The following is a 116,751-nucleotide window of genomic DNA, read 5'->3' as shown; positions in this document are numbered from 1 at the left end:
CGTTTCATCTCAAGGCTGGGCGAGCGAGCCCTGCCTTTCTTCAAGGTGATAAAGAAGAAGGGCCCAGTCGATTGGACCCCTGAGCTGGAAGCGCCGTTCCAGGATGTAAAGAAGTACCTGAAGTCGCAGCCAGTCCTCGTCGCCCCCAAGCCGGGCGAGCCGTTGCTGCTATAGTTGGCAGCGACGGACCAGGTAGTGAGCTCCGTGCTCGTTGCCGAGAGGGAAGAACAAGTCCCGGGGGGCTGAGACTGAAGGGCCGGGGGCTCCCGGCGAGCCGAAGGAACCCCCGGCTACCACCTCTTCCCTTGGACCCGAGGGACAGCCCACGCAGGCTGCCCCCCGCAAGCGGCTAGTGCAGCGTCCCGTGTACTTCGTCAGCACGGTGTTGCGTGATGCCCGGGTACGGTACCCGCAGGTCCAGAAGCTTCTGCTTGGGATCCTGCTTGCTTCAAGGAAGCTACGCCATTACTTTCAGGCACACAGCATCACGATGGTGTTGGACTTCTGCCAAGAGCGGGCCCTCGTCAACCGTGAAGCCACCGGGAGGGTGCCCGACTGGAGAATGGAGCTAGCGGAGTTTGGGCTGCATTTCGCAAACTCCAAGAGCATCAAGAGCGCCGCTCTTGCCGACTTCGTCGTGGAGTGGACATCGACAGGCGTAGAGGAAGAAGAGCCGGAAGCAAGCCTTCCCGGCAGATTAGACGACGGGTACTAGGTCATGTACTTCGACGGCGCCTTCTGCCTGCAGGGCATCGGAGCCGGAGTGGTGATCGAGTCGCCCACTGGAGACCAGCTCAAGTTCGTAATACAGCTCGACTTTGCCAACTCCACCAACAACACAGCAGAGTACGAAGGGCTGCTGGCCGGGCTACGCGCGGCAATGGCCCTCGACATCAAGCGCTTGGTTGTTCGCGGGGACTCCCAACTCGTGATCAACCGGGTAAACAAGGACTACGACTGCCCCCAGATTGCAGCGTATGTGGAGGAAGTGCGAAAACTAGAGTCCAAGTTCAAGGCGATCCGGTTTGAGCACGTGAAGCGCAAGGACAACTTTGTTGCGGATGAACTGTCCAAATGGGTAGCGGAACGCAGCAAGGTGCCTCCTGGAGTGTTCTTACAGAAGGAGTCAAAGCCCTCTGTCGATCCCAAGACTGTTGCCGGGGAAGCCCCTCCGGCAACTCAAGGAGACCCCGCGGCTGCGGGCCACCATGCCACTAAGCTTGCGGCATGCATGAGCCGGGAACCGCCACTCTGAGGGACGGATATTGTTCACTATCTCAGGGATGGGACCCTCTCGAAGGAAGACGTTGCCGCGGAGCGAGTAGCCCGGCAAGCCAAAAGGTACGCCCTGGTGGACGGGGAACTCTACCAGAGGCGTCCTAACAGAGTTATGCTCCTCTGCGTGCCACGGGAAGAAGGGCGCACGTTGCTGGAGGATATACATCGAGGCACATGATCGTACCATGTGGCCTCTAGGGCACTAGCTGGGAAAGCATTCCGGCACGGCTTTTACTGGCCAACAGCATTAGCCGATGCCGAGCAATTAGTCATGACCTGTGAAGCATGTCAGTTTCACGCCAAGAGGAGCAACTAGCCAGCGCAAGCCCTGCAAGTCATCCCGTCCTCGTGGCCGTTCACGATCTGGGGGCTGGACATCGTCGGCAAGTTGCCAAGGGCAGTTGGCGGTTACGAGTACTTGCTCGTGGCCATAAGTTCTCGAAGTGGATCGAGGTGGAGCCTGTCCGAGCCGTCACGGTGCAGGCGGCCATCAAGTTTTTCAAGGGCATTGTGTGCCCGTTTGGTTTGCCTAACTGCATCATCACCGATAATGGCACGCATTTCACTAGTGCGGTGTTCCAAGCTTACTGCGAGGACATGAGCACTAAGATTCACTTTGCCTCTGTTGCTCATCCGAGGAGCAAAGGGCAGGTAGAGCAAGCCAACGGAGAGGTGCTACGGGGGCTCAGGACGAGAACCTTTGACTAGCTCAAGGGCCATGGGAAACACTGGGTTGAAGAACTCCAGCCCATGCTGTGGTCGCTGCGGACCACACCAAGTTGGGCGACGGGTCAAACTCCGTTTGCCCTCGTCTACGGGGCAGAAGCTGTGCTTCCCCTCGAGCTCAAGCATGGGTTACCTCGGGTACGCGCGTACGACGACAAGAGCCAACACACGCAGAGGATTGATGACCTTAACTTCATCGAGGAGATTCGATGCCGGGCTACTGTGCGAGCTGCAGGCTACTAGCAGGGACTCCATCGTTATCACGACAGGAGAGTCCGTCCCCGAGGGCTCGAGGTTGGAGACCTCGTCCTGCGCCAGATACAAGGAACGAAGGCCGGGAACAAGTTGACTCCAATCTGGGAAGGCCCTTTTCGGGTAGTGCAGGTGACCAGACCGGGGGCTGTCCGGCTGGAAACTGAAGAAGGCTTGTTGGTGCCCAATAGTTGGAACATTGCGCACCCGTGCAAGTTCTATCCATGAAACGATGGCGCCTTACCCATGGATGACGCTACGGCAGCATGCCTCTTTAAGCTAGTGTAGCTGGGAAGGCCCGATTGTAATCCGCTAGCACAAAGCTGAATAAAGATAAGTGTTGTTTCAATGAATATTGTGCTTTGCTATTAATGTGTGCTTCTGACTCCTGCTCTAGGTGCACAGAATTGCCTCCTCATCCTTGGCTGTGAGCAAGGGGCTGCCGGAAGCCCGAAAACCAAGCTCGTTGCCGGGACACCCGGAACGAGGCCTAAAAGTTGTCGGACCCGTCCGAACGTGTTACGTGCCAGTAAGGCACCATGGAAGTATGAGAGTGCTCACACCCAAATCTGAGGTCGACTCTTCTGTGCCCGGGGGCTGAGAGGCAGGAGGTTATCCAGTTCGAGGTGCTTTCATGCATTTCGAAAAAAATTTGCTATACACCTTGGACGCTGCAAGAATCTAACATGTAGGGTAAAGATGGGACGAAGGCACACTGTGATGCTCTTGGGGTGGTCACGGGTGTCGTCGTCTTGCGAGTAAGTTGTACATATATGGCAATTACTTCGAGGCTTGATGCAGGAAACCGAGACAGGGCAAGTGCCTCCACGCGGCAACCGGTGGTCCCGCGCGTGTGGAGGCAAGGGCAGCGCTTCAGCTATTTAAAGACCGGGGCAAGTGCAACACCGGTAACGGGAAAGAACTCAAGAGATGTCGCAGAGAGGCGATGGTGGTGCATCCCTCTGCGCTTGTCGTTGAGGGTGTTCCCACAATCGCGGCCTTGCCACATCTCTTACGGAACGATACCTGAAATGGCAATGCAAGAAGCGAGAGGCATCGCAAAGACGCGGTGGGGGTGCATGCCTCCTCGGCTCCGAGGGTGCACTGCCACCGCATCCTTGCCACGGCTCTCAATAAGGTGCTACAAGAGCAAAGAGAACGAAAAAGCTAAGTACTTTGTTTCGGGTCCTTGGCTCTTTCTTTAGTAACACTGGTTTGACAAGATAAGCTCAGCCCCCGTGTTGCCGGAGCATAGGAAGGACGCTTGTGGGGGGAGGACGCCCCCCACACGTGGCTCGCGGGTCCGTCCCGGAGGCGTGCGCGGGGGTAGTTAACCTGCAGGCGGAGTGACTAGCCGCTGCTGTCTGGTCCTAGGTCGGCACTGCGGGTCCGTCCCAGGTCCCTAGTCTGGCCAAGCATGTAGTTGGCAAGTCCTCGGATACGCAAGGATAAAACATGGGAAGGACATAGCCCCTCCTCGGCAAGCTAGTTTTAGACGAAAAAGCAAGTAAAGTAGCATTGAATATAATAAAGCTTGAGCAAACGAGTTCACAAATAGCATTTGGAATGGCAAGGGAAGGCTAACACAAAAAGTTCTAAGATGCCTTGCGCCACTTGCAGGAAAACAAAAACAAAAACTAGCAGGTAATTATGCAGGAGGCGCTCCCGGGGCGGCTGCGTCGGCGTCTGGTGCATCCTCGACGCCGGGGGCTTCTCCGGCGACCTCCTCGTCAGCGGCTTCAACTTCATTGGCCTTGCCCTGCATCCGTGCCACCATCTTGTCCACCACGCCCTGCACTGCTTCCCGGTGGGTCTTGGCCTCTTCCTCGTCCGACCAGGCATCGAAGACCGACTCGAACGGGAAGTTGGGGTGGGCGGAGTGGACTCGGGTAAGGATCTGCCCCGCGACCTGCTCGACTGCAAGGCCGACATGCCGGACCCCGAGGGCCGTGACGCAGTTCTGTAGGCCGTTCAGCCGGCCAACGAAGTCTGCGAAGAAGGAGGTGAAGCTGCCCATGTTCACCTTGTCGAAGGAGATCATTGGGATGTCGAACCCCTGCAGCCTGCCAATCTCGGACGCACTCTCGGTGTTGTCCTCGTCGACGAGCCGGAGTTCTTGTCGCGCCATGTCAAGCTCTCCCTGAAGGGACGAGCTGGCATCCTGGGCAGCCTTGAGATGCCCCGCCAGCTCGCGCTCCCGGGAGCGAGACTGGTCTGCAGCTCCTTCTCCCAGCACGCCGAGGCTTCGGCTGCTGTTGCAGCCGCCCTCTCCAGCTCTCCGACCTCGCGGCAGAGGCGTTGGATCTCTAGGAAGTAGTTGGACAGTAAGTCCGTCTTCTCCCGGAGACGCCCCTGGAACGAGTCCAGAGCCGCCTGGTGCTCCTCCTCGCTCTTGGCGTGTGTAGCCTTCACCATCTCGAGCTCCCGCTGGTGCTCTTGCTGGAGGTCCCACAGTTGCCGGAGGACCTCAGCCTCCGGCACCCCTTGCACGGCGGGCGCCGCCTGGCTTGCTGCGCCTGCTGAAGCTCTCCCTGCAGCCGTTGCAGCTCGGTGCGCTGCTCCTCCGCCTCCCGTCGCGCCGTGCCCGGTTCTGCCACCACGCGGGCATGGTGCTGCTGCGCGTCGTTGAAGAAATCGACGAACATCCGCTGCAGCTACTGGATGTTGTCGATCACTTGGTGCCCCTGCTGGAACACGCTGTGGTCGAAAGTAATCCGACCCCATGACCGCCCGGCGAGCTCCCCTGCTCCCAGGCTGAAGGCGGCTCCGGCGGAGGAAGAGGACCCCGCCGCAACCGTCTGTGACCTCGAGGACGCGTCAGGATTCGACGACGCGCCTCCGGCTTGGCCGAGCCCCGCCGCTCCTTGCCCGTTGAGAGGGGCAGGCTGTGGGCTGGGGGGCTTCTCCAGGGCGTCGCTGCTTGCTTCGGCTGGCAGAGGCTGCCCCATGTCATGTGCCGCAGGTGGCGCCGTCTACGTGGCGTCGCCTGCAACAGCAGTCGCGACCCCGGCAGGTGCCGGGGCAGATTGTTGAAGGGTTCCGGTGGAGGCAACCTCCACCGGAGCATCGTCGTCGAAATCGCCGGTGAGGTTGATTACCCGCACCTCGATGGGCGCGGGCGCAGTCGAAGCGTTCCCGACAACTGCACGAAGAGCACCTGTGTCAGTCTAGGAGATGGTGCGGGAAGTGAAAGAAATTTTGGAGCTCGCACGCACCTGCCGCCGGGCCGCCTTGCGAACTCGAATCGGGGACCCCTGCGTCCCCAGCGGCAGCTGCAGCCGCAGTGACATCCACGTCAGCAAGGCCTTGGTCATTGCCGCCCGGCGTCGGTCGGGGTTTCTTGGTCGGGGCTGCCGGCGAAGTGCTGGCCTGCCCCCTCTTTCTCGAAGACCTGGGAAATATAAAAGTAAGCTAAGCAGACATGTAGAATTCGCAAAATCAAGAGAGTTCAGAGCAACGTCGAACTTACCCCGCCAGTTTGAGCTTGAGCACCCCGTCCGCCAGGATGCCCCTCGCCGGGGGGGCGCTTCGTGCGGGGGGAACTGGCGGAGCCGTCGGGGCAGCCGGAGCGGGTGCTGCAGCCGCACCGCTGCCGCCGGAGGCCCCAGTCCCCACATCGGCGTGAGGCTCCTGAGGCTGCGGGCTGGCCTCTTCCTGCTCACCTGCTCCTCGCAGACCGCCTCACCAAGGGGACGTCGTCTTCCTCGTCGTCCTCCTCCGACGCGACTCCGCTGGCTTCCGGGGGGGCAACCCCGCTGGCTGCCGGGCGAGCGTCGTCGTCGGAGCGTCCTCCGATGCCCAGCGAGGAGTCGTCGGAGTCCGAGTCCTCCAGCCTGGCGGAGCCCTGGCCCTGGCCCCCCTTCCCCGAATCGGCAGCCGGCTCCTTGCCCTTGCGGGGCCTTGGCTGTGGGGGGGAGTGCTGCGCCGAGGGGTGCTCCCCGATCCCCCACCCATCGCAGAGTGGGAGATCCCGAGCTCCCGGATTCGGGATCCCGGCGTGGAGCGGATGCGCTCCGAGCGGCGGCAACCTGAAGGCTTCGTCCTCGCCGGTGATGCCCTTCACCCAGAATTGCACCTCCTCCGGCAAGAGCTCGATGCGCTGCAGCCGGGTCCGGTCGCCTGGCCCAGTGTACATCCATGCCGGATGTGAGCGCCGTTGCAGGGGAGCCACGCGCCTCCCGATGAAGTGGCGCGCCACATCCGTGTCCGTGAGCCCAGCGTCACGGAGCGCTTTGATCTTGGCACAGATCGGGGCCAGCTCCTCGTCCTTCTAGTCGCGGAGCGTCCAGTCGTCAGAGCCCTTTGGGGGCTCAAGGGGCTCCTCGTGGAACTCCTGGAGCTCGTCAGTGTGCACCCAGCACTAGTCGCGGCGCCACTCGTGCTCGATCTTCTTCTTCCCCAGCTGGATGAACTCCGACTTGAGCCTGTCGTGGAACTGAAACACCACGCCCGAGGACAGGGGAGCCTTCGCCTCCGTCCTCGGGTAGTAATAGTGGCGAAACAGAGCCACCGATGGCATCACCCCCACGAATGCTTCACAGAGGTGTTGGAAGACAGCCAGTGTGAAGAACGACGTGGGGTGGATTTGCGCCATGATGAGCCCGTAGGTCTCTGTCGCACCCGGGGTACCACCGTTGCGCGACGCGTGGGCCCCGTCCCCGAGTTCCCGGGAAGGTTCCATCCCGGCCAGCGGCTACGAGGAGCCCGGCAAGCTACCAGCCCGGAAGGGCTAGCGGGGCTTCAGGGAATATTCCCGCTTGGTCACTTCCCGGGAAGCCGCTTCCCGGGAGAGGTTCCCGGGTGCGTTGGGCCCGGGCGCTTCCCGGGGAGCGACTTGCGGGGACAGGGGGTTCTCGGGCGCAGGCCCCCGCCTCAAGGGTGGGGCCCAGTGAGCAGATCAACAGCGCCACATGGGCGCGTGGCGGGCGTGGGGTGCGCGGCCCCACTGGGGCAAGGAGTAAGGCGCACGGCTCATTAAATGAGCCGACAGGAGGGGCGTTACCCATCCAAATCAAGCAAACAGAGACTGTCCAATCCTACTCTAGGGTTTTAGACCCCTAACTGCGGAGGTGGCATCCATGTGCGCCACCAGCTCACCGAGGGGGAGTTGTGTGCCTTCCCGCTCGACATTTGTAGCCCATGCACCGTGGCACCTGTGGCATCCCCTTGAGTATAAAAGGAGGACCCTCGCCAGTGGTCAAAGGGTTGGGCTCTATTCGGTTTGGTCCTGGTTCCAGTTCCGGTTAGAGGTTCGGAGGTTACAGGCTCCAAGCTTTCAAGGGTTAGTTTAGGGTAGCAAGTAGCGTTCACAAAGGAAGAGAGAGAGAGCCCGGGGACCTTCCCTCGGCAAGGTGTAAACACTAGATCAATAATCAATACTAGCTCAAACAAGCAGGACGTAGGGTTTTACACCTCCGGGTGGCCCGAACCTGGGTAAAAACGTGCGTGCATGTGTTCTTTGATTAGCGCGCACCTCTCGTACATCATTTCGCCGGGAACCATGGCGGAGCAGTTCGTGAGCGCGTTCCAGGACGGCTATAAGCGCCCGGGAACCATGGCGGAGCTGCACACAATTGTGTAGAAGCCGGGAGAGACGTTGCGGGCCTTCGTCAACCACTTCTCCAACCTCTCCTATTCCATCCCACGAGCCCTGACGAGGGTTCGCAGAAGAAGGGTTCCCGCAAACGCAGCGGGAAGCAAGTTCTTGCTGCGGACTCGGGGGCTCCTGCCGTGAGGCCTGCGAAGAAGGCCTCGCCGGGTGGCGGGTCTGGTGGCAAGCAGGGCGACGCGCCCCCCTGCCACATCCACAGCAACTCCACCCACGACGCGCAGAACTGCCGTGTTTTGCAGGGGATCAAGCAGCGGCGGGAGCAGCGCCATGAGGAGCGCCGCGTTGCTGGCGCCTGCTTCAACTGTGGCGACATCGGGCACCTCTCCCGAGACTGCCCGAACGACCCCAGGGCAGGGCCAAGGCCTGCCGGCGGCGGTGCCGGCAGGGACGAACCCCAAGGGGAACGCGGTCAGCCCCACGCGGTGCAGGAACGCCCACCCCGGGGACGCGACAGGGCACGCGCTGAGGAGCAACGCGAGTCTGACTGCACTGGCGGCGATGAGCCGGGCTTCCAGGAGTCTCGCGGCGTCGCCTGCATCCATGGGGGAGCTTACGCTCTCCCCTCCCGCACCACGGTGAAGCGCCTCACCCGCGACGTGTGCGCTCTGTTGCCGGACGCGGAGCTGCAATAGCCGCTGAGGTGGTCGCATGTGCCGATCACCTTCAGCGCCAACGATCACCCAGCGCGGCAGCTGGGTTCTGGGGTAATACCCTTCATCGTCTCGCCGATCATTAGCAATATGACGGTGACCAAGGTGCTGGTGGACAACAGAGCGGGGCTTAACCTCCTGTCCGCCAAGCTGGTGGAGAAACTCCAGTTGCCGGTCGAGCAGCTGAAGCCCACCGACCCGTTCCAGGGGGTGAACCCCGGAATCGTGCGCCCGCTAGGGCGCATCACGTTGCCGGTTACCTTCGGGTCCCGGGAAGCGTTCAGGACCGAACACATAGTGTTCGACGTAGCCCAAACCCCGTTGCCCTACAACGAGATACTTGGTCCGCCAGCACTGATCAAGTTCATGGCGGCCACACATTGCGCGTATGGCGTGATGAACATGCCGTCCGTCTATGGAGTCCTCTCCATCAGGTGCGACCTCAAGGACGCGGCCTCGTGCGTTGGCGAAGTCATCCGGGCTGCTGCCGCAGCTGACCCCGGCGACGAAGACACTGCTGCGGACGACAGCTTGTCGGGCGATGCCCCGGCAACGAAGAAGGCCCGCGCTACCCCGCAAGAGCTTACCGGGGGAGGCGCAGGCTCGAGGTCGCACCCCAGCAAGGGGCAGAAGGTCCGGGAGGAGGCCGCCAAGGTGAAGAAGCTGTCCCTCTAGGCCGACGATAAGGAACGCACCGTCACGGTCGGTGCGAACCTTACTGCCGAATAGGAAGGCGCCCTCATCACCTTCCTCCGGGATAATGCCGACGTGTTCGCTTGGGAACCGTCTGATCTTCCCGGAGTCCCCAGGGAGGTGATTGAGCATCGGCTCGCGGTGCGCCCGGACGCGCGCCCCGTCAAGCAGAAGATTCGGCGGCAAGCACAAGAGCGTAAGGATTTCAGCAAGCACGAGGTGGACAAGCTCAAGGCTGTCGGGGCAATCAGGGAAGTTTTGTATCCCACTTGGCTGACTAACCCTGTCGTACTGCCTAAAGCAGGGAATAAGCTTTGCATGTGTGTAGATTTTACTGATCTTAATCGCGCGTGCCCCAAGGATCCCTTCCCTGTACCCCGTATCGATCAAATAGTTGATTCTACCGCTAGTTGTGACTTGCTGAGTTTTCTGGATGATTTCTCCGGCTACCATCAAATTAAGATGGCGGTCGAAGATGAGGAAAAGACAGTTGCCTGTACCCCGGTTGGCTGTTATTGTTATACATGCATGCGTTTCGGGTTGAAGAACGCAGGCTCCACATTCCAGCGCGCCCTGCGCGAATGTTTGGGGCCCCAGGTAGGCCGCAACGCGGAGGCCTACATGGACGACATCGTCATCAAATCGAAGCGTGGGGACTCGCTGATTGATGACCTGCGGGAGACGTTTGACAAACTCCGCAGGATCAAGCTCAAGCTGAACCCCGAGAAGTGCACTTTCAGTGTCAACTCCGGGCAGCTTCTGGGTTTCTTAGTTTCACACAGGGGGATACAGGCCAACCCTAGAAAGATAGAGGCCATCGAGAAGATGGAGGCCCCCCGCAAGGTGAAGGATGTCCAGCGCCTCAACGGCTGCGATGCCACGCTGGGCGGTTCATCTCCAGGCTGGGCGAACGCGCCCTGCCTTTCTTCAAGGTGATGAAGAAGAAGGGTCCGATTAACTGAACCCAAACAGTACCTGAGATCGCCGCCCGTCCTCGTCGCCCCCAGGCCGGGCGAGCCGCTGCTACTCTACCTAGCAGCGACTGACCAGGTGGTCAGCTCGGTGCTGGTTGCCAAGAGGGAGGAAGATGTTCCAGGGACTGAGGCTGCGGGGCAGGGGGCTGAGCGGCCCCCGGCAACCGCCTCGGGCCTAGGGACCACCCCCGGACCGGCAGCCTCGGCACCGCGGAAGCGGTTGGTGCAGCACCCGGTGTACTTCGTTAGTACGGTGCTGCGCGACGCGCGGACGAGATACCCGCAAGTGTAGAAGCTCCTTCCAGGGATTCTCCTTGCGTCCCGCAAGTTGCGCCACTACTTTCAGGTGCACCGCGTCACAGTGGTGTCGGGATTCTGCCTCGAGCGGGCCCTCACCAACCGTGAAGCCACCGGGAGGGTGGCCAAATGGAGGATGGAGTTGTCGGAGTTCGACCTCCACTTCGCCAACTCCAAAAGCATCAAGAGCATGGCTTTGGCGGACTTCATCGCGGAATGGACGTCCACAGGCGTGGAAGAGAATGAACCGGAGACCAACATGCCCGGCAAGCTGGACGAGGACCACTGGGTCCTCTACTTTGACGGCGCGTTCGGTCTTCAAGGAGCAGGCGCCGGGGTCGTCATCGAGTCACCGACAGGGGACCAGTTGAGGTTCACTGTTCAACTCGACTTCGCGAACTCCACCTACAACAAGGCGGAGTACAAGGGCCTGCTTGCCGGGTTGCGGGCGGCGGTCGCCCTCGACATCAAGCGGCTAGTTGTTTGCGGCGATTCCCAGCTCGTGATCAACCAGGTGAACAAGGACTACGACTGCCTGCAGATGGCACCGTACGTGGAGGAGGTCCGCAAGCTAGAACGAAATATCAAGGGTTTGCGTTTCGAGCACGTCAAGCGGAAGGATAACTTCGCTGCTGACGAGCTGGCCAAGATGGCAGCAGAGCGCCGGAGACCTCCGGCGGGGGTGTTCTGTCAGAAGCAAGCAGCTCCTTCAGTCACCCCCCAGCCGGCTGCCGGGGACGCCCCTCCGGCAACCGAAGGAACCCCTACAACAGCAGGGGTCCATGCCGCTGACATAGCGGCATGCGTTGGCAGGGAGATTCCTCCCTGGGCGGACGAGATCGGCCGCTACTTGAAAGGGGAGGCTCTCCCGGAAGATGATGTTGCCGCGGAACGAGTAGCGCGGCAAGCCAAGATGTAGATGTGGTGGATGAGAACCTCTACCGCAGGCGTGCGAACGGTGTCAAGCTCATCTGCGTGCCGCAAGATGAAGAGCGTGCACTGTTGGAGGAAATACACCGAGGCACATGTTCGCACCATGTGGCCTCCCAGGCTTTAGCCAGCAAGGCGTTTCGGCACGGTTTTTACTGGCCCATGGCCCTTGCCGATGCGGAGCGGCTGGTGGAGACGTGCGAAGCGTGCCAGTTCCACTCGAAGAAGAGCAACCAACCGGCACAGGCCCTGCATGTCATCCCTTCCTCGTGGCCGTTCGCGGTCTGGGGGCTCGACATCGTCGTCAAGCTGCCGAGCGCGGTTGGCGGTTACGAGTATTTGTTCGTGGCCATCGACAAGTTCTCCAAGTGGGTAGAGGTGGAACCAGTGCGGAAGGAGACCGCACAGGCGGCCATCAAGTTCTTCAAGAGCATTGTGTGCCGATTTGGTGTGCCCAAAAGCATCATCACCGACAACGGCACACAGTTCACAAGCGTAGTGTTCCAGGCCTATTTCAAAGACATGGGCACTAAGCTGCGCTTCGCGTCCGTCGCTCTTCCAAGGAGTCACGGGCAGGCGGAGCGAGCCAATGCAGAAGTGCTGCTGGGGCTCAAGACGAGAACCATTGACAAGCTCAAAGGCCACCGGAAACACTGGGTCGAACAACTCCAGCCCGTGCTGTGGTCGATCAGGACCACACCTAGTCGGGCAACGGGCGAAACTCCTTTCGCCCTTGTCTATGGGGCAGAAATGGTGCTGCCCCTCGAGCTTAAGCACGGATATCCCCGGGTACGCGCGTACGGCGTGTCCAGCCAACACCAGCAGCGGGTCGACCATCTGAACTTCACCGAAGAGCTTCGATGCCGGGCTGCTGTGCGAGCCGCGCACTACCAGCAGGGACTCCGTCGTTATCACGACAGGCGAGTCCGTCCCCGGGGGCTCGAGAACGGAGACCTTGTCTTGCGCCGGATACAAGGAACGAAGGCCGGGAACAAGTTGACTCCGGTGACCAGGCCGGGGGCTGTCCGGCTGGAAACCGAAGACGGCTTGCCGGTGCCCAATAGTTGGAATATTGAGCACTTGCGCAAGTTCTACCCATGAAGCGGCGGAGCCCGACCCTCAGGTGACGCCGCTAGTGCATACCTCTCGAACTAGTGTAGCCGGGCAGCCCCCGTGTGTAAACCACTAGTTATTGTGAATAAAGATAAGTGTTTCGTTCCTGAGCTTTGAATTCGCCTTGCTTATTCGCATGTTCTTGCACAAAGGTGTCTTCCCATACTTGGTTGTGAGCAGGGGGCTGTTGGAGCCTCCAAAACATAAACCCGTTGCCGGATCGTTCCGGCACGGGACATGCGGTTGCCGGGCTTCCCGCAACGTGCATCACAGGACGTGCCATTGCCGGGCTCCCCGCAACGTGCAACACGGGACGTGCAGTTGCCGGGCTCCCCGCAACGTGCAACACGGGACGTGCAGTTGCCGGGCTCCCCGCAACGTGCACGACGGGACGTGCAGTTGCCGGGCTCCCCGCAACGTGCACCGCGCACTCGCTGCGCCTGGGAAATGAAATGCTCACATCTAAGTTTGGCATCGACCCCTTTGTGCCCGGGGGCTGGGAGACAGGAGGAGTTTGTCCGTGTTGCTTTGTGTATTTTCGTGAATTTCGAAAAAAAATTGCAGCACCTCGGGCTTGGTAAGAATCTAACCTGCAGGAAAGGATGAAATCTTGTGCACTGTGATGCCCGTGGGCTGCCCACGGGTCACGGCATGCACCGGTGCCTTGTGGACGAGCTCCCCAGAAAAACCAGGTCTCCCCAGTTGCGGGGGCTGTCGCTGGGAGGTTATAACTTCCTCGCCACCCGTGCCCGCCGCTCAGGGTGGGGTGCAGCTGGCGGCGAGGACGTTATAGCCGTCTTGCGGCAGCTCCCGGGGCGGAGTCCTCCTAGTCCAGGGTTCCCCCCTGAAGGCGAGGGTTGCTGCATGAGCGTGGTGGGAGCATCGTCAGCGGCGGCTGCCGCTGGCGGCGATCCTGCCTCCGCGTTCCTGCCGCATCCCTCAGAAACAGATTTCCTTGAACAGGTACCCGCGGTGGGTCCCTACCAAGGCAGTGCTCCGGGTGCACTTTTCTGACAAGCGTCTCGAAGCATCGGACTTAACGAAAAAGCCAAGTGCCTGAACATGAACGTTGAATTCGCTAAGAACTGAACAAAATCGAGCATTGTCTCGCTGGGTGTGGCCCCAGATCCTGCGCGTAGCCGGAGTGTTAGAAGGACGCTTGCGGGGGGGGGGTGCGCTCCCCGTGTGGCTTCCCGGGTCCGTCCCGGAAGGGCACGGCTTGGAGTAGTTACCCCGCAAGTGGAGTGGCTCCCCGCTACCGCTTGACCCCAGGTCGGCCCCGTGGGTCCGTCCCGGGTCCCTGGTCTGGTCAAGGGTGAGGCGCGCGAGTCCCCTGCAACACAAGGCAAAACACGCAAAGGCTAATGGGGCCGCCCCGCGGGACAGCAACGGGAATAATGAACTAGAAAATGAACAAGTTAAAAGAGCTTGATTGACTAAGAGTCGAACGATTACATGGACTAATCCGAAAATAATTGTTCAAATGGCGCAAAGCGCCACACTTGCAGGGAAAAAGCAAACAAAAGAAGATACATCAGGAAGCAGTAAACACGGCCAGGGCTGCGACAACTAGTCGCTGGCGTCTCCAGCCGGGGGCTCGGCGGGCAGGTCGGGCTCCGGCTTCATCTGCATCCGTTTGACCACCTCGTCGATGAACTCGCGCACTGCTTGGGTATGCGTGGGCTCGTCCTCGCTGTCGAACCAAGCGTCCAACAGGGACTCGAAGGGGAATTCCGGGTCCCGGAGATGAATCCGCGGGAGGATTGTCCCGGCAACCTCCCGAGCGCAGTTGGCGACTTCGTTGGCACCGTACTGGGCGATCCCGACGTCGAGCGCCCCGAGCTTCCCCACCAAGTCGGAGAAGATGGGGATCAACGTCGTGACGTCCGTGCCGTCCACCTCCGCCGCTTGCAGCTCGAACTTGGGCGATCTTCAGCAGCTTCTCCGTCTCAATCTGCCGCTGCCCGATCAGCGTGCTGTGATGGAGTCGAGCGTCGTGCGCAGCCTTTTTGGCCTTGCGGACATTGCCTTCCATTGCCAAAGACCGCGATCTCGTTGCCGGCCTTAGCGAACTCCTCCTGGACGGCTGCCAACTCGGTCTCAAGCCCAGTCGCTCTGTCCTTGGCGGAGCCAAGTTGGAGCTCGTGCCAGGCCGCCGCTCCCACCGCTTCTTCGGTGGCCTTGACTTGTACCTCCAGCATGACGTGAAGGCCCTGGATTTCGCCGCGGTAGTTGGCGATCAGGTCACTCTTCTCGTCCAGCCGGCTCTGGGCCATCGCGACCACCTCGGCATGCTCCTTCCTGGTCGCCTCGAGGGTCGCCTCGAGTCCAGCTTCCCCTGAAGCTCCATGCGCGGGGCCTCCAGCTGACGGTGGAGCTCGGCCTCCAGGACCACCGGCTCCCGGGCGTCCTCCAAGGCTTGCCGGGCCAGCCGCGCCTCCTCCTTGGCGAGGCGCGTCTCCTCGCGCAGCCACGAGAGTTCTTGCCGCTCCCTCTCCACGGCCTCCCGCACCTCGCCAAGTTGGTTCTTGGCGGTGGTGTGGTGCTCCCTCACCTTGTTGAAGGAGGTGACGAAGGCTTGTTGCTCGTCCCTGACGGCGTCCAGGAATCGGTGCCCCCGCTCGAATATGCTCGGATCCCAGGTGATGGGGTTCCAAGCGACCCCGGCGAGGGTGCCGAGGTCGGTACCAGGGAGAGCAGCCGAGGACGACGTAGGGCTGTGCGCAGGGTCGCCAGCCTGCTCTCGGGGTTCTTGCTGTCCTTCCCCGGCGACTTCCCCTGCGCCTGCGCCCGGGGACCCCAGGGCTGGGGAAGCCTCCCTGCTCCCGGCGGGGGCTGTCTCCTGCTGGGCGGCAGGTGAGCCCGCGCCAGTCGCGTCCGCAGCTGCGGGCACGTCGCCAGGCGCCGTCTCAGTGGCGGCGGTGTCCACCGCTGCCACTGTCTCTGTCGCGATGGGGCTTGATGTGGGAACCGGTTCCGACTCCACCTCCGCCCCCACGATTTCGACGACCGGGTCACGATCAACCACGGTCGTGCCCGTTCCACGTGCGGACGCACTCGTGCCTGCAACGATGAGAAACAAGAGGATCGGTGAGTAATGGAGCTGTTAAAAACGGAGAAGGGTGACCAGGATGAGTACCTTGCGCGGCTGGCTGGCTTGCGGGCGAGGGGGGGTATCTCCCGCCTCGCCTGCATCGGCGGGAGCCTCTGGGAGGCTTACCGCGGGCGAACCGCCACTCACTGCAGAAAGAGGTATGTTCATGAGACTAGCTAACAACTGAAAAAATGCAGCTGCGGAGAAGTGAAGAAGATGTACCAGTTGCCAGACCCGCCTCCGTTGGGGCTGGGCCGTCAGAGGGCGCGATCACGTCGCAGCTGACCCCTGCGGCGGTGGGGTCGGCGGCGCCGCTGGCGTCTGCGCGCGCCCTCTTGCTTGGCGTGTCGGGTGGGGAATCGCTCCTCGCCCTCTTACTGGCACCCGCCGGCGAGTTGGACTTCGGGGGGTCGCGCCGGAGCGCGAAGCCCCGGAAGACCCCTCGAGCAGGCGGCGCCGTAGGCGCCCGCGGGGTCGTCGCGACCCGGAGTGTCCCGGGTGTCGACGGTGATGCCGCTGCAGTGCCGGGAGCCAACCTTGGGGAGGTTCCCGCTACTGGGGCGAAGACCATTACCGAGACTCCGGCGACCCCTGCGGACGCGGGCGCTACCGGAGTGCCGGCGGGCGCCCCGGGAGCGGCTTCCGCCACGGTGCCGGCGGCTGCCGCTGAGGCGGAGGCCGCCGCTGAGGCACCGGCGACCCCTGTGGCCGCGGATGACGCCGACGTGCCGATGGGCGCCCCTGAAGCGGCCGCTGCCACAAGGTTGCTGGCCGCTGTCGGGGCGAACGTCGCCGTCGAGGAGAGAGCGGCGGCTGCTGCAAGCGCCCTTGATCTCCTCACGATCAGGGGCGCACTGTCGCTGCTTTCGTCGTCGTCGTCCACGGGGACGACCTCCAGGGACGAAGCCGCCTGGCCCGCCATGTCGTCCAGCGACTAGAGGGAGGGCCAGCTGGGCTCAGATCCGCCCCCGCTCTCCTCGAGCACCTGCTTCTCGCGGGGTGCTTGCAGGGGAGCGTGCGGGACTCGAGTGGGGGTGTCGTCCATCAACCCCCAATCATTGCAGGGCGGGAAGGCGCCGAAGATGTCGCTGAGCGCCGTAACGCTGGCGTGAAGAGAGGAAACCCTCGGCGGGAACTGCGTTGATTGGAAGGTCTCACCGGAGATTCCCCTCACCCACGTCCTGAGGGTCTCCAAGTCCAAGCCGTCTTGCTGGAGGCGTATCCTGTTGCCGGGGCCCGTGTACATCCATGCGGGCCGGGAGCGCAGTTGAAGCGGCGCTATACGTCGGTGGACGATGGTGCGCGCCACGTTCACGTCGGTGAGCCCTGCTAGCCGCAGCGCCTTGATCTTCTCCACGATGGGGAGGAGATCGGCGTCGCGGTGATACCGGTCTTGCCAGCCGTTTTGGGGTTGCGGCAGCTCCCTGGGCGGTTGAATGAACTCTTGGGGGTCCTCTACTCGGACCCAGCACCAATCGCTCCGCCACTCCTTTTCGATCTTCTTCCCCGACCGGACGATGAATTCGGATTTCATCTGGTCGCGGGCGCGCAACACCACCCCCGACGACATCACCCCCACGAACGCCTCGCAGAGGAACTGGAAGGTGGCGAGGAGGAACAACGACGTGGGGTGAAGCTGCGCCACCCACAGCTGATAGGACTCCATCAGCGCGTGGAGGAACAGCGAGAAGGGCGGCACCAGGCTGCTGAGGAGGAAGCGCGCAAACACCCGGAAGTCGTTGTCCTGGTGCTCGACGCCCGTCGGGAAGATCAGCGTCTCCCCGTGCTCGTTGAAGTTGGAGGCGATCGCATGCCTGACCTTCCCCAGCGCCTCGTCGTTGTAGCCGGGGCAGTAGAAGGCGAGCGTGACCCGCATCTCCCGCCTCTTCTGGTTCTTGGCGGCGGCCGCCTTGGTTGCCGCCTCGCTCTTGCTGGCCGCGGCTTTCTTTGAGACCTGGACCTCCTTCCTCTTTCTGGTGGTGGGGGTTGCCATCGGGAACGAAGGCGAAGGCTAGCAGGGGAGCTGGGATGCGAGATGCGAAAGGGGATGAAGACGAAGGCTATGGGGGCAGAGTGTTTTTCCCCTTTTGGCAACAGTAAGAGCCTTATAACACCCGGCCGTTTGGTAACGGTCGGTTCCGTAGCCTACGGGTGCGCGGGGATAACTCCTAATCATTAGGAGTAATGCGCGGAGTGGCCTTAACTTTTCTATTTAGGGGGGGAGTTAGGGCGGAAATCACGCGCCCACTACTCCGTCTGTAACGGCGCCTACACGGGGCAGCGAAGGGACGCGGGCCCGTGGAAAATCGGGGCCCACACGTTGGTTGAGGGCATAGCCCGGCAACCGACCTGGGGAAGACTCTCATCCAGGAACAGGTGATGCCGGCCCACGCCCGGGGCCTACTGTCGCACCAGTGGCACCCGGGGTACCACCGCTGTGCGACACGTGGGCCCCGTCCCCGAGTTCCCGGGAAGGTTCCATCCCGGGCAGCGGCTACGAGCAGCCCGGCAAGCTACCAGCCCGAAAGAGCTAGCGGGGCTTCAGGGAATATTCCCGCCTGGGCACCTCCCAGGAAGCCGCTTCCCGGGAGAGGTTCCCGAGTGCGTTGGGCCCGGGTGCTTCCCGGGGAGCGACTTGCCGGGACAGGGGTTCCCGAGCGCAGGCCCCCGCCTCAAGGGTGGGGCCCAGTGAGCAGATCAACAGCGCCATGTGGGCGCGTTCTATAAAAGAAGGACCAATGTCACCGGTCAAAGGGTTCCGTTCGGTTCTGTTCTAGCTCTAGTAAGAGTCATAGCCAGTAGTAGCAAGGAGTATCGCTCCCGTAGGCAGCAAACTCTCTAAGGAGAGCAAGTAGCTCCCCGGGAACCCCTGGGGCTCCATGTAAACCACATACATATTCGTGAATACAACTCTGAGCAGGACGTAGGGTGTTACACCTCCGGGTGGCCCGAACCTGGGTAAATTCACGTGTCGACACTTCGTGTCTTTCGTCACGCCGGCGACCACCGGAGCAATCACCTCGCCCTCCACCGAACCAAAAAGGGGGTGCTCGGCATCCCCGGTGCCAGAGACCCGTGCTCCGACAGGCGGACCTCCATGGCGGCTTGGACTTGGGAGATGGAGGGCCAGAGGGAAGAGATGGGAAGATCAGGGGGCAGAGACAAGAAGGAGAAGAAGCCAGGAGGGGTTGGTGGGGAGGATTCTCTTGGTGGGGATCGAGATGGAGGGCTAGAGGAGATAAGAAAGAATAAGAGAGGCGAGAGAAGGCTCCACGTCATCGATCCATGTATATGCCTCTCCACCAATCGCGTGCGTGCACAAGACTTTGTTTTTTTTTTTGGGTTTTCTTTTTGGCCCAGGCAGGAGCACATCGGTGGCGGTCTTTCGTTCATGCCCGACATGGATGATTATAAAACTTTGTTTATTTATTAGTTTATCTTTGCTATGCCTCTTTTATTATTCAATTTACTAGGTTAATGGTTCTATTATTTATTCCAATTTGTATCTACAGTATGCCTCACTTCAACCACTATTAGTTTTTGACAAAACTTAGTTTGTTGCTTGCTTCACAAAATGCCCCATTTTTTGCATTTGGAAAAGAGAAAATCATTTTTTATAACCAAAAATTTGTACACTCTTTGAAAATATTGTTTGTCATGACAAGATACACCTTTATGAGAAAAAAATGAATACATTATGATGAACTATGGCATAGAAATGGACAAAACTTCTATCATTTGGCATAAAACCAAAAACTTCAAGTGTGAAAAATAACAAATTTGCACTACATAGTTCATTTTTTAAATGCTAACAGATGATATTATTGTTCCATCATGTTAGGCAAGAAAAAATAAGACTTTAGCAAAAAGAATCACATTTTTCTGATTTTTTCTGAACTAGTTATGATTATTTTGATCTTTAAAGGTCTCCCGGAATTTTGTATTTTTGTATTTTTCAGATGTGGCTATTAGTGACGGGCTTTCCCCGCATGTGCCCATCATTGATGAGGGTTCATCAGTGACGGGCATGGTACGTCCTGTACTGACGAGGTTCATCAGTGACGGGTTTTATGCGCCAGTTCATCAGTGATGGGCGTGGTACGTCCGTGACTGATGAGGTTCATCAGTGGCGGGCGCGGAAGGCCCGTCACTAATGACATGTCACTTATGTTGTGTTTTGTTAGCCGGCGCAATGCATTATTGCGGCGGGCCCACGATGTCATCGCCCAATTAATCGCCTCACCGGTTTCTCACCGGCTCCTTGTCGACTCCCGAGTTTATTTTAATGGCGGTAGCCCGCCAGTTGCCACGCGGCTGCGTCCCCGCCCATTATCGCTGCGTTCACACGCCCGCCGGTTCGCATTCCCGCGCTATAAAAGGCGGTCGACCATCGGCGGTGCTCGACATTCTTCTCGCCGCCTCCTCCCTCTCGCCCTCTCCTCTCCTCTATCGCCTAAACCCAAAACCCTCCCACGCCATGACTTCTGGCGACGAGACCTGGCGCCGCGCGACGCTGACGCTCGAGGAGGCTGAGGCCCTCCACGAGACCGAGTACCCGGCGCCGCCCAGCTGCCGGATGCCGGCGCATTGGACCTTGAGCATTGGCAGCATCCCGACGCCGTCGGTGCTCACCTGCCGTGCCCGGACAGCCGCCATCAACGCCCACTGGTGGCACGGGCTGACGGTGGAGGAGTGCCAGGACCCGGCATGGAACCGCGCCACCGGGGCGAACAGGGCGCCGCTGTTCGCGGACCGCCAAGTCGTCAACATTGCCCGGTACGAGGGCCAAGGCGAGCGTCCTCCGCCGGGCCGGTTCAACATCGACGGCCAGTGCCGGTTTTGGCACGGGCGCTCCGTGGCAGCGGTGCTCCCCCCCATTGCCGCCGGCGATAATCCCCGCCTCGAGACTCCGCCGCCAGCACTGATACGGGGCCGGTCCTCTCCACTCCGGCTTCGGCTTGTCCCGGAGCGCCTCCTCGCCGACGCTGCGCATCAAGGACGAGCCGGGTTTGTCCTCCCACTCACAGGTGCCAGAGCCGCCTCGCCTCTGCCTTGTCCGGCCAAAGCGGGAGCCGGAGTGGGCGCCGGAGCCGGCTTACGAGCGCTTGGCGCTCGAATGGCGCTCGGATGGTGACCCCGAGGAGTTCTCGTGGCTGCTGGCGGCGGAGCGCGCCAGCCAGTGCGAGGCCGAGGAGGTAAAATGCCTCGGCCTCGTCATGTCGGATGCCGAGGCCGAGGCATGAAGGTGGAGCTGATCACCCTCGACTCCGACACCTCCGACGATGCCTACCTCACTGACTTCAGTGACTAGCACGGCCGTTTCTTTTATTTTAGAATTATGTAATAAAAACTTTATGTTTAATTAAATTTCGTCAGTTTAGTTAAATTTCATCAACTTCATTTAAATTCCGCCGAATTTAGTTAAATTTTGCCTATTTTCAATTTTGGGGGGAGTTGGTTTTGGGGGCGCAGCTGGGTCACGGCGGAACCCTAAAATTACTTTTGCGCCGCCGCCCCCCCCCCCCCCCCAACGGCCTAAAAAATGGCTGCGCCGCATGCCAAATGGGAGGGATGGTTGGAGTTGCTCTTGCTATCTTTTTTTTCTAATCAATCACCACAAAATATCTCCATGAAATAAATAAATCTACCCAGAAAAATATGTCACAAATTAAATTCGACAAATGTCCAACGGAAGTTACATCTAATAAAACCAAATTTGCATCTAATGCAACCAAAGTTACATCTAATGTAGCCGAAAATACATCTAATTCAAGAGATGCTACATCTAATACACCAAAGTTACATCTAATGGACCAAAGGTACATCTAATGCCACAAGATCAAGATGCCGAAAATTACATCTAATATCTAATGCAATAGACACATCATCCCAGCCACCGTCTTCTTCTCTCCCATTGTAAACCAAATGAAAATTCAGTTACCAAGACCACCATGGAACCCAGAATTAAGAGGACAACCATGAATCAAAGAAAAGAGGTGTAACATCCGATTTTTTTTCTAATTTGGATGTTATTACCTTTTTCATGTCACATGCATATCATTTTGACCATATTTGAGTTTCGAGCTGATCTTACAATTTAATTGGGAGTTTATTTGGACCTTAAAAGTGATTATATGCATTTGTTGGAATTTATTTGAGTTGCATATGCATTAAAAATATTTTTCTAAATTATATTCCATGAGAAAAATATTTTTCCTAGCTTCCAAACAGGTATTTGGAATTTAAGAAATTTTCTGGAATTTTTCCGATCCCGTTTGGTATTTTATTTGCCTTATTCGATTTTCTGGCGATTTAGAAACCCAGAAAAGCTATTTCTTTATTTCTTTTTCTTTTTCTTCCGCGGAGTACGTTTTCTCTGCATGGAGGCGTATTCTCCTAAAACCCGTTTCCACTTAAGTGCACCGAAGGGGTATCTTCTAATCTCATCCATCCATTCTCCATCCAACGGCCATCCTTTCCCTTCCTTTTGTTTTCTTTCCCTTTCTTTTTTTTCTTTTCTTTTGCTCCTTTCCTCTTCTTCCTCACGCACTGGCTGCAGCGCCATGGCCCGCCCCGGCCGCTACTGCTCTCCCCCCCCCCCCACGCCGCCCAGCCCCGCCCCGGCTCCGCCGCTCGCCACCGCAGCCGCATCCCGCCCGCGCTGCCCCTGCCCGCGCCGCGGCGAGCTCGAGTTCGCCGGCGTCCATGGCCGCCCCATCGCGAAATCCGCCCCCCGAACGTGTTTTCTTCGAGATTTTCGCACCAAATCTTTCCACTCACGTCAAGGAATCTATCCCAACAAAATTGAAACCATCCCGGACTCTATCTCGTCCGAATTTTAAGCGAAACCGATCCCATTCAAATCTCACCCGCCGCCGGCCTTATCCCGAGCGCCCCGCGTCCTATAAAAGCCTCCAACCTGACGCCCTCGAGAGCCTCGACCAATCCCTCGAAACCTAGCTCGAAGCCGTAGTCAATCTTGCCGCCAATTTCAAGTTTTCGTCGCCATTTCCACGCAAACTCCGGCGAGCAATTCCTACCACCTCGCCCCAAATTAGCCCGAGCCATCACCACCTTTAGATTCCTATCGACACCTAGAACACCATACACCACAGCCTTGCCTTCGGAAACCTCTATTTCGCCGACTCCCATCAACTCCGACGAACTTCATCTTCTCCGGTGAGCTTATTGTTCTGTTTTTTCGAGCTGTAGTCTGTTTGATTAGCCTACTTCTAAACCCCATATCTTTTGTTCCATAGACTTGATTAGATTAGCCATGCCCTTGGTTACGGGCGATCTTTGAGCTAATAAGTCTGGTTAAGAGGAGATCTTCTAGTTTTGTTTTCAAAAACCAAAAACTGTTTTGACTCGATGGAAGCATCCACAGAATGAGTATCTACTCGATGGATCCCACAGAATGGGTCAGGAAAATCAAGGGTTGCTATGTGAGTGTCAGTTGACCCAGAATACATAGTTAGGTCGTGGAGATTCCACAGAAAGACCATATTTACTTTTCAAAACTATTTTCTATGAAATTCTAGATTTAGAGTTTTGCGAAGAAAAGCTATTATGAGTATTTCAAAATAAACTTGTTGTTTTGCAAAAGAACCATAGAAGCCACTTAGGAACTATCCAATTAGCATGTACTTGCATTTCTCCTAACCTCACAGGTATTTACTTGCGAGTACATTCAATGTACTAATCTGCACCTATCATGTGCAGAGAGCAATAATTAAGGAAGGAGATACGCAGGATCGCGAGTCTACATTCAACTTGCCTGTGGCGTGGATGGAAGCTCATTTATCTTCATTTGATATTTTTAGACTTTCGTTGTGTAATAATACTCTGGATTGTTATCTTTTATGCGTTGTAATAAAGACATGAATTGTGATATTTCATCGTGAACTATGGGTACTAGCATTGATCCAGGGACTAGTAATATAAACACAGTGATTCCAGGTCCTTAATGGTCTAGGTCGCACAAGAGGTGAAGAACAGACGGTTTATCAAGCCCCAGCATCAACAAAACCTAAGAACTTAGATTGGGAGGTAAAAAAGACCATGGATTAAGCTGCCAAAACAACCCAATACCTTCAGTTCCTCTAGAAAGCCAACAATGCAAAAGCTCCATTCCTGAAACAAAGAAGAACCAGAGCAACTAAGGATCTTCCATGCCGTCAGCCTGTCACCGCCGTCATCCCCGACCGGAGTGCAAGCAGCAGAGCGCCACCCTCACCATCCTCCTCGCTGCCATCCACCTTCTCTTCCAGCCCTCGGGTCCACCAGCTACCCATACTTGCCCCCTTTTTCCTCGCGCTCCGCCCGCGCCATGGCCGGGGGCAGTGGGGGAAGCTAGGGGTGGGGTGCACCGGCGGCCCTGGGGAGGTCGAGGGTGGGGACAGGCGGGGATGGGAGGCCGCGGGGGGGGGGGGGGGGCACGCCGGCGGCAGGGAGGCAGGGATGGAGCCGGGGCTGGGGCGAGCCGGAGACAGGGGGGTGGGGGTGGGGATGGGGATTGGGATAGGGCGCGTCGGCGGCGGGGAGGCCGAGGGTGGAGCCAAGGCTAGGGCGCCGGAGGCACCGGGGGAGGCTAGGTCGAGGGGAGGGCGCGCCGCCGTGGTGGCAGGGGGAGGAAGGAGGCATGCGGGGTTGGGATAGACGCATGGGTAGGGAAGAGAGAGAAGGGAATGAGTGGAGGTGACGAAGTGTGGTCCGTGGATAAGATTAAGAGACATGAAAAGTGCGCGCTCTGTTTCGCTAGAAAGTGCGTAGGCGCAAAATAGATTAGGCGAAGAAAATAATATAAGAGGTCTATTGGCATCTTTGATTCACGTGAGCTTCCTGGTCTTAGTAGACAGCCCAATTGACAATTTGTTTTTGGTACGGAGTAGATTAGATAGAGCAAGTAATAAAACCTACAGTACAATAATTGGTAGCAGGAACAATCACAATCCATCGCGACTCTTTGCTCAACGTACGTTCAATTCGCATGCACTTTTGATATTGTAAAATAATTTTCGAATGATTATTCCTTTGAGAAATTAACTCAAAAGATCACTTTAATTATACTGTGAATTGGTCATGTGCAGCAAGCTTTCTGACTCGAACATGTCGCAACGATATTTATTTATCTCTCTTTTTTGTTTTGGCAAGAGGGGGCAGAACGCGTCAGATGCATGGGTAATTATTGAGCATGCATGTATTAATCTTGTGGATGGATGGATTTCAAGTCACAATCAGGACTCGCCCCTTTTAGTGCTCACACACGTCCTATAGCCAATTAGCCATCAGCAGCTCCAACATGCGCTGCCGCGCTGGCAGGCCGTAGGAGGCAACATCTTTTACACGTGCCAATAATCCGATCGATCGTGATGGGGACTGGGTCTCACGAGTATATATTGCTTTGGTGTGGCCGCGCGTGCAGTTTTTTTTACTGTTTCAGGGATTGTGAAGGGATCGAGCCGACCAGACCTAGATGTGTCATCGGTCTGCTCATATGGTCCCTCACAGGTCTCAGCTAATATCTTGGTTTGCTGCAGTCGTTTTTCATTTACTATTTCAGCATCTAAACTTCATTATCCAAGGAAAAATATTTTGGTATTCGATTTACAAATGATATTGTATCGACATTTACTTTTGTATTCCATTTACAAAAGACAACCCGGAATAGGGCGCAATGTTCGATAAATTTGTGACCAAACAATCATGATTTGATAACTAAGTGTTTATAACCTGATCATAAAAAACTTGACCTACAAAGGGTAACCCACCCTCGGTCATTTGCTTAAGAAGAAGACCTTCTCACACAGGTCGAGGAACCCCCGAACTCTTGGCCCACACCATACGCAACTGCATCGAAACCCATGTGAGAGCGGGCAGGTCGCTTAAGGCGTGACACAGACGAGAGGATTTTGCTCCCACCGGGAGTCAAACTCAGAATATGAGGAGTTTTGCTAGAGTTGTTCCCTTAACTTTTACGCCAAGGGCTCGTTCGCTACCTGATAATAAACTGGTACCAAGTGATTATAGAGGGTAACTACAGATGAAAAGAGTGACGCAAAAATATCAACATGAGATCTAATTTTGGATTAAGAAGAAGACTTTCTCACGCAGGTCGAGGAATCCCCGAACCCGGGGCCACACCATACATAGTTGCACTGAAGCCTGTGTGAAAGCGGACATGCCTTATGTTTGTGTTTAAGGCGTGGGACAGATGGGAGGATTTTGCTCCCACCGGGACCTGAGTGCTGCTATCCCTTAACCATTAGGCCAAGGGCTCGTTCTTACCTGATCATAAACTGGTACCAAGTGATTATAACGGTAGGAAATATCAACATGAGATCTAGTTTTGGAAACCTTGTTGCAATAAGACCAAAGGTGAAAACACATCTTCTAAATCCGACTTCATTGACAGTCTGTATCCACCATTCTTATCATGACATGTCATTTTCTAATCTGATATATCTCATCTTACAACAAAATAAATCTTATCTATACATATATCTCAATCTTCCAGTTAAATGCTTGTTATATTTCCCTCTTCGAGCCCTCTAAAAGGGAAACTTATCCTTCTAAGGTGGTATGGAGTCTAACAAATAACATACTTTAGCCGTCTAATGAGGCCTAGAGTGTAATTAACATAACTTGGCTATGAGGCAAAATAAAAACACAACCTAACCCATTCCGCAGACATTGGATTCCCTCTCTGTCCAGACACCAAATTCTAGTAATTCACACCCAAGAACTAAGGCCGGTCAACGGCGGAGCCGTCTCATAAGGGCTTCCACGTCATCAACTAAAGTGAGCAGATACGGCCACCCCGATCGACTGTCTCTTATCTCTTCGAACATTTATTTCTCCTCTGCCCCATACTTTCTCCTAGCTCTGGCCATGGAACACACATCCAACTCTCCCATGTCCTCTGATCAATCTCTTATACCAAAGCAAGAAACCAGAGAAGAGAAAGTAGAATTGAGGGTTTAGGGACGCAAGAACAAAGACTGTGAGGTATATTTTGTAACAGTGTCCATCGAATTGCCGAATTTTGGAGGACTTGTTCAAGCATATTTGTTTAGATCTTGGGAGAATATATAGCTTGACAGAAGTAGCGGCCACATTTTGAGATCTCCTTGGCGACCAGCATTCACACAGAGCAGAGGTGGCATGCCGCTAATGTGGTCTGCTACCCATATTCAGGTTGGCCATTAGCGGTGGGGACGAGAACTAGTTGGAGGAAGCGCATGGGATTTCACGCATTATTTTCCTTGTTCCCACAGCCGTATCTGTATTTAGAGATGATCATCTCTCTCATCCTATTTACTACTCGTGTCTGCTTCGTGCCGGGGGCTTTGGCCCCCCCCACCCACCCACCCACCCGCCCGCCTCCTAAGAAATTACATTTTACTGATCATCTATTAATCATTTCATTAAAAATCACTATTTTTAGGTAAGGTCTCTAATTTCGTCCCCTCCTCCTCACCTAATCCCAACTTGCTCTCATGTTTAATTCCTGGCTCCGTCCCTGCAAGAGCTGGCTATAATGTGATGCCATGTCATCTATAGCCAATGCAACATCTAGTGTGTGTAGTATTTGAGTACAAAGATGTAATGTACTACTTCATTAATACGTGACCCGGATAACACCCTCACAAAATGTCTAGGAGCACGTGCCCCCGGTGGCTACTGCTACTTTTGAATTTTTAGCAAATATGCACTCTCTCCGATACATAATAAGTGTACTGACCCTCACAAAATGTCTAGTAGCACGTGCCGCAATTGGCTACTGCTACTCTTAAATTTTTAGCAAATATGTACTCTCTCCGATACATAATATATAAGTTTCATTGATTCAGTACAAAGTTAATAATTTAGATTTTTTCTCCTCTTCTCTTTCCTCCAACTAATCAAATACTCCAATGCAATATTTGAGGGCATCTACAAAAAAAGGTACTTAACAGGTACTTATATTTTTTTTCCTACGTTTTGGGATGAGGTGGAACCAAAAGTTGAAGAAAGGGTATGCTGCGGTAGTAGCCACTTTGGCACAAGAACCAGGAATTGAGAAGATAATTTAATAGAAAAGGAGTATGCCATGTGGGTCCAAAACAAAAATGTTAGCTTGTCATTGAGAAAAAAAATGAATAAGAGAGAGAGCAAGCTAAGGGCATCTTCCACAAGTGTATCACGCAAGTACTTATATTCTCTTTCATACTTTTTGGGCTGAGGGGGAACCAAAAGTTGTTTTTATAGTTGGTTTCTTCTGCAAGATAGATACCACTACTACACGAGTATCAAGATTAGAAAAGAGTATGACAGTGGGCCTGCTAGAAAAAAATATAAAATAAAATATGCCTTATATAATAAAGGAGAGATGAGATTAACATGGAGAGAAAAGTGATGACATGGATATATCTACCCGTGCCATATTAAAGATGTTCTTACTCCCTCCGTTTCATAATTCTTGTCTCAAAATTGTCAAAAATGAATGTATCCGCTCCTAAAAAACGTGTAGATACATGTAATATTTTGAAAAAAATATATGGAAATGGAGTAGTACCTTTTTATTGGAGTTGCCCTGAACTGAGTATATCTTTGAGACCTGCTTGGTCATCCAACCGTCACCATCCGCACGGTTCCTATAAAAATGCACAGAATTTCTTCAGCTCTCTCCATTGCTCCCCCCTTTCCGCTCCCCCCTCCTAAATAAAATCCTTCTCTTAAACCCACCCAACACCAGCAGCTCACTCACTCACATGGACGATTCCTCCGCCTCCTCCTACAAGCTGCAGCTCTCCGTCGCGGCGCTCGTGGGCGCCTCCGCGGCCGCCGCATCCGCCTACTACCTGCACTGCCGCGCCGTCGCGCAGCTCGGCGGCGACATCGTCCGCTCCTCAACCGCCGCCGCAAAAAGCGGCCTGCAGCGGCGGCGCCACCGCGAGGCCGGAAAGCCCCCTCCCCCCCGCCGCACGGCCGCCGGCTCCTCCTCGCTCCCCGACCTCTCTGCCATCTACGCCGCCGGCGGTGTCGCCAGGGGTTACCCCGTGGGGGAGGAGTACGACGACGATGAGGAAGGGGTGGGCCCGTACGTGGACGACGCGCTCACCGCCGCCGCCGCCTGCATGCAGATCCCCGAGGGCTTGCCAAGGCTGCAAGTGGGGCCTGACGGTACGTTTGTTTGTTACACGTGTGTGCATATGCGGATGCGGTTGGGTGTCTAATGGATAGGATTGGGGGAGTTGGATTGTGCTTGGAGCTAGGCTAGATTGGGGGCAGTGTATGGAGTTTCGTACTGGATGTAGCAGCAAGACCAAAAACTGTTTGCAACTTGGGGGCAAGTGTTCCCGAGGGGCAACTCGTCAAGTGTTCCTGTGCAACTTGGGGTAAGTGTATGCGCTTATCAAGTTTTCCTGAGGCACATTCCGTCCTGCAAATTCTACCATGAACTAGCATGAGAAGAATAAATGAATGAATTTTGATGGAGCTGCTGTAAACTGAATATAAGCTTTCAGCGCCTTGGCAGTGCTATGTACCCAACACTGGAACTGCTTAAAAAATAAGATGGAGAAATAAGGATAGTATGTATATCTATGGAGTGCTCCAGTGTGGTGATGTAATTAGTTTGTTTAGAATTGCCACCTTTCTTGTTTGAAGTGGGAGGGAGTAGTTATTTAACTTAGGAAGCTCAGACTAACACCCTAATCAATTTATATATTTCTAGTTTTTCTTTTGAACACGCAGGTAGTGTTCAGCCATTTACGGAGGTTGAATTGCTCTATATACACTGACACAATAAAGTATTATAGGTTATATGAGTTCAGAAATAATATCGGTGGCTCATTGACAAAGTGGTCACAGGTCCTACTTGTCAGCTTCACATGGGACAGTTTGCACATATTTGTGATTGTGCTGCCTAAATTTTCCTAAACTGTAAGTTTATACTAGTAAAATCAAGAAAGATTATAGCTAGTAAAATGAAGAAAGAGGTACTCCCTCCGATCCATGAAAAGTGTCACCCATTTTGTACTAGTTTAGTGCAAATTTTGTACTGAGTGGGTGACACTTTTTATGGATCCGAGGGAGTAGTTTGGTCAAAGGAACGGGTATGCCTTAACTTTGATAAACATTTTGATTCTTTTGCTGATGTTTCGGCTAAGGTTTTGATTAGGTCAATTGGTTGTCTTCACCTTATTTCTCTTTAGAATTAACGATGCGAGTCCATACTTTGACTCCTTCCTCAGAAAGTTCTATCAACTCTAAATTCAATATAGTTCTTCAGTGTAAATGCCGTCCACCCTTTTATAAGGGTTCTTAATCATCAGGAGATAGGCATATAACTTTTGTGCAACATTATGCTCCTTTTCCCCATTTGTTATCTATTGTGATACAACATCAAGGTGATCATCTTTTGGTTCCTCTTAGAATGGCCCTGGATAACAACTAATGATTAATGCAGGCAACAAACAACTTGGTCGTTCAAGTTCAAACAGACGGGTTGGATTAATCAGACCAAATTTACCCAAGTCCGTTCCGGGTGCAAGTACTTTTGAGAGTGTAGAGGGATCAGATGAGGATGTCGCCATGAAGATCAGTGGCAAACTTGATAATGGCTACCTGAATGCAAATGGGAATCTTGTAAGTTTCAATCATCCAGCTGCCATCCATTACTGCTTTCTTGTTATAACTGTCAGCCCTTTACTTCAATATCTGCCCTTTAAATTTAATTGTATAAAATTAGACTTGATTTCAACTTTCATAGCAGAAGTCAGGAGATTATGCACATGAAATAAGTGAATGTGTGACTTGAATTTTTTTGGTGCTGTTCACGTATCAACATTTCCAGCAAAAGAGAAAGAGACCTATTTATTTAGCATTACGGTCTTTTTGTTTCATCTGCTCTTCTTTCTGCTTTCTAGAGTTTCATCTTCCCAGCCTGTAATTTTTCCTTCAATAGTTATAGTTATGATTTTTTTGCGAACATCAATAGTTATGATTTTAACCAGCTGATCTATCTTTATAGGTTTTGTTCTTTTTAATAACCATGATCTTGATTTGTTTAATACTCCCTCCGTTCCATAATTCTTGTCGAAATATTACATGTATCTAGACACTTAATAGAAATAGATAAATCCATTTTTGGTCAAATTTGAGACAAGAATTATGGAACGGAGGGAGTACTATTCTGTAACCTATTACGGGGATACATTATAAAATGTCTGAGCATTAAACATAAGCCTTATCCACTGGAAAGATGAATAATGTCAGCATCTTTAATATATTACTCAAAGGTAGCAACTGTGCTTATGGTAGTTATGTAGAGTTAGTAATGTAGTATAACAAATTCTCTGGCTAAATTTTGTTACTTTAGGAATGCAATCAACAGTATTGGTCACTAATTGAATCAGTTCTATTCGAGGCATATATTCTCCATTCCCTTTGGTACGACAAGTGGATGTTTGGAACTGATACAAAAAATGTTTCATGTTTTTGTCAACCCTTTTTTTCGAGAAAACACAAAAGCTTTGCATCTCCTTGCATTAATAGAAGAAAAAGTTATGTACAAGGCTACAAGCCCAAGATAGGGCGGACACCCCACGTAAACACAAAAGCTTTGTCTCGTTTCATTTTTTACTTTAACACTTGAACTATATTTTGAGCAGGAGGGAGAACACAAAGGAAATGCAATCATGGAAAATGGGGCTGCAATACCATTAGCTGCCAAAAACCTCGCCCGGTCTAAGAGTATATCCAATGATCTTCATGGGGTCCAACCTGATCCAGTTGCTGCAGATATTCTTCGGAAAGAACCTGAGCAAGAATCATTCGTCAAGCTATTGACTGCTCCAAATGGTATGGCATTTTACTCACACAGCAATGCTCACGGTTAGTTTTAACAGATGAAACTGTTGCCTCTCATACAAAAAGGCGAAGTTAATTATATTTCTAAGGTTGGGCATTCCCATTTTTATTTCGCAAGTTGAGTGCATCCTTCTAACAGAATGTTGCCATGCTATAGTCCTATTCTTTGTAGATTTTTTAGATTTCTCTGTTTCTTTGGACTGTTGTGTAAATAAGGAACATTTTTTGAGTTGTGTATGCACATCAAATTCTTGTTTCTCTTATTGACTTATTAGTTATACTTTTCTTTTGCAATGCACAGAAGCTAACTTAGGTATGTTGAAGATTTTTCTTTATCCATAGGAGTAGATGCTTTTAGACTAATGGTTTATTTGTTGCTTGCTGTCCAAGAAATTCTGATCCAGTGGGTTGGTTTTCTTCAGTACCATATGGGTTTTTATTAAATCTTTTTTTATTTGATGCCAGAGATCCCATCTCCTGATGAAATTGAGGTCTACAAAATCCTTCAAAAGTGCCTTGAGTTAAGAGATTGTTACCTATTTAGAGAAGAGGTTGCTCCATGGGAGAAGGAGGTCATAAATGATCCTTGTACACCAAAACCGAATCTAAATCCATTCACTTATGGGCCTGAACCAAAATCAGAGGTAGCTTATTTCTGCTCGTTTCTTGTTCTGAATGCCCTTCTTCTCTGTTTTGTCACCCTGATTTCAACTGTTGATTGTTATTTCAGCATGTTTTCCAAATGGTCGATGGTGTTGTCCAGGTCTATGCGGATAAGGACTGTAAGGACTCCTGCTGATTTTCTTCATTTTGGTTAACTATGCTATTTTAGCATCCTATGACCTATTTATTACCCTCGTTTTGCCTCAGATACGGAAAGAATTTATCCTGTTGCTGATGCCACAACCTTTTTCACTGACTTGCATTATGTTCTCCGGGTGACTGCCGCGGGGAACACGAGAACTGTCTGTCATAACCGGTTGAATCTTCTAGAGCATGTAATCACAGTGTCAAATATTTGGTCCCACATAACTCTCAGAAAACATCTGAATCCTCTCCCATAGGTCTTTCTGTTTGATGTAGATTTTTATTCTCCTGCAGAAGTTTAAATTTCATCTGATGTTAAACGCGGACAGGGAGTTTCTTGCCCAGAAGACTGCACCGCACCGTGATTTCTACAATGTTAGGAAGGTCGACACCCATGTTCACCACTCAGCATGCATGAATCAGAAACATTTGCTGAGATTCATAAAGTCCAAACTGAGAAAAGAACCTGATGAGGTACATTCATGAATAAATTGACGCGAAAACTGCCGTAACTCTTTTCGATATGCATAATATGGTTGTTGACTTCATAATTATGTAAGCTATGCCATTTAGGTTGTCATTTTCAGAGATGGTACTTATATGACTCTGAAGGAGGTTTTTGAGAGTTTGGACTTAACTGGGTTCGTTTTCGATTTTGTCCTGTGTATATATAATAATGCTATGTAATAATGCTGATTCCACTATTAGTTGATTAATCTTTTTTTGGTTCTCTTAGGTATGATTTGAATGTTGATTTGCTAGACGTCCATGCAGACAAAAGTACGTTTCATCGTTTTGACAAATTCAACCTTAAATACAATCCATGTGGCCAAAGTAGGCTCCGTGAGATTTTCCTTAAACAGGACAATCTTATTCAAGGTATTATTTGTTTCAAGGTCATATTTATGTTATAGTCACTTTGTGCAGGTTCCAATTTTTATTGCAGAATGACATGCTTGCTGTTCTATATTACTGACATAGTTCCTCATAAATCTTTTGTCCTGTGAAAGTCCTATGGAATGTGTGCATGTTTATGTAAACGTCAGGTACATTTGTCTTGAACTAAACATGTCTGCATCCAAACTAGCGTTATATTATGCATGTCATCAGAGATGTTTAACATCTAATTAGGTCCGACCAACTTTCTGATAAATTACTCATATTAATTACTGAGTATTAAGAAACTATGTGTTACTACCACTATGTTGGAAATAATCCTAACTTAGCTGGTTGGGTTAGTTTCCATGTTTAGTTGTGTTAGCTGGATGCTAAGTCCGTATAGGACACGAGCTAGCATGCGGTCTGTGCATGCAGCAGTACTAGTTTGAGTCGGTTTGAATACCGTGTCCGATTGCTGTAAGGTGTAATCTGATACTAGTATAAATAAAGGAGAAAAGGCCCTGGGGAGACCACGGCCGGAAAAAGAAAATATACTCATGTGTGTTTCTGAGTCTTGATTGGCGTAGTTGATCTTGGGGCATCTAAACCCAACACACTACTTGGTATCAGCTTGGGTGAATGCATATCTTGTCCCCCCACCGCACACACACACAGCATTAGTGCCCTTCTACACAGTGTGGACCCTTTAAATTAATTGGTTGATGCTGTAAGGCCATAAAGTGTAAAGTTTACACTGTAAATGAATATACTCTCTAGTCATCTTCATTTTTGCGAAATGCCAACAATGGTAGCCTGAGTCTTTTAGCTGCTGAGTGGCATAGTGGTGCTACTACCACGTGATGTTTACTGAGTAATATAAGTGATCAGATCAGTGTTTGGTTCCTTAGAAGTTGGACATAGACAGCAAAACATGACGAGTTATCCTACTATATTATATGTAGTTCTGTACCATGTACCATAGTGGGTCACATAGCTGTTTTGGTCGTGCATGTTCAGATAGTCTAGGCACTTGAGTGGTCATAAGACTGCAGGTGGATAAACCTTTCTCTTGGTGGTGTTCTTTTTTTGCGAACATATGATTTACAAGGTCTCTCTGGCCTACACTAGGCTCAGTGCGAGCTCATTTATTGGACATCATTAATTAGCTTCCAAGATAAAATTTTGGCTCATGTGCTTACTGACCTGCAAGCAAGCAACCACCCTTAGCTTTTAGCTTGTCTTTGGTTGTGTCTTACTGGTTTCAGCTTATTTATGATGATACGTATAAGCTTCTCGCGAAACAGGCGAAAAGAATGTCATTTGAAAGAAAGAGGTTGTTGTTAGTAATATATTTATGATAATTCTTTCTTAATTGCTTTTGAGGGGAATGACTGTTTGGTTCTTATATACTTTATCAAATATTTTTACTGTTCCCAAGAAACTGTCGTGGTAATAGTTATATCCTGTTTGATTTAAACTAGGTCGTTTTCTTGCTGAGCTGACGATGCAAGTTTTTTCGGATCTTAATGCAAGCAAATATCAGGTAAAAGTAGCTGCTGGATTATTTAGTTTCCCTGCTTCTTTTGCAAATGCGATTCCTTTTTTAGATCTTTCAACTTATGCACTCTAATTTGCTTCACCAGATGGCCGAATATAGGATTTCAATCTACGGGAGGAAGCAAAGTGAGTGGGACCAACTTGCGAGTTGGATAGTAAACAATGAATTGTATAGTGAAAATGTTGTCTGGTTGGTTCAGGTACCCTTTCTCTGATTTCACTGGTATTTGTTCAATCCAGAACAAGCAGTTCATTGTATTGCAGCTTTCGAGCTATACTAGCAGACCATTATTCTGCAAAATTTACTGACGACAGCAATCTAGTAGTTTAAAAAATGTGTGCATCCTTATTTTCTTGGGAACTCTGTAGCATATTTTTGGTTATGTTATTTTGTTTTGTTACTAATATTTACTTGTAGCAAACTATGTGGGTGACTACATGTGTTGTCCATCAGTTTATGATATATCGCTCGCAATGAACAAACTATTCTTTCTATGTGAACTAAATCTTCAATATTGATGCAAAGTTGGTACTCCCTCCGACCCACATTACTTGTCGAAATATTACATGTATCTAGGCGCCTTTTAAACATAGATACATCCATGTTTGGGCAAATTTGAGACAAGTAATATGGATCGGAGGGAGTACATGATTTGTTATGTTTTATATGAAGTATCCCGTGCAGTAATTTTTTGATGTTGTTTCGCAGATTCCACGCTTATATAATGTGTACAAGCAAATGGGCATTGTTACATCATTTCAAAATCTTCTCGACAACATTTTCCTTCCTCTGTTTGAGGTTACTGTTGATCCATCTTCGCACCCACAGCTTCATGTCTTCCTAAAGCAGGTGCACTGATCATATTCTCATTATTTTTAATTGTATACTATTTCTTTCCCTGCCATGTTTCTTTTCCCAGCACACATCTGCAGTTCTTATTCGCAGGCTGCTGTTTATCTGTATCTTATGTACACTCAAGTGCTAGTACCTACTAATGTATAACAAGACTATAAAATTACATTATGAATTTTCCATGTGAAAATATGATGAAAGATCAGATTGATGGATGGCCTTTAGACATTATCTATTTGAAACACATATGGCATGCCTATGACGAGCATTAGTCTGAAGAATCTATTTAATTCGCAACATCTTTTGAGGTGTACTGTAGGGCTGTAGGCTAGTTGATTTTCGACATTAACTAGATAAATATGCTGATCTCAAATTTTATCTTCTTTTGGGCCTTGCAGGTTGTAGGGTTGGATTTGGTTGATGATGAGAGTAAACCTGAAAGGCGTCCAACTAAGCACATGCCTACGCCTGAGCAATGGACTAATGTCTTCAACCCTGCATTTTCATATTATGCATACTACTGCTATGCTAACTTATACACACTGAACAAGGTAGGTACGTTGTTTACGTCTATTTCTCCGTGTTACTTGAAATTAATGCTTCCGACGAATTTTCAGTTGCGTGAGTCAAAGGGGATGAACACTATCAAATTCCGTCCACATGCTGGTGAGGTAAAATCTCTTGATGTTCCACTCCAACATTCTGGTGTTGTGTTTCCTCTAATTGGTATGACCACATAGGCTGGCGACGTCGATCACTTGGCAGCGACATTTCTTCTTTGTCACAGTATATCACATGGAATCAATTTAAGGAAGTCTCCTGTGCTCCAATATCTGTACTATCTTGGTCAGGTAATGCTGCCTGTTTTGGTGTGTCAATAATCCAATGTAATTTTGAGTGATATATGTGGTTGCATTTTAGAACATTGGATCATGCAATATAAAGAACTTTCTAATGTTCGAAACTTTCATATTTTATTTAATGTTTAACCATTGGTGATACTTTTTGGCATATTGCTTTGAATTTTATTAGATTGGTCTGGCAATGTCCCCACTAAGCAACAACTCATTGTTCCTTGATTACCATCGGAACCCTTTTCCGATGTTTTTCCAACGAGGACTGAATGTCTCACTGTCCACGGATGATCCATTGCAAATCCACCTGACGAAAGAACCATTGGTTGAAGAATACAGCATTGCTGCTTCGGTATCCCCTGTTTCCTGATGCTTCCTTTTCATATCATGCAAAAGCACATGCACATGTGCCTGTTAATGTACTTGTGTGTAAAAGAACGTAATTCAGTGTGCACATATGCCCTTGTCCATGAACACATGATGTGGCACAGAACCACTGCCCTCATGCTCGAAAAGCGTCAGGACTCACAATCATTGTCGTATATTTCAGCTGTGGAAGCTCAGTTCTTGTGATTTATGTGAAATTGCGAGAAATTCTGTATATCAATCAGGGTTTTCACATGCTCTCAAGGTAAGCAGACTTCGTTTTTTTTTCTTTGGAAGCATCATTGGCGGTTGTTCTGATCATGCTACATTCATTTTAATCATGAGTGCTATTTTCACAAATGATTTTTGAGCAAACTCTTCCCTGTTAAGTTTAATAGACGCCTGATCAAATCGATAAGGCACTTGACATATATCTTCATTGTTCAACTCTTTGATGAAAAGATGAAAAAACAAAGATGCAAGTACAAAGCAGATCACCTTTCGCTATCTTGCAGGCACATTGGATTGGTAAGAACTACTACAAAAGAGGCCCTTCAGGGAATGATATCCACAGAACTAATGTGCCACATATCAGGATTGAATTTAGGGATCTGGTATACACACTGTCCCACTCTAGCTTAAAGCGTATTTGGATGGCCTTACCTAAGTCTTCTCGTAGACTTTTAACTAAGATTCTCGCTGCAAAAAATGCTGCATGATTTTCAGATCTGGAGAGATGAAATGCAGCTCGTTTACCTTAACAACGTCATCTTACCTGAAGAGGTGGACCAGTAAGAGGTGCCCAGGTGTAAATGCTGTAGACCTCGTGGAATGAATCCGTAGTTCATGTTTGCGTACATTTATTATCCACACTGAGCCGAAGCTCGACCCACAGCCGGTAGAATCTTCAAATAAGTATTGTCCAAGAACCACCACCAAAGTGGAAAAACACATGCAGCATAATGTCAGATAACAAGCGAAGTGATGAAGTGGCTCACACTCAGTGCTAGGTTAGCGTTAGAGGGTGACAAGTGCACAAACTGCTTGGTGTTACTGTCACCCTCTCATTTGCAAAGGATGTAGTTAACAATGGATGTTGTACTCCGACTGTTTACTGCCTGTGAGAAAAGCGATGCGGCAAAAGTTCTTCTGGAAACGGTTTTGCTACTGAGAAGACGCCTGATATTTTGTTATAGATCAGTACATACGTGTAACTGAGTTGTGTAATTCCTAGGACACAACATGAGTTTTTCTGTTTTTATTCAGTCTTTGTCACTACATTACAATATTTATGCTGCTGAAATTTATTAAAATTTGTGGAGTTCAAATTTAACTTTATACTTGATCTTTTGTATAGGATTATACTCCGAGATTAGTTGGTGCGAATAACTTTGATCACACACATTGGTTGAAAGAGTGGCGCATGGAATGTTTGGTGGGTATGTAAATCCATCTGGTAGTGCTACAACGAACAACTCTTTTTCATAGGAAGAATATTTCCCAATTTTCTGATAGCTGCTGCTTGGATGTTGCAAGTTAGCTTGGATAGCTACTTTTGCTGGATATTTGATGTTACCCTGGGTGGGTTCGGCTGCCTGGTGATGCTGCTGGTTAGCAATGCATTTATTTTGTAGTCTTGTTGGATGACAATATATGCATGGGTACACTACGTTGGATGCTGCTAGTACTGGCAATGTTTTGACATCATCTTGGTGAATTCTTGAGGTTGCAGCCTTAGATTTTGGTGAAAATTCATGAGACTTGTAAACTGGTACAAAATTGGCTATTCGAAATGGTCATGTAAACTCACCCAAAACGTAGAGAAACACACTTTATGCGTAGTACTAGCAGCTAAACTGATATATAAACGTAGTAGTACAGCACATGGCTTAACCATAGTACAGCTGGCTTCTAGTACTGCTCAACCCACCAAGACTTGTAAACTTTGCATGTAGCGCGACCCCTGCGGTTTGAATTCGCAGGCAAAATGTAGGGAAACAAACTCACCACCCATCCACCTAATTATCGGCCTGCTAACCCATCTAAACTCACCCAAACGATAATTTCCCCACCCATGAAACTAAAGCTGCAAAACCCACTGAACACGCGTTAGCACAACCAAGCAAACCAATGCTCAGCGCTACAAAACAAGTACGCAACAAGAAGATTAACAATTCTAAGCAAACTCAATCCGCAAACTAGACCACAAACCATAGTGAGTAACCACATGTTTCAGCCTTTGGAACGTCATTAAAATCAGATCCATCAGTTTGCGCATAGTAGTCTAAATACAGAGCAAATGAATGCAAGAATACAAGACAAGCATCGGAAAGTTTAAAAACAATATTATTCTTCCATAGCCAAATTGATGAAACTAAGTCGCATCCCCAATCATGAGCAGCACACTCAATCTTTTTAGTAACACATGTAACTATGATCCAAAAATATGAGGAACATCATGAGGGTGGTAAAGATTATAAATTACTAGATCATGATGGCGCGCGTTGCCGCGCCCATCAGTTTGGACGATTGACAAATAGGTATAGACGCAAGTATATAATGCATGTTGTTGCATCCAAATTATAATGTAAAAGACAAGACAGAGGCATTTCTTCAAGACAATTTTGAGACCATAACACAAGACATAAATAATTTATACATTGTTATAAAGAGTGGTTTCAACTCCAAGTTCTACGTTCCTTCAAAGTATTAGGTACATAGATTGTAAAAATCATCACATCTTTCATAAAAAGAGATAATAGAGTAAAATGTACCCAAGATTCCTATTCTTTCGCGAAGGTGTCAAGTTGGTCCCTAATCTTTGAAAATGCACGTTTAAGTCTTCATTGTTTGTTAAGTGGTTCATCTCAGGTCCCTCGCAATTATGTGCAGCTCCAGCCGCATGACGTGGCTGCCATCTAGGCTTTGGCCCACACGTCAGGCAACACGTGGCGTTGCAAATCTTACAGAAAACCACCCCCCCTCCCGCGTGTAAGTCTATTGCATTTCGCGGTCCCCCCTACGTGTTTTGTTAACTGGAGAACGGATTTGTAGACCGCGAAATGCAATAGACTTACAAAAGGGGGATGGTTTTCTGTAAGATTGCAACGCCACGTCGTTGCTTGACGTGTGGGCCCAAATCCTAGATGGCAGCCACGTCATGCGGCCAGAGCTGCGCATACATGCGAGGGACCTGGGATGAACCACTTAGCAAACAATGAGGACCTAAACGTGCATTTTCAAAGATTAGGAACCTACTTGACACCTTCGTGAAAGAATATGAACCTCGGGTGCATTTTACTCGATAATATAATATGATGTACGAACTAAGCTTTGCCAGTGCACCACAAGAAGGCTTGTGATATTGTACGAAGATTTTGAACGTCTAGAACAATCTGTCATGGCACACTGAAACATCAAAAGAATATCATCAAAAGAGCAGTCCTCTCTGATAGGAAATACAGCAAGAAGAATAGCTTAAGTCAACCAGCATAAAAAAAAAAGAACAGTACTCTATTACTGTAACAAAATACACTATTTGGTAGGAAATTTAGGGGTAAATTCAATATATAGAGACATCTGGCCAGCAGAGACTGTTAATTGGCAGGCCTTCGAAAACCATTAGTTGGATGTACTACCTCCGTTCCGTAATTCTTATCTCATATTTGCCCAAAATGGATGTATCTATTCTTAAAATGTGTCCAGATACATGTAATATTTCGACAAAAATTATGGAACGGAGGGAGTAGTAGATAATTGGAGCAAGAAAATTAACGGTGCTTGCTTTCTCTGATACTATTCTAGGTGTAGGCCTGTAGCAAGTTCCCACGTTCATACTCTACTGCATCATTCATCAAAGTTTAATGGAGGTTAGATATTTTTATCATGTCCAAAGAACTTCGGTGAATACAACCGTTAAGTTCCCCAAAATTGCAACTCTAGAGTATATCATATGGATGTCTGAGGCACTGATACACTTCCAAATGATGAGTAAAAGGAGCAACCCAAAAGTTGATGAAAAACTTCTATAGTTGAGATCTTGCAATACCTTGACGATCCAATAGTTGGGATCTATTGACTGAAATAGGAACTCTTTAGACAGAACAAGTGATGGTTCGTATAGTAGCAGGGGAAAAAATACACAGAATGAGTGAAGGTATACAATCATCATAATTAAAAAAATTCATGCAATGCAATACTTATTTTGAAAATAGAATCCGTACTATTTGAATAATTATTAGTCTGATGGATCAAGAGGACCTGAAAACCTGTAAGCTAAAAACTAATTATTTATAAGTGGTAGTAAAAGGCATGTCAATATGTGAACTGATGTGCCCATCACACAAGCAACCAAATGAAAAAAGTGTAGTCTAGATAGCATTCATGTACAAGTTAAATAGGGAATCAGTGATAAAATGGAAACAAGTATCAAGTATGTACAAGGAATTGTGCATGATTCTAAGGGGTACAATGATGGCAATTGGCAAGGTGCTTGGTTATGCTGCCTTTTAATTTTCTATAGAGAGATTTCAAAAACTTTTTGTCAGAATCTAACCCTCTGTATATACTACATAGCTTCAGAAGATCGAGATGGGAATCGTGGATCGATTCGGTCTACAGGTGTAGTTTGGGGATAAAACGAGAGATACTTGAAGAAAGAGGAACCCTAACTAGTTCTAGAGTAAATTATGATTTCTCTTCTTAGTTTTCCATTACGAAGCTACAGCTTATATATCGCTGAGCCAAACAAATTACAGCAGAGTTCTTACTGAATGTCTTACAGAAGTAAACGCATGGCTGAAAGCTGGAACAGACCAAACGATCTTCAGAAAACAAGGAGGTTTAACAATAACAGTATAATACTATATCCACATATATCTTCTTAGATTATAGTTCGTGCGCCTGTATAGCAACAAATTAACTAACATGGTTGACTAAGTGGCATCAGTAACAATAAGCATAGCCCAAACAAAATAAAGACAGAGAAGAGACAGTGTTGTAAAGGTAATCCAACAATTTTGCTTCTGAAATGGGCATACCTGATTTGAAGATGGCTGTTTCCATGCAAATAAAAGGTTTTATTCCTCGGCAAATAGGAGTGCTGAAGACATAATTTGTCGGTACATATTTGGTAGTAATATCTAGCACCATACAGAGAACTCATTCAATATGTTTGTGGATTTATAAATGATTAGTCCACAGCTAGAAACGTAAGTCAATAACCAATAACCAAAGAAACCTAAGCTGCATCTCTACCTGCTTCCTTTGACCATCTCTGCAACAAACGTGACTTTACCATTGCAACAAACTGGACTTTACCATTGCAAACAGCCATAGCTTCTCATCAAATATTTTTATATCACTAATTTCATCCAGCAATCTATATACTTCTAGACTACTACCACCAGCATCTCTCGGACCAGATGTCGGCGCCACAAGAAATGAGGTCATTGATAGCTGAATCCGAATCATGACACTGAAATCCTCAAAGCATTCATCCGGTGCTTCGAGTCCTCATCCCACTCCTCATATGTTCTACCATTGCCTGTTAATTTGATTCTAGATGGCCCATCTTCACCAATTATTTGACATACAGTTTCTCCCAGTGCCGGAAATCACAACCCACTTTCACCCTTGGCTAACAAACGTATAACATTGAAGCCAAAGAAATCAGCCCAAAGAAAGAAACAAAAAATACCAAAAATAAAAAATAATAATCCAACTTACATTATGGTTAATGCATTTGTAGAAGAACATGTCAAGATGCTTGGGAGTGGTCGACATGAACACCTCACATGCTGTCACTCGTAGTATGGACAAGTGATGAGCGGGAGCTCACCTGGCGCCAGCCTCTCAGACGAATTGCGACGACGGGCATGACACGACGGAAGAGGATAAGGAGGAGAAGAGCCGGAGGGGTCAACACAGAAGATGAGGGCTTGGAGAATTGGGATGTAGATGGCGGTGAGAGAGAGAAGAATCGGGTAGGGAGAGAAACTAGGGATCTGAGAAGAGCGTCGCGAATGCTCAAACCTCCCGGTACCCATAACGCGATCTATGCCTATCTTCCGAACCATACACGTGTTCACCTCTTTTAATCTCTGGACACTTAGCAGTCGGTCCTCTCTCCTCTCTCTCGCAACCTTTATCTCCTGCGGATGCTCCAGATCCCACCTCTCTCCTACCTTTTCGTTCTCTCTCTCTCATCCTTTCCTCTCCCACCTCTCTACTCCCTCGCGTGGCTCCAGATGCCAAGGCTGCTCTCCCCGGCGGCCGACTCCGACGAGGAGAAGGCGGAGGAGAAAGCAGCCGAGGCAGCCCGTGGTGCTCCAGGGGGATCCCTACGTGCGCGGCGGCACGGCGAGGCAGGAGGCCCGCGACGGTGAGGTCGCGCCGGTGGCGGAGGGGCTCCGAGGCGGGGGTTGTCCAGGGCGCGGGAGGCCCAGTAGACGGCGGCAGCGAGGTTGGGGAGGCGGAGCGGTGCTCCCGCTGCAGGCTGCGGGCTCTGGGAGGCTCGGGCTTGCGGGCGGCGCCTTCCCGCCTTTCCAAGCTGCGCCGTCGCCCTCCTCTGACCAGTGAAAGGGATCCGCCCCGAGCTCCCGCCAGCCCCTCCCCTGACTTCGACGGCGCTCTCCTCTGACCTCGACGCCGCCTCGAGACGACGCCCGGCCGACTGCTCTTCTCACGGTGTTCTCCTCCTAGGAACGCCGCCGAGAAGTCCTTGGATGGATCCGCATTCCGCAAATCCGATAGCGATTTCCTCATTGTACCACAGCAAGGAAGTAAGTTCATTATTCGTGCCTTCAGAGCCCCCATTATGCAGGAAAGTTCCTTTTTTCTTCTTGAGATCCATCGATTGCTGAGGTTTGATGAGGTACTTATAGGTATTATGCAGAAAATTTTCTTTTTTATATCTTAGATTCATGAGGTACTGTGATGATGATCGACGAGGTACTTATGAAGGAATTTCTGTCTCTGTGATGATGCGTTGTTTTGATTTTTTAGGTGTATTTCTTATGAACATGTTCATACCTATCTGATCTGTCACTGGGTTGCAGTGGATGAGGTACTTCTGATGTATTGTGGTATTCATATTTGACGCGTTACATGCTAATTGTAGCAATGTGTATGCACAAGGTACTAAAATTAACGATGTAATAAGGTTGAGAAGGTACTTACAACTTTTGATTTTTGAGGTGTATTTTTTTTTGTGACGTACCAATAGGTCATGATGTACCACGGGGTTAGTGGGTTAGCGCAAGTGTGATCGAGGAGGAGGTACTTATTTAGTCAGTATCTTATTTGTACTAATGTACGCAACATGATTAACATGTACCTTACATGACGAGATGCTAAGTTTTGACGATGCTTGTACTATGATTTATTTTAGGTACATTAAGTACCATAAGTAGACAGTATTTATAGACGAGGTACTATGTTTTATGAATGGGTACATGATGAGGTACTAAGTTTTAGAAGAATGTTTGTGCTTATATTTTTTTTTCCTGATACACGACTAACAATTATCAATTGTGAGTTGAAGTACACAGTGTTTACGGACGAGGCACTGGCACTGCATTGGAAGAAAAATGTGCAGAGCTTTATGTGACATGCAAACAGTGAGAGAGAAAATAAGAGGAGAAAAAGGTTTCACATGCAGAGCGTTTTGTTTTAATATGTTTCAAATACAATGCTAATCAATACGGTATTGGAAGAGACAGTCAGCTAATTAACTGAGACACAATCAGCTAAAAGGTGTCAGAGATTGTGTGGCCAAGAAGATAGGTGTAGATAGCGTTAGTGTTACAGCCTCCGCGTTAACGCGGATGGGAATTTTGGGGGGGCCCTGCCCAAACTGTCTTGCATTATTTTACAGGGCGCCGTACAAATACCAGTCTAACGGGAAGGTCTACGCGGTGCGCCCTATCATTTCGTAACATGTATAATGGTTGATAAGAATGTCTTATATTATATGTTCCGTATCATTTAGGAAAAAAATAACAAAACATGTTGTACAATGTGTTATTTTTTATGTTATATCTTAGAATTAATGTTTAGAGAATAAACTTAATTAAACAAATGCTAAAAAAAATGAAATCTAGTACAATTGAAAATTTATCTTATCTTTGCCTTATCATTTTTTTGAAGAGATCATTTCTTGATTAAAAGAAAGTCTGTGTCTTTTTTTCAGTTCTCTCTTTTCCACGTCAGATTTTATACTATGTGGCATCAGTAAGGAAAAGGCTGGCGTCATCCATTGTACACGCCCTTAGCGCTATACGGTGCGCGCTTTCTAAGAGCAACTCTAGCAGATACCGAACTGGGGTGGCCCGAAATCAGTTTTCAATTTTAGGCAAAAAAACGGCCCGACTATCTATCGAAAACGGGTCCGGTCCGAAAAATTCTTTTCGGGAAACCGAAACGACACCTCCATCGCTCGTATATCTATGGCTCGGAGGGGGCTTTTCGGTTCCAAATCCGAAACCCCCTCCGCCACATTCCACCACAGCGCCGCCGCTAGATTTTACCAAACTTACACAGTATATCTACAATTTGTGGCATTTTCTCCCAAACTTACATGGTATCAGACTGAAATCGATCCCCTTCCGCATCTCTCCTCCTGTCCCTTCCCTTTGCAGTATCTCCGCCGCCACTACACCATCATGCTTGCCGGCAGCAATTTCCAGGCCAACCTCTACAACCCTTGGACTGCCGCCATGCACACATGGCCAATTCATGGGGGTGACACCCCTAGCATCCTCGGTCCACGTCCCGTCTTCCCTCGTCCTCAAGCGCACACCTACATGGCAATGCCCCAATCACCGACCTACCAGCCTGCTTTCTACCCCGACATGGCGCATGGCTACGATGCTCCTCCGCCCAGCCCACTCTCCGCTCCATCTTGGGACTCATTGGCTCTCCTCAACCACTTCAACACCATGAACCTTCAGCCACCGTCCACTTATTGGTACATGGATACGGGTGCAATGGCACATACGTCTGCCAATGCTGGTATACTTAACTCCCTTTCTCCCCATCCTAAATTTCGGCATGTCATTGTGGGCGACGGTTCCTCTCTTCCCGTCACCACAACCGGCCACACCTCTCTTCCTTCACATTTTTCTAATCGTCCTCTTCATTTGAACAATGTCTTAGTTGCTCCTCGTATCGTCAAAAATTTAGTTTCTGCTCGTCAATTCACTACTAATAATAATGTTTCTGTTAAGTTTAACCCTCCTAGTTTCTCCGTGAAGGACCTTCTTACCAAGAGAGACAACATCAGATGCAATAGCACAGGGGACTTGTACCTCACACCCTCCTTGATGCCACCGATGACTCCACCTTGTGGCACCGTTGTCTCGGCTATCCTGGTCATGATGCATTTCGGCGTCTGACATCGTCTTCTATTTTTCCAAGTCAAACAAAAAAAACATATCCTAGTTTATGCTATGCATGCCAACTCGGTCATCATGTACGGTTGCCGTTTGCTAATTCTCTAGTCATACTTCTAATCCATTTGAACTTGTTCACTATGATCTTTGGACGTCCCCTATGCCAAGTATTTCTGGTTATAAGTATTTTCCTTTACGTCTCAAATTTGAAACTTTCAGCATATTATCTTCCTTTCATGCTTATGTCTCGACTTAGTTTGCGCTGCCTCTATAGGCCATACAGAGTGACAATGGCCGAGAGTTCGACAATCGTCATCTCCACACCTTTGCCACCTAGGTTCTGGGTCGAAGCTCTTCATGCAGCCACCTATCTCTTGAATCGCCTCCCCACCAAAACCATCATGGCACCATGTCCTTTATTTGCTCTCTTTCATATAACTCCGAATTACTCTCACTTACTCTTTGGTTGTCTTTGTTATCCTAACTTAGCCTTCATCATGACACATAAACTTGCTCCCCGTTCTGCCCCATGCGTGTTTCTAGGTTATTCTTCCAACCACAAGGGTTATCGATGCATGGACATCGCCACTGGTCGCATCATCATCTCACGACATGTGGTGTTTGATGAGACTAACTACCCGTTTGCCAAAACGGAAACTGTTTCTTCGTCTTCCTATGATTTCTTACAGTACAACACCCCCATTACTGCCCCAGCAGTGCAAATCACCCCGGCTGTTCATAAACCTGCTGGATCACACCTTCCAGCAGGTTCTGCACCTCCAACCGCCCCAGCTCCAGTACTGGTGCGGCCTGCCACAGCACCTCCGGCTGGGCCGCCTCCTCCAGCCTATGCGACCTTTGATAAGGCGGCGTGCCGGTAAGAAGATCCCACCGTCCGACCGCCTCATGTTCCACACCGTCGCCCTCGGGTCGCACTTGCCTGTCCCAAAGTCTGTTCGGGGTGCTCTCAAGACCCGAACTGGCTTGATGCTATGACGACCGAGTACCAAGCGCTCATCACCAACAACACTTGGGATCTGGTGCGCCCTCCGCCCAATGCGAACATCGTCGTCGGCAAGTGGATCTTCCGTCACAAGCTGCGGTCAGACGACACCCTTGATCGCTACAAAGCACGTTGGGTGCTCCGCGGTTTCTCTCAGGAACGTGGTGTTGACTTCGACGAGACCTTCAGCCCGGTTGTCAAGCCAGCAACCATTCGTGTCATCCTCTCCATCGCACTCTCCCTCAACTGGCACGTCCAGCAGCTTGATGTCAAGAACGCATTCCTGCATGGCACACTCAATGAAGTTGTCTACTGCTGGCAACCTACTGGGTTCATCGATGACTCCCGCCCCGACCACGCCTGCTGCCTGAACCGTTCCTTGTACGGTTTGAAGCAGGCACCCCGGGCTTGGTACCAGCGCTTCGCCTCCCACATTGCGACCAACAGCTTCACCTGCTCCAAGTCTGACACGTCGCTCTTCGTCCTCCACGGCACCATGGGAACAACATAACTGCTGCTGTACGTCGATGACATCATCCTCACGGCGTCTTCACCACTCCTCCTCGAGCGTGTCATCACTGCCCTCAGCTCTGGGTTCGCCATGACGGACATGGGCGCCTTGCACTACTTCCTTGGCATCGTGGTCATCCGCGACTCGGGCAGGATGCTCCTCTCCCAGGGCAAGTACGCTGCCGAGATCCTGGAACGTGCTGGTATGTCCTCTTGCAAATCGTCACCCACTCCCGTCGACACCTCTACGAAACTAGGCTCCACCACTGGTTCCCCCGTCGCCAACCCGATGACGTATCGCAGCCTCACCGGAGCTCTTGAGTACCTCACCTTCACGTGGCCGGACATCACCTACGCTATGCAGCAGATATGCTTACACATGCATGACCCGTGAGAACAACATCTTGCGCTAGTCAAGCGTGTCCTCTGCTACATCAAGGGTACTCTACATCATGGACTCCAGCTTGCTTCATCTGCTGCGGACACCTTGATCGCCTACACGGACGCTGGCTGGGCTGGTTGCCCGGACACACGTCGCTCCACCTCTGGCTACTGTGTCTTCCTCGGGGAGAACTTGGTGTCTTGGTCCTCTAAGCGCCAGCACACCATCTCACGTTCCAGTGCTGAGGCGGAGTACCGTGCTGTTGCTAATGCAGTAGCGGAGTCCAGCTGGATCCGCCAACTCCTCCAGGACCCGCGATGCCCTCTTCATCAGGCAACTGCCGTTTTCTGCGACAACGTCAGTGCCATTTACATGTCATCGAACCTGGTACAACATCAACGCACCAAGCATATTGAGATTGATCAACATTTCGTTCGGGATCGGGTCTCCATGGGCCATGTGTGCGTTCTGCATGTGCCGTCCTCCCGGCAGTTCGCTGACATCTTCACCAAGGGCTTGGCATCTCCATTGTTCTTGGATTTTCGGTCCAATCTCAATGTCCGAGAATCTCCCGTTGAGACTGCGGGGGAGTGTTAGGCAACCAGTTGCAGAATGCACATAATTGTTTTCCCCCCTATAGTTAGTGCATTAAGTACAGCATATATTTAGGGCATTAGTGCTCTTAGTGCAGCATGTAACCAAGCCATTAGTGCCTTTAGTTTAGCATGTATTCAGGCCCTTAGTGGCTGTATAAATATGAGATATGAGCAGGTCACAGTTTGTGGCATTTTCTCTGAAACTTACAAAAGGGACAATATGGTTTACGATCTGCCTTTATGTACGAAAAACACTTAGTTGTTGTCCTTGGTACTTTTTTACACTTCGTGAGGCTAACAGTAACTTGAGACCCAAACTTGAACTTAACCAAAAAAGTTACTTCTAAAATTATAAGAACTACATCCTCCGAAAAGCATACATGCGGTACATATAATAAGCAAGGAGCAAGAAAATGCATGTTAGATTTCAGACAGTTCAAATTATAACGACAAACAGAGGATGGTAGTTCAATATCACCAGCCATGCTTCAAAAGTTGAAACACAAAAGGATAAAAATCAGACTAACTAAAAAGTTAGATCCGTGTAAGAGAACTACATCATGCGCACACATATTTACCTCTGTTGACTACAAAACTACATCGAACAATCACAAAGGAAAGCAAATACAACTAATCCTAGTAGCTCGAAAAATGAAAAGTAACTCCACACATCTACTAAAATTTACTCTGTCCAAGTTCACAAGTAGATGTAACTTTTAACATCACAACTACATCTAAAACAATCAGGAAAGTAACTCTTAACATTAAAACTACATCTACTAAACTCATAAAAGTAACTACATATGTTGAAACTACATCCAGCAAATTCGTAAAGTAACTCTTGACCTGGAATTGTAACATTTAAAAATGAAGTTGCATCCAACAAGAAATGAGATCCAATTCTTTTGCAATGGGCCGATGGAAATGGATGCATATAGGAGCTACCGCCGGTGCTCGACGTAGAAGTGCCGGTGAAGAAGAAGGTGGAAGGTCGTACCAGGACGCCGCGGTGGTGATCAACACGTGCGAGGGCAAACACAACCATCCTGGCCACGCTTCGCGGCAACCAGCACCAACTGCACCTCCACCTCCTCGCCGCACATCAGGCTCACTTGAACAACAACACTAAATTATAACATTTGTTTCTTCACAGTTAATTGAATTCCAACATGTATGTATGAAGTATGAATTCCTTTGTCTGAATTGAAAATTTGCTTTCGCCATATAATTTTTAGCAGGAGGTCCTCCGGATGGACCACAAGCAGGCGAGGACGGTTGTTCTGTTGCTTGCTGACGGGCAGCGTGGTGGGCCTGGTGGCGCGGCTCAAGTGCTATGGAGGAAATGAAAAAAGGGGCAGCACATGGATACTCACCGAGGGATGCGGGGCTAAACGAGGTCAGTGTTGGAGGCGGTGAAGACCGGCGACGGCTGCACGCCAGACGCGAGGAAGACTGGGACATACGAGGCGGGGGCTGCAGCGCACGAAGCGAAGCCCCAAGATGTTCGGGATCCACACCGGCGTCCCAGATCCAAAGGTGGCAGCAGCGAGGAGAATCCCTGGATCATAGGTATGACGACAGCAGTGGACGGACGGGAAGCAGTGAGAGGAAGGCGCCGGCGACGAGGGGAGGAGACTGGGGAAGTGGGGAGAAGACGGGAGGAGATATTTCGGAGAGTTTTTTTTTTGAGGAAATATCTCGGAGAGTGTGGATAAGGTGGAACTGTTTTTGTTTATTGCGCAAATCGAACGGCCACAGCTCAGCCACCTCCGATCAGAGGATTGAACGGGCGTGGGAAGCCCGCACGTGGCAAGAGCATTTTCAATAGGAGCCCCTAAAACAAGTCTCTTAAACTGTTTTTAAGGAATTTTCTTAAATTTTAGAGTACCAAAAAAATCAACCAGCTTCAGTAGTAGCCCCTATTCCCCGGCCCTTTTTTCTTTATGACACGCGGGGCCTACTTGTCATCCACTGACCTTTTATTTTTTTTCTTTTCCTCTTCTTCTTCTTTCTTCTCCACCGAAATTCCTCTCCTGTTCAACGAGGCTAGGCCGCGCGCAAGCACAGAGGAGGGGGGCGGTGACGCACGGGGGCGCCGGGCTGCGGCCAGCGGGGGCGTGCAGGTGCAGAGGAGCGAGGCGGTAGTGAGCGGCGAGGGAGCGGGACGGCGGCGTGGGCCGCGCGAAGGCGACGTAGGAGAGCGGGGCGACGACGCGCTGGGACAGAGGGGGGGCACCGACTCTGCTGAGCACGCGGAGGAGACAGCCACAAGCTCGGGGCAGCACGGCAAGGGCAAGGCCAGGGGACTGCGGCGTCCAGGAGCGAGGAGGATGGCGGTGAGGGGGCGACGCGGCGGCTCCGACGTGAGGCCGGGCGACGTCGCGGGGAGGCGGAGAGATGCGGGGAGGCGGCACGGGGGCCGGAGACGGAGGCGCGGTTGCCGGCGGCGACAGGCGGGGCGACGCCGTCTAGACAGAGAGAGAGGAGAGAGGAGAGATGCTGACCTAGCATGGAAGAGGAGGGAATTGGGGCCTCCCTAGCTCCTGGGAATGAGGACTTGGAAGGTGTTTCTAGGGGCCTTCTTAGAATAGCGGCTGTAGTAAGGTCCTTGCTCCTTGCTGAAGAGATTTTTTCTGTCATTAAGTCCTAAAACGGAACAGGAGGATTATCTAGGGTCGTGCTGAAGATGCCGTGCGAGGGTGGAGTGTGCAGCCGTTTATAGAAACGGGCCTAGCCAGTTTTTCCTGGAACCGACCGTTTGACAGATTTCGTTGAACCGACCTTCCCTTTCCATATACTCAGATGCGCCGGGCGCAAATGCGAAAACACTAGGGTTTCCCCGCTCCTCGCCGCGGCAAATATTTTGGAAAGCCCCCGGCGAGCGGGACGAGAGCTTACGGGGACACCACGTTTGCCCACCACTCCACCAGACGCTTCTCTGCATCTTCTCACCCCTCCTCGATGCCGCCGCCGGCGAGCGCAGTGGTGCCGGCCATCGGGTCACGGAGACTCACGGTGCTGCGGGAGTTCCGCCCGCACGGGCTTGCCGCCGAGGAGGCCGACGGCGGGGGCCCCGAGGCGCGACCGCTGCAGGACTACGACTACTTCCTCTTCGACCCTTCCCTCGCTTCCTCCCCTGCCCCCGTCGCTGAAGACGAGGCTCCATCTTCCTCCGGCGCCGACGGCGACCACGAGCTCTTCATCCGCGGCAATCGGTACGCGTCGTCCTCTCTTCTCCCCGTCCCGTGACTGTACATTCTGGTGTAAAGGTGGAAATTAAAAAAGGAGTATTAAGAAACGTTGGAATCCATTGTTTAACTCCACGAACTACTTTGCTACAGGATCTGTTTAAGTAGTCACAATCCCACGGCGTTGTTTTTTCCTACCTTGAAAATGTTTTTTTTATGGCTTTGGAGACATCAAAATTACTCCCTCCGTTCCATAATTGTTGTCTCAAATTTGCCCAAAAATGGATGTATCTATTCCTAAAAAGTGTCTAGATACATGTGATATTTCGACAAGAATTATGGAACGGAGGTAGTAGTTGTTTTAAGACCATGAGCTGTGGCATTCACTAGAGAAGAGATGGCACCCGTGTCAGTCCTAGGAGGCGATTTTTTTAAATAGCGTCCACACCACCAGACCAATTGTTTGTTCCCAACACCAAATCATTTTTCTTGCACTTGACTATAGTTATAATAAGTACTCCCTCCGTTCCTAAATATAAGATGTTCTAGTTTTGTCCTAAGTCAAACCTCTTAAAAGTTTGACCAAGTTTATAGAAAAATGTACTAATATCTACAATATCAAATAAGTATACTATGAAGATGTATATCATAACGGATATAATACTGATTTCAACATATATGTCTGTAGATTTTTCTATAAATTTGGTCATGACAAAGCTATAACATCTTAAGTTGAGAAACAGAGGGAGTAGCATTATGCATAATGAAATGATGGATTTCTTCAAAAAGTGTGGCATGAACTGTTCACATAGTAAAAGGCTGCTATGAGCTTGTATGCATTAGGATATATTTTTTCGAAAATTAAAGGGAGAAAAAAAGTTCATCTCTCCCATGCCAAAGGATTTCATCTGCATATTTCCAGTAAATTAGGTGAAAACTCATCGAAACATGGTTTCATGACACAATCTGTATCTATTTCTTGGTATTAAATTTATGCCAAGCTCATTTTTATTTTGTAGTTAAGTTAGTCTCACATTTTGTATATGTCGGATTCTTTTATTATCAACACGATCTGTTATGTTTGCCCTATCTTGTAGGATTATATGGAGTACTGGTTCTCGAGTCCACAAGAGATATGCTTCTCCAAATACAGTCATAATGGTATTGTGGTTTTGTGTTATCTTTATTTTAGAAAATTACAACCTTCCATTAGTTTTGCATATAGTTGTTTAGATCTTCAAAGTATATTTTATCGAGTTAGAGAAAAAGCTGAACTGAACGATCACTAAAACCTGAACTCTTCACTGGATGTGGTTGTTTGTGCACCGTCTCCTCCAATGTGCTCACCTGAGTTCTTTTGTTACCCACATACTTATATATTAAGTTGTTCTTCTACACGCACATTTTTTTCCGATGTTAAACTTGTCTACAACAGAAGAAGATTGCCTTCAAGTAAGATCTACTTCACACCCCTTTTAATTGCCACAGACTAGGTTGTTTCTGTTTATATTACTTTGGAAAACAAAAATCAGCAAGTTGATATAGAAGAATATAAGCTCTTCTTGAAGCTTGCCAGTTACTCACACACATTCCTTTCATTTTTTGCATCATGCTTCTCGTTTACTTACACTATGTGCTCATTTCCGGATGCTAACATTAATTGTAGGCCTGCTGGTGTAGGATGGATGCAATCAGTGATGCCCTTCTGTGTGTTCTTCAAGTTGACACTTTATCTATATATGATGTAACTGGTGAGTTTATCTTGTTGTACTATAGTACCAAATGGCATAGCGCTGAAGTTGTTTAGTTCTCTTGTGCTTATAATAGAAACAATTTATGTTGCAGGTGAGGTTGTTAGTATTCCGCTACCGTATGCTGTTTCATCAATATGGTCTCTTCCTTTTGGTCTTCTACTTCAGAAATCTACTGATGGAGGACGTATGGTATCATCCTCGAGTTCGCTGCTAAATGCACGCGATTTAACTCGCCCTAACAAGGAATTTGGATTGAATTACAATGTTTCATGCCAAACCAGTACAGTAGAGGCAGCCAGTAAATCTGACGGGGCCGTTATTTCTTCTCATCTCATTTTGAAGCATCCACTTGAAGAGCCTCAGGTATGTTTGCGCTACATGTTTATGACCGTAATGTGAGTTTTGGTATCGTAGAGATGTAATTGTTTTCTTATACTTCCTGTATACTTGGTAGATTGTCAAGGGATTGGTTTCTCCGTTATGGCATGCTTGCTAATGATCATTGCGCCAAAATACAAGGCTGCATGTATTAATGCTGCCTGACACATTAATGCATGTGCACTTGATCAGGCCATTGAAATATATTACCAGATTCCAGAATTATTGGCTGGACAATTTTTCTTAAATTGTCTCATAAAACTATACGAGTATGATCAGTTTAATGGCCATGCTTTTTCATTATGTAATCCATCAAACACTTTCAGGCCACATATTTTGAAGAAAGGGGCAGACTGAACGTGATGAAAGATTTTGATGAAAAGACTTTATGGACAAGTGATATAATACCTCTAATGGCATCATATCATAAAGGTTTGTTCTAGGTTTCTCAACTTTTACATTTTCTGTATATTTTATGGCTGGATATGCAGTTAACTTTTCTTGTGCAGGAAAGTATCAGCATTCTGTTTGGCAAATTGATGGTGCAACTTACCAGGAAGCAATGGATGAGAATGCAATGCTATCAATTCCTTTTGATACTTCTCTGCATAAGTTTGCATTCCGTAAGATATGGCAGGGGAAATGCTCCCAATCTGCTGCTAGTAAGGTTGCTCCATTCTAGTTATACATTAATGAATTCCACCTGTATCATGTTTTCTTTCTAAAGCATATTTCATTTTGTTCGCATATTCTTTCATGTGTGCTGCTTAACCTTGCTTTCAAGATCTGTCTTATTGGGATCAAAATTTGCCCCTTTTTCTTAAATAGTATTAGTGTATTTATTATATCAGGCTTGCTTTGTTGCTTCTTTTTTGCCTGCTTAAGTAGCCGAGTTATATATCCTATTTGGCGCTGTTAAGGTCGTCAGTTTAAAAGAAGGGCTATCTGTAGTGGCCATTTTGGCAGATAACAAATTTGTGCACATAGCATACCTGTCTAGACAGAATTTTGTGATTTACTGTAACATAACAAAAAGGACTGGACATGGATTATGGTCAAGATTAAAATATATAGTTCTCTGCTCTATTTTGAAGGTTTTATATCCTAAGTTTGGATCAGTTAATCCTAGATGCGAATACACATAGGATGATACTGAATTATTTATTTTCTCTCATTTTCACTATACCCCACATGGCTTGGTCCTGTTTCTATTGAGCAAAATTTCCTCAATACTAGGCTCCAGCCCAAACTTTCTTCTCACCTCCAAAAGGTTTTACTTTTCATTTTGTTAGATTAGGCATGCCAGTTTCATTTTATTTTGGTCACTTTATTATGTACAAGCTTTGTTACATTTCAATTGCTGCATTTTTGGCTGCTTACTCATTTCCTTGTCGATTATTAAGGATTCAGTTACATTTTATCAAGAACTGTTGGTTCTAATGCAGCATGTAATAGTGTAAGTGGTTCCCCTTTATGTTGTAAATATCAGTGTTTCTGTGATTCTCTTATGATCATTTGAAACCTTCCTTTCATTGCGGGTAGATATTTATAATTTATGACAACTCAGATGTATATGCCATCTGTTTTCCTTGGTGCTTATCGCATGTTTTATAAATTTAACTGAAAGAGAATGAGAGATATTCACATTCGGTTAGCAGATCGTTTATCTGTGTCTCCGCAGTTTCCTTTTTCTCCTGTCTTTTGCTTTATTCTCTTTACACAAACACTATCTTATGTTCTGTTATTACTTGGAATTGACTTCAGTTGTTCATATCAGGTGTTCTTGGCAACTGATATTGATGGGGTGCCAATAATATGTTTTCTACTTCATGAACAAAAAACACTGCTTGCTGTAAGGATTCAAGTTGATGTGACTAATGATGAAGTTTTTGGTGATATTAAACCTCACGTGAGTTGGAACATTCCTGCATTTGCTGCTGCACCAGTTGTCGTGACTCGCCCGAGGTAGATATTGACTTAGTTCATGGTTTCCTAACTCAACTAGTGTTAATGTTGCTGTTTCTTAACTTGCAGAGCATGGGTCGGAGTCCTTCCCTTTACGGATATCCTAATTCTGACTCCTGAGAATGACCTACTTCTTTACGTATGTTTCTATTTTCTTATTTTTCATGTGTGGTCAAACTGTAAGCATTGAACTTCTTTCTTGTTTATCATGTGGATATGCTTATGAAGTCAACTTTCTTCTGTTTTTATCCTTGGGTCCTTAATAATTCCAGTTGGTCTTGATTTGCATGCTGCCGTCATGGGCCTACAACTTTAGTTATTCCTCATGTTAAGTTATTTATCATGTTGAAACCTCCTGTTATCCCTTACTTTAGTTGGCCAGTAGCGTTAGTTTTCTTTTCTGTTGTGTAGAGGACAATCATAATCAATCTACCATAATTCCATTGAAATTACTGTATTTATCTTATAATATTTGTAGAAACCATCATTCATGCTTTCAGTGTTTGGAGTTGACCTTTCTAGTCTGAAGTGAATGTTGAAGTTTTAGTCAGTAAGATCTTTTTGAACAATGCGTTCCATTTTCTATCAGTTTTTCGGAGTGAAGCTATTCCCAACTTTGCATCTTTATTCATTGTTGGTCAATATGCAGGTCAATATGCAAGTCCTGCATGAGCTACTTGGCCACCTTGCCTAACAAATTGCTTGGTTATGAACAAATTGCCTTTTTGTTTCTTGTTTGATAATGTAAAACAGTTACATGATAAATGATTAAATGTAACTTAGGCATAGTCGCATAGATTTATTTGAAATGAAAATTGCTAGTGCTAGGACTTCTGTCTTCCTCATTCTCGTTCCAAGATCTATTTTGAACATATTGATGTTATTGTTAGATTGTGTTACCCATCCAAGTCTTGTCATCCAGCAACTGTTCATCTATTGAAGTAGTTCTTGACCCTGTTATATGTGAAGGTCAGTCTGGAAAGCAGTGCCTCTGCACATACACTCTTCCTACTGAATTTGGAAATGGTATCTTAGCAAATTATGAGCTAAATTCTGAAGTTGCTGAATTTTACTCCAATCTGAAGATCACTAGCATAGCGGATGCTGTTGAAGGTCGTGCAAATGTAACATGCAGCAATGGCCTGGTAGGTTGCCCATAAATCCTTCTCCTTTCCTTTTTCCAAAACAATTACAGTAGTATTATTTAGAAGGGTATCTTTTCTTTATCTTTACACTTATAAAGATTTGAGTTGGTGGTCGCGAGTTCACTCCAACAAGACAACCTCTTAAAGGCTATGGAATCATCTAATTGCTACTCATTCTATACGTATCATGATCTTTTGACTATGCTTGATTGGTTTTCATGACTTTCAAGAGGAATTGTATTTTTCAAAAATAATGTTTTGACATAATTCTTATTTATCAGAAATTTTAAAAATATGAGCGACAAATATTTAAACAACTCATGCATAACATAACTTCTTAATTTCGTAGCAGAGCACGGACATTTAGCTAGTTATTTAGAAGGGTATCAGTTCGGGGGCCTCTTGGATGTGTCGTTGCTTGGTGGAGTTCTGGTTTTCGTATATTCATCATTTGTTATTCCAAATGTGGATTTTTATCTTATTAATTAAATCAATTCAATAATCTTGCTCTTGGTAGAAGATTGCTAGCTTCCCCATACTAAAATAAAGAAATCTCAGAATTCTATTTGCGTAAGGTACGCTGCACTGTACTTGTTCGTCTTGGTCCATATCTAGAACTATCCTCAATTGTTTGTGTTGCTCTTTTCATCTCCAGTTCTGCATTTGGAGGTTAAAGAAAGGGTAAGTCTAGTCAAATTTCTTTTGCTGCATTATGCCATGGAGAAATAGCGAAGTACTGCTATGTGTTTGGTATTATACTTTTCCATGTGATTCATGATGGTTTTATCAATTGTCCATTATTAAACGATGCCATTTTTATTCTTTAGCATGGACTTGCAAATCCAACAACCGAGTACCTAAACTTGTGGTGTGGGAAAGCCAGTCCAAAGCAGGTGTCTGTATCGGATCATTGTTGCAAAACTAACACTTTTGGCATACACTAAGCCTAAATCCCCGCTAAGCAATATAAGATCTAACCCTAAATTAGAGCATGCTCAAAAATTCAAAATGCAAACAAAATTAAGCTATGCTGTCAATCTTACTCAAAGCGATGCCAACTCAGATAGCTTCACACTGTGAAAGGCTGTAAATTTCTACAAGTTTTTCTTAAGTTTAACGTTAGGGTAAGACCCCTGTCCGTCCTACTTCCAGCATTGGTGGAATGGTGGTGTCTGGTTTCACCCTTATTCACATGAACCTTTCTTCTAGATTTCTGTTGATGAGATCGTATTTTGATTTTCAGTTGCTTATGTGAACCGCTTAAAACATATCAGTTAGGTTACCCTAACACACAAAAGGATAGGAAATTTTTAATATGATTACTTTCACATATTGTAATGTAATCCTTCTCTAGCTGCTGTCTCCAATTCCGTACGATCTTCATATTAGTTTTCAGCTGATCTTATGTTTTTGTTTTACATATTTCCTTTCTCCAGATGCTCAGATGTTCATTACGCAAAAATCCTTCGTCTTCTTTGGTTAGTGACTGCATAACTGCTATGGCAGAGGGCTTGAAGAGTTGCTTTTACAGTCATTTCGTTTCTCTTCTCTGGGGTGATAATGATGCAGCTGGAATGTGTTCAAGCTCTCACGTGGACTCTGAATGGGGATCTTTTGGCTATGAAATATCAAAAGTTTGTGCAAAATATGGACAAACTTCGCAGTATAAATCATCTATATCGTCTAGTACGGCTTGGGAATTTCTGATCAGCAGCAAATACCATGCCCAGTACCGCAAGCGATCTCTGACCTCAGACATGCCTATGTCATATAGTACTAGCAGCACAGGTTCTCATTCCTTCTTCCAAGATGAACATAATTCAGATGTTTCATTCTATGTCTTGTTTATGAGAGAAACTTTAGACACATTACATGCCCTATATGAGAACCTGAAGCTGAACTCTTTGAGGAAGCAGTAAGTCCTGTTTTTTTTTCCTTTTGTCTAAAGCAGCTGTTTTTTGAAATTGTACATATTTAAACTAGCATGTTGATGCTTGTTTAAGTTTACGCATGAGACTGAATGTTTAGTCCTATCTTTTGTCCATGTATTTCATTCTTATAATCTGACGGTCCGAATTTATGTAGGACACAAGTACTTCCCTATGTTCTCATTAAGCTAATAACTTAGTTGACACAATTATTAGGAAAAATCTTTATCTGTAGACTTGAGTGGTCTCCCAGACTCTTGTCTCTAGAGTCTACACATACAGCATGACTAGTTTCCTACTCTTTTTTCTGTCAGAAAAACGCAAAAGCATTGCGTCTTGTTGTATTGCATTAGATAGGACAAAAAGTTGATTAGAGCCTGATATGGAAAACAAGAAGAGAGAGGTAGGGAAGAAGAGACAAAACCAAGGTTTTCGAGTCGCCCTCTCACAGACTTGGGGACTAGGTAGACTAGTCGGTCAATTGTGGACTAGTCGACCCAAGTTGACTTGACTTGCATGAATATTTATAGCTTGTTTAGTACTCCCTCCGTTCCATAATTCTTGTCTCAAATTTGCTCAAAAATAGATGTATCTATTCCTAAAAGGTGTCTAGATACATGTAAGATTTCGACAAGAATTATGGAACGGAGGTAGTAGGTGTTTAGGAGTTACTGTACCTTGTACTTCGAAGAATGAACATGAGACAGAGAGACAGAGATGAGCAGTTGAGCACTGAGTAGAAGTACATGATACATCAGACGGAGAGACAGAGCAGAGCAGCACTGGACAGAGACAGAAATCGAGCATTTGCAACCCCTTAACAGAGCAGAGAGCGCCAAGCATGGAGAGCACTGGATTTCAGAGCAGAGCAGCACCAAGCCATGTTCAGCACACAGCACAGGCGCATGAGAGATTGAAAAGTTGTTAACAGAGCAGAGGAGGATTAGGAGAGGCGGATTGACGTGGTTCCGGACATTTGTGGGCGCTTGGTGGTAGTGTCAGCGTGAGGCAGAGGCGGAGGAGTCAGGGCCGTGGAGGTGGAGTCAGGAAGACGACCCAGATTACCAAGTGGCGGAGGACGGGAGTAAGGTGTCAGGCAGCAGAGGCGGCCTGCAGAGGAAGCTGTGCTATCAAGGCCCCGTGCAGGTCGCAGCGCCGTCGCTCGCCAGGTCTTCCCGGCGCTTCCCCGCCCTTCCCTCTTCTTTGGCGATCCCACCCGATTCTCTCTCCCGGGCGAGCTATGTACACCCTGAAATTTTCCTGATATATGGGGTTCTCACTAGATCAAGTTGGGCGGCTCACGACTTCTAGTTTCCGGCTAGTCATAGCAAGTCTCTGGCGAGTCTCCCAGTCGAGCAACTTGCTCTGCGAATTGAGCCGCCTGAGCAAGTCTCGCCTACTCTAGAGACTTGAAGACCAGTCGCTGACTCAAAAACCATGGACGAAGCTTAGAGATAAGAAAATCGTAGGAACTGGATGTAATGGCATGTTGAATCCTCTAGGAACTGAAAACACATGAATATTTAATAGAAGTTGTTTTTTTTGCATCACAGGTAAAAAACAGTAATTTTCATGAAGAATTAGGTGTTTGCCATAGTTGTCATAGACCCAATAGGAATTTTTTCATGAGGTTGGACTGGATGAAAATTTTCCTTTGAAATTGCATGTAGGCAAAAGTCCTGTGGTTTTTAATCCTCTAAAAATTAAGTAGGCTCTATAGGAAGATTTCTAATGATCAAGGAATGGAATCCTTCAAAATTACTTATGGAAATCATTTGACAAGGAGTCCCTAACTGTTGAAAGTTTGGTTTCTCCACCAACTGTCAACTGAAAAAAGCTTAAATTTGTATGACACAAGCTCTTCACTAATAACTAATGGGATTTTGATTCCCTTTGAGCATATTAGGCAGTGTGGATCTGTGTTTTCCTGACAGCAATAAGCCATTTCTGGTACCAATAAGTGTGATTGTACTGTTCTTTTCTGGTGATTATGCATCAAGACCTGCATATCTCATTTTGTTTACTGTTGTTTTACTTCCATTTACTGTTTTGATATCAATGTGGCCTTGAATGGCTTGAGACTTCTTTGCCTATATGTCAGTGCTGTGTTGTCAACATGCATATGGCAATGCTCTCTATGACTCCTTTGACTAATGTTCCCTTCTTGGTTTATCTTTTCAGGGATCTAGGATCGCTTGCCTCCTTGTTGTGCAGGGTTGCTTCATCGCTGGGTGAAAATGGTTATGTGGATTATTACTGCCGGGACTTTCCCCACAACTTGGTTGAATTCCATCCCCTAGCTTCTGCCACTGCTTTAAGAACTCCACCGTGTCTGTTTCGTTGGTTTGAAAATTGTCTGTATCATGGTTGCGATTTGTCAAACTTAGATGACATTCCTGCTCTAATGCGCAAACAGAAAGGCTCTGCCGTGAGCTGGGGTAGGAAAGTGGTGTCGTTTTATAGTTTGTTATTAGGAGCAGAAAGGAAAGGAAAAAATCTCTCTTCTGGTGTATATTGTGAAGTTGCCAGTGGTTCAGCAAGAAATACTGAGGAGCTTACTGTTCTGGCTATGGTTGCTGAAAATTTTGGGCGTCAGCAATTGGACTTGCTACCAATTGGCGTATCTCTCGTGCTCCGCCATGTGTGTACATTTACTTTGCTGCCTGCTATATTCTGCTACTGAATTTCTGTTAAGACATGGTTTCGTATTGCAGGCACTAGATAAATGTCGTGAGTCTCCTCCTGATGACTGGCCTGCGACTGCTTATGTTCTTGTTGGCAGGGAAGATCTAGCTACAGCAAAGATGGGTTCAGGGAGGAAAGAAAACGGGTTTTGGAACAATGATAATTTGACATCAATTTCAGTCCCATATATGCTGCATTTGCAACCTGTGACTGTACCAACAACTGCATCAGATGTCCCTACATCAGAGGTTTTAAATTCTGAGGATACTGATGCTGTCTATAGGTCTGTTGAGGATGGCATGGAGCACATCTTCACCTCATCAACACAACTACGATATGGTCATGATCTACGTTTGAACGAGGTTTGTGTACTTCTGCACTTCATAAAATCCTCAAGTTATGCAAACATATGATCATTTGTGCAACCTATAAAAAAAATACATTGAATTGTACAAAAGACCAAAGAAGTTACACAAGATGAATACAAGCTTTATCTATTTCTATTTATATAGTGCAATATGATCATATTTTCTAGACATGTTAGGACATGCACACATGCGGAATTTGTGCAAAAATATGACCATACATGCAATACAATAAAGACAAATAAATTGACTTATTACAAAAGGCGAATAGTCTTCTTTCGTACAGTACAATATGTTCATTGTTTTTTCCATGTAAATGTGCTCTATGTTGCTGAATCTTGTAAGAATTTTTTAAGGTGCACAAGTGCTGAAGTGCACAAACCCAGAACATGCGTATAGTACATATGAACTGACACTGAGTTGGACTTGAACAGTTTAACATGGATCCACCTTGAGGGTATAAGTTGGTATTCAATTAAAGTTTTTTTAAAATTAGCAATGTAACAAATGAGGTTTAACTATTGCCTCGTGTTGCCTCTTAATAAGATTTGCGATGTAAAAGCGAGTACAGTTTTCAAATTTGTTGCTCTGACATATTCAACACTTGACATGGACTGCAGCAGATCTGACTGTAAAAATGTTGGTGCAAATGCAAATAATCTTGTTAACCAAAGCTAGTACTTGCCACCATGCATCAGCCTGCAACCTTCTGTAGTGCTTTTTTATATTATTGTGTGCCTTTTTCTTATATAGTCATATTGTTTCAACTAGGTTAGACGTCTCTTATGCTCAGCAAGACCTGTGGCCATACAAACATCTACTAACCCTACTGCCTCTGATCAAGACCTGCAACAGGTATTTGCCTTTCGTACTGTTTGCTCATGACTAGTTATTTATACACATTGCGGTCATGGTACTCTACTAATTCTTTTTGACAAAAAAACTGTTGGGGAGGTCCCTATAGTGAATTTTATTTATATAAATATAAGGATTGAGAATTTACTGGGTAAAGCCTCAGGAAGACCTATATGTGCAGGGTTGGGCAAGAGAATCTATTCTATCAATGAGGGGATTCTTAGACTCCACCCTAAACCTATGGGACTGCCAGCAAAGCTCTCTTAAAGTAGGCCTTTCAGGATGCATATGTAGAACGGGCAGTGTCATCTCTTGAATGCTCTTAATGATGTATAGGGAAAATTTGGGGGAAGGGACCAACTTTAAATTGCAGCCTTCTTATCTCATAAATGGATGGCCAGGAACTATTGTTAGACCTTACTGCAGCTCCATATATTATCTGTACTTCTATAAAGATGTCAATTGCTGGCAGCAGTCTGTCCACCTTTGGCTACACCACATGCTAGATTTGCAACAAACGGTTGAGATGAGAGCGGATATGGATATCTTGATTTAGCATGAACAACTGGAATATTTCTTAAACATATAGTATAGTTTTTTAAAATCTATAGCAACGCATGGGCATTGTGCTAGCCATATTAAACAACTGTCCACCTTCCCTAAGAACTATCGTCCACCTAATCTCAGCTATGCCACTAGGTTTTGTAAGCGTTATTTGGACCTGTGGTCCTTTGGACCTTGCTAACTTGGCACTTGGTGCAAATTCTTGTATTTTTGCTGCTTCTCTGCTTAATGAAAAAAAAAAGTGCAAACATTTGTTTGTGTGTTCTCTAAAAAGACCCTTAGCTGTGCCCAAACTCAACTTCGAATTTTCTAAATCCTGCTCCCATTGCCACTGCAACTTTCTCACTCGGCACTTTCCTATGTAAATATCTTTCATTTTTTTTTCAAGTTATCATAAGAGAAAAACAGAAGAACAACCATTTTTTATGAGGGTATTGCTTCAGTACTTTTGTGGATATCGCTTGTTATGAGGCTATTGCTTCAGTACTTTTCTGCATATTACTGGTTATGAATGTCCTTGTTGCCAGCTCTTTACTTGTATTTCAGCAACAACTATGGAATTTTGCACAAAGGACAACGGCTTTACCCTTCGGGCGTGGTGCTTTTACTCTGGCTACAACATACACTTTGCTGACTGAGGTGTGAGTTCATACTTATGTGCCATTATAGCTATGGCGTTCATACCTGTATTTTGTCAAACATTCAAAACCTGGGTAATCTCAATTTCCTCTTGCTGTGGGAGCATTTTCTTTTCCTGCAGGCTCTGGTCTTCCCAAAGCTTGTTTTGACTGGTCGATTACCTGCACAGCAGAATGCAACAGTAACATTTCCCTTCCTTTTCATCATTTCAGTTTCAGTTTATGTGTTGTTGCTGTAGATTTTGCTATCTAAGACACAGTGATGTTAATGCCACTTCATAGCATTCATCGGGCTAATGCTGTCCCATGAATAAACTTAAACCCAGTGTTGATGTCACACAGCATTAATACCATGGTATAACTAAACGCAACTTTTTTTTTCTTGAACAGTATTTGTGATAGAGAAGGAGAGTAAAGCTATTGACAACAATTGCTTCTTATTCCATTATCAACTGAGTATTTATACAAGATTTAGCGACCTTTTGCACCAACCCTAAACTAGGTGGGGCATATGTGCCAAGTATATGTATGTGCATTATACATTTCACAACTGAAAGAGATTTATGATTTCCTTCACCTCATCTTGATTCATCACCATATTGAATTTTGCTATATATGTGTAGTATGTAGTGTAGACTCGCAAGGCCTTCTAGGGTTGAGATGAATCACAGCTTTTTACGGCATCGCTTTATGACCTACTTCTCACTTATATTTTTCTCATGTTATACTATTTTATATAGGTTAATCTTGACCTAAGCACTAGGAGTGTCTCAGAATTCAATTCTTGGGCTGAGTTTCATAATGGTGTAGCTGCTGGGCTGAGGCTTGCTCCTTTTCAGGTAAACTAGCACCCGCAGAGAGATTATCCAGCTATGTAGCGAAAACTGCAAAGATTATCCCTTCAAAAACTAAAATAAAAATACTCCAAAGTTTGCAGACTTGATCATTGTTTGTTGCTTTTTATGTTGTCTTTTCTCTTGTTATGAATTGATCTTTTCGTTATGTGTTTTTCAGGAGAAAATGTTGAGGACCTGGATACAATACAATAGACCTTCTGAACCAAATTTTACTCACGCCGGTCTGCTTTTAGCATTTGGTATGCATGAGCATCTACGAGTTTTAACAATGACTGATGCTTATCGATATCTCTCCCAGGTGAGATCTTAGTGTTCATTGGTTGTCCCGTTCATCAAGTAGACAATTAACTTTTCTAGTTTTTTTGCTATTGTAATCATGTATTCATTCCTTGTCTTAGAAACATTCATTCCATTCGGCACCTTCATTTACTCAATCAGTTCTCTTGAGGACGTACTTTTGTTCTTGACCTGTTAAGGACTTAAGAGAAGTCTATGATATTACCCTTTTTTGTCTGCAAATTTTCAAGCCATTATTTGTGTAGTATGAGTGTTGAATAATTTTGCCTAATATCTTATTGCAGGATCATGATATAACTAGACTTGGTTTGTTACTTGGTTTGGCAGCATCTCATAGGGGAACAATGCACCCTGCAATTTCAAAGGTATCAAATATTTTTGCATTTATAGTTGTACATGCACAGTTATTCGGTAGATTTAATCATCATGGCTGGAAATAAACACGGTGCAAGTCTGGTGAGGAAAATGACATTCTTATTCTATGGTTCTGATTTGGGTTGATTGGAAAATGTGATGTCCATTTCTCTGTCAAGAATCTCGTTTTTGGAATGGTTCTGACTAAACAGGCAGTTCTTTGCTAGACACAGAGTCACTGAATGCAAAGCACATCATGATGCCTGTATAAGAGGAGAACGAACCATGGCAATGATTGCTACTATGCTTCTACTCAAGCAAGTACCCAGAATTCCTACTAGTAAAATTTTACAACTAGATGCGGCTTCATCTGCAACATTGTCTGAATGCAACACCCAAAATTTTGTCCTCTGACAACCGATGTACTGGCCCTTGTTTGGAGGCCAGACCAGACACAGCCCAAAACTAGAGAATTTGGAAATACTCAGAGCAATCCATAGTAAGTGTCGCTGATTTAGTACAAAGTTCTACTAGATCAGTGACCCTTATTATGGATCCGAGGGAGTATAGAAAACTCCCTTGCCTTTTGTTTCTTATCTTCCAATTTGGAAGCACATTATGAATTGTTTCTTTATCTTGACTTTCTTGTGCATGGTTTGGAGTCTTGGCTACCTTGTGCAGGACTTGGGCATGAGAAATCCCTCAAGGAAGTGCAGAGCAGGAGTCAACTTGATTTCCTTTGCTCTGTTGGTGTAACTGTAGTTATAACATGAGTCATGGACTGCAACACTTCTTTTCCCTTGCGTGTTTTGTCATCAGCCGGTCTTGGCAAAACAGTAACTGATTACGTTGCACGTAGACAGACACGCATGTCCGGCGTGATACATGTTGGACTAGGGATTCGCCATTTTCCAAAATATGCTTAGATGAAGGCACGGTTGCATATATGCTTACACGAGTATGGTAAAGTCAGCCACCGCAAGAGCAAGGCTGCATCCACACAAGCTCAGATCTGAAATAAAACATGAGCAGGATGATGTGACATGAGCATTCCCATAAGAATAAGGGGACTGGTTGTCCCCCATCGCTGATCAGTGAAACAAGTTGTGGTGGAGTATGGCATCAAATTTATGACTTCCTTCAGTTCACAGAAAATGTGATGCTTTGGGCATAGGTCTAGTCAAGTTTTAAATCTTTGACTGTGACGTTTGTGACCATATATAGATCTAGTCAAAGTTTTAAATCTTCGACTGTAACCTTTTGAAGATAGGTCTTGTCAAAATTTAAAATCTTTGATTACTTCCATCTTTAAATATTTATATTGGTTACTTGTAAATCATATATGTTGATTCTCTTGAGAAGTAATTTCCTTACATCTAAACTTTATTGAGTTTTTATAGCTATTTTAATAATTTTGTGGTCAAAACTGTGTACTGGAGAGCATCCTTTTTCCAGAATGTCAGCTTTTTGTGAACTGGAGCGAATACTAGTGCATGTGATTTCTGTCAGCAATATGAATAATACTTTTCCCTCCATAGCCACACGTATTGGACAGATTTAGCAGAGCATTATCTTAATCTGTTAGTTCTTTTGACCACAAGCCAACTGCCTAACCTTGAATATGCAACAGCTTGCTTTCCCATTTTTGCTATAAGCTTGGTGAGCAAATTAGCACCATATTTCTGCTAAGCTTTTCCTTCTTGTTCTTTTTGTTTGTTTCGTACACATGCTGTTTGTTTATAAGTTACTTTAGTTGTCCCGTGGCCTTGTTTATTTTATTGGTCCAAAGTTCTGGTGTGACCTGCTGCTATTGCTGGTGCTGCTGTATGTTCATTTGAATTCTAGGATATCCTGATATGCTGCTTCATGGTAACTGTAAATGATATTTGTTGCCATGGTTTCATGTAACTTTTCAGATGCTGTACTTTCACGTGCCCTCTCGTCATCCATCTTCTCCGCTAGAGTTGGAACTACCTACTCTTCTGCAGGTAACGATGTGATTGGTAATGCTTTCTTGCTATCTTTTAGTTGAATATGTTAATGTTTGGTATTGGGTATCTATAATGGTCCAATGGATACAGTGCACGTTGGGCAATTGCGCACAAATTTGGTTTGTTTTACAGATACGGAATTGACATAATGGGTGATTTTGGTTTTGCATATGTTTTGTTGTAAGTTTAATTACATGTCCAGCTGTACACTTAATCTTGCCACTGCTGTGGAAATAATTACTGTAGAGAATATGGATTGCAACTAAACAGTAATATGAGCATAGTTAGTGTTATGAAAGTCTAGTGTATATTGAAGCAGTCTAAACCCTAAACCGCATAAGATCCAGGAGACACCAGAATCTGTAGACACAACACAAGTGCAGAGACATTTGTACCCTTGACAACACCTGTAAAATGAGAAGTGTATGCAAAAGCATCATATTTGAAAAGGTGGCGCTGCAGTAGATAAACATCTAGAATCTGCATCTTCATAGCATCATCTTGGCTTGGAATCTTGAAAAACAAGTTGAGTAAAGCCAAACAGAGAAGCATGGAGGCAAAGGTTGTAGCCCGAAAGATCATAGAGATCAAAGGCACACTGCTACATGGAGCGTGGCAAAGCGGCATCATGAAGACTACTATGATTGGCGGCCATGCAAAAGAAAGAGGCCACACAGCCTTGATCAGGACAAGAAAAGCCTGATCCTAGCCTTGGTGCTTTCATACCATGTTATGAAAGGCATGCACGTTGTAGGAGTACAAGACTCAAGAGAAAGACACATTGCACCCACAATACAAGTACAAAGTCATTTATAGCCTTAACAGTAGGATATATAACTTGTTTCAGTAGGCTGCGGTCTTGTGGGGGTTTCCATGACAATAATTCTGATTCATGATAATAACTTCACTTAATTTATTTTAGTAATTATTGTTTATTGGTTCATCTTCTGACATGGCCTACTTAAGGTAAATTCACAACGCTGCTAGCAGGCAATCTTCTATATCCATCCGTCCTTATATTTTTCATCATTTTCTGTTGATCCAGTCAGCAGCAGTAATGGGAATCGGACTTCTATACGAAGGATCAGCCCATGCATTAACAATGAAGATACTTCTGGTAATTTGTTGGCCTGTGCTATTTAATAGGGATTCTCTTTTTTTTTTATCGTGTTTCCTTTCTTGTATTGGCAACTTTAGTTTTTTAGTGAACCAGTAGAGGAGTGATTCCATTTAATTTATCTGTGCTCTTACCTCATTTAATTTAAGATTATTATGGTACACATATATAAGAAAATTTTAACATTTCTCTTTTTGAAAAATTCAACAGTTCTTTCATACGAAGAACTCTAGATTAAAAAACAGCATACTGCTTTAAGAGAACAAATATTAAACTTATATATAAAAACTGTTGATTCAGTTGTAGTTTTGCCGTCTACAGGTTAAGAACTCTTTATTTTAACTGCAACTCGGATTTATGTGGTTTTCTTTCAGTAGTTATTTTAGTGATAACCCTCCATACAGCTTTGGGAAACTAATGGTGTGGCCAATCTGTTACTTGTGTGTTCCTTCAGAAATTAGGACCTTAATAATTCAGATTGTTTTTAATTGCTTCGTATCACCTAAATGAAAATACCCGATGAATAATGCATGATCTCATCCTATCAATAGTGAACTTGTTGTACCAACAGAATGGAAGGTAATGCGAGTTCAGACAATAAAAACATGGAAGTGAACTCAGATGACGTAGCAAGTATGAAAATACCTGTTAAGTGAAATGAGATTATAAATCTAATTGGAGCATGCAAACATGTAACACGACTACATAATCATGATAGACTTATCTTCCTGATACTTGTACCATGACAACAGAGCTCAAATCCAAAAGCAATGGAAAATAAATATAATAACTGGCCTTTGAGCAATGATGTGGATCACACTATTAGGGTGCGTTTGGTTGCCCGGTGAGCAAAAGTGGACAGGGATAACCATGGATGACATGGATAGGGTTATCCCTGCCCTGTGTTTGGTTGTTTAAGTTGGATGAGCCAGGTTTCTATTTGGTTGGTTAGACAAGAGATGGATGACCATTATCTTGATAATTGAAGTTTTCGATTTAATTTGAGATCAATCAACATCGATGTGTTAATTTGATATCAATCAAAATCACCCGCACCTGCCGCTGTAGAGCAGAGCCGCGCGGACTGCTGGACAGAGAGGAGCTGCACGCTCGTGCTGCCGTCGGAGGGAGAGGATCCGCGGGCCGCTGCTCGACGAGGAGCCGCGTGCCAGACGGAGAGGAGTCGCGCGCCGCCGGACAAGGAGTCGCGTGCCACTGGATCCCACGGCCGGTTCCCACCTTGGCTTCCCTCCAGCTGCCGGCCCCCATCCACCAGTTCGGCGGACTCGAACGCCTGGCCAGACCCCACCTGCACGGTCTCCAGGACTGTACCAAGCGGGAGGACGCCTGCGCTGCGCCGCGGGGAGAGGTGGAGCTCAGGCGCTGGGGAGGCGGAGCAGAGGCTAGGGGCAGGAGGGGAGCCAAAGGGCGGCGGCCCAGCACCAGCTCCTGCAGACGGGAGGGGAGAAAGGGAGGTGTGCTGGCGGCAGGAGGGAAGAGGAAGCGGCACCGATGCGGGAGAAGTGGGGCAGAGAGAGACGAATCAGGGAAAGATGAGAGAAAAATGGTTCGTCGCGGGAGGCAGATGCGCCTGGATGGCCCCATCCGGCCAAATTTTCCAGATTTGCTCAGCCATGATCTACATGGAATATTCTCTTTTTATGGATATCCCTATCCACGTGATCCACCTGACCAAACGCTGGCCATCCCTCTAAAACATGGATATCCCCGTCCCATCCCTGCCTATCCGCTCAACCAAATGCACCCTTAGGTGATGGCCCTATCCTTGTTGGCTTGTCTCCACGTCTGACTGCCATGTCGGTTAATCTTAAACATCTGAAACTGCAAGGTCAATTCCCCCATTACTGGAAAAAGCAAGATGTTCAACAAAATACCCATTACCAAAGATCAGTCAGATTTTAGTGGTATATAATGGTGCCATGTTTTTTGAGTAGACAGAGCAGAACAAAAACTCTTAAACAACCTGCGACAACATACAATTCTACCCTAATTGAAATTCAGTAAAGATAAGTTTGACACATGGCAATAGTGCACAATAAGTGACAATACCACAAGAGAAGTTTGGCAAGTTCCTATAACCTCTGCAGCGCATCTTGGTTAACTCGGCTTAATCTTTACCCGTGGCATTTGGGTATGTTTTCACTTCCCCAAAGCAGAACATATAGGAACATATGCATCTTGTGTATCTCCAGTTTGTTCCCCTCTTGTTTCCAAGTAGTTTGTCATCAAGCACATTTTACTTATGCTTTTCAAATTAAGGAGACTGGAATCTATCGACTGTACAGTATGTAAGTTTGGTGTCATTTCATAATATTTAACTATTACAAGGTTCTATATCACCTTCACTAATGAGTGTTTGTACTTATGTTGTTCTTGTTACATACAGGGTGAGATTGGCCGAAGAAGTGGTGGTGATAATGTGCTCGAAAGGGAAGGGTATGCTGTTGCCGCAGGCTCTGCATTAGGATTTGTTGCCTTAGGTGAACTGCATTTTATAACAAAAATATGTGTTCCACCTTGAACTGGCACTCTGGATAACAGATTTTTTTTCTCGAAGGTCGTGGAAGTGATGCATTTGGATTCATGGACACTTTTCTTGATCGGCTCTTTCAGTACATTGGCAATAAAGAAGTCTACCATGTAAGATTTTTTTCCGACTGTTTACCATGTTTGATGTTTCATGAGCCTCTTAAAATGCTTGTTTCATGATGTGTTCTAATCCATAGTGCAAATGCTTAACTAATTAAGTTGCGGTATCAGATATAACATGAATCAAAAGAGATTTTCTTTCATAAGATGGAAGGTAACCAAAGGGCACCTTCTTGTATACCCAATTGAAGTCGGTATATTCCTATATGGGAACACCTTTTTGCTACCAAGCTGTCATGGCTGCATTGACCTGCTAGAGCTAAGTAGCCCAGGTGCATGTGTGCATTTGCAATGGCCTTGTACAGTACTTCTGACTCGATGTAGTGCTTCTCAAACTTCGGTATGAAGCCAGTTTTTAAGCTTGTTTGATCAAATATTATCATTGATTAGTATTTAATGGAAAACCAGTAGATGTGTGATTAAGTTCTTCATGTAAACTATCCAGCTTGGTGATGAAAGTGGCATTGAACACTCCTGTAAGGTCTTAATTGAGTGGAGCCTTTAAATGAATCTGGTCATCCCCTGTCCGTAACAGCCATCTCTCTAGATCCATCGTTATTGTTTCATAGAACTCTTCACCCTTCTCTGGTTACCGTGTGTGGCATGCACAAAGATTTGTTCATCTTCTTTCCTTTACCCAAATTTCAGTTCCTTTTGCCAATTGTACAAAGTTCTCTAATGTAACCTGAAGAAATCCCATCAAACTTGTAGACATGAATTTGTAAATTCAGTAATAAAGTATGAGAACTAACCACATGGGAGGCACATAAGTTGGATTTCTTGAGCAATGAGAACTAACCACATCTCCCAGATGGTTGTTGCTCTTGGACTTGACATCTCCCACATGGGTGGGAGAACTAACCACTTGGATTTCTTGAGCAACTAAAAATCGGTTCATCTTCAGACAAGTCCAAGAGTAACAAGAGTAATGGTTGTTTGGAGATGAACCAATTTTTAGTTGCTCAAGAAATCCCCACCCCCTTCTCTCTATTTTCCTTACGTCTCGAAGATTTCCCCTTAGAAGTGGAGAGGAGATAAACTCAATGGCTTGAGGCAGAGGAATTTAGGAGGCTCTGAACACCCTGAACTCAACAAACTGACGCAAAACACAGCTTGGACAATTGAATTTGTGTGGAAATAATTTCCATGGCTTTTAGAGCATTGAAACAGGGTCCTAACTGAGCATAAAGCAAAAAGAAAACTCAGATAGGTACAATGTCGTCCTCGTCAAGCAATGTTTCTCTGACGTGTTGCCCGGTGATTTTTTATGGTGTTAGCTACACCGACTTCGTCTCGCACATGTGCCTCTGTCCAGCTTCCTTGTTCGCCTTATCCAGTTGTTCCCGGGGAGGCTCTGCCGCCATCTGCTCTGCCTCCGACGTCCCCTTTTGTGACAATTGCTGATAAGTCTGAAAACTGATAAGGCGGCTGCTGCTGCTGCTAAAGCTACTACTGATGCTTCTTATGATCAGGCCGTCATGGACTAGCATGAGGCATTACAAACATATTGGGCTCTGCTGACTGTCTACACTCATTGGATTGATGATGATGTCCAGGCTGTTGCTGTTCTTTGCTCCAGTGTGCTGCCACAGTTTTCCTCTGAGATTGTGGGATTCTCTTCAGCCTTCGAGATGTGGACTCGCCTTCATCAGCGCTACGAGCCTTTTGGGCGATGCTCTATATCTATCCGTGGTTCGCCAGGATCACCTCTCTTCAGCAGGGTGATGCCACTGTTGACGAGTTCTTCAAGCAGCTTGCTTACCGGCTCCTTCCACCGGTGCCATCATCGTCTTGGTCATCTTTGTGGATCTCGTCTATTGACTTTAGTTCGTTGTGGTCTTCTAGGGTCTATCCTAGGAGATGTGTCGTTTGATTGTCAGGGATGTAAGCTGGGCAAACAGCCTTATCCTCTTAGTGTGTTAGTATCAAAATGCCTTTTGATTTTTTTTCATTCGGATGTTTGGGGTCTGACTCCCTTCGTTTCAAAAGAGGGTCATCGCTACATAATATCTGTATAGATGATTTTTCTCGCCACACTTGGATATATCTGCCTTCTCGTAGTGATGTCTTGTCTATTTATAGGCAGTTTGCCACTAGGGTTTGCACTCTGTTTGACACTCCTATTCGTATCCTCCGTGCTGACTATACAAGGGAGTACATCTTTAGTCACCTGAACAGCTTTTTTGCCAAGCAGGGCAAGCTTGCCCAGTTCTCTTGTCTTGATGCCTGTGTTCAGAACGATGTTGCTGAACGCAAGCATCTTCATCTTGAGACAGCTCGCACTTCAATGATTGCTGCCTCGATTCTGCATCACTTTTGGGCTGGGGCTGTTTACACTGCCACCTATCTATTAACATCTAGCCTTCCTCTGCTCTTCAGGGTGAGATTCCTGTGACCCTTTGAAAATTTTGGTGTTTTAGTATTTCCGTCAGTGCACCGACTCCTCTTTTGTCAGACAATACCAGTGTTACCAGTATTGTCCCTTGACTCTGTGATGCTAGCATAGTGGTGTCTATGCTTCTTTTATGCGGTCTCATTTGCAGGATCAGGTGATTGCTTTTCAGTATGTGCCTTCTGAGGTTCGGTTAGCACATTTCTTCATGAAGGCCTAGACTCGAGCACAACACAGCTTCTACCTTTCCAAACTCAGTGTTGTAGATCCACCATAAGTTAGCACAGCGCATCACATATTCCTAGTTTATCTCCTTGTATATATTTGTCCTACAGCCTTGGCGATAGACCAAGTTGCATAATTCCTAACAAAAACCACATGTAGGAGTTGCAAGAAATATATTGAGGAGCTGGTGTTCTATAAATGCGCAAAATTAGAAGATCAAGCTTCATTTCGCAGACTTGAAAAAGACAAATGGGGAAATGAGTAGTAGTGAACAGTATAAAATCACTTTTCGTGCTGAGTTTGTTTTTCTCGTAGGACCCAAGTGCACTCGAGTTTGAACTTGAATTTTACATGTTTATGGAACGTTACCGTATATCGACATGTTGTTTTGTTTAAGAATTTTGTGAAACTTCTACATCTGTTCTCCACAGACTTTACACTATATGGGTTATGGGGCCACCGGATATTTTGGTGGTACCTACTTAAAACTGGAGAAAGCCAACTGCTTTTCATTTATTTAATTTGGTATCTCTGGCATAGCTGAAAGTTATTCTTAAGAGATAATAGTGTCATATTTTGTTAGCCATATTTTTTTGGCTTGATCTGCTGTGATTTTGCCACTTCGTGAAATAAATAAATAATTGAATTTAGCTAATTAATTACAAACATTTATATGTGTTAATGTTCTCAGGAAAAACACCTAAATGCACCAACAGGGGCTGATGATCAAAGCGGCAACACTGGGCAGGTCATCCTCCACTTGTTGTATAGTCATCGACACATTCCATGAGTCAAACCTAAGCTGTGCGTTCATTTTGTTGTTGTTATGTTATCATTTGAACAGATGATGGATGGAGCACAGATAAATGTTGATGTTACTGCACCTGGAGCAATAATTGCTCTGGCGTTAATATTTCTGAAGGTTTGGTTTTTAGTCATCTGGGTCCCTTTTAATTCCTGCAAGGAACTATGTACATTGTTTTACAAACAGCCTACTGGGTTTGTATTGCTGTGGTTCATATTACAGGCAGAGTCGGAAGAAATCGCCGCTAGACTCAGTGTTCCCGATACTCACTTCGATTTGCAGTATGTGAGACCTGATTTTGTTATGCTTCGCATTATAGCCCGGAATTTAATATTGTGGAGCCGGTAATATCACTATTTCTCATATAAAGTCTCAGTATATAGCTTTATGATAGATTTTAACAGACTTGCAGTAAATTAACACCATAAAGCTAAATTGTGATGTTGTTTGCAGAATACAACCTTCTAAAGGTTGGATTGAGTCTCAGATTCCTGAAACTGTCAAGTTTGGTGTTTCAAATATGAGTGAAGATGGGGCCGATAGTGATGAATTTGATGCTGAAGCCCTTTTTCAAGCTTATGTTAATATTGTGACTGGAGCATGCATTGCACTTGGTGAGTAATCAATTTTTTTTAATCCCCTTTTTACCATATCCGGCTGATTGGGATGCAAGCGGGATCAAAATTTAAATAGGAGATTTGAGAATTGAACTAGAATGGACCATTCGCGGGATCCCATTTGCATCCCTGCCGGCCAATATTGATGTCTTGGTATTTGCACTGACCTGGTAGTCCATTAATAACCTTGTGAGCTGGTATTTTCAGTGCCATGATTGCTTGCATACCAGCACAACTTGTTGGACTGGAGAATGCCATCTTCTTAGCTGACTATCCTTGATGTGTTGATGTGTTGGTTTCTGATTGCACTACTCCCTCCGTCCCATAATTCTTGTCGAAATATTACATGTATCTAGACGCTTTTTAGGAATAGATACATCCATTTTTGGGCAAATTTGAGACAAGAATTATGGGATGGAGGGAGTACGTAGTTATCTTTTAATTTGGGCCAATGCATTACGTGCAAAACCTTAAATGTTATCCCAAATCTTCCGTTCGTGCATGTGTGTGATGTGGTATTGTACTTTAGTCTAGGTTACGTGTCCCTTTGAGCCTTAATGCATTATGTCAAGACCTTCATTCCTAATGAAGATTGAACTCATTTAAAGTCATCCACATTGCATGATGTGGATCTTGATGTTGTTTAACCATCACTACATTAAATACTTACGCACTAACTGATTATCATTTTATCAATGGTTCCAGGACTCAAGTATGCAGGCAGCAGAAATGGTGATGCCCAAGAACTACTATACAATTATACAGTCCATTTTCTTAATGAGGTACATAGATGCATATTCAATCTTAATTCTCATGTTGTATTCTGGTAATATAGTTAACATTTTCTAATGCAGATTAAAAACATATCTGTTCAAACACCAAGTATATTGCCGAAGGGACTGCTGCGATATGTTGATCGTGGAACTCTTGAACTCTGCTTGCATCTTATTGTTCTCTCTCTATCTCTGGTAAGTGATAATGCATATATCATTGTTTCCTGTAGAAATGGTTTATCACTGTAGTTGTTTCATTATATATCTACATATTCATATGTTGGTGATTATCATAACAAAAAAACATTAACTACCTCTGTGTTTTCGTGATCCGCGTTTCTCCGTTCATAAGGTAATGGCAGGGTCTGGAAATTTACAAACTTTCCGCTTGCTACGCTATCTGAGGGCAAGAAGTTCTGCAGAAGGACAAGTAAATTATGGACTTCAAATGGCCGTGAGTTTTTTACTCATTGTCTTGCTGTACTATCTTTAATACTTTGTCAGGAAGTTCATATGCATTTGAAGTCTAATGGGACAACCTGCTGGCTTTTGCCTGTTTTCCGGAGCCAGCATGGCCCGAATTTGCCCTGGTTCTCAATCCTAAATCCCAGTCTTGGCTCTGAAGTAAGGAGTTTTGTGTGTGTTTCTTGTCAAAAAACAACCTGCTTGTGGTTGTCATATGGAAACTGCACTAGTACCACTTCCTGCTATACTATGTTCCAAAAAGTGATGCATAAATAAATGGATGTAGAAATCTTCTAATGTTTTGAAAGACATTGAAATTTGGTTCAAATGTGTTCATTCTGTTCAAGCCTTTTGCTAGAGTTTACCACATCTGGTTGGATAGTGTTCAACATAACCATTTTGAAAAGAAAAGAAATTCTGCTCAGTGCAGAGAAATTTCTTGCCATTTTGACATGCTAATAGCTTGTGTTATGGTGATACTTGGTTTATCTGCGATGTAGGTAAGCTTGGGTATAGGGTTCTTATTCCTTGGAGGTGGCACACACACATTTTCAACTTCAAATAGTGCAATTGCTGCACTATTGATTACACTTTACCCGCGCTTGCCTGCTGGACCAAATGACAATCGCTGCCATCTCCAGGTAGTTTCTCTTCTACTTTCTGTGTTCTGGACTTGTATCTACATGATAGCTGCTCTTCTTGCAAACAAATTAATGTTCTTCCTGTTGCACTGTAAATAGGCCTTCAGACACCTGTATGTGATAGCTACAGAACCTCGACGGCTTCAGACGGTTGATGTTGACACAGGACTTCCGGTGTATTGCCCACTTGAAGTAACAGTTGCTGAAACAGAGTATTATGACGAGACTAGTTACTGCGAGGTGACACCTTGTCTACTGCCAGAACGCTCAGTGGTATGTATATTTGGTTCTGGCAATATATGTTTTTTGACCGTTGTTTGGCTGGAAGAACTAGGAAAAGCTCACTGTACATCCAATACACATCTAGCGTACATGCACTTACAGTCATCCATGAGCACAATACTGATCCACTTTACAATGAGCAAACTGTTGGTCTGATGGATAGAAGCATCCCAAGTCATCTGTGAGAAATAAATTCAGATAAGTTAAACTACAAATAAGTTACAAATTATTTGAACCATCAAGTGCTCGTCTTGTTTATACAAATAGAGTATATGAAGTTAACAGCTGTTGAATCACATTGTGCATGTTTACTTTTCTTTTCGAGAAGAGAAGAACTTTGCGTCTTGTGGTATTGATAATGAAAAAGTTAATTACAGCCTCAAACGAAAAAGGCTGAGAGGTGCGGAAGGAAAGGCAAACCCTCGGGGAGGTGAGCCGCCAGGCCTGAGGCTCCAGCCTTACTGACGATCATGTCTTGTTTTCTCCATCATTTTTCTTCAAGTTTTGCTACAAATGGAAACAAACACCATCAAAATTATCATAGGAGTTCATGCCACCTTAGTGGGGGAGGTCGTCGTGAGATAGAGGGAGCCAAGGAGGTTGCAGGGACGTAGAGGATGGAGCTGGGAGGTTGTGGTGAGATCGATGATGGAGTCAGGGAATATCTGTATTATGCTTATTGCAAAATCAATTGGTGACAACCATTCCTGCTGCTCTGCATTCAGATTAGTTGCACGCCATAGGTTCAGAATACTGAAAGTTGGCCATCATAAGAGTAAAATACACCGCAAGTCCATAAACTTGAGGGAAATGAACATTGTAGTCCACGAACTCAGAAAACGCACATATGAGTCCATAAACTCGTGTTAGTGATACAGTTTAGTCTAAAAACGGTTCGGCAAGGCTAGAAGTGGACACGTGGCGCGAATCTAGTTACAAGCCTCGGTCCAGGATCAAGCCATGTGTCCATTTTTAGCTTTCCTAAACCATTTTAACTGACTTGATCTAGAGTCCCTCGGCTGGCTGAGCTAACCCGTCGCCGACGCCTCTCTCCGCCGATCCAGCCCCCATCAGCCGTCAACTACACCTCATGCTGTGAATCCCGCTCCAGTCACCCGCCGACGTCATCTCGCGTTGCCGATCCCACTCCAGAACGCGCCACAAATCCCACCGTCTCTCGCTTTCCTCTTCCGGCCAAGTTTGGTTCTGGGCCTCCTCTGCCCTGTAATTGTTTCTGCTTGTAATAGGCGGGACCTGGATGGAAAACCAAATGAAAATGCCCAACCAAGCGCGTGGATTTTTTTTTTCTGGCTCCAACTAATTCCCTGGTATTAAGCCTGAAAATGGCTTCCAAGCAGGCCCTAAAGGACATTTTTACGCTGCAAACTTCCATGCTCAGCTTTATACAATTTGGTAGATACAAAAAGGTTATAAAAATAGTGGTCTATACTGTAATCAGAATCCCTTTTAGCACGTGTTTCTTATTTATTATGAACTAGATTGACATTAGTCATGAATTCCACAATCTAAAAGGCTAATTATCTTGCAGTTGAAGAGTGTTAGAGTTTGTGGGCCTAGATATTGGCCTCAGGTTATAAAGCTTACACCTGAAGGTACACAGCTCGTTCCGAGTAATTCACAGTTCTTGACAATGTATTTCCATAATATTTTTATTTCATGTCTCTTAAATAGACAAGCCATGGTGGAGATCTGGAGACAAGACCGATCCATTCAATGGCGGAGTACTCTATATAAAGCGTAAAGTTGGATCATGCTCGTACTCAGATGATCCAATTGGATGCCAGTCTTTGCTTTCACGTGCAATGCATGAGGTTAATGTTTTTTTACGCTTCTGACATCTTTGAGGAAAAGTCTATATTGACATACAATTCTATTGATATCCAGGTTTGTGATACACCATCTGCAAGCTGCATTGCTCAACTGAACAGTGCAAGTCGTAGTTCATTTCGAGTCGATCAGTTAGTTAGCACATTTTCGGCCAACCCAAGCTTGATAGCTTTTGCAAAACTGTGTTGTGAATCATGGAAGGAAAGGCAAGTGATATATTCTGTTTGATGTTTTTCTTGTCCTCTGCACTATGTGCATGGACGGCACTTCAACTCGGCCAGCTTGTTTCTGTACTAACTTGTAATGTTAATTTTCCATTGCAGATATAATAGCAATTTTCAAGAGTTTTGTTCTCAAGTACTGTATGAATGTATGAGCAAAGATAGGCCAGCACTTCTACAGGTTTCTTATAAACCTTTCTCCAAATTGTTGATATTTCATGCTTTATTGACTTTCTTGTATTCAGTCATTGTTATATTTTATTTCCAGGTATATATCAGTTTTTACACGATAATTGAGTCAATGTGGGAGCATCTGAAGATTGGACATTTCCCTTTCTATGACTCTCTTTTTCTTTCCAGCTTGAAGGTTTGTACAGAGTGTTCGACACATGACTTGTTCACCTTCATTACCAGTTTGAGTTTCTCAGTGTTACAGAAACTGTTTCCAGGATAATTTTCCAGCCCCACTGTAAGGGTTTTTATGTTAGTATTTTCTGAAGCTGCCATCTTCCCTGCATGTTTGATGAAGACATATTCGTCTTCTGGTCCTAATTGCGCATAAATCACTCATGAATCGAATTTAGAGATCCCTGTGTGATCCATAATTGACAGCAACTAGCTGGTCCAGATTTGGAACCTCGGTTCTCAATTTGCTTCATCTGATGGTTACTGGTGAAATTCAGCAGTACATAATTACAAGTTACCAAATTATGCCATAGCTAGAAGTTTCACACCGTCTTCATTTCTATCTGTACCTTTTACTCAGAAAATGACAACTTTGGGTAATATTACAAAGCTTTTCCTTTCCAATATGCAGGTTGCCTTGGCCTATAGTGGAGCATTAGTTGATGGTAGAATTTCAAATGGAGGCATCATTCAGACCACGTTCTTGGAATCACTCATGAAGCGTGTAGATAACATCTTTGCAGAATTACCAAGCCTCAAGGCCAACTTGGTCAATTACTTGGGCAGAGGCAAATGGCCCGATACTCAAAACGACATGATGCTCCTCTCTTGGTATCTCCAGTGGTATAGCATTCCACCTCCCCATGTTGTAGCATCTGCAATTGAAAAGATAAAGCCAAGAGCACCTAATCGTGTTTCCATGCTACCACTGCTTCGCCTCCTGCTGCCAACCACACATCTTGTTGGATTGATGGAGATTGAGAAGCTTCAGATGCCCATGAGACCATAGAACCTATCACTGGGAATGCAAAGAGCGTTGATCATATTGCATGGAGGTTTCTATGCAGGCATTGGTTTATAGATTGGTGCAGGCACATCTGCCATCAAGTGAAAATGAATTGAGCCTGATTTTCGTTTTTCCGGTCTGGGTTGTGCCAAGTTATGCGTCAATTGTAAGGTTCCTGTAATGATACTATAAATTTTGAAAAGCCTTTGTCGCCAGAAAACGAAGGGAACGTATTGTTCTAATTGAGCATATTTCACCACCTTTTGTGATTAGAATGGATACACTATTTAACATTCTAATGGAAACATCTGAATCCTTTTTTTTTCTTCCAACGGAAACAAGAGTCGTAAGGTATTCAGCGAGACTTGTTCTCTACGAATAATTTTCTAGTAACCATGTTAAGGGAGCTTGATCTTTTCGTGTTATTTTTACACACTAGGCGTATAGATCGACACTAGTGTTTTCTAGTTATTGAGTGCTAATAACTCCCAAACTGTCCGCGGAAGTTATGATTCTGTTTTATTAATTTCAGTTTAGTTTTTGTGTAAATCGTCTAGCTTATGCTTACTAACAATACGGATTAACTCTTCCGCACCTTACCGCTGTTAACAATCCACGAGGACAAATCAGATCTGGTGGAATTAACTCTGGTGGGGTCCACCCAACAATCTCCTCCGATCTGGTGGAATTAACTCTGGTGGGGTCCACCCAACAATCTCCTCCGTGTTCGTTCGGTTCTCTCCCAAGCGGTCCCTTTCGTTCTCATCTCTCTCTCCCGTGCAGCAGCCGCCGTCAACGGCGGAGGCGAAGAGCCATCGAGTCGGAGCCGATGACGACGCGATGGGCCTTCTGTAATTAAATACTCACAAATAATGTTACTCGTACAACATATGTACAAGGGGGAGCGTCAAGGCTCAACAGCAAAGAAAAAAATTATAGAGAAGCTAAAATAAAATTAAGTTTTGCTTTGGCACAGAACTTGGTGAGTCGAATGTTTTAAGCCTCGCTAACCAGGAGGGTTTGGAGGGAGTGATACCGTCAAAGAAAAAAATTATTTCGCTCTTTCCAAATAGCTCACGCCCTAAGAGTGAAAATCTAAACGAGCCTCTTGGCCAACTAGAATGAGCGTCAAGATTACATAAATTGATATCTATACCAATATATTAAAAAACGTTACGGTCGCGTTACGTCGTCCGCTTACTCCGCTCGACTGCCCCGAAGCGTTTTTCCCCTCTCGCGTTTACCTTCCATCCAACTCCCCTGGACCCGCAGCCGCAACGACGTTTCCTCTCTCTTTCCTCCCCGCGGCCTCCCTCGAACCCAGGCGCTCTTCCCGGCCGGCGCTTCAGTGCCACCACCTTCACAATCTTGGCCACCCCTCGCGGCACACAAGCCCCCGCCCTGAAGACGAGATCGTGTAGGGGCCACCGCCCGTAGGCCGCCGAGGCACGCTCCGACCACAGCCCTGGCCAAGCGCGTTGGCCTCCCTGATGGCGGCTTCTTCTTCCCCCGCGCTGGTGTGGTGGTAGCTGAGCAGGTTGCCTGCAAGTCCAGATCTTTGCGGACCCATCGCCCGTCGTCGAGTAGGTTGCCGGGGCAGACCACCTCGGTCATCTCCAGGAACACAGCGGCGCAGTACAACAACGGTAGAGGTGTAGGGCAGAACAGCATCGGTGGACAAGAAGCATGTGGTGGGCTGGTGGCCATTGACATACACCTTGAGGCCGCAGGCCTCATCCATGGCTTCTCGGGAGTCGGGATCGACACGAGAACGAAGAAGGGATGGAGGAGATGGTCTCGGTACAGAGATGGAGAACCGTGGGGAGCGACTAGCGAGAGAGAAAGGAAGGGGAGAAAGGAAGGAGAGAGAGAAGTTGGGGGATAGGACATGATGATGTGATAGGCGGACATCAGCTACATCCGCTAGCTGTAGCCTTTTAGTCTGCCGATAGGCAATGCAGTGCATGCTAGCCAGCTCAAAGAGATTTTTCTGAATCATAATGCGACTAGGGTACGTGTCTGGTACAGATAGCTCAAGCTTTGTGTGAGCAGATATGCATTTCCACACTTCAACACAATTTTCTAATGCTCTTTCTGGTTCTTTTAAATGTTTTGATGGCTTTGGGTTTTAAAAAAACTAATTTAACACAGTTGTTTATCTTACATCAATTTACAAATGCGTAATCATTTACGGATGAGGCTTGTTTAGTTTCTTTACCAAATAAGCATCACTCAATCTATTGATCCATATAATATTCTTATTCAAAGGCAGTGGTCGAGAAAATTACATGCATGGCAGAAGAAAAAGCAACACAGTGATGCATAGGGAGAGTTGGCAAAATCGTGCCTCACATAGTCACATTGTAGAACCTTCTTGCAATGCATGTCTCGTTTGCCGCGTTTGTTTTCGTGACACGTATTTTTTGTTCCATAGCAACGCACGGACATCCTACTAGTTTATTTTATTTGTCATCATCTTCACGTCGTCGCCAAATACATACAAAACTATTTTCTTATCTCATCAAAACAAGATGCCAAAGGTTGATATGCGGTTCCCCTTGACTCTTAGCGCTAAATGAGCTATTAGGAATAGGAGACATGCATATATGAGAATGTTGGGCGATTCACCTAGGGGTGGCTAGCAGTGGTGTTACATGTCTCCTTGACTTTCCATGGGTGTCCTTACCAATGATTAAACGGTTAATCTAAGCAGGAAACGTGCATTGGGTTGTCTTCACATGCGGCCGATCCAGTGAAACTCCACCTATATGGGACTAAATCATGCACACCAGGAATATTGCACCCCATATCCGTCATATGCATTAATTGCTAAGTCCAATGTTCAAAATAATTTATCCCATAAATCATTAATCCGATTAAAGATTCGTGTTCCCATAAACAAAACCCTATTATGTTTATCCCATATACCATTATGTTTTGAAGATATTATTTTCGATACCACCACTTATCAGAGTACTCTATATATCATGGTTACCATGTTAGTAGTGAAATGTTACCATCTTAATAAAATATGGTTACCAAGTAATTTTATTTATGTATTTTCCAAGTTTGGAGATTGAGTATTGAAGTGTAATCGGCAAGTAAACGATGATACCGGACCATCGAAGTACATGAGTGTAGAGTGATGTTCAGTAAATTGGTCACCAAGTGACTATAACAACGTAACTACGTGGTAATATTCGTAATCTAGTAAGCAGGTGACTACAACAGAGTCATCAAAACTTAAACATGATGATCAAGTTTTGAAGATCTCGACGCGATGAAACTAAAGGTGAATTGGATTGTCAATCAGGTGCATGGTTTGGGAGGTAAAAGATTTTTAAATTTTAAACCGAAAGAATCTAATGCTTTGATGGAGACGCATGCTGGGTGAAAGATCGAGTACGTTGAATGTGACAAATTTTAAGTTTTCTTCAAAAATGAAGACTGAAGACTGAAGACAGTCACAGTACTTCAACAACAGAGATTTTACTTAGCAAATTTTAGAGTTGCAGCGGAATGAAGAAAGATGAACAAGTTAAGCAGTAGCAGTGAAGACAAGAATAGTAAGAACAGTTGTACTTCAACAGAGAGTATAAGATTGAGGAACGATATCACCAGAGCACGAAGACACGGGGATTTGTTTTCCAAAGTTCAGATTGTTGGCACAATCCTACGTCTCCGTTGAGGGGGCTGAGTCACACAAGACTCGCGGACACACAAGTCCACCCAATCCTCCTGAGCTAAGACCATAGTCTCGCCCAGTTACTCGTGGTATATCTTGAGGTGATCTCCAGACCTTCACAGACCGGTTGATGGCGAATCACAAGCTTCGATTGCTCTTCAACACTGACTCCTAGCCGTTTAGGTGATGCCAATCACCAAGAGTAACACACTTCAAGCGTTCGGCTAGAGAGGGGATCCCATTTTTCACGCTTAGTTCAGCACTAAGGGTTTTCTCAAGTGTACTTCAAAACATCTCCTTAGGGATCGCCACCGAATCCGTCCGGGGTGGGTCGTCTTATATAGCCTTGGCCACGGCCGATCTAGCCGTTGTGACCCGTTGGATAAAGTGATCCCTGAGACTCCAGCTCACACTTTATCTCTTTGTCTCACAACGGTTAGATTACGTGGTCAAAATGTAAAGCGACAAAGTTTTTCAAACACATTTGAAATCAGAATGAATACTTCACGCGGAAGTTTCTATGAAGCCTGAAATGCTTCATTCTTCACTCCGACGAAAGACACTCACACAGAAAATGGCTTGCATTGTTGAAATAAAATTGTTCTTGCTGTTCTTGTCTCTACTGTTACTGGTATAATCTTGTTCATCTTTCTTCATTCCGCTGCAACTCTAAAACTTGCTAAGTTAAATCTCTGCTGTGAAGTACTATGACTGTTATCAGTCTTCAGTCTTCATTTTTGAAGAAAACTTAAAATTGGTCACATTCACCCCCCCTCTGTGACATACTCGATCTTTCACTTGGTATCAGAGCAAGGTTTCCATGTTTTGGTTTAACCACCTAAGGAAGAAGTATGTCTAAGGAAGGTAAGTTACCTGTTCTTAGTAGTACCAATTATGCTTTTTGGAAGAATCGCATTAAGACTCACATCATATCTACTGACCCTTGTGCTTGGGAAGTTGTCACAAATGATTTTGTTGTTCCTCAGGGTCCTATCTCTGACTATGATGCTCTTACGTTGAGGAAGTATTAAGCGAACGCCAAAGCCTGTGATATCATCTTCTCAACTGTCAGTGATGCTGAGTTCAACAAGATCAGTAACCTTGTTAATGCCAAGAAGATTTGGGATCTTTTCGCTGAAGTCCATGAAGGGACAACCACTGTCAAGGATTCTAGAGTCACTCGCCTCATCAGTCAGTTGACAGACTTGTGCTTGAACCCAATGAGACCGTTTCTTCACTCTATGATCGTATGAGCACCATTGTGAATGAGCTGAACACTTTTGATGATCACAATATCACTGACTTGATGCAAAACAGACGGTTTCTTCGAGCACTTCCCATGAAGTACACCATTGTCTGTGAGTTGATCAAACATCGGCCAAACTTCAAGGAGTTAACCCCTACTTGGGTGCTTGGAAGAATTGTGTCCATGGTGCTGGATCCAGTTGGAAGAAGAACATTGCACTCAAGGCCAAGAAATCATCCAAGAAAATCGTTAGCTCAAGTGAAGAATCTGAAGACTCATCTTCATCTGATGAAGAATCCAACTCTAGTGATGAGCTTGCTCTGTTTGTGAAGAGATTCAATAAAAAGTTTGGAAGAAAGTTTGGGAACAAGCTGAAGCATTAAGGTGAATCCAGCTCCTCCAAGTATCGGAAATCTGCACATCGAAAGAAATCTGATATGGCCAAAAGAGCTTGCTTCAACTTTGGCAAGGAGAAGAAAGGATTCAAGAAGCATCCTCACAAGAAGAGCCATGATCGTCACAAGAAGAAGAATTGGAATAAGGACTCATCTCACAAGAAGAAGGGCAAGTACTGCTCTAGAGCACATGCTGGTGAATGGAACTCAGACTCTTCATCGTCTGAAGAATCATCTGATTCTGAGTCTGAAGACGGTGTCGCCGGATTGGACATAGCTATTGCGTCTGCCAAAGAGAAGACTTCACTGTTCAACTCTGCAGATTCATCATCTGAAGATGCCTTTGGAGACGATCGCGACTCACCATCATGCTTCATGGCAAAATCCTCTAAGGTATCATCTCATAGTGATGTTGAAGTAAACTCTAGTGATGATGATAAAACTGATAATGAAGGATCTGAATCCATGACATATGATAGACTTCAGTTCATTGTTGAGAAGCAAGAAGATCTGCTTATCACTGAGATTAAGAAGAACACTAACATGGCTAATGAACTCAAAAGACTCAAGTCCAAGTTTCGGGCCATGGAAGAGACTCATAAGGATCTGAAGAAAGTTCATGCTGAGACTAGTCTTAACTATGTTTCGATGAAACTCGAGCATGATAATCTGAAGAATTCTTATGATGACCTCAAATCTGTGAACCTTGATCTCAATACTAAGTTAATCAACTTACCTCAAAACAATAATTCCTCTGAAGTATGTCCTAAATCCAATTCTTCATTAACCAACATTCCTCAAATAACTACTTCAAATGCTGTGACTCAAACTGATTTCTCTGCCAATGTTACTTTTACTGGTGAATCTTGCACTTCTTTCACTAACCCTTCATCGAGTGATCTCTCACTGGTTGAAGAAAATGCTAAGTTGAAGAAGCAGATTGAGGCTGGTATCCTCAAGTGTTACCAAGAGACTGAAACCTTGAATCAGATTATTGGTCTTCAAATTCCTCGCCGCCGCAAAGAAGGTATCGTTTCGAGAGGAAGTACAATGTTAATGGTGATGCTTGGCTCCCTGAGCAATATTCCCCTACAAAGGTGTCCAGGAAAGAGGGAAGTATGCTGAAGTTCCTCAATTTATGGGAAACTTGAATCCTCATAAATATGCTTCAAAGCATCCCAATAATTCATGTGCTTACCCTATATTCCATGTTAATGAATCTTACATTCCGAGGATGGGTAAGGATAATAAAGTGAGGGCTAACTTCACTGGAACCATAATGCGTGAAGAGCATGTTAAACCTCAAGTTTGGGTGCCAAAATCTGCCATTGCATTTTTCCGTGATGCCTTGTGTTCTTCAAGTTCTACTAACGTGCAGGAACCCATGAAGACATCGGTGCCTAAACGAGCTTAACTTTCTTTGTAGGCATACGCATCCGGAGGAAAGGAGTGGGTCATGGACTCTGGATGTACTAATCACATGACGGTGAGAAGATGAAGCAACCGCCCCCGTACAGGGTTCGATCTCTGTGCTTAATGTGCTAGTCCCTGGATCGACTCACTAGCACACACAGTTCCAAGATGTAATATCAAGATACAAAGGTCAAAGTACTTTATTACATCGCATCATCCAGAACTTAATTGTACTTACAAACTTGCATAACCCCTTGGGTCAGCATAACAAATAGAGTTTCAAGATAACAAAATGTTGTTTCACAAATGGCAGCGGAAAGAGGTGGAGCAAATGGGCCACAACTACTCCCAAAGGAGAGAGCATGTTGGAATGTAAGCACATGACCCAAAGAACATCGACGAACCTCACTCTTCGTCAGATTCACCTGCATTATTAATTGCAGCCACTACGTGGTCAATACATTGAATGTATTGGCAAGTTCACCTAGAAGTTATAACAGATCTAACAATGTACATGCAGTATATGGCAAGGTGGGGTTCGGCTATTTGCATAAAAGCATCATTGTTTCATCCTATCATTTTTAACCAAATAGTTTTATTTCTATTGGAGATAGGGTAGAAACACCCATGCTCCTATTAACCTAGAGCACATTGAGTAGACACATCAATGCTCCTACCCAGTTCAAACCATTTATTTTATTAGGAAAATTGGAATGAGTGAGACTTTCCTTACAGCCCCCAAATCTAGTGGGTCATAATTGTCCGTAACCGGGGACACGGCTAAGTACTTAGTTTGATACTCTTGAGAGGTGGTACACTTTACCCACAAGAAACCGACGGGTTAATCCCTTGCTGTCCTCAGGGTAGAGTAGCAACGGCGTCGATTACAAGAATTTTCAGACCATAGTCACCCAGACCACCTGAGAGACCTACGTTCCCACCTACACGGCTACATTTGCACAATCCCTCGGATCCAGGATCATATGTCTTACTCCATCAAGCCAGAGCCCATATTAGCATGTGGTTGTACTGGAAGCTACTAAACAGAATAGTAGTCCAATCTCTGGTTACCCCGGGTGGCATCCCACATTTGCGACGCAGGCGCTCCCATAGAAATGGACTCATAGAAATGGACCTGCCGTCGCATACATCTCAAATACTCAAAGAACCCCACCCAGGACGGTTCATGGAATTACTTGTTTTGCCATACACTACGAAAGCCATACTTTAATTCAATAACATCACATTGTAATAATACCACGCTCGTATATTATCATAGCATAGCATTTTACTACTACGATGGCAATTGATGGTAAGGACATGGCAAGGGTATCCTATATGTAAGACCCCAGGACCGGAATTATGCAATTTAGCCCCAAATTGCTAACCTTTGCATAATTCAAGCCTCAGGTTCTTAACCTACGATAAACGCTTCAATATATACACGCGTTAAGGTGCTCATCGCAGGATTTTGCAACATGAATATCATTACCAAAACTCTATAGAAGAGAGTAATTACAAAGCTCATACAAGGAGCAGCATAACAATGATTACAAAGAGAGGACACATGTCCCAACATTACATCATTACATCAGTGGAAGTCAAATTATGCCCGAGTACGGACAAGAATACAGCATGGCCTGAAGAGGCTGGAAGTTGGAAGGAAAACCCGCCACGAGTCTCAGAACCCTGATCTGGATCTCCAGGCTAATCATCGAATCCAACGTCGTGCTCCACGAAGAAGCTAGCGGCCCACCTGCTCTGCTGGAAACTCTGAAGATAACAACGTTGCAAAGCAACTGAGTACAAAGTACTCGCAAGATTTACTGGAGATCTAAACTAGATATGCAACAAGTCTCAAAGGATGGATAAATATGGTGGGGTTATGCAGCAGCAATATATCTGGAGAGACACACTAACAACAACGTCTAATGAGAGGATGAGAAGCGTCTACCAGGTGAGGTGATTAACCTATTTACTAAACACCAAACAACACAATCCTCATATCACCCCCTCAACACCCTATGAGGAAGCAATCCAAAGGACACTCACACTTAAGCAGTTTTAAGCATATCCATGAATAATCCCTAATTACTAGTCAAGTTGTTGAGATTTGGTTAAGTTCTCTATGATCAAGTAATGACCAACCAAGTCGTCCATAACCGCGGACACGGCTTTCCGAAAGATTTATCCCTGCAGGGTGTGCCAATTTACCCGTACACGTTCGTCCAACCCTTATTGCCACTCGAGTAGGAACAAACAAAAAGGTGTGTCGGCAGGATTGGGCGACACGACGTTTCCAAGCCCCACAACTAATCTAGGGGACCACCCAACTGAGTCTAATCCGAAATGAGAGCCCGGCCGAAGCGTCGTACGGACTCAAGAGTTGCGGGAACAGCTGGTAGTGGTTCAGTGTCCGCAGAATGACCACTCCAGACGTGTGCCGCACTCCTATATGTATGCAAAGTCACCAACAAGTCTCCACGAATCTCTGTGTGCATGCAATGCAAATGCCAAATGGAACGCCCGAACTATGTGGCCCCTGGAGGAGCTATGAAACGAGTACTAAGCCGAGGGGAACCCATATATTCTCCCACGAGCGGTTAGAGCGAAGTTCCTTAGGTTGGCGCAAATGGAACAAATCACCAATGCGTTAGAGCACGGCCTCCCATCGTTGCCTTGTTACAGTTTAATATCATATCACCGGTTTAAGAATTACAATTAAACATAAAGTAGCATGTGGATATAGCAATTGTGGAACCCCAGATATAAGGACACCAGACTCGCAACTAAGCATGACATCTAATGACCAAGACGTAGGGCAAGAACAAACATGTGGCATGGTAATAGGACAAGTAACAAGACATAGGGCAATAAGTAGAGCTGACTAACAAGCTATGCAACCTAGAGGCATCGTGACAAGACTGAGATCGTAACTTAATGCAAGATTGAGGGAGAGGCGATAGGTATAATCAACATGGTCAAGGAAGGGCTGCTTGCCTGGAATACTCAATTGCCCGGAATTGAGCAAGAATCCTGGAAGAAGAACACAAATGTAGTCATCATCGTAGGAACCGAAGACTAGCAAGGAAGCAAATACATCACATAGAAAGGAAAATATAAGCATACAAGATACACGTGGTAATGTTAAATGCGCAATCAAAGGATGATGCATTACATCTTAACGATAATTTTTTTAAATAATACGAATTTTTCAAAAATCTCAAAAATAATACGCCCTCGGTCTGGGCAAGGCCGATCGGGCCCAGTCGGCTTGGCCGAGGCCGACTGCAGGCTGCCGGCCTAGCCCGAGGGGCCGACTCACGCCAGTCCGCCTGGTCTAGGCCGACTGAAGCCCAGTTGGCTTCGCCTAGGCCGACTGGATTCTGGTCAGCCAATTCCATTTTTTCCGATCGAAGTAATTCCATTTTTTCCTGTGCAGATTCGAAGTAATTCCATTTTTTTCTTCGGATCCTTCCAGTCTTTTGAACTAAAATACTCGACAACATGGATAAAAGTAACACGCCGAATCCGATTGGAAGTAATTAGTCTTCGCCGCTAGTTCGTTGCATGAGTAACGCATACACGGTCGAGGCCCATTTTTTGTCTCAAATCCTTGCGGTTTTTTGAACTAAAAGACTTGACAACTTGGATAAAGAGTAACATATATCGATAATTTGCTGGACAATTTCCGTGTCGATTCTTTGCGGTTTGTTTGAACTGAAAGACTTGACATTTGGATAAATTAACATACATCGATAATGTGCTGGTTACGGAACCAAGGCACGACTAAATTAACATACATTGATAATACCGCAATTGGACATAATTAAAGATAGCAAATACATTAAAAACAGAAGCACTACTGAGTCCACTTAGGCCATTTTCCGCTCGTATCGCCACATTCTTCTGCAGCCTTTGCCACGGCGGCATTTTCTCTTTTCCTCTCCCTTTCTGCCTCACGAGCATCCTTGCGCCTTCGTTCCTCCTCTTGCATCTCAAGCGCTTTCTCCCTATTTTTCCTTAGTGCTTCGTCAATCCAACGACGTTGTTCCTCCCTATGCTCTTTCATCTCTCTCTCTTGCTCCTCCTTCTCCTGGGCTGCAGCTTTTTCCGCACGCTCCTCCGCGTGGAAACGCTGCCATGCATTTCGGGACCTTGTTTTGATCTCTTCCACCGCCCAATCCGGCATCTCCGTGTCAATCCAACGATACTACATGCATAGGGGCGGAGGAGACTACAAAAAAGCCTACTGTTACAAATCTGCTATGACACAGAAAACATGTTTTAAACACCTAAATGTGCTTACCGAAGGCTTGTCGTACGGCGAAACCGGGACAGGTGGTTCATACTCATAGTTCGCGCACATGAAAACCTCATGCCCAGCTTATCTGAAAAATCTGTCACCTCCTTCACCTTGCATAGATTGCCACACCAACACCTGAGATGTTCCACTCCCCGAGGCAACATTGCATCTTTCATCCTCCTCGGCCTCTCGCCCTGGTCCGAGCAAGGCAAACTCATTTGGGGACACTGAAATATTGGAAAAAACAGTAGTGGGAAGGATGCTTGGATGACTACCGGAGATAAGGTATTTATAGGCTCTCAAACCCATTCTCCCGCCACCGTTTCCCTCCTCTTTTTCCCGCCTCCTTTTCGCGCCACCGTTTCCCGCCTCGTTTTCCCGCCAGCGTTTCCCGCCTCGTTTTCCCGCCAGCGTTTCCCGCCTCGTTTTTGCGCCACCGTTTCCGCCTCCTTTTCCCGCCTCCTTTTACCGCCACCATTTTCCGTCTATTTTAAGTTGTCGGTTTTAATTTCAGTCTTTCTATTGCATATGTATTTAAGTCCTGCCGTTATTTATATGCAAATGTAACTTGAATAAGAATGCGAAAACTAGTAACATGTCTCTCTCATACATAGGACCTACATCCAAATATCAGGCATGACGTCTGGGACGGCGTTCCGAGGGTGCCTGTGGCGTGGTCCAGCCATACCTATGAGGTGGCACTATGTTGCGCGGAGGAATCACGGACCCATCCTCACGATACTGTGTATCCTCCTGTGTGGGGTCTGGTGGCGGAGTACTGAACATCCAGCTGTGTTGGACAGAATAGTCCTGCTCACTACCCTACGAGGGTTTGGACATCGACGACTGATGCCCGTAGGCTCCTGCATGTGGGAAAGTACTTAGCATTACAATTGCGTAGCAGTCACAGTAATGAACACAATAGATAGAAATATAAATACCCTGTGGCTGGGTCTGTGGACGAAACTCGAAGTTCATCCTGGGACTCTGCTGGTGCTGCCATGACGAACCTCCAGCCTCAAAAGAGGGCTGATGCTGGTGCCACGCTGAACCTCCAGCCTCAAAAGAGGGCTGCTGCTGGTGCCAATAGTCAAAAGAAGACTGCGGCCGGTGCCACGACGAACCTCCGGCCTGCTCAAGAGGTGGTGGCCTGGGCGTCGACTGCTCTGGTAGACGTGGACGCGGGTGGTGTCAGGGGTGCAGTGCTTCCTGCTGACGTGGCCGCTGCTGGTGCGTGGAGTGACGAGGGGGCCGTACGGACGCCTGGTGGTGAACGATGTCCGAAGTGCGGGTGCACGTGATAGCCACGTAAACAGAGCGTAGCTTCTCCTCCATTCGTTTAAGCTAGGACCGGTGCGGCTCCCGTGGTAGTAGAAGTGGACTGGTCGAAAGCGAACGTTCATACGCAGCGAACTCGGCCTGTAAATCTTGTGTCAACTGAGCCTGCAATTGGCACGAAGAGTATTACATATATATGGCAAAGTACGTAACAAACACATGCATTATGTTAAGAGAAAATACTTACCGCGTGCTGTCTAGAGCCTGAAGTGGACTGGCTAGGGTACATATCTTGCAAACTCGGCTCGGCTATCTCCTGGGTGAGAGTGCTAAATGATGGTCAATCGGGTAGTTGTCATGTACCTCTGCAAATATCCGTTGAATAGATCGAGATCAAAGGCCGCCAATGGCCAAACCTGTGTCATCGCAGTCTCCCACTCTGTGACGTACGACTGAACCCTCTGCAGCCACTGAGTCTGGGTCTTGGTACTTCCCTTCCTGGTAAATCTGAGATCGCAATAGAAAGTTGAACAATTAAATTATGGACAATTCTGGACGACAATCATAAATTGGAGAACTGCACATACCTGTGGACGACCTGTGGAAGTGGATCCTCCGTCGGTGGAGGAACGACCAATTGGCGTGCCCCAAACTGCCTCATGACCCTCTGCTGGACCATCTCCTCCACGTAGACGTCGAAGATGATCTTTGATTTTGTCATCCAGTAAGCATAATCTCTCGTGCAGACCGTGGACATCCCGCCAAGGTATCTATCCTCGATGGCGTCCTGTGTGTACGGCTCCCAAACAACCGCCTCAGAGTACAACACGTCGAACTGCTCGTTGAATGATGGGTAGCAATTCCTGACCTGATCGTGTGCAAAGCGTCTCTGTAAAAAAAGAAGTTAGCTTCATTCATGGTTTATGTAAACTAATGTATGAATTTCACATTCGACATACCTTGCTACGTATCCAAATTGTCACGAAAGTAGGCAGGTCGATGTGTTCTGAGTCAAACAACTCCTGCTCAGGGTTAGGGTGATCACCCGTAACGTCTGGTCAGCCGATAGAAAACCTCTCCCACGAGCAGAGCTGCAACAATAAAGGACATCCAAGCAGGGCTGACTTGGGCGACGCAAGCTGGCAAGCGTTGCACATACCTCGGTACGTAGCAGCTAAGACGGCCGAACCCCAACTCCTCTGTGTGATGTCGTCACCACAAGTTGCATTCGCGATCTCCACTGCAATAGGGATGTAGTGTGCGCTAATGGTGGTGACGTGGTTCTCGGTGATCATCACCTTCCCGAGAAGCCACATTATATATGCCTCAAGGCTCTGAGTGATCTGAGGCTCAGTCATTTGGGTCTCTGGATACCCAAACTTCTGAATCTGCATGCAACAAAAACCAAGTGTTAGTAAACCCATGCAAGTATATGAGCTATGCTCTTAGATATATTAACTTAAAACACATCGATCTAACCTGATAATTGAGCAACCAATCTAGCTTAGGTCCGTGAGCCTCCGAGGTGAGTGGCCCAGCTCCGGCAAGAATACCTTGAAAACGTAGAGCACAAATTAACACATAGTTCCACATAGAGTACAAATTAAAACACAGGGCATGAATTAACACATACCTTGAAAGCGTAGTGCCATACCCTCCTGCCAATCAGCTGGTGCCTGCAACGGTCCTATGTGCTCACCCACCAATGTTAGTCCTAGCAGCATCGACACATCCTGGAGAGTAGGAGCCATCTCTCCCCAGCGAAAGTGAAACGTGTGTGTCTCCATCTGTCCACTAAGCAGCTCAGAAGCGAGTGGTCAATTTGTACCCGTGTAGAGTTGAAGCCTCGTCGCTCGCCCTCTACCATTTCCGCACGAGTTGCCTCAACAAGTCGTGCGAAAGGTAAAAGGCCAGCCCACTTCAAACTGCATAAATAAAATGGACATACAAGGGATGAATAAATAAAATGTAAATGCAAGGGATTATTGAATGAAATGTACATGCAAGGGATGAATAAATAAAATGGACATGCAAGAAATGATTGAATAAATACCGCTGAATCCAGGCAGGGTGTATCATCCAATTTTCCTTAGGAGTGCGCGTGACAAGAGGCTCGACACTCCCAGGATGCGCCACCAATCGAGCAGCCTGATGCTTACTCTCAATCTCTGGAGATAGCAACGATACTCTCTCCATTTTGTGCTTGCAACATTTATAAACATAGTTAGACATACAAATTAAAGTTAAGCATAGTTAAACCGAGAGTACATATTAAAACATAGTTGAACAAAGCGTAAAATTAACACACAGTTCCACACAGAGTACAAATTAAAACATAGGGCACAAATTAACACTTAGTTTCACAGAGTACTAAATAAAACTTAGTTCCACATAGCGTACAAATTAACACATAGTTTCATGGAGTACAAATTAACACAAAGTTTCACATGTAGTACAAATTAAAACATAGGGTACAAATTAACACATAGTTTCACATATGCATGATAAGCCTAATTTCTTCCTCTCCCTCGTCGTCCACGTCTCCCTCTTCCACGGGCAGTAGCTCCACCAGTACCGAAAGTTGGACAATAAGTGTCCCTGTGGCCAAAATGGTTGCATAGAAAACATTGTCGTGACGGTCCTCCGGCTTCAGATTCATCCATATCATTTCGGATGCGCCTGGACGGGCGTCTGCCTGTGCCTGTCCGCAGTAGCCCGGGGTCAGGGATGTACCGCCTTTCACCAGGAGTTACCTTGTTGAAATTGCCCATTGCACGAAACCCTAGCATCTCACCTGTCCATGTACTAAGCACAGACTCTTTCAGGTAATAGGGAGACACAAATGAGATTGCGTCCATCCCTAGCTGCCCGCAAGCAGCAAGTACATGTGAGCAAGGAAGGTGAAGCAACTTTGGTTTGTTGCAGGTGCACTCACACGTTGGCCACGCTTCATTTCCAATCTTCACCTCCTGTGTCCTCAATTCATTTCCAACGCCGAACTTGTCAGTTGGCAAGCGCACCTCAAACCTGTGTTCTTGATTACCGATGGCGACGACAGTATGAGACCTAGCGTTTTCCATCTTCTCACCCATGTACTTCATAATCTTTTCACAGTATGGTGTATTTGGGTTGTTCATGATATGCATTTCAGCTCTTTGTCGTCTTTCTCTGAAATACTTCACCGTGCCATGAAAAATACCCTCGACGATGGCTGTAAGTGGTAAAGCCCTATTTCCCCTCAGGACAAAGTTGTATGTTTCTGCCAGGTTAGTAGTCATGACGCCGTACCTAGCGCCATGTGTGTCGTGCAGCAAAGACCACCGCTCCAGAGGCTCGTGCTCTATCCACTGCTGAAAGTTTTTTATCTGCCTCCCAACCCTTCTCCTAGTGCCGGGGTGGGTCAAACCCTGGCAAGTCACAAAGCCCAACAGGTTCTTCCTCAGATGGTCCTGTTCCAACTGCTGTCTATGCAGCCACTGCTGCTACATGTGCTGCTACCGCCGCGTTTTGTGCCGCTGTCCTCTCCCTAACATGTTTCTTCGTGAACTCATCAAGATAACCACGTATCCTAGTGTACTTCCATTGTTGGTTCTGTTTGCAGAGTTTCTTGAATAGATTCATAAGTGACTTGTTCCTGAACTGCGAGAAGAAGTTGGCCCCGAAATGCCGCATGCACCAACGACTCTGCATGTCCAACGAAGAAGTTGGAGTCTGTTCATCAGGCCCAGGGTTTGTCAGTGTCCTTATCGCACTGAGTATGCCTGCATGTCTGTCATGAAGGATGCACACATTCGGCTTATCATGCACAACTGCTCTCTTGAGCTGCCTGAAAAACCATAACTAACTTTCAGTGTTCTCACCCTCCACGAAAGCAAATGCGAGCGGAACGATTTGATTGTTGCCGTCTTGACCAATGGCGGTCAAGATCTGCCCCCTGTATTTGCCAGTGAGAAAAGTTTCATCTACGCATAACACCGGTCGACAATGATGGAAAGCTTGGACGCATACACCGAAAGTGAAGAACTGTCGTTGCAGCACCCTCACAGTTGGATACTCTGGGTGCAGGAAGTGTTGGATGCCGACATAGGTGCCTGGATTACGGGCTTGCAGTGTATGGAGGAGGCGGACAACATAGTCATACGAGTCGAAAAACGAACCAAATCTTTCCTCAAGAGCCCTCTGCTTAGCCCTCCAAGCCTTGCCATACGAAATGTTGTACTTAAACCTTACCCTGACCTTATGCATGATGGCCTTCACTTCCATTGCTTTGCTCTCCACTATCTCCGTGTAAAGCAACCGAGCAAGAAGCGTCGACGAGGGGTTACGATGGTCTTGAGGGATACTGGGAATGACACATGTGTGCAACACCAAGTCACTCACAACCCAATCTGTGTCATACTTAGGAACATAGCCATGCACCCTCCCGGGACAATCTATTTGTTCGCACTCCATTGTCAGATATTTTTGTGAAGAGACTGTTGTTTTGAAAACCCTTTGCGTGGACATTGCCCAAGCAACTATGGCATCCTGCAGATGTTTCTTGTCAGGAAATCTGGCACCCTTCGCAATGTTGTTCTGATGATATTGCCATACAGAGTCATGCCCATCGTTCACGATCATAGCTGAAGAGAAGTGTTGATTCCATGATGCAGGAGTCGACACCTCCTCTTCGTCCGCCTCATGAGACTCATCGTCATAAGAACTACGACCATCTGTATCTTCATCCTCCATCTCGTTCTCGCCAGTGTACTCATCCTCTCCTACTGCCCCGGAGCTCTGGCCTGATTCATAACCACCACCTCCAGCATTCGACACAGAGTTTGCATTGGACAAGTCATAACTTGATTCACCCTCGCCTTCAGCTGGATTGGTCTCATGAGCGACAACCTGGATTAAGGCGACAGGTGTAGTTCCCCTTTTCTCGCAACTTTCTAACCAGCGCACCCACTTTGATGTCCGGTCTATCAGCCTCAAAACCCAGAAAATATTTGAACTTGACTTGGTCCACAATGCTTGCACACGGACGGTGTATGTTTCAGGATTGAGCGCTAAACATCGTACCAACCATTCCTGCAGCTAACTAAACGTCCATGTTTGAGGGGCCGTTAGATCCAACTCCACATACTTAAACTTACTCAGATCAGCTCCGTGCTCGGTTGTTAAGACAGTACCGGAACCATAGTAAAAAACAAACTTCACTACACCGGACATCTCTGATGCCTAAAAAAATGTTTAGACGCGTCAAATACTAAGCAGTACGGCATATAAAAAATGTTTAGACGCGTCAAATACTAAGCAGTACGGCATATTACAAATATTAATACGCGTCAAATACTTAGCAATACGGCATATAAAAAATGTTTAGACACGTCAAATACTAAGCAGTACCGCATATAAAAAATATTAATACGCATCAAATACTAAGCAGTACTGCATATAAAATATGTTAATACGCGTCAAATAGTAAGCAGCACAGCATATAAAAAATATTAATACGCGTCAAATACTAAGCAGTACGGCATCCAAAAAAAATATTAATACGCGTCAAATACTAAGCAGTACGGCATATAAAAAATATTAATACGCGTCAAATACTAATCAGTACGCCAAATTAAAAATATTAATACGCGTCAAATACTAAGCAGTACGACATATAAAAAATATTAATACGCGTCAAATACTAAGCAGTACGGCATATAAAAAATATTAATACGCGTCAAATACTAAGCAGTACGGCATCCCAAAAAAATATTAATACGCGTCACATACTAAGCAGTACGGCATATAAAAAATATTAATACGCGTCAAATACTAAGTAGTACGGCATATTAAAAATATTAATACGCGTCAAATACTAAGTAGTACGGCATCAAAAAAAAATCTATTCTACCAAAACATATTACTCCCAGCCATAATATTTAGACGCATCAAATACTAAGCACTACGACATTAACAGTTGTCCAAAATAATGAGCACTACCAAACGCTAAAACATACTTCTATATATACGTACACACATACCCTCATAAACATATACATTATAGGATAAATACGTGAGAGATTAGGATTTACCCTTGAAGCGTGCGAACCCCAACCTTAAGCGGCCTCACGGTCACCGGATGAGCACCACCACCACCTCCGAACTCCTCCAAACCACCCCCATTGCCCCAACTTAGGAACACGAAATTAGCTCAAAATGTTCAACGAAAAGAGTAGATCAAGGTGTCATTGGGTGCTAAATAGCAAGGGGATGCAATTTTGTGGGTTAAACGGGAACAAAACTCACTAATGTTGGCTACAAATTGGGGGCATTAGCAAGGAAGGAAGAAGGGAAGAGGAAGAACAGAAGGGAGTTGGCGCTGGCGCTGGGCTGCTCGGGCTCGGCCTGGGGAGGAATAAGGGAGGGAATAAAGGAAAAAGAGAAAGGCAGGCGGGCCCGCGCGCGGTTGGCTCCAGTCGGCCCAGGCGAAGCCGACTGGCCAGTTGGCTCTAATCGGCTTGGGCCAGACCGACTGGGCCCAATCGGCCTCGGCTTGGCCGAGGCCGTATTATTTTTGAAAATGATTAAAAAATTCGTATTATTTAAAAAAAATTAGCCATCTTAACAGCAAGTGAGTAGATGATACACTAATCATATTAACTGGATTGGAATTCCTAAAGTAATGAAATTGCAACTCCATAAGCAAGAGGTAAGGTGTTTTATACTAAACAGTAGGTTAGAGTTGCTCAAACATGAATGAGAATGCCATGAAGAGGTTTAGCAGGTCTTGCTGATCAAAATGCATATAAGGTTCACCAATTTTGCAATTAAGAAAGAACTTGTATGAATTAAACAAGTTTCAAATCGATTTAAACTACTGTTTATACAGATTTGAAGATATCAAGTTCAAATGGGAAAAAAATGCCATATTAATATTCCTTGCATTTTTCTGAACAATTTACATATGAAGTTTGCATTGATTTGGACAAAGTATGCAAAAGATATGGTTTAAACAAGAACAACACAAAACAAACAACTCGGTCGGGATTGCACACGCCGGTAGCAACGACATACCTGCAACTAGTACTATCGATAAAAACACGGGCATCTCATACAACACATGCATATCGACAATCGCAACCTACGGGTCTACGAGCCTACGAAGCGGTCGCTCTAAGATTCTACCTTCGTGGCGCGCCATGGCGTAGTCGATGGTAGAGGAAGTAGGCGTCGTAGACGATGTAGTCCTCGTAGACGAAGTAGTTGTTCACGTAGGCGATGTAGTCGCGCGGCTTCATCTCCAAAGCGATGTGGTTTTTCGTGGGCGTCGACGAAGTGCAGCAGCAAGACGGCTCGACACGGAGCAGCGGCAACACAGTAGCGGGCTGCAGCAACAAATAGCAGTGCACAGACTGACAAGCAGGGCCCACACGTCAAGGTTTAACAATTTCCAGAAAATAGAAAAAGATAGGCTGTGGGCTTAGCTGCTGATGGACTTGCGCTTGCTCGGCCTGCGGGCTGGAGATGGGCTTCAGGTGGGCCGACAAGGGGGTTGACGGGGCAGGGCAGAGGAATCGCACCGACAGCGAGGAGAAAGGGAGGCTGCGCCGATGAGGTCGATGGCGGCGGAGCTCGGGAAGACGCCGACGAGGTGGGGTGCGGGAGCTGCAGGCGGGCGGTGCGCGTGGAGGCGGTCGCCGGGGGCTCAGAACAGGCGAGGGAGGCCGTCGGCGCGAGGCCACGGCAGGCGAGCGTCGCGGCCAGGAACAGAGGCCGGGAGGAGGTGGTCGCGGGCACACGCGGTGGAGGGCGGAGCAGGAAAAGAGGGCGTGCGCGGGCTGTCGGGCGAGGTGGTGGTGGCGAGCTCGGCGACGGGGAGGCGGAGCGGGCCGGCGACGAGAGCGGGAGGCGCCGGCGCAGAGGGAGAGAGGCGCGCGGGCGACAGGGAGATGGAGGTGCGGGGAGAGACAGGAGAGGGGGCCCGGCCATGGGAGCTCCGGAAGGAAGAGATCGAGGGGAGGCTTCGGGAGGAAGAAGAAGAAGGGGAGAACGAACGGCGGCGGCCAGGCAAAATAGGAAGAAAGAAAGGAAAGAAAGAAAGAAAGAAAGGAAAGAGAGGAAGAGGGCTAGCTTTATAGGCTAGGAAACTAGGGTTTGGCTAGACGGGCTTTTGGGCCAACAAAAGTCTCAAACAAAAATACGGTTTTTGCAATTTTAGGTTTTTCGCACACACACGAAAAGGCAAGCACATGGAACGACATCTTTTATGCAAACGAAAAATAGTTTCATGCGACATGATGCTAATGACATTGCAAAACAATTATGATGACATGAGCATGACAACACGATGACAACAATTAAATTACAAAACAGTCCAAAAGGGCTTAAAAGGAAAAAAAGGTTGCTCTCGGGCTGTTACACTATATTACTAGGATGGATCATAGCTAGCATAGATACAATAATAATCCTAACAATGCAACTAATAAAAACTAGTGCATAATAAAATAATAGGATGATGGTCAAAGTGAACTTGCCTTTATAGCAGTTGGTATTCAATCACTCTTCGCAATCACACAGTTCGCTCTCCGAGAAAACTATACGAAACAAACATACACATACATAAACACACAATTCACATCACGACAAAAGAAGGTATGCTATGATGCAATGCAAGCATGTGACATGATTTGGTTTATTTTATTTGGGTAATCAACCAGATCATAAATCTGGTCCAAAGTATTAGCAATTAAAATTATTGCATTAGGTTTAAAAACATAATGCAAAAACTAGGAATTAAACCCCAATACAAGGTTTTATTCGCATTAGCCAATTAATTTAATTCAAAATATTTATTTCTCTGTCCCAATGGACAGAGGATAATAAAAAAAAAATTTGGGCACTGGTTTCAATTAAAAAGCATTTCTAATTAATTAGTTATGAATTAAATGGCATTAAACCCTATTCTATAATTTGACTATGGCCAAACTATTCAAATTTGAAATTGGACAACGCCAAAAGATTCTGCAAGTCCTAAGGATTCCAGAAAGGTGTGGATCATCAAATTTGGCCAAACGGTTTAAATGATATGAACGTTTGAAGTTATGGGGGCTTTTTTGCAAAAGTGGCATTTTAATTATTCCGGGAATTAAAATTACATTTTCCTTTTTCTATTAAAGTGCCACGTGTTGTCCTCTGATTGGACGGTACCGGTTCGTTTTAAAGGGCTTAAGGGGTTCTAATCTTGGCCGTTGGCCAAGATCGGACGGCCGAGGGTGTTCGGGCTCACCTCCGGGGAAACTAGGTTTCCGGCGAGCGGCGTCCGGCGGCGGCGCGGTGCGGGCGGGGCGGCGGACGAGGTTCCGGGGGTCTTCGGTCGTCGGAGAGGAGACGGGCGTGCGCGGCGCGACGAGACGAATCCCGTGCGCGGTCGGTGCGGCGAGACGAGGGCCGGGCTGTCGCCTAGGACGACGGCGGCTTTGGCGGCGTGGGCGCGGGTTCCGACGAGGTCGGGCGGCGCTGCTTCGGTTGTTAGAGTGCACCAAGGACGAATCCGTGCGCGTCAAAACGTGCGCAATGTCGAGGCGGTCCAGAAATTAGAGGTCTCGGGCAGGGAGGCTCACCGGCGGTTTCGACCCGAAGCGAAACAGCGACGGCGGGGTTGCTTGCTCCGGCTAGTAAATCCGGCGACGTGGGCGCGTGAGAGTGAGGGCAAACAGAGGGGAAAGAGAGAGGGGAGGCTGGGCTTTATAGGGGTGTGCTTAGGCAACTTCGGGAAGCACGGAATCGGCGGACTCCGGAGATGGCGGCACGGCGAGTCCGGCGTGGATTCGGCGGCGTGACGCCGCTTTCCATTCGGGACGAAGCCCCCACCTGTCAGCAACAAGCGCGGGTGCAGGCACTGCGGGGCTGGCTGGGCCTGCTCGGGCGCGCGCGGGGGAATGGGCTGGTTCGGCCCAATTCGGCCGGGCCTGTCCGTTTCTCCTTTTTTTTGTTTTTTTTTTCCTTTTAGCTTTCTTTCTTTTTCTTTTTCTGTAATTCCCTTCTAACTTTTGATTTTGAACTCCAAATCGGTCAAAATAAATTCCAGAAAATTTGTAAAATCATGTTTTATCATGATTCAACTTTTGGGACAAAATTCCCTCCAAAATAAAATAGCTAAATTCAATTTTGCCCTATAAATGCCTTTTAGGGCAATGTAACCATTTGAAAAAATATAGTTTTTCAAATCCAAATTAAATACCAAAAATTATGGGATAACTCATTTATGCAATAAACCACATTTATAGATAAACCCTATTGGTTTAAAGATCCAAAGTTCAAATGGGTGAAATGCTAGGGTTTTAAATTGAAATAAAACCTTTTCAAAGCCTTTTGAGATTCAAATTTGAATTCAAATATGCAAAAGTGGCATGATGTTCATGAATGCAATGCATATGTAGGAGTTTGAAATTTTGGGATGTTACAGAACAAAATGTTTAGTTCATTAGAACTTTGTCCTCAACATCATCAGAACATCACTTTTGGTGACAATGGTAAGGGAAAGGTAATTGGTCTCGGCAAAGTTGTTATTTTTAAGGAAAATGATCTGTCTATTAATGAAGTACTTCTTGTTGAATCACTTGGATATAATCTTCTATCTGTTGCTCAACTATGTGATCATGTACTAATCGTTTGCTTCACAAAATCATATGTGTATGTTAGTTCAGAAAAGGATAACTCTTTTGTCTTCAGACGGCGAAGAAAGGGTTAATCTCTATCTTGTAAATTTTGATGACTCCTCATACTCAACCCCTATGTGTCTCGTTGCAAAATCTTCACTAGGGTGGCTCTGGCATAAAATACTCGGCCACGCGGGCATGAAGAATCTTGACAGACTGGTCAAAGGCAACCACATCCGAGGTGTGAAGAACGTCTCTTTTGAGAAGAATCGTTTATGCAGTGCATGCCAAGCTGGGAAGCAAATCGGAGCGTCTCATCCTTCGAAGAATGTCATGACTACTTCAAGAACCTCTCGAGTTGCTTCACATGGATCTTTTTGGCCCTACCACATACATGAGTATAGAAGGTAACTCATATGGATTTGTGATTGTTGATGATTATTCACATTTCACTTGGGTGTTCTTTTTGGATGATAAGAGCACAGTAGTTGAGATCTTCAAGAAGTTTGCACGAAGAGCCCAGAACGAATTTGATGTAACCATCAAGGGTGTGCGATGTGACAATGGGACTGAATTCAAGAACCTGATGATGGAAGAATTCCTCGATGAGTTCGACGTGAAGCATGAGTTCTTTGCACCTCATTGTCCTCAACAAAATGGGGTGGTGGAGAGAAAGAACCGCACGTTTATGGACATGGCCCGGACAATGCTGAATGAGTACAAGACTCCTGACCGCTTCTGGGCTGAAGCCATCAACACGGCATGCCATTCTTCAAACTGCCTATATCTTCATCGACTCCTGAAGAAAACTCCATACGAGCTCATCTCCAACCGCAAACCTGATGTGTCATACTTTAGAGTCTTCGGAAGCAAATGCTACATCCTCAACAAGAAGAATAGACGAGACAAGTTTGATTCTAAATGTGACGAAGGTTTCTTCTTGGGTTATCCCTCGAATGCGCATGCTTATCGAGTCTTCAACAACACCACAGAAGTTGTTGAGATTGCTAAGGATGTGCAGTTCGATGAAGCTAATAGCTCCCAGGAAGAGCAATTGCCAATGTCTGTAGATATTGAATAAATTTCAGGAAATATCCGAAAGATGGCCATTGGTGATATTTGTTTAGAAAAAGTCAAGCAAAGTGAATCTGGAATCAATAATGAATAAGGTGCTTCACATGGTAAAGAACCTAACCAATCCGGAACTTCTACCTCAGCTAATCATCATGACATAACTTTATATCAAATGGGTGTGAAAACTACATTTCTAAATGGAACAATTGAAGAACTTGTTTATGTTGAACAACCCCCTGGTTTTGAAGAGCCAGAACATCCTAATCATGTCTATAAACTTGATAAGGCACTCTACGGCTTGAAGCAAACGCCTCGAGCATGGTATGAATGCCTTAGAAAGTTTCTAGTCAAGAAGGGTTTCAAAATTGGTAAAATTGATCCAACACTTTTCACAAATAAAATGAATGATGATCTCTTTCTGTGTCAAATATATGTGGATGATATTGTTTTTGGTTCCACTAACCCTGGTTTCAGCGAAGAATTTGGAAAAATGATGATTGAGAAGTTTGAGATGTACATGATGGGAGAATTGAAGTTCTTCCTCGGTCTTCAAATCAAGCAAATGAAGAATGGAATCTTCATCTCTCAAACGAAGTACATCAGGGATATGCTGAAGAAGTTTGCGATGGAATCTGTCAAGGAAATTGAAACTCCAATGCCGACGAATGACCACCTCGACCTCAACACTACTGGTAAACCGGTGGATCAAAAGGTTTTATGTTCCATGATTGGTTCCTTACTTTACTTTTGTGCATCTAGTCCAGATATCATGTTGAGTGTTTGCATGTGTGCAAAGTTTCAAGCAGACCCCCGAGATTGTCACCTCATGGCAGTGAAAAGAATCCTCAGATATTTAGTTCGCACCCCATGCTTCGGTCTCTGGTATCCCAAAGGTGCTTCTTTTGATTTTGTTGGCTATTCTGATTCAGATTATGCCGGTTGCAAGGTTGATCGAAAATCCACTTCCGGCACTTGCCAATTCCTCGGAAGATCCTTAGTGCGTTGGTTTTCAAAGAAGCAGAATTCTGTTGCTTTGTCGACGACTGAAGCAGAATATGTTTCAGCAGGCAGTTGTTGTGCCCAACTTCTTTGGATGAGGTAAACCCTCAAAGACTTCGGTATCTCAGTCGATGTCGTTGCTCTCCTGTGTGATAATGAGAGCGCCATAAAAATTGCCAATAATCCAGTCCAACATTCTCGCACGAGGCACATTGATATTCGACACCATTTCCTCAGAGATCATGTGTCCAAAGGTGAAATTTGCCTAAACCATGTGAGGACAGACAAACAACTCGCAGATATCTTCACCAAACCTCTTGACAAAATCAAATTCTGTGAGCTGAGGAGTGAATTGAACATCTTGGATTACCGGAATATCTCTTGAAGACTTGCATATTTGTTAATACTCTTGCATTCATGTTTACTTCACTTGCATTGTCTTCAGTGTTTCTGTTTCTTAGCATTAGTGTTGTTTGTTCTTCTTTTCGTTTGTCTTCAGTAGGATTAGAAGCCTGTTATTTGCCTCTTTCTTCAAATTCATCCATGCAGTTGTTCTTCATAGCATTCACCTCTTACTGTCGGATGAAAATGAAACTAAGAACACCTTAGAATCTATCTATCTTATCTATTTCTTTCTGTACACAAAGGCTATTCATCGTTATTCATGTATCATTGTAATCCTTTTCGGTGATGCAAGAATTATCTTTCTTCAAAATGAATTTTGTTTTTGGAAGAACCATAAGTCTTCAAAGCTTCTGAAGAATATTACTTCAACGGAATCTCCTTTTTAGCCGTAGTCTTCACGAATCTTTCCGAACGGTAAAAATCTTATCCCGTTGGAAAATCTTAATTGTACGGGGAAACCCTAGCAAAACTTTCGGGATAAAAGATACCGGTGAGATTCTCTCGCTTTTTCACCTCCTTATAAAAGGCCACCATACCCCTTCGGGAAAAATTTACATTCCATCGCAAAACACTTTCCCCCTCGTTCGCTCGGGAGCTCTCGCGACTCTCCTCTCTCCGCGAAGCTGCTCACGCTCGGACGAAGACTTCAAGCTTCAATTTTCATCAGCGCCGTCGCTGATTTGCATCGATTCAAGTCGGGGACTACAGGCAAGCGTCGTTTTCCCTTTTTAGATCGATTCCAATAGCAAACGCATCTTACAATCCCTCGTTTGCTGCAGTAGATTGACTGCTTTTGCCATGTTAGTGCTTTGCGGTTAGGGTTTGGTGATTCTTCTGTTCTTCACCGAGCTCATCTTAGGTACACTTCAAATTTTCATTTAATTCCTAAGATTAGATGAATCCTCAGCTGCTCTGTAGATTGCCTTGTTTGCGTAGAATAGCATACTCTAAATTTCCGAAGTTCTAGCTAAATCAAATATAGGTTGAAGCTCTCTAGAAGAACTTCAGTTTAAATCTGTGTTGTTGTCTTCGTTGAAGAACTGAGTGGTTATTCTTCATAAACATGGTCAATTTACTTCTGCTAAAAATCTCTTGCCAAAATGTTTTTATCTGAGAATTTGTGTACTTCTCGCCTGTTCTTCGTATCCTCTACTTCACAGGTGTCAGCATGTCAGATTCTACCAGCTCTAGCAATGACTCAGAGAAGGAGACTCAGTTTGACCTTGATTCTACTCCTGAACCCTCACCTCCTGCATCCCCGCTAGTGAACATTGAAGATTCTGATGAGGAGATTGAGGAGCCAGTTCCTCTGAAAGTGACACCCTCACCAGGAGTCAGGCTAAAATATGCTATCAACTCCTCACGCCCTGGTGAAGTACTGCCCAACCGTGGGAAGAAAACTGTGAAGAAACCTAAGGCCGAGAAGAAAGAAAAGGCCAAGAGATAAAAGGATGTGCCTCTCCCCACTGCCGAAGAAATCTTCGTCTTCTACTCCTATGAAGATGTTGAAGGAGAGACTAGGATGAAGAGAAAACATCGTCTCCAGCACATCATCTGGAAGCATTCTCATGTGCTCGCAACTGTGATCAGAAGAAGAACGAAAGAAGCAGAAAATGCTAATATGTACTTTCCTGCGCCAAAGCTGGGGCACTTCAAGATTATCTGCAAGGATGGAGGGCCTTACCGTGCAGAATTCAACAGGAAGGCTCTGCAGATCATCAGAGACATCAACTACGTTGATATATCCAAAAAGCCCAAGTCCAAGAAAGCTTCAGATGCTAAAGAAAGTGATGTGTTCTTGTCTGAGCCGGTTGTTGAATTGTGCGTTCCTGCCAGAGCTTTTAGGCTAAGAGGTTCTTCATTGCCTCCTCAGGCTCCCCGCAAGAAGCCCAGTGAAGAAACCAAGGGCAAGAGGCCAAGATGCTAGAGAAGAGGAAGAGCTCTGAAGACTCGGAGAAGCAGTTCAAGAAAGATCTGAAGAAAGCCAAGAAAGCATCTGCTGTCGGACCCGGTTCTTCGTCAAAGGATGTTGTGGATGCTGCCGCTATGGCTTCTGGAGAGATTCCTTGACCCAGCAGCCCCCTCGGATACTGAAGAAAGTCAGGATATTCCAGCGCTTGTTATTCCGAAGAAGATCACTATGACTAGCAAGGCGACTCAGATTGCCGAGGTGAAGAAGACTGCCAAGGGATTTGGCTTAAGCATCAAAGTCCCTGCTGATAGAAGGCCCTCCACTTCGTCATCTGTGGCAGATCCTCAGAAGAAGCAAGCTACTGACACCCCTATGCCAGATAAATCAACTGTCAAGCTTACTTCACTTCTTGAGAAACAGGAAGAAGCTGCATCATCACCTACAGTTCTGTCTGAGTAAGCTGCTCAGCAAGAAGAAGAAGGAGATGAAGTACTAGGGCGGAACAAGGAAGAGCTCGCTCATCCTGAAGTACACTCAACTAAAGAACCCCCCACCAGCAGCTCGTTGCCTAGGACAGACTCTGTGGATGTTATTGCAGAAGAGGGAAGAACTTGTGACTTCGAAACTGAAGCCACTCATGACCTTAATACCAATGATGCAGAAATTGACGCGGACGCCCCTGTGCCAACGCCGCAAGTCGAAGAAAGTTGTTTCGAAGAATGTCAGATCGTCCGAACCGTCCGACCCGAGTCCTGATGTGATGAGGAGAAAGAAGAAGAAGAGAAAGAAGAAGAGAAGGAAGTTGAGAAGGTGAAAGGCAAGCGAGCTGCGGAAAAGTCTGATGATGTTTTGATGGAGATTGATTGTCTGCCAGAAGATCTTCTAAAGACTGCTCCAAAGAAGAAACGATCAGGTGTGGCCAAGGATCGGGAAGACAGAAGACTCTCACAAATGCTTGTGAGGTCTCAAGCTATGCCTGAAGATAACGGTGAGTTACTATCTCCCAAGCCTACAATGCCAGTTCCCTCAAACCATGAAACACCAAACTTCAAGGCCCTGAAGAATGCAGAACTTTGCCTTGTGAGGCTGAATAATGGGCTGAAGTATAAGGAGAACAGATCAGCTGAAAACCGAAGATTTTGGTCTTCTGAGCAGCAAGACTACTATGCGCATATTCTTCTGCCTCGGAAGCACTTCGCCAAGATGAAGTATCTGAACGATGATTGGTTCACTTACAATCGTCGAAGTGGAGTCATGCCCGCTGCTAATGCGCTCAACGATCTGAATATTCTGAAGTTTGCTGAAACCTGCCAGAACTGGAATGATGAACTCATTCTTCAGTTCTATGCTACTTTCGGCAGAAAGGTGTGCAAGTTTGAGGACAACTCCAAGGGATACAACATATACTGGATGACTGATGAAGACATGCATAGATGCACCTCCAGGCACTTCAAGAACTTTCTTGGTCTAGCTGAGTTTGATGGCCAGCCCAATATCCATGAAGAAAAGGTTGCCTCTGATGAAGACATTGTTGTCTTATATGAATATGGATTCTCTGGCGCCTTTGGAGGTCTCTCTGGTCTGAAGCCTGAAGCCCAGATACTCAATGACATCCTCCGTTTCACTCTCTCTCCCAAGCAAGGTTGAAAGATCGAGTACGTCACAGAGGGGGGGGGGGGCGTGAATGTGACCAATTTTAAGTTTTCTTCAAAAATGAAGACTGAAGACAGTCACAGTACTGCAACAACAGAGATTTTCCTTAGCAAATTTTAGAGTTGCAGCGGAATGAAGAAAGATAAACGAGTTAAGCAGTAGCAGTGATGACAAGAACAGTAAGAACAATGGTACTTCAACAGAAAGTATAAGATTGAGGAACGATATCACCAGAACATGAAGACACGGGGATTTGTTTTTTGAAGTTCAGATTGTTGGCACAATCTTACGTCTCCGTTGAGGGGGCTGAGTCACACAAGACTTGCGGACACACAAGTCCACCCAATCCTCCTGAGCTAAGACCAAAGTCTCGCCCAGTTACTCGTGGTAGATCTTGAGAGGGGATCCCATTCTTCACGCTCAGTTCAGCTCTAAAGGTTTTCTCATGTGTACTTCAAAACATCTCCTTGGGGATCACCACCGAAACCGTTCGGGGTGGGTCGTCTTATATAGCCTTGGCCACCGCCGATCTAGCCGTTGTGACCCGTTGGATAAAGTGATCCCTAAGACTCCAGCTCACACTTTATCTCTTTGTCTCACAACGGTTAGATTACGTGGTCAAAATGTAAAGCGACAAAGTTTTTCAAACACATTTGAAATCAGAGTGAAGACTTCACGCGGAAGTTTCTGTGAAGCCTGAAATGCTTCATTCTTCACTCCGACGAAAAACACTCACACAGAAAATGATTTTCGCCTAAGCTGAACATGAAGAATAGGTTTCACCTAAACCATCTCCACACTTCAAACCCCCCTTAATAGTACGGCGTTCCTATACTCAAGTGAAGAAAAAGCTACGGAAAGACCTATGAAGAAAGCTACGCTTCACATTCTTCACCGTTCTTCACTGAGTTCTTCATACTTCAAGCCAGTACCTGTACTTCAATTTTTAGGGGTCGTCGATGCTGGTTAAACCAACTCTTCTAAGGAACTAAGACCTCAAACACTCCGTGTAACTCATTAGTTCCTCAACCATGTTGTCATCATCCATCAAAACCCAAACAGGGGCAAGGTTTCCCTTTCAATCTCCCCCTTTTTGGTGTTTGATGACAACACTGGTTAAAGCTTCAAAGATGGGAATAATAAGTGTGAAGGTTTTAGCTTCTGAGTTCTATGAAGACTCCTCCTGAAGATATGCACCATTTAAGATTGCTTTTGAATGCAAGTGCAAAGAGCTTTAGGAGTGTGAGGAAATCTTCATATTCTTCAGAAGCAAGGGTGTGCATCGTGTACAAGGTTAGAGCAGCAATAATAAGAATTCATATATGCTCATAAATTGAAGTAAACAGATGCAGCACCAAGGTATTGAAGTAAACATTGATGCATGAGGAACGAAAATGCATGAAGATTAAATTTATTATAGGCATTGCAAAATCTTCATGCAAGAGGCAATATTAGGTGTACTTCAACACAACCAAAAGTTTAAACTACGAAGAACGAAGAACCAGATAAAAGGCAAACTCCCCCTGAGTCAAATAAACGCGAAACCCTCCCCCTGACTCCTTCTCCCCCTTTGGCATCAAGATGCCAAAAAGATTGAAGACTACTGGCTTGGAGTAGCTTCGCTGTCTTCAGGACGTCTGGGAAGTGCTTGACGAGGAAATCTTGAAGCATGCCACTGGTCTTGTCTTCGCGGGAAATCGGCTTCTTGATCAGCACCTCTTGATTCTTCAAAAGAGCTGCCTGCTTCTCGAGCATGTCTTGCTGATCGTCGATCTTCCGAGAGAGCTTCACTACCAGGTCCTTCAAGGAACCATCCGTGCCGGAGCTGGTCTCATACTGTGAGTCAGATGGACGAAGTGATTGCTTCAGCTGTGGTTGTGACGGAACTGGCCGTGAGGACTCCTTGGACGGGCGATCAGACACAGAAGTAGGAGGATGCAGAGACGGCTCTGGATCTTGAGGCTTCAACGAGAATTACTTGTGCTGATGTTCCAATTCAAAGCATTTCTCAGACAACTGCAATATGATCTTTATGATCTGAGGAGCGTAAGGCAGTGCATGCACACAGTCGGCAGAGGCATGACTTATAGTCTGAAGAATGTAATCTCCAAAATCCTTCTTCTCACCCTTGAAGATGGCAAGCAGCAAATTGCAGTGAAGACTGGCAATTTCACTTGAGCTGCCTTGCTTGGGAGAGGGAGTGAAACGGAGAATGTCGTTGAGGATTTTGGCTTCAGGCTTCAACCCAGAAAGTCCTCCGAAGGCGCCTGAGAATCCTTCTTCATAGAGAATGGCGATGTCTTCATCTGAGGCAACCTGTTCTTCATGTATCTTGGGCTGGCCGTCGAACTCAGCTAGACCAAGAAACTCTTTGAAGTGCCGGAAGGTGCAACTGTGCCTGTCTCCATCAGTCATCCATTAAATGTTATAGCCTTTGGAGTTGTCTTCAAACTTACAAACCTTCCTGCCAAATGTAGCATAGAATTGAAGAATGAGTTCATCGTTCCAGTTCTTGCAGGCTTCAGCAAACTTCAGAAGATTCAGATGATTGAGCATGTTGGCAGTAGGCATGACACCACTCTGACGATTGTAAGCAAACCAATCATCATTACGATATTTCATCTTTGCAAAGTGTGTCCTGGGCAGAAGAATCTGCGCATAGTAATCTTGCTACTCAAAAGACCAAAATCTCGGGTCTTCAGCTGATCTGTCCTCCTTATACTTCAGCCCATTGTTCAGCTTCACAAGGCGAAGCTATGCGTTCTTCAGGGCCTTGAAGTTTACTTTCTCACGGTCGGAGGAGACTGGCATTTTGGGCTTCGGAGATAGGAACGCACGGTTGTCCTCAGACATTGCTTGAGATCTCACGAGCATCCGAGAGAGTCTCTTGTCCCCACGATCCTTTGCCACCCCAGATCGCTTCTTCTTGGGCGTAGTCTTCAACAGATTTTCCGACAGACGGTCAATCTCCATCAGATCATCCGACTCTTGCGCGGCTTCCTTTTCCTTTTCTTCTTCCTTTTCTTCTTCTTCTTCTTCTTCTTCTTCTTCTTCTTCTTTCTTCTCTTCTTCCTCCTCATCACTTGAGGAGCTTGGGTCGGACGGTTCGGACGGTGCGACACACAACAGCTTTCTTCACATGAACTTGCGGCGTCGGCACGGGGGCATCTGCGTCTGTCTCTGCATCATTTACGTTGAGGTCATGGGTGGCTTCAGCTTCGAAGTCACAGGTTCTTCCTTCTTCTGCAGAGGCATCCACAGAATCTGTCCGAGGCAACGAGCTGATGGTGGGGGTTCTTCAGGACGAGCGAGCTCTTCCTTGTTTTGCCCCAATACCTCATCTCCTTCTTCATCCTGCTGAGCGGTTTGCTCAGACAGTACTGTTGGTGATGATGCAGCTTGTTCCTGTTCCTCAAGGAGTGAAGTAAGCTTGACATTTGATGTATCTGGCACAGGGGTGTCAATTGCTTCCTTCTTCCGAGGATCTGCCACAGACGATGAAGTGAGGGACTTCTTCCAGCAGGAACTTTGATTCTCAATCCAAATTCCTTGGCAGTCTTCTTCACTTCAGCAATATCTGATGCCTTGCAAGTCATGGTAACTTTCTTCGGTACGACTGGCGCTGGGATATCCTAACTTTCTTCAGTATCCGAGGGGCTGATGGGTCATTTCTAGTCTTGAGACCAATCTCGCGACGGATCTCACGAGCGGCATCCCTCGTTTTCTCATATTCAGTCTTCTCTTTGTCAACTTCTTCATTACCACCTTGTTCTTCAGGAGATTTCTCCTTGGCGGCTTTCTTCCTGGCTTCGCTCTTGGCTTTGTCAGCCTTTATGCTCTCAGCTGCTTGCTTCATTTGTTCAGCGAGCAGAGCCTTCTTCTTCTTTTTCTCAAGCTCAGCCTAGGTCTTCAAAGCAATTTCTTTTTCTTTCTTCAGGGCGATGAGGTCAGCCCTTTTCTTTTCTTCGGCTTCTTTTTTTAGCTTTCTTCTGCTTTCTTTTATTCTTTTCTCTTTAAGGCAGCTTCTGCCTTCTCTTTCTCGACACGTTCCTTCTCAGCTTTCTCAGCACGTTCTTCTTCTTCTATTCTTCGAGCAACATGAATACTTCGGTTGAGCTCCCATTCTTCAGCCCGAGCGTTGGCAACAATCAGACCTTCAACATGGCTCATGAGGTGATCTGGGAGCGATCCTTCCTCAAAGGCAGCAAGAAGAACGGGGTCGATTTGGACGACTTGAGGAGGATAGGGAATCTCTCCAGAAGCCATAGCGGCAGCATCCGCAGCATCCTTCGATGAAAAACTGGGTCCAACAACAGAGGCTCTCTTGGCTTTCTTCAGGTCCTTCTTTAACTGTTCTCTGAATCTTCAAAGCCCTTCCTCTTCTCTGGCATCTTAGTCTTTCCCTTGGATTCTTCACTGGGCTTGTTGCGAGGAACTTGAGGAGGCAATGAAGAACCTTTGAGCCTAGAAGCTCTAGCAGGACCACACAGCTCAACTGCAGGTTCAGACAGGAAAACATCACTGTCTTCAGCATCTGAAGCCTTCTTGGACTTGGGCTTCTTGGAGATGTCAATATAATTAATGTCTCTGATGATCTTCAGAGCTTTCTTGTTGAATTCCTCACGGTGAGGTCCTCCATCCTTGCGGACAATCTTGAAGTGTCCCAGCTTAGGAGCAGGAAAGTACATGTTGGCATTCTCTGCTTCCTTGGTTCTTCTTCTGATCTCAGCTGCGAGCACATCGGAGTGCTTATGAATAATGTGCTGGAAGCGATGCTTTCTCTTCATCCTGGTCTCCCCTTCAACGTCGTCTTCTGAGGAATAGAAAACGAAGATTTCTTCAGCTGTGGGAGGAGCACATCCTTAAATCTCTTGGCCTTTTCCTTCTTCTCTGCCTTGGGCTTTGTCACCACTTTCTTTCCATGACTGGGCAGAACTTCACCTGGTCGTGGGGAGTTGATAGCATACTTCAATCTGACTCCGAGAGAGGGTGTAACTCTCAGAGGAATTGGTTCCTCAATTTCTTCATCTGAGTCTTCGATGTTAACATGCGGAGACGCAGGCGGTGAGGGTTCAGGCATTGAATCAAACATGTACTGAGCCTCTTTCTCTGAGTCATTGCTAGACCTGGTCGAATCTGACATGGTGACACCTGTGAAATAGAGGGTACAAAAAACAGGCGAGAAGTACACAAATTCTCAGAAACAAAATATTTTGGCTAGAGTTTTTAGCTGAAGCAAATTGATAGCTCAGTTCTTCAATGAAGACAGCTACACAGATTTAAACTGAAATTCTACAAGAGAGCTTCAACCTAGATCTGACTTAGCTAGAGCTTCGAAATCTTAGAGTAAATCATTCTACGCAAACACAGCAATCTACAGAACAGTTGAGGATTCATCTAATTTTAGGAATTAAATGAAGACTTGAAGTGTACCTAAGATGAGCTCGGTGAAAAACAGAAAAATCACCAAAACCCTAACCGCAAAGCCCTAACTTGGCGAGAGCAGTCAATCTACTGCAGCAAACGGAGGATATCAAGATACGTTTGCTACTTGGAATCGATCTAAGAGGGGAAAAACGATGCTTGCCTACAGTTCCCGACTTGAATCGATGCAGATCAGCGATGGCGCTGATGAAGATTGGAGCTTGAAGAACTCGTCCGGGCAAGAGCAGTGTCGCGGCGAGGAGGAGACGTGAGAGCTTCCGGGCGAGAGAGAGCGGGGGAATTTGCGGTGGAGTGATTTTCCAGAGGAGGGGTATGGTGGCCTTTTATCGAGAGGTGAAAAAGAGAGGATCTTACCGGTATCTTTTATCCCAAAAATTTCGCTAGGGTTTCCCCGTACAGTTAATTTTCCATAGGGATAAGATTTTACCGTTCGGAAAGATTCGGGAAGACTACGGCTAAAACGGAGATTCCTTTAAAGTGGTATTCTTCAGAACTTTGAGGACTTACAGTTTTACCAAAAACAAAACTCATTTTTGAAGAATGGAAATTCTTGCATCACCGACAAGGATTACGATGATACATGAATTACGATGAACAAACTTTGTGTATAGACAAGAAATAGATAAGATAGATGGCTTCTATGGTGTCTTTAGTTTCATTTTCATCTGACAGTAAGAGGCAAATGCAGTGAAGAACAACTGCATAGATGAATTTGAAGAAAGAAGCGAACAACAACAGGCTTCTAAACCTACTGAAGACAAACGAAAAGAAGAACAAACAACACAAACTGAGAAACGGAAATACTGAAGACAATGCAAATGAAGTAAACATGAATGCAAGAGTATTCACAAGTATGCAAGTCTTCAAGAGATATTCCGGTAATCCAAGATGTTTAATTCACTCCTCAGCTCATAGAATCTGAATTTGTCAAGAGGTTTGGTGAAGATATTTGCGAGTTGTTTGTCTGTCCTCACATGGTTTATGCAAATTTCTCCTTTGGAAACATGATCTCTGAGGAAAGGGTGTTGAATATCAATGTGCTTCGTGCGAGAGTGTTGGACGGGATTATTGGCAATCTTTATGGCGCTCTCATTATCACACAGGAGAGGAACGACATCCACTGAGATACCGAAATCTTTGAGGGTTTGCCTCATCCAAAGAAGTTGGGCACAACAGCTGCCTGCTGAAACATATTCCGCTTCAGCCGTCGACAAAGCAAGAGAGTTCTGCTTCTTTGAAGACCAACTCACTAAGGATCTTCTGAGGAATTGACAAGTGCCGGAAGTGGATTTTCTATCAACCTTGCAACCAGCATAATCTGAGTCAGAATAGCCAACAAGATCGAAAAAAGCTCCTTTGGGATACCAGAGACCGAAGCATGGGGTGTGAACTAAATATCTGAGGATTCTTTTCACTGCC

At 46.2% G+C, this 116,751-nt stretch overlaps 2 protein-coding genes and 4 long non-coding RNA genes across 21 annotated transcripts; 2 read left to right on the top strand and 4 right to left on the bottom strand.

Moving 5' to 3' along the window:
• Nucleotides 1-28,285: 28,285 nt before the first annotated feature.
• Nucleotides 28,286-38,506, top strand: LOC100840524 (probable AMP deaminase). Of its 6 annotated transcripts, XM_014899616.2 has the most exons (20): nucleotides 28,288-28,782; nucleotides 30,071-30,249; nucleotides 31,275-31,464; nucleotides 31,939-32,117; nucleotides 32,204-32,255; nucleotides 32,344-32,471; nucleotides 32,575-32,754; nucleotides 32,854-32,921; nucleotides 33,017-33,159; nucleotides 34,641-34,702; nucleotides 34,803-34,916; nucleotides 35,426-35,566; nucleotides 35,968-36,120; nucleotides 36,187-36,240; nucleotides 36,310-36,420; nucleotides 36,602-36,775; nucleotides 36,974-37,054; nucleotides 37,305-37,403; nucleotides 37,516-37,595; nucleotides 38,147-38,506. In XM_014899616.2, the coding sequence occupies exons 1-19, from the start codon at nucleotides 28,371-28,373 to the stop codon at nucleotides 37,582-37,584; spliced, it is 2,589 nt and encodes an 862-aa protein (XP_014755102.1). In that variant the 5' UTR covers nucleotides 28,288-28,370; the 3' UTR covers nucleotides 37,585-37,595; nucleotides 38,147-38,506. The 6 variants fall into 6 exon arrangements, with proteins under 6 accessions (XP_014755103.1, XP_024316098.1, XP_024316097.1 ...); XM_024460329.1 differs by lacking the exon at nucleotides 38,147-38,506 and having other exon boundaries at nucleotides 28,287-28,782; nucleotides 37,482-37,615; XM_003568592.4 differs by lacking the exon at nucleotides 38,147-38,506 and having other exon boundaries at nucleotides 28,289-28,782; nucleotides 37,516-38,122.
• An 891-nt stretch (nucleotides 38,507-39,397) lies between these two features.
• On the bottom strand, nucleotides 39,398-50,391 carry LOC112271190. Of its 3 annotated transcripts, none has more exons than XR_002964175.1 (3): nucleotides 50,046-50,391; nucleotides 42,046-49,783; nucleotides 39,398-41,930 (listed from the first exon to the last, which is right to left on the bottom strand). It is a non-coding gene; the product is annotated as an uncharacterized LOC112271190 (long non-coding RNA). The 3 variants fall into 3 exon arrangements; XR_002964174.1 differs by having other exon boundaries at nucleotides 39,398-42,427; nucleotides 42,517-49,783; nucleotides 50,046-50,390; XR_002964176.1 differs by having other exon boundaries at nucleotides 39,423-40,197; nucleotides 41,829-49,783.
• Nucleotides 50,392-51,417: 1,026 nt separating this feature from the next.
• LOC100840206 (anaphase-promoting complex subunit 1) lies at nucleotides 51,418-81,216 on the top strand. Of its 5 annotated transcripts, none has more exons than XM_024458531.1 (37): nucleotides 51,421-51,887; nucleotides 52,958-53,021; nucleotides 53,527-53,611; nucleotides 53,706-53,977; nucleotides 54,319-54,424; nucleotides 54,502-54,659; nucleotides 55,770-55,957; nucleotides 56,027-56,096; nucleotides 56,848-57,102; nucleotides 58,539-59,017; nucleotides 61,212-61,671; nucleotides 61,745-62,077; nucleotides 62,852-62,935; nucleotides 64,046-64,138; nucleotides 64,260-64,319; nucleotides 64,878-64,976; nucleotides 65,152-65,292; nucleotides 65,576-65,656; nucleotides 67,562-67,633; nucleotides 68,682-68,753; nucleotides 71,161-71,254; nucleotides 71,332-71,414; nucleotides 74,732-74,788; nucleotides 74,885-74,962; nucleotides 75,068-75,189; nucleotides 75,299-75,459; nucleotides 76,168-76,244; nucleotides 76,317-76,430; nucleotides 76,588-76,689; nucleotides 77,201-77,341; nucleotides 77,441-77,614; nucleotides 79,173-79,236; nucleotides 79,316-79,455; nucleotides 79,529-79,677; nucleotides 79,795-79,873; nucleotides 79,961-80,161; nucleotides 80,510-80,651. In XM_024458531.1, the coding sequence occupies exons 1-36, from the start codon at nucleotides 51,634-51,636 to the stop codon at nucleotides 80,144-80,146; spliced, it is 5,247 nt and encodes a 1,748-aa protein (XP_024314299.1). In that variant the 5' UTR covers nucleotides 51,421-51,633; the 3' UTR covers nucleotides 80,147-80,161; nucleotides 80,510-80,651. The 5 variants fall into 5 exon arrangements, with proteins under 5 accessions (XP_024314301.1, XP_024314299.1, XP_010231512.1 ...); XM_010233210.3 differs by having other exon boundaries at nucleotides 51,423-51,887; nucleotides 56,932-57,102; nucleotides 79,961-80,059; nucleotides 80,510-81,216; XM_024458530.1 differs by having other exon boundaries at nucleotides 51,423-51,887; nucleotides 79,961-80,059; nucleotides 80,510-81,216.
• A 10,759-nt stretch (nucleotides 81,217-91,975) lies between these two features.
• Nucleotides 91,976-93,106, bottom strand: LOC112270930. Of its 2 annotated transcripts, none has more exons than XR_002963589.1 (3): nucleotides 92,871-93,106; nucleotides 92,618-92,792; nucleotides 91,976-92,123 (listed from the first exon to the last, which is right to left on the bottom strand). It is a non-coding gene; the product is annotated as an uncharacterized LOC112270930 (long non-coding RNA). The 2 variants fall into 2 exon arrangements; XR_002963588.1 differs by lacking the exon at nucleotides 91,976-92,123 and adding an exon at nucleotides 92,139-92,156.
• Nucleotides 93,107-93,355: 249 nt separating this feature from the next.
• On the bottom strand, nucleotides 93,356-94,326 carry LOC106865946. Its single transcript, XR_001405783.2, has 4 exons — nucleotides 94,167-94,326; nucleotides 93,795-94,096; nucleotides 93,455-93,714; nucleotides 93,356-93,372 (listed from the first exon to the last, which is right to left on the bottom strand). It is a non-coding gene; the product is annotated as an uncharacterized LOC106865946 (long non-coding RNA).
• Nucleotides 94,327-95,072: 746 nt separating this feature from the next.
• On the bottom strand, nucleotides 95,073-100,890 carry LOC106865947. Of its 4 annotated transcripts, none has more exons than XR_002963955.1 (4): nucleotides 100,372-100,890; nucleotides 99,279-99,377; nucleotides 95,261-95,409; nucleotides 95,073-95,132 (listed from the first exon to the last, which is right to left on the bottom strand). It is a non-coding gene; the product is annotated as an uncharacterized LOC106865947 (long non-coding RNA). The 4 variants fall into 4 exon arrangements; XR_002963956.1 differs by having other exon boundaries at nucleotides 99,279-99,352; XR_002963957.1 differs by having other exon boundaries at nucleotides 99,279-99,349.
• Between the last annotated feature and the right edge of the window lie 15,861 nt (nucleotides 100,891-116,751).

Source organism: Brachypodium distachyon, chromosome 2 (assembly GCF_000005505.3).
Source record: "Brachypodium distachyon strain Bd21 chromosome 2, Brachypodium_distachyon_v3.0, whole genome shotgun sequence".
Taxonomy (NCBI): Eukaryota; Viridiplantae; Streptophyta; class Magnoliopsida; order Poales; family Poaceae; genus Brachypodium; species Brachypodium distachyon.
The sequence above is the reverse complement of the archived record's forward strand: the minus strand, read 5'-3'. Positions and strand labels throughout refer to the sequence as shown.

Bases quoted from the DNA above. Each gene is read 5' to 3' on its own strand.
- LOC100840524 (XM_014899616.2), top strand. From the start codon at position 28,371: ATGGACGATTCCTCCGCCTCCTCCTACAAGCTGCAGCTCTCCGTCGCG. The intron at 32,256-32,343 runs GTAAGGACTCCT...GTTTTGCCTCAG, and splicing joins GGTCTATGCGGATAAGGACT to ATACGGAAAGAATTTATCCT. The intron at 36,121-36,186 runs GTAGGTACGTTG...ACGAATTTTCAG, and splicing joins ACTTATACACACTGAACAAG to TTGCGTGAGTCAAAGGGGAT.
- LOC100840206 (XM_024458530.1), top strand. From the start codon at position 51,634: ATGCCGCCGCCGGCGAGCGCAGTGGTGCCGGCCATCGGGTCACGGAGA. The intron at 65,293-65,575 runs GTGAGATCTTAG...ATCTTATTGCAG, and splicing joins CTTATCGATATCTCTCCCAG to GATCATGATATAACTAGACT. The intron at 68,754-71,160 runs GTAATTTGTTGG...TGTTACATACAG, and splicing joins TAACAATGAAGATACTTCTG to GGTGAGATTGGCCGAAGAAG.